This window comes from Archocentrus centrarchus, chromosome 10, assembly GCF_007364275.1.
Source record: "Archocentrus centrarchus isolate MPI-CPG fArcCen1 chromosome 10, fArcCen1, whole genome shotgun sequence".
NCBI classification, from domain to species: Eukaryota; Metazoa; Chordata; class Actinopteri; order Cichliformes; family Cichlidae; genus Archocentrus; species Archocentrus centrarchus.
In genome coordinates, this window is record NC_044355.1 from 10636364 (window position 1) to 10780542 (window position 144179).

Below are 144179 nucleotides of genomic sequence, written 5' to 3' on the forward strand. Positions count from 1 at the left end.
ATACTTTTCAGTATTATCCTAAATCCCAGGGACTGTGAAAAAAAATATTAGTAACCTTTTTTTTTTTTTAATTGAGGTTTAATTTACTCAAGCATCAAGACACAATTTTGTTCATTAAATCATCCCAAGTATCAGGAAAATTCAGACTTCTGTTAAGTAAGGTAACACAGACTCACTGCCTTAAACAACAGTTGTGCTTGTGTGTAGTCACTCGCTAAAGACCAATTTGAACCAGGAATGCCCTATGTGTTTACATTTTCACTTTTCTCCAAATGTCAGCGCAAAACCCATACGATGTTTGACTTATCACCTATTTTTACATTTTATGGAGTAGAAACCGACTAAATGCGATCAGAAAGCCTTGTCAGTTAGATAAATTGCACTTCTAGTTTGGCGTGTCTTTTGAACACGTAGACAATCGCAGCTTTATGTCGGGTAGTTTTTAGTTTCTGCGTCTTAATAAATAAAAATGACCCTCGTTATTATCATGTTTGCTTAGGAATAGCTCGAAACAAAGGACAAACACCGAGCCGGCTGGCAGTTCTGTTGAGAAATTACGGAAAATCCTTTCAAAGCGCTAATTTAACGTCGATAACTTTACAACAGCACTGGGAACCAACTGTTAGCTTTTAGCTCTCTGGCTTCCTAATCTTACAGTAAACGAATCACTCGGGGGGGATTTCCAGCACAAATTAATACAAAAAGTGGAGGATATTTACTGTACCTAGCTGGGTTAATGCTGCCGCTCCAGTTGCGTTCCTGGTTTTCCTGTCTTTTCTGGCAGCAGTCCTATTTGATATGACTACAAACGTCAGCCAGGACCAGAAGCAGCCCTGTTATTCTTCTACTACTTCAGTGAAGCAGACCAGACGCTACACCGGCGTGACGCTGCCACCTAGCGCCACACAGATTAGTGCTACGAAACTCCAAAATGGGTCGGGCAGCGAGGGATGTGGGGTTTCACAATCCCACAAAGACCTTTTGCACTTAATTTCAACACCCCAATAGCACATGCAGAATTCCTGTTTCCCTTAAAAAACTCAAAAGTGCGACCATGCCGCCACTGAGAGCCCCCTACAATAATACCTCTAAACTGAACACGCCCTTGCTTTGGAATCTTAGATTAATATCTCTCTAGCTCTGTATCTGCTGCATTTTAATAAAAAAAAAAAAAAATATATATATATATATATATATTTTCACATTGCCCTGTATAATATTTTCCTATGAGCTGCATACTTGAGTTTAACCCTGTGTGACTTATTCTTAACCTAGAAAATATGAATTCTTCCCTTCTGTTGTTCCGTGTAGTCTTGACTTGATCCACTTTCCCCTGAATTCTGTGTAAGTGCCTACCCTTTGTCCCTTTGTCCCTCCTGTGCTGCCATTTCTTTTTTATTTTTAATACCATCAGTTTTTTTACTTCCAGTTTACCGAGTGACCTCCACCCTGTCTTGTTTTAGTGCCTGTTTAGCCAAAGTGTCTGCCATTTCATTTACCTTAATACTCACATGTGCTGGTACCCAAATAAATTTCATACCCCTCCCCTTCTTCACCAGGAGGAAACCTGGCCAGCTCTTAGAACTGAAATTATGTAAATTACTAAGCACTGAAACATGCTTGCCTGCATGTCACAGATTGAGATTCCGCTTTAATTTAGCCCACCTAGATGCAGCTGGTGGTGGAGATGCAGATGTCTGCACAGTAACACTAAACCAAACAGAAAGACAGTGGTGAATACAAAAAATAGCACAATAAAAGGAAAGCTGATGTGGATGGCATGCAGTATAAAGGGTGGTGGGAAACAGTATTTCTTTAATGAGTGTAAAGAGAGGTGTCTGCATGCTTGTGGCATGAGGCAATTTCTACAAAGTTACTCTACAAAGGCAACAGAGGCAGGAGGCATGCAGCTACAGCAAAAAGATGTTTCTTTGAGATGCCGCAAGAGTGTTTCAAGCAGCTGAACACAGACAGCAATGAGGAAGATGAAGAAGAAATATCAGAAGCCCTTCCATGGGACAGTTGATTGGGGAAGTGGCTGACATCAAGAAATCCTACTAGCGGCTAGGAGGGCAGCACAGATGCTCTGCTCATGCTAGCACAACAACAGGCCCTAAACACCACATCCATAGAGGCAGGAGTTTACCACAGACATCAGCACCCAAATTGCAGGATGTGCAAAGGTGGTGCTGAGACAGTCCAGTACATAGCAGCACACTGTATACAATGCTATACAGTGCTAGCTGAGAGTGTACAGGAACATCTGTGATGCATGTGGATTAAAAGTCTCTATGTTCTTATGGGAGACACTGCCAGAGGTGGTTGAGAACAACAGGTCTTCTGGGACATCTGCAGTTGGTAGATGCTGTAGATATGGCAGATATGACGGTAACGTCAGAAAGAAGGAGCACAATGAAATCAAGAAGTACATGGGAGTGAAGCAACCGCTGGACCAGACGTTGAAGGTAAACTGGTAATTGGAGCTGTGGCCCCAAAGCTGGAACAGCAAAGATACTGCACAGGGCAGAAAGACGCTTGTTACACTTGAACCCAGAGAGAAAAAAACCCAAAACATTTGTCTGCATTTGTATTGTCTCATAGAGGTAAAGTCTGCTGTGTTGGGGTAGTTACAGATTCCAATCTCATTGTACGTTCCATATAATGACAAATAAAGGCATTCTATTATTAACCACTAGCTACGCACGCTGTTGCTTTTGTTCTTTTCTTTGTCCTGGTAGTAATACTACAAGTTGAGCTCACCTGGTAATTCTGATGTTGGCTAAGTGAAGTTTTAAAAGGAAAAACAAATATTTAAAAAAAAAATGTGTTCTGTGTTGTTGTTCTTGCAGTAAATCTTGCAGTTGTTGAAAATATACCAAACTGCTCAGAACTACTGTTTTTAAACAACGGGTTCGACCCAAATCCAAGTTTACCTTCGGCTGCCACAGTGCTTCAATGACTGGACTCAAATACAAAACCCAGAAACTCAGTGCAAGTTTTAACACTAACAAGTAGGAATGAAAACAGATTCAGGTAAGTGTTGCAGCACACCAGAAAACTACCAGAGAGAAAAGGGAAAGGTTTGTATTGTTTCTGGATTACCATTTTCCCAGATTTTTTTTCTTCAGATTTGACGTAGCTCCTAATTTGCACTTTCCTTATGAACTTTCAAGTGGGGACAGCAGGCAGAGGTTCCAGGAGGTAGTGACAGGTGACCAGGCAAAGGTAATTCAGGTAAGTGAGACGATTAATGGCCAGTTTGCTTCCTTACCGCCAGATAAGCAACTCTGGGATTTTTTTTTTTGGCTTGCAAATTGTTCTTGGGCCAGCCAAGCACACACCAAGAGGAAAACACTGCAAGGGTAACAACAATATGGAGAAGACAAAAGGTTTCAGCTGACCTTTTGAATCCCAGGGAATGAATGCTGGAACAGGAGGCAGGAGCAACCCTGCCCAAAGGCGGGATAAGACCAGAGCCCTGCACAAACTCATGACACTGGTGAACTTTGCCATATCCCTTTGCTTTTGTTAAAGACTAACACAGGTGTCCTTTTTACTTCATTTTTTCCCCCACTGATATTCCCACTCCAGCCTTTCAGCCTTCTTTAATATTGCCTATGACACACAATCATGCAAGAATTAAAGGAAACAAGCCAGTGGTCCAAAACTTGAACACAGCCATTCATTTTTTTAATCAGTATTGCTTTCCCTTTAAAGGTATTATATTAAGAAAAATATAGTTGCTGCTGTTCAGTTGTTTACCTACACCCACTCAGATGCTGCTTACCAAACACTTTTGTAAGATAAATCTTTTAGATGCTCTCTCTGGGGGATGGATCTTCAGTGATATTCCTGGGGTCATGTGATGTTTTGGGTCTTTTGACATCAGACACCTTCACCTAGGTCACCCAGCTGGGGTTGATCAAGCCCTGACTTGTGTTCTAGAGGCTGTCTCTATGACTTGGTTCACAGATTTAGTGGCCCTCCTCCTTGACTCTCCTGTAATTCCCAGTTGCTTGACAACTTTGCAGAGTGACTGTCCTGCAAAACCTCTGCAGCCAACCTCTTCCAGCCTCGGTCCCGGCACTTCTCCACCAGCTCCCGATACTCTGCATGTTCATCTCGTTTGCATCTTGTTTGCATCTTCCATATGCTCTTCCCAGATCATTGTTACAGCATGATCCAGTGTTTTGTCTGGCCAGAGTAATGTCATGACAGTGTCCTGTGGAGATTTCAGCATTTCATCGTGATTAACACTTTTATAGTGTAATAATGATCACAGGGTCATTTTTCACATTGAACTTTTACTTAAAAAAAGTGTTCTTTCATCGCTGTTTACCTCATATAAGGGTTTAAACATTTGCTTGATTTAAAACTCATGTTCTCCCCTCAGATGAGTTCGTCACAGCTGTCCAGCCTATTTTGTTTTTCAAAATGTATTTTTCCAGTCAAATATAATCTCCAACTGAAGATGTAAAACAAGGACCTAAATTCTATATGGTAATGTATTCAGTTTTACAGCACTTATATGCTATTATTCCTTTATTTTTTTTGTAATGACGCTACTCATTTGAGAATTTTAAACCGATCTTTTGATCTTAAACCTGAACCTTTGCTGTGTCGTTGCCTCTTTCCGTTCATTGCTCAGCTGTCAGATGCATCAAATGTTGTTTTCAGAAGCAATTTCAGAGACATGGAGACAATAAATCACTTGGAGCCACGTACACTCATCTCAGCATTAGGAGCCTTTCAGTTTGACAAAAAGCCCTGCAGCCTGCTTGAGCAGCAGAAAACTCTAAATGTGCTACTTTGTTTTTTTTTGTTTTTTTAAAATTTGCCTTTGTATTATAAACTTCAATATACTGTATTGTAAATTAAAAAAAATATTTACAACTAATAATTTTATTAATCTTATTTAAATTTGATTTAATCAAGACGATGCAGTTGAACATAGTTCCAATACAGACCATGAAACTGATGTGTCAGGGGTGTGGGGTTACTCTGTGTGTGTATTGTTTTTTCAGGTGGAGAGTTGGGCTGGTTTGGGTTCCGCCCTAAGCTGTAGCCACTCCTCCTGGGCTGACCTGGTTTCACCTGTTGGGAATCCGCTCATTCTCTGCCACTATGGTGACTGCAGAACTCATGCAGTTCTGCAATTGCCGCTGTGTGAGTGTGTTTTTAACTCAGGTAAGCGCTGCTCTACAGAAACAACTCTGGAATTTCTGCTGGAGAGTGAAACAAGTTGGTTGAGGGCCACATAGAAGAGTTAGTTGACAGTTTGTTGAATTGGTATTTGAGTTCTTACTTAGTTTGCAGGCAGTGGGGAGTATCTAGAGGGAGAGGATTGGAGAATCTGCAGGCAGTTGAGCAAAAGCAGAATGTGACCAGCTGGGGTTAGATGGGTAAGTGAGGAACTAGTGTTCCTCCAGATTGGAGGAAAACACAGGAAACTAGCTTCAGCCATTGTCCTCCAGGAGTTTCCATTAGGAAGCAGAAAAGAGAGCAGCATTACAGAAACATGGGCTTATAGAGGACCTGATTACCACTGTAAGCAACAACAATCTGGCAAGGAATGCAAGCAGCAGTTGGTCCTTAATTAATGCAAGGCTTGATTAGGTGAAATAGCAACAGGTGTGATGGTTGATACCTGGGACTTCCCCCACCCCAAATACTGCCCACAGGACAGGCCAATGAGAGTGGCCTGTACACCACTCCATCTAAAAGTAAAGAAACAGAAGGGGGGGGGGGGGGGGGGGGGGGGGGGTCTCCAGGCCAGTGGGAATCATGACACCTTGATTGTTGAAACTCCTACTGTAATTCTTCCTAAAGGACTTTAAACACCCCTGTGACAGGCTGGCGACCTGTTCTGGGTGTACCCTGCCTTTCACCCTATGACAGCTGGGATAGGCTCCAGGCCCCCCGCGATCCTGACAAAGATAAATGGAAGCGACTGGGTGGATGGACTTTAAACAGTTTTTAGTGGGTGTTCTCTTTAAAAAAAAATTTCTTTTTTTTAAAGTACCCTTGTCAGGAATAAAAATAAAATCTTCCCTCAGAACCATCTATAACTCACCACTGTATCCTTGAATTTTGTCTGACCCGTGTTGATTTGTCAGCTCTTTGCACTGCACTGCATTTGCTGTACATTTAATTTTTCTATATAACTTTTTTTCTCTGTAATGATGCAATTCCAGGGACATCAGTCGGTCCTTCACCTTCTAAAATGAAATATTTCAACAACTACTGGATGCACTGTCATTAAAAATGTTATGTATATTCATGGTACATAAATGAGGAATTTGCTTTTTCATTGGTAGTGGATTGACTGCATAGAAATATGATTCATGCCATCATCAGGTCAAAGTTGTGATTCTAGAGAAAGGCAATACAGACTTTTTCAGAAAAAAATTAAATACTTTTGTGTGCCAGAATGATTATCTTCTTTGTTCCCTGTTGCATATTTTTGCATAACATGTATATTTAATATTTTCTAATTCTCATTTCCCACATTTTGGCATGTTGCCTTTTATAACACATGCATACAGAAGGGTGCAGCATTGTATAATTTTATTCATAAGGTTGCACTGCAAAGACTCTCTGCTCTCCTCTTACATTTACATTCATAACAATACTAGTAATAAACCAGTTCTTCCTTTTATATTAACTGTTAAAATTTTACACTTTGTAAGAAGCTGAATTTCGTTTACCCCACGTGTAACTTTTATTTTGAAAGGATGGCAGTGTGCAGTGAAGCCTGCAGAAATCCTAAATACTTGCTTAGAAATTAAAACTGAGACATTTAAAACAGCCAGTCTGGTGTCTCTATAGGGCTGACAAAAAGCGTGAAACAAGCACAACTTATATTATAAGGCCATAATATAAGTGCTCACCTCAGTCATAACTGATGGGCTCACAAAACGATGTAGAAACCTGCAGTGACACACTTCCACCAGCCCTGTGATCTCAGACATGAGCAATGACACATTCGTGAAGCCTATCACGTAGAAATGGTGTCACAGACAAACCATCACGGCGTCTCTGGACAGCTGCTGATTACTGCCGGAGAGTAAACATTTGTTTGGCGGCTCTGTACAAGCACAGATAGGCTTTGGATGAATTGACAGGGTCCCCTAAATTGCGTCTATGACGCCTGATCCATCGTGTGAAAACCATTAAGAAGGAGACTGGGTGAGATGATAGTGTATTGATCAGGTTGTGATAGATGGCCCTTGAGGATATATAAGTGAAGTTCTTGGTCGAGTTGAGGGATAGTTCAGATCTGGTCATCTAAACATAGAGACACCATGCTTTCTGTAGCTCTGCTTTACCTTGTCGCTGTGATTTGTTCAGCAACGTGGACACACGCTCTACCCCTTTACCCCGAGTCCAACCTGGAGCCACAGACAGGTAAGACATTTTTAAAGTGGTTTTCTACTTTTCAGGGTATATTTCTTCAATTTAATCTGACTTTTTAATTGCTATATGTAACTTTGATCATCCAACACTGGGAGTGAATGTCAGTTTTGCAGCATATTTACTCCAAACCAAATCTGCTGGCAACTTTTTAACTAGAGGAGTGATTCAAAATCCCCAAAAACTGAAAGAGAAACCTGTTTCATCCAAACAGATTTAATTCAGAAATTAGTTTCAGAAATGGAGGATGACACCAACGCAGCAGAAGGGGAGCAGAGAGACGTGAACAATCTTTATCCTCTTCTGGTGCATCACAATGGAGGGAGGGACTCGTGGAATAAAGGTGAAAAATACATAAATCTGCACTCAAATTATTGCATTACAAAGAAAAAAAAAAGTCAAATGTTGTGGCAAAATCAATGAAGTTTAAGCTTTTATAACTTTTTTCAGGGGTGAAAGATTCAGCACAACAGGATAAGTTTGCAAACACGGTAAGTCTGATCATCTGCGTATCTCTACACTAATAATATATAGCCAGAAAAGTCCTTCACAAAACCAAATGACAGGAGCAGAAACTGTTTATAACAGTCCAAACAGTGGCTGCAGCAGCCTGTAGGCCTCCACTTGTAAACATGTGGTCTGCATCTAATTCACCATTTTGCTTGTTTTCAGGTTGAAGAGCTCAAAGAAGTTGTGTTGAAGCTGGCGGCCGCTGACAAGCTTCGGTCTCAGGGTTTTCTCAGATCAGAGCAGAGCCTGCCCAAAACTAACAAAAGAGGTGCGTGACTCACATGCCACACCCGTTCAGCCACCTTAATGCAATGACCCATTCAAAAAGGATGTTTATTTAGGACTTGTGTAGTTAAAACAGAATGGAGTTTTTAAACAGAAGCTAAGATAAATATTAGCATTTCGTTGCACTGTGCTTGTGACATATGCAGTGACAATAAACTGAATCTAATCTAATCTAATCTACATTGTAAAGAATGACACACATATGAGTCTTAAGTGTTCAATAGCTGATCTATGACACAGTGTAGTTTTTGGGTGATATGTGAACATTTTTATTACGGTGAGACAGTACAAATAAATAGGTTAAACCATTTAACCAGTGGATGTTGCCATGAAACTCCTCCAATATTTTTTTCTAAATTTTTGTTTAAATATGCAAATTAGGAGTACATCTTTCACCATGTTACAGTGCTGTGATTGCAGCCATTCCCCAATTCTCTGTGAATAGTACTCATGGCTATTGATCAATAATCATCTCCCACTGAAATCGCTGCATCCATATAACCTGAATCAACTTTCTGGGATATGCAAATTATACCTTATGTACTTATGTTTGCACTCACTTGCATAATTTCTTCAGAGCAAAAATCTGAATATTGGGCAAAACAAGGTTCAAAACTCTTTTAATGGTTGGTTAGCACTGTTGCCTCACAGCAAGAAGGTCCTCGGTTCAAATCCACCATCTGGCTGGGACTTTTCCGTGTGAAGTTTGCATATTCTCCCCGTGTCTGTGCAGGTTCTCTCCGGGTATTCCGGCTTCCTCCCACAGTCCAAAGACAGCAGTTAGTGCAGTTAGATTAACGGGTAATTCTAAATTACCTGTAGGTGTGAATGTGTGTATGCATGGTTGTTTGTCTCTCTGTATTAGCCCTGTGACAGACTGGTGACCTGACTAGGGTGTACCCTACCTCTCACTCTGTGGCAGCTGTGATAGGCTTCAGCCCCTCCCCCCAACATTAGTAATATTTCCAAAAAAAAGTATTATTATTAAAAAGTATTGAGTGTGAGGATTTTCTTTCTCTCTTTGATGTCCTGACAGCATGTTTCTGGAAATACTGTGTGACCAACTAGAGCCCAGCGACAGTTAGTCTGATGTGATTTCAGCTCGGCCCGGTTGGAAGCTCTCTCCCTCGCCGTCACCAGTTTTGTTTCCCACCTCATGGTATATTTATCACCTGCACCGGATCAACAGAAGATATATTTTTGAACTGTAAAATGTTTTTTTTGTGGGTGAAAATAAACTTGAGTATCTGAAATGCCGATTCATGTGACCTGGCTTTAGCTGTGACATTTGTAGAAGTTAGAATGAATGACGGAAACCAGATTATGACAAAGGAATGTGATTTTTTTTATTAGTGTGACAATTCAATTATATGAAACTGTATTTGTACAGTGTGTACAGTGTAAGATACAGGAGTGTTTTACACGAAAATGAACTGTTCATGCAGCTATTGCTCACACTAACACAATCATACATATATTTATGTGGGTATTTTGATTCTAAAAAGCAAAAAAAAAGAAAAGAAAATAGATATTTACACTATAAACAAAGCTCTGCAAAATATAAATCAATAATCAATTGCACATGTGGCCTTTTTTTTTTTTTTTTGTCTGTGAGTGAGTATAGATAAATGGTCAATACCAAAATGCTTCCCTTTAGGATGTCTCAGCGCTCTACAACAAGTGCCTGGTTTATTGGCACAGTTTGCAGTGCCCTCTACAGATCACCATCTCTACACACATCATGGTTACATTTGGTTAAAGAAAAACAAAGAAAAAGAACAGGACGATCACCACAAAGAGTCAGATGTTTATTTCCTCTTGTTGGCCACGGTTAAGTAAGCCTTCTCAATTTCAATGTCGGCTGGGCACGTCTGTTTGAACTCATCTCTCTCGTCGGCATTTTGAAGGTATCGCCACACGCCTGTGAAATGTGCGGGAATCTCAAAGTTGCAGTACTTTTTGGAAGCAACCTAAAAGAAAAAAAAATGGAGAGGGAGCTTGAGTATTTTGAGAAACACAGATCAGTGAGTATTTAAAGATCAGCGCAAGTACTCACATCACTCATGTATGTAAAAGTACCAATGGGACCACTGCCAGCACTTTGAAACAATGCGACATATTTGTATGTTCATAAAATTTGATCCTATAAACTGACTTATGACTATAACCGTTATATAAATGCAGTGAATAATTTTAAAAAAGGGAATTGTAAAAATGCTCTTGCATGTCAATATTATATTATCAGCAAAGCATGCGTTAAAAAAAAAAAGATAATGCTTTATAGGAAATAACATTGCAGTAACATCTGCTGATTCAGATGCATCAGTGTACAAGCAGCATTTTACTGGTTTATGTCATCAAGGTGAAGTTTGCTTTTTTAAAGTTTGGTCTTGTAGTTCAGTGGTTCCCACCATAGGTGCTGAGCTTTTTTTTTAAGATAACACTAGATAAATTTCAGGGGTTGTGAGATGTTTATTGATATAGGAAAGCAGCCCTAAATAAGCAGCCTAAGTGTACAGTTCCTTTGTATGTTAAATCTTAGTATGAGAAGATAATTTAGTTAAATTTAATATGGCACCACAACAACAGTCATTTTAAGGCTCTTTGGGACATAATAATAATAAAGGCAGAAACCCGGTGATCAGGTTATTCCCTATGAGCAAGCCCTCATGGAGGAAGAACTCCCTTATAAGAGGAAGAGACCTTGGGCAGATCCAGGCTCAGGGTGGAGAAGCCATTTGCCATGACTAATTGAGGGATGAAGGAAAAAAGAGAGAGAGAGAGAGAGAGAGAGAGAGAGAGAGAGAGAGAGAGAGAGAGAGAGAGAGAGAGAAAGAGGAGAAAGTATGGGGAGACCATCAACAGGACAAAGCACAAACTAGAGGTCAGTGGAAGAGAAATACTCATGGGAAATCCTCCGGCACCTATAACAGCATAACTAAGGAACAGTTCAGGGTCACCTGAGCTATCTTTAACTACAAGATACTGTGAGAGGACAGTTTAATATAAAAAAATAGAAAAAGTGCGTGCCTCCCGAATCCAAACTGGTAGCTGATTCCTGACCTTAGGACTGAAGGCTCTGCCTCCCATTCTATTTTTAGAAACTCTAGGAACCACAAGTAAGCTTCACTCTGAGAGCAAAAGGCTGTATTGGAAAAATATGGTACACTGTGGTCTTTAAGATATGATGGGACCTGATTATGCAAGACTTTGTATGAAGAAGGATTTAATTTTTGTTCCAGATTTAATAATGTAGAGACAACAAAAATATGAGAGAATGTTACTAATGAGTCTGGCCACCCCATACCTATAACTATAAACAAGCACAACAGGTAAAAATTCAAGTCAAGAAGAAATACCTCAAGATTTGTTTATACTCCACACTGCATTTAATCATTGGTTATTATTAATCTCTGGATCTCTTCCACAACATCTTTTGTCCTGTCTCTCTCCCCTCAGCCCCAACCGGTCACAGCAGATGACTGCCCCTCCCTGAGCCTGGTTCTGCCGGAGGTTTTGTTTCTTCCTGTTAAAAGGGAGTTTTTCCTTCCCACTTTCACTAAATACTTGCTCATAGGAGGTCATTTTGATTGTTGGGTTTTCTGTGTAATTATTGTAGGGTCTTTACCTTACAATATAAAGCACCTTGAGGCAACTGTTTGTTGTGATTTGGCACTATATAAATAAAATTGAATTGAATTGAACTGAACTGAAGTACCCTTAGCACTGTACACCACAACTGACATTCATAAATTGTTATGTTATGCATAATATACTGCATATGCTGGTACATGCCCATCGTGCAAAATGCTAGGATACTTTCATAAGATATTGTAGATGCATAAAAACAGGTCACTTCAGTCTGTTGATAGACACTTGCCGGGCAACATGATAGCGCCATAATATATCATGTCTAATTCAACTTGTGTGGCTATAAAGTCAAAGTCATGCCTCTGAAATAAAAATGATAGGATGCTTTAATAAGATGTTACAGGTTCATATGTGTTAAAATCTCCATTTTAGCCATTTACTAGGTGGTTGCTAGGCAATATGATGATACCACTATATCTGATATAGATAAGATGGATCAGGATGTACAATTATGCCGAGTTTGGTTGCTCAACTCCTGATGGTCTAGGAGGAGTTCCCAGGCAAACAAACACACAGACAGAGATTTCATGTGTTCCAGTGAGAACATTAGGAATGTATTTTGTGTGCTGTTGTTTGAATGAGCTTCTGTTGTGCTACTTTATTTTACTGTGTTTTCTATTTTGGCTGTTGTAACACAGGAATGTTCCAAGTTTAGGGATAACATGGAAGATTCCTCTTGTTTTCTGACCATTAGTACACAAATGTCTCACCCTGATAACGTGCAGTTTGGGCAGCAGGTTGCAGTCGGCTAAGGTGAGACGGTCACCGTCCAAGAACTTCCTCTTGGAGACAGTGACCGTTTCTGTTGAGTTGTGGTCGATCTCCTCGGGGAGGGGGCTGTTCAGGTAGTCATCCAGACGCTTCAACTCCCGCAGCAGGTTTTTCTCTTGTGCTGTCAAAAACAGAGACACTGGTTTAATCTTTGTCTGGATGTGCCAGTGCTGTTTGGTAAGCGTTGCCGGTCAGACACAATATAGAGTAACATACTGTACTTGAACTGAATTATTACTAATAGTAATAATGTAACAAACAATTTTCTGCTAATTTAGTGTTAGCAAAGGTAATCAGAGCCTCCAGTGATGTAAAAGTATCAATATTCACCCCGTATGTATTATTATTATTGTACTATTGGGTTGTTATTGCTGATGGATTAACTTGAGAAGAATTTAAATGTTATATTTAATTGAGGGGAAGATAATTTAAACTTTTTTATATACCTTAGGCCTCTTAGAGAAAATGTTTACATCTTAATCTTTACATTAAATAAAAAGAAACAGAAGAAGAAGAATGTTGCATAAAATGGAAATATCTAACAGTATTTCCATTAAGTAAAGGTATCCCCCTTTATTCTCACAGCCATATGACTATCTGCATATCTCATAAATCAGACTTACAGGCATTATTCGGGCTGTTCTTGATGAAAGCTGAGAACTTTGCAAAGATGTCAGCTCCAACGTCAAAGGACTCTTTGTTTATCGGGCTGAGATGAGGATACCTGCGAGTCAGAGCAGAAAGGAGTGCACTAGTTCAATGAGCCAGCCTCAAAATCACATGATATTTGTGTAATGATTAAGCATGACAATACCTGGGAGGGGCCAGCATTTGTTCAAGAAACTCTTCGATTTTGATGAAGTCTGTTTTGAGGGTGCCGTTGTAGAGGAGGAAAGGAGGGTTAGTCCCAGGGGCCAGGTCTTTGAGCTCAGCTGGCTTCCTGGAGATGACACAGAACGATGAACAAAGGCATGCTGGGAGAGAGTTTGACTCATTTCTACTGCATGCTAAATTCAGAGCTCTGAAACATGCCAAAACTGAGAGCGCTTTGACTTTCGAGACTGTGAGAATCAAATATTGCACTCTGGATTAATGATTTTAACACTGGCTATTAGTTTGTTTATAAAAACACACAACTCTTGGAGCAGTTGCCTCTTTAAAGGCCCTTTTTGTGTGTGTTCTGAATCACTTAATTATCTGCATCCTTTCAAAGTTTCCTGACCTTGCTTGCTTGGCAGGTAATGACCCTGGGAAATTCAGACAATAAAGCCTCAATTAAAGAAGGTGTTTGTTTGAAAGTGACACAGAGATCTTTGTACTCTCCTGGCTCTAACTTCTGCAGACCGGAGTGAGCAGAACACCTATTGACTAGAGTGAAATGATTTGGATCACTGACAAAAAAAACTTCTCAATTTCTTCCTTGCTTGCCGCTTAATCGAGCTCTGTGTGAAAGTCCCCACGACCAGATGCTCAGGAAACGTTTTTTTTTTCTCTCTTTTTTTTTTCCAGTGGAGGGGGTGCTTACTTCCTCATATCAACAGTGGTCACTGTAAACTTCACTCCTTTCAGCCACAGCACCATGAAGAGCCTCTGGCAGAAAGGGCAGTTCCCCACGTTCTCACCGTCATGTCCAGCCTGAAAAACACAAGAAATAAAAGTTTTATGAGTCCAAATGTTTTGTTTTAGCTACTTATCTATTTCTCTATGATCTCGTTGGCTGATTAAAAACTTATTTTGGAGTTGATGAGGTGTGTCTGGGATACACACAGCCGGTTTCCTATGTGGAGGAGGGGAAACCCAGGCATTGTGTTGTGGTAGAAAACAACTGACACTAACACAGAAAAGTTTAAAGCCCCCACCACATGTTGACCATATGTTAAAAGAATAGTGTGAAATTTCTGGAAATGATTTGCTTAAAATGGGAAAATTGACGCCACGCTCATGTCTCATGTAAATCTGAAGAAAGCTGGCATCTAGTCAGCGTAGCTTAGCATAATGAGTGGAAACAAAAACAAACAGCTAGGCTGGCTCTGTTAAACTCTGGCTGGTAGCATGTGTAATGGGGCCTTCACACCGAACACAAAGTAACTGATATGAATTTGTGCTGGGAGACACAAATAGAGGCTAATCTCTTATGCAAAGATTTTGGGAAATCCTATCAGTTGATCTTCTCCCATCAGCTGGACAATCATAAATAGAGCACACACTCATTGCTACAGATTCTGGCAACTGGAGTGGTTTGATTCAACTTCTCTTTTATAAAGAGAAAAGAAAAAAAGGAGAGGGCTATGATTTCACTTGAGTGAAATCATATGACTTCTTGGTAAGTTTTGAAATACTGTAACTTGATTCCAGCTATTGGTTGTACTCTTCCTCGTCATACTGGCTGTGAAGAGTGAATATTTGGGGGATTCCAAAAACACTGCAGTGACTGTATTCACAGGAATAACACACACAGATGCTATAAAAGATGGATGTAGTTTCTGGGTCTGAAATGTGAAGGCTCAAGCGTCTTAAACTTTTTAAAGGTGACCAGGGAGCGATATGTGTGATTACAAAAAAAAACTATGAGACATCTATGAAAAAACAGCCCTCTGTTGGGACCTTTGTGAACACTTTCCTGATGAGTTTATAGGCTCAGTCACTCTGGTCATACTGGATAAAACATTAAATCTATTTTGTAAATTTTTTCAGTTTCAAAACACCAAAATGCTGACTCTGAAGACTCAATGCTTCAAAATGGGTCTTAACAAACCAGTGGATGAAACCACATCCATCCTTGATCCTGTCTATGGTAACACGTGGAGAAACTTCCCTTCCCGTTTTGGTGTAAAAGCACCATAAAGCTTATCGGTCAGCTTTTCTTTCCTTTTCTTTTCTTTTCTCCTCATTTGTTTGTTTGATCTGTGCAAAAAACTCAGCTTTAAGAGGATTTCTGTTCTGGGATTTTTATTTCTTGCTTGGAAGCAGTGATTGTCATCTTATGCTTTTTTTTTTGTTATACAACCATTAAATAAAAAGAAATAACATGTAAGTGAGCTTTAGATGTCTTTTCTGCTACTGTGTGTAGAGTTATTCCAGTCTTTCAGCTAAGCTGTCTATCTGGTGGCTGCAGCTCCACGTGACAGTGCCATTTCACCTTTCATCTAACAACTGGCGAGAAGCTGCACCTTTAAGTGACTGAAATATGTAATGTCTACCACGCTGTCCTGCCTTATTTTGCTATTCACTTGACCTTGTTTTATATTTTAGAAGACACTGATTCTTTACACTTAAAAAGTTACAAGATAAAGATGATGAAAAAAGTTTGTGTGACTTGTAGCTATAGATGACTGTATCTGAATGTATGCATAATTAAGGTGGGTGGGTCTGGTGCAGGCTTGAGGCCAGTCTCTCTCCATGCTTCTCACTGCTTCTGGGTGTGCTCTGATAAGGTGGAGCGGGTTCACTGATAAAAAAAAAAAAACCCTGCTATGACCCACACTGAGGATACAAACACCTCAACAGCAGCACATGGTATCTGGGGATGGCACTAATCAAAAGTAGAGCTGTCCTTCAAGTACTGCTATCCCCCTGGCAATATTTGTGGGTCACTGCTGTTTGACAGGACTCATAAGTGAGCAGCAAGTCTTTGGCTGAGTGACTAATTTCTCCAGGACACCACATTGTTTTGGCAAGTTTAAAACTGACATGAAATGACTGACCTTAATGAACAGCTCGATGTTTGGCTCCTTGTCCGAGTTCTGCTGAAGTGCCATTTTATCCCAGAAAAGTTTTTTTTTTTTTTTTTTTTTTTAATTTAAATAAGTCCAAGTATTCCAAACAAAACTTCTCCTGAAGTCAGTGTTTGCAAAAATCCACAAAGCTGAAGAGAGGAAGCTGACAGCAGTGCTGTTGAAGAGGCGCTCTGCTCTGGTTTTATGTGCTTTCACTGGTCTCACACCTCAGGGCTGCCTGTGTTTGTCTGAGGGCTCCTTGGAGGCTATCGCTCTGAACATATTTTACAAGTCAGGGGGGCGGGAGGATCCAGCTTAATGGGCGGGGTGCAAGCTCAACACTTATATACCCAGAGCCTAACTCTATGAGGAGAGAGCTTAAAATAGGCCATCTGTGCATTGCAATACACAGGAAATGATAACACAGGATGACTCACAATATACAAATTAAGGCAATTCAGTGTTAGATATTTAAGATAAAAGGCTCCTCTTAATGGAAAACACCCACTGTGTTTTTAAGGATGATGAGAGGCAGTAGTGAGAGCAAACTTTTTGCTTTGGTTACAGAAATGGAAATATGCAGGAAACCTGATTTTTTTTCTTTGTTTTAATAATACACAGGCAGACGACTGAAATAGTAGCAGACAAATTACAGTAAATCAGTCAAATAAAGGAAAAGTCATCGTTTGTAAGACACAACAATTAATAAATACAACAAAACAACAGTTTCAATCGACTCACTGATACATCCACATCCCCTCAAAAATCTTTTCTTACTACACCACAGAGCCAAGTGATTTATATTGTAAGGCAGAGGTGGGCAGTTAATTTCCCCAAGGGGTAACCCTCCACAACAGAAACAGTTTTTCATGTGGTCCCTTGGGAAAATTCATTACCCACCCCTGTTGTAAAGGAAAGACCTGGAATATTAAAGGGAAAACTCCAACAATCAGATGATCCTCTTTGATCAAAAACTTGGCGACAGAGGAGGAAGAACTCCCTTTTAACAGAAATAGATCTCCAGCAGAATCAGGCCCAGGGAGGAGCAGGCAGTGACCGGGTGAAGTGTGACAGGAAGGAGAAGAAAAAACAGGAGAGTTAAGAGAAACCAGCACCAAATACAAATAATGGGAAAAAATAGACAAAAGTTAATGACATGCAGTAGTAGCTTATAAATATATTGTGATTGATAAGATATATTTAATATGATATATTATATGTTATATTAAATCAGCAAACAGTATTAGCTAGGGAATGCTGGGGATGAATATGATAGTGAAGCATGAATGAAGAACAGCTGCTGAAAAGCATGCTAATATTATCATTTTGAACATGTTAGCATTTAGCTCAAAGTCCAGCATCACAACGGTGTTCGCATTACTGTGAACTCTGGACTTATCACCACTTGACTTAGTGTATGTTGTTTTCTTTTTTGTGCGTGTTTTTCTTTTCTGAGAACATTTTTTTCATGTGTTGAGCACTGTATGTAGAGAGAATGAAAGGAACTATACCATAACCTCGACTCTGAGTGGAGCAAAAATAAACAATAACAGAATAATAATTCAATCTCAAAATAGCAAATTAACATAATAAAGAGATAGCCAGTTTATTACCTTTACTGCCATCTATTGAGTCTATTTTTCTAATAATAGTTTAGTAAAACTTTGACTATTGTAATTATGTATTACCATTTATATACTTTCACTTACATTTCTGATTAATCAGAATCAGAATCAGAATCACTTTATTAATCACTATCACTATAGCACGTTTAGCTAACTGTGTAAGACCTTCTATAAAAACCCTGAATGTAAATTTGTCTTCTTTGAAAAAAACACATGTGCTATTTTGGGAGCATTCTCATCTTTCTTAGTACCGAGTTGGTGATGGTGGGAATCCTCCTCAGTATTTTGGGCATAAAAAGAACCAGCTTGTTCTGCTTGAATAGTGGTGTTTGGAAATACAAATATTAAAATACTTGAGTTTTAGAGCTAATGGAAGACCAAATATCATTTCATTTTCGAATTGAGTATATTATGTATACACGTTTGTTTGCCATATATTGATTAAGAGCTCTGTTGGTAGATTAAAGGTTGATCTTAAAGGGCCAGTGTGTTGTTCTTCGCAATATGGCATCACTTACAGTAATTACGGGAAGGGAAGTTTATGACAAAATCCCCACACTGCGGTGAGACTTCCCTTAAGAAACCAGCAACACTAGTGAGATTATGAAATGTACCCACAAGGAATTGAAAATGAAGACTTCTCATTTATCTGCCTGAAAATCTGAGGAATTTGCATCATGGAGAGCAAGGATGAAAACAAACTCATCACAATGAAACAAATCCCGGAAATCTGGCAAATAACACCCGATCACCACAGGAAATATAACTCAAGTGGAGAAAGCTGATGAAAAAAAAAAAATCATCCTCCTTTTTCTTTTTAAATGTCTTCAGAGTCAAGGAGTCGATTTCCCAAGTATTTGGAAACCTGATCTCCATTTCTGGACACTCATAATACATCCTATTAAAAAAAAAATCACTGTGGGAGGTGAGTGGAATTTTACTGCCTTCATAATGTAGGAGTGCCTCTCTCATTTATTTACATGATTAAACTGCTTTTCAGTGGTCAGTCACTATTATTACATCTGCTGTGCTGTGACAGAGGGCGTGTCCATTGAAATCTATGTGACAAAGCCCTGGTCTGTTATTAAGAAATTCTACTTGATTCACTATCACAAGTGTATGCAGTTGTTGATAATGTTGTGAGGTCAGCCCCAAGCTGACTTTATGTGTATTGTGTGTCAGTGTTTGGTTGCTATGAGAGCACAGTGTTGAGTAAGAAGGAATGTGTAAAAGGGAAATTAAGGTTAAAATCACAGCCATTATAGCAAACTGAAACCAACTGGTTGAGGCCCACCAGGACAGCTATTCAACAGCAGAGATTTCCCGAATATTCCTGGAACGTGCATAGCTTACTAATGATCTTTCACTTCCTAGGAAAGCCCTATCCCTTGGAGACAGATACACATATCTCCACTGGACACACACACAGAAGCTGGAAGTGACCTCTTGGAAAAAAAGGAAAAGAAGTCTTATCTCCATGAACAGAGCCCTCACTGTTAACAACCAAATCCAAGAAAGTGACGCTGGATTTTGCTATTACAAACACGCATTGGCAGACACACAAAATGTCAAACTGCTATCCTGTAAATAAGATGCTGTGTTGTTTTGTGATGGATTCAGACCCCCTCCTTTACAGAAGTTTTGATCTGAGAACTTAATCAGACTTTCTCTACATTAACATGAGAACTTTTATAGGCCTAAATTTCTCATTATTGTTGGGTGGGTGACATGATGAAACTAATTCCCGGCCAATAACTTATTGGAAGTTTTGGGTGGGATACCAACATGCCTGTATAAAGATCTTATGTGGCAGACAGAAAAGATATGAATCAGGAAACTCGTGTACTGTCCCTCCCCCCAAATCCCAAATGCCACTTAGTCAGTTTTAGAGTTGTTACCACATTTTGTTTATGGGTCTGAGCCAGGCTGTTTTTTGTGATACATAACCATCATTGCAAAAACAGGAAAAGAAGAATCTATTCAACTTTAGGAATAAGCATAAAGTATTTCATGTTAACACACAAAATGAAACAACACATTTTAATCTCAGTCACAGGTTGCCAAAACAGACGGTCAAAAATAAAAAAAAATTACAGGTTGTATTCAGTTTGTAGTTAAAATATAAAGATGTGTCTTGTTAATAATGTTGCTTTTTCATACATCTGTTAGCCCAAGCCAAATCAAAACAATGCTGTGGTTCACCCGTCACCTTCATACAATACATAAATGATAATCAACATGCTGTGTTGTTACTCATTGGTTTGGAGTCTTTTTGAGCCCTGAAGTTGATCTTTTGTCCTTGCCAGCCCTATTTAGGCTAAGGACAACTTCTCAGGTACAAGGCATATCCTGCTTTATGGTCTATTTAGACCTCAATTAGACCATAATTTACACAAAAAAGCCATCACGCTGTATCAAATATGAGCTGAAATTACTGATTAAGACCATAAATTCATTAGGAAAATGTTTACTGAAGTCACAAATCAAGTGGAAATTGGGGTCATTTTCTTAAACAATCAGATTTCTTTGATCAACCAGAGGAGCCACCCTCTGTTGGCCATTAGAAAAAACTAATACATGCTCATGCTACACTGTTGTTTGTTCTGTGATTACGGTCCATTGTAAGGTGGCTGCAAGGCAACATTAATATGTCATAATATATCAGGCATAATTCAGGTTTTTTGGATATAAATGAAATGTTACTGTTGCAAAATTGATACAATGATACAATGATTTTATAAGGTACTATAGATGCAAAAATACTGCAAATTGGCCATTTTAGCCCATTGGAAAATGGTTGCTAGCCACCGTCATAATATATGATATAGATAAGAACCTAAGATGTTCCTGTGTGCCAAATTTGGTTGCTCAACTTCTGATGGCCCAATTGTGTAGGAGGAGTTTATGGGAAAAACAATCAGACAGATAGAGATTTTATGTATTATAGTAAGATACAGGTTTAAAATACTTCTGTGTTGGAAGTGGCATGGGGACCAGAGGCCACAGAAAGTCAGAGAAATTCTGCAACAATGGGGCAAAATACACACTGGTAATACAAAACATTTCTCAATCTACGTAAGTGCAAGAGGTTAAAGCAACTACCAACAAGAACTAAGGATACCACTAATTTACATATAGGGGTTTCTAAATACGTTTGATGGATGCCTAAGCAACCAGGGCTGGAATATCAGAATGTCTGCTCGCTATCAGCACGAGCAGCACTGCTGCCTCACAGTAAGAATAACATCTGAAAGGTCTGGGTTCGATTCCACCTTGGCCCAGGCCTCTCCCTCTCTCTGTGTGGAGTTTGCATGTTCTCCCCGTGCTTGCGTGGGTTTCCTCCGGGTACTCCGGTTTCCTCCCACATTCCAAAGACAGTAATTGGCTACTCTAAATTGCCCATAGGTGTGAATGAGACAGTGAGTGTGAAAGGTTGTTTGTGTTGGCCCTGCGACAGGCTGGCGACCTGTTCAGGGTGTACCCTGCCTCTCACCCTATGACAGCTCCAGTTAGGCTCCAGCCCTGAACAGGATGAGCGGAAGCGAATGGATGGATGGATGGATGCTCGCTATCAACTGTTAAGCTGGAATTCCCTCCCTGCAAGGAACAATTCCCAGGTTGTGCATCACTTTGAAGCTGATGGACATTCCAGACTTTGGCTGCCTTGGTAACCCTATAATATATTTACTATGACTTCATATGTCAATCATATGAGCTGGTATCCTCCAGTCACATTGTTATTTTCTTTAATTGCTCACCTTGAAGTTGAGTATGTTGGGACCCACCCACTGTCCATCCCATTCTCATGAATCTGATATCGCGGGAAAATCAGGAGAGATTTCCTTACAATTTGGCACAAACAGCTACTTGGACTCAGGGATGAACTAAGAAAAGTTAAAGGTCAATGGGACCTCACAAAAACACACTGAATCTATAACTCAAGAATACATGTGCAAATTATGACAAAATGTTTGCGTAAACGTTTTGTAATAAAAAAATGATAAGGTTTTCAGCTTTCATATTCAGCAGGTCAAAGGTCAAGTGTGGTTAGACATGGATGCAAACTTGACTGATTGGCGATACAACCACACAAATGTGTGGCGGTAATTCAAGTTTATTGCTCTTTGGGGCCGGCTGTTTCTTGTAAACACAATGGCATCATTGACCTACTTACTGCTCTCTCACAGGCAGTCAATCGCACAAACAGCCCATTACTACAAAAACCCTGGGCTCTGTTGCAGGATATTCACAATGACAGCGCCATGGAGTTTCTTCTACTCTTTCTGTCTCCTGCCTCTCCTCCTGGCTCTGAAGATCCACACTGCACATTCGGCTCCTGATTTCTCTCGTAAGTGGCTTGGTTTTGACATCAATAGCGGAGTCAAAATGCTGACACATTACTTGTCAGCTGCATTAGGAGGCTTCATAACGGCATTTCCTAACAGATCTGCACATCCTGCTTCATAAGCAGCTGGTTATAATCTTGCTGAGAGACCAGAATCAGGGTGAAGAGGCTGCAGAACAGATACTGAACTTGGACATCCACTTAATACAACCAGATACTCCCATAACAATAAATAAACTTCAGCTGACCTGTGTTTATCATCTTAGCTGGTTTCCTATTTGGACGGTGTTAATGGTGACATTACAGAAACAATAGTACTGTATGTTCAGGCAAAGCCAAAGGTAGCTTTTGTCTCTCAGGCACCGTACTGTGAGCACTGTGTATCTCTCTATCTGACCACAGCAGAGATCTCTTTTATTTTGTGTGTGTGTGTGTGTGTGTGTGTGTGTGTGCGCTCCACAAAGCTTTAGGGAGCAAACGAGACACAGTACCAGGCGCTCACTCACAATGAGCTATTATTAGACCATGCACACACACACACACACACACACACACACACACACACACACACACACACACGTCACAGGACATTGACACTGACTTATATCCATGTCCTGGAGATATAACCATAACTAACAACATTCATTTAACTGTAAACCTTAACTGTAAACATGAATTAAGTCTTATTACATTTACATTATACATGTACAGTATACACACACACACACACACACACACACACACACACACACACACACACACACACACACACACACACACACACACACACACACAGTACAGGAAACAGATGTGGGAGGGGAGACTTCAGTCCAGTGTCTACAGTATGCGCTGTTCCTGATGATGTTTGAATGTGTGGTCACAGTCCAAAAATTGTCTTGGAGAGCTACACCCAATGAGTGTGACACCACCCTGTCGACAGGGGACAGGGGACCGAGCTGCTGTAGGGGCTAAAAAAAGCATCAAATGAGGCACATTGGTGACTTCTAGACAATGAAGGGCTTTTAAATTATACATCAGTAATGGTAACTGAGACATTCAGTCATTTTTAGTTGGTTAACAATAGAAAAATAATTTGTAATACATTTATAGTGCTGTGCAAAAGTCTTGAGCCAAAACTAACTTCTTTACATTTTGCTCCCAAAGAGCCGGGCTTTCTTGTTCTTCATGCTTTCTGAACACATCTGAGCAACTTGGGGTTCAGTATCTTGGCCAAGGATACTGGAGCAGCCACAGATCAAACCACCAACCTTCAAATTAGTAGGTGACCTGCTCTGCCTCCTGAGCTACAGTCACCCCATAAATAAGTTGCTCAAAAACTGGACTGAAAATCAGTGGCAGCAGGCCTTTTGGAGTGATAAATCTACATTTCCTTTAAGAAGCCTGAAGAACTATTTCTGAAGACTATTTAAAGAAAGCTTGCCTCAGAGAGTTCAGGATGTGTTGAAGAATAAAGGTGGTCATACGAAATATTGACTTTCAAGTTGTTAGAATTATACAAACTCTGCTTTTGCCTTTTACACTGTATTTCCATGTGTGTTTGCAAACGTTTCAATAAATTGCTGCAAATATAATGAAATGAGGGGTGGCTCAAGTCTTCTGCGCATTACTATAAATCAGGTGAAAGATGTGCTTGAGATGGTGAAAGAGACTTTATCAGCTCTTTTTCTTTTTCAGTGTACCTTCACACTATTCTGAAAAACCACACTGCTCATGCTTGTGAAGGAGAAATGCTCATCATCGAGTGTCCCTCCAGGACGTCTGTGGCCGTCCTATCAGCGTTCTATGGACGCCGTGTTCCCAGTCAGCATTTATGTCCCTCTCCAAGCACAAACACAACTGTGGAGGAGAACACAGAGTGCACTTCCTCAGTTGCTATTGAGGTATACAAGGCCGCAATGACACAAACTGTGAACTCACTGTGTGTTTCAGGAAAACATTGCCTTAATAAAATGCACTCATGGGTGACTCCTGTGGTCAACACTTGCTTTCCTGCGCTTGCAGAAAGTGCTGTCAGAGTGTCAGGATCGGCAGTCATGCCACATCCCCGTCTTGAGTCCAGTGTTTGGGCAGGATCCCTGTCCCCTGACCACCAAGTACCTCCTAGTCTCCTACAAGTGCAGACCAGGTACACCACTTAATACTATATTCAATGTAAACAATTCAGTCCCCGAACCACCAGCGAACACATGTTTTTTATGTCGCTTAACTGAGTGTGTGTTATGCATATAGAAAACTACATTTCTACCATTTGACAAATGGTAGAAATATTCGACCTTTTGTTAGAAAAACAATACAAACACAGACACTTAGTATTTATTTCTAGACACATTTTTCATCAGCAGGCTGAATTTGCTCAGATGTAATCTGGATGTTTGGGAATTCCTACAAATTGCCTTTCATTATTTCATCTGTCATCTGTCCTGAAAGTGCCTGATAAGCCATAACGCAAATATTTCAACAGATTTGTCTTAATGAAAACCAAATTCCTTCTGCTGATAAAGACTCCATCACATAATTGAAAGCTGTGCAGAAAACCAGTAATAAGGGGGTCTTGGCAAAAAAAAAAAAAAGAGCAGCACAATAGATTTCTGAATAAAAGAAATCTATTAACACATGTAAATCTGTGAACTAATTTGAACAATCTTTTTCTTTTTCCTGCAATTAAGTAATTTACTTGACATTTTTAAAAAATATATTTTATTTACGTGTTTTGAATGCTCACATAAATCTAAAAGATAACAAATTTAATGGAAACTAAGAAAAGAGGAACTGGACTTGGTATTGTTTTGCCAACCATTCATAGTTTCTGTGATATTGTTCCTCAGTCAGCTTCTAGTTTCTGGTGCTTTAAGTGAAACATTAAAAGCAACTTACAGTTCTTGGGTCTTTTTTTTTTTTAAATGGTGAGGGGCCCATACTGTACATTTAAACACAACAAATGCATTCCAAAGTGAAGTGAATATGAAGTCCAGGTTACATAAAATTGAGTGGGTGTCTTCTAAAATTTAGACTGTACCTTTAATTGAAAGCCACACAGTTAGTCCACTTCTGATTTTTATAGTCTCACATCAGCTTCACTTTGTACTTTGACTTTTATTTTTGCATCACCATATAAATTGGAAATATGTTATGTAAACATATAGTAATATATAGTACTGTGCAAAAATCTTGATCCACTCCTCATTTCTTTATTTAGCTATGAAAATATTTACTGAAAGCAAAAACAGTCTGTACAGTTCTAATGAGCTTGAAAGTCAATATTTGGTATGAACACCTTTATTCTTCAACACAGCCTGAACTCTCTTAGGCAGCTTTCTTGTATTTTTCTTTAAGTAGTCTTCAGGAATAGTTCTCCAGGCTTCTTGAAGGACATTCAAAGCTCTTCTTTGGATGTTGGCGGCCTTTTGTGCCGTCCTCTGTTAAGATGATCCCACAGTGCTTCAACAATGTTGTGGTCTAGGCTAGTGGAATAGTGTTCTATTGAGTGTTTCCTATCCAGGAATGGTTTCACTGTATTTGCAGTATGTTTGGGATCATTGCTGTGCTGAAAAATGAAGCTGTAGCCAATCAGATGCTTTCCAGACAGTACTGCATGGTGGATCAAAATCTGATAGTATTTTTCTGGTCCTGTGTCAGGTCTCTGCTACAAGGTACAAGGACAGGTCAGAAAATAACTGACAAAGCAGCCAATGTCCAAAGAAAAACGCTGAAAGACCTTCATAACCCTGGAAAGCTATTGCTAAGGTCACTTTGAAAAATTACAAGAAAGTCTGGTTCCTTGGAAGCAAAACACGAGGGGTGGCTCAAAACTTTTGCACAGTATTTTCAAACAAGGATATAAAATTTTACAGTAGTGACAGCAGACGCTTTCAGGCATCAGATTTATCCCAAAACAGATGCAGAACGTTCGTGTCAGCTTGTAGATGTTCATCAAACTCCTTCTTTGTGTCATTTTATCTGTTTTTCAGAGCACCATCGCACTCGACTGGTCTGCGAAAATGAGCGTTTGAGGCTGATGTGTAAAAACGAGACTGTCCTCGCAATCTACTCGGCCTCATTTGGACACCTGCTGCACGGCAGTCCTCACTGTCCTCAGGAACCTGGATCAAAGATCGAAATGGGTCTGCAACAGCGGGGTGCTCAAGTGCCATCTAGTGGCAAAACAGTGGAACTAAAGTTCTGCTGTGCCATATTTAGTTATTCCTACAAATATAAATTTGTAATCGTAATTATTTATTTCTAGGTTTTCATGTTTTAGGGGACCTTTTTTCCATTAAAATGTTGTTGAGAAGAGCTAAGATGTGAAATTAACATTTTTATCATTTTATAATATTACACTGACGTGTGCATTACAATCATTTATTTTATTTGTATTAAATTATTTCAGAGTGTTTGTCCCCTGTGGCCCTGAGAAAGGTGTCACGGAGATGTCACGGCAGAGCGAACTGTTCACTAATAGCTGATACTCAAATCTTTGGGGACCCTTGCTTCCCCGGCACCAGGAAACACCTGCGAGTGTCCTTCACTTGCGGTAAGTGACAAATCTGCAGCTGCGCTTTTGCTGCCTTGGATATGCATTCTTTTTATTTTTTTATTTTGCATACAGTTGTTTGCTGTAACAGCCTTTCATTTCCTCTTTAGTCCCCAGATATCTCCTGGAAGATGTAGGTCGAGGCTCAACAGATCCTTTCATGATCTCAGATTACACACACGGTGAGAGTAAAAGCACACATTCACAGGTTTCATTGCATGCAGCAGACTTTGACTGGCGTCTGAGCCCAGAACCCTCTCACCTGCAGGTGGATGGTACACTGGCCCCACCTACAGGCCTCAAAATGTGCTCTTAACCAACTCTCTGGAGATCTTTGACAAAATACTGGGTATGTGCACTGACGCCTGTGGATGTCAGGCTACAGACGCATGTACATTTCTTATGAGGGTTGAGGATGAAGGGACGTGCGGATGTTTCAGGATGTTGATAGACACGGTGGAAGTACTGAGCTCCAAAAACACTCAGAAAAATTTGCAGAGGTGTTTAATAAAAATGAAGTACAATATTTGCAATATGCTTTTACATCTGAATTACAGTAACTGGCAGCTAAACACCACTAACATCTGCATTTTGCTACGGTTTTAAGTAGTTGTTTCTCCAAGCCTGTATGTACCATCTGCCTATTTTCTTAATTATTTACCAAGCAGGGTTTTCTAGTTTCAGTCTATTTCTTCCCTTTCAGTTTATTATAGTATTTCAAATTTATCATGCACATATGCAAAAAAGAATTAAGATACATAACTGAGCACTTTATATTTTTCTTCCTTGGATGGTGTATTCATGCGCTGGTGGAAAATACAAACTTTAGCCACTATGTACACTTACTAACATAAATAATAATGACAGTTATAGGTTTTTGCAGGGATGATGCTGAACCAGAGCCAATGCTGTGCCTCTGTTTTTATACTACTGCACTGTCCAAGAACTCTTTTCAATTAATCAGTTTTTAACTTTATTAATTTTAATTGGAAAAAATAGATATTGATTATTTGGATATTTCAACTAAAATAGAAGCACTTGCACATCGATTTTGATACTCACAGGAAAGTAATTTAGTGGTTTAAAAAGTTAAAAAGTGCATTAAATGATGTAAAGCTCACACCTTCTTTTCATCACAGCAAATGGGTTTAATCTTTTTTAGAAAGATGAGCTGAGAGTTATTTTTCTTACAGGATGGACACTTGTGGCTTTGCTGTCTTATGCTGGCACATTTTGAATTTGATCACACGTCTCTCTTCCAGGTCTCCCAGAGCGAGTTGCTCTGTACTTTGTCTCTGGTATCTGTGCTGGTCTGGTGTTTCTGCTCTGCCTGTTTGGTGTTCGCTCCACACTTGTGAGAGATGTTAAAGATCTGGTTTCTGACCTGAACGATGAGCTGAAAGCATCTCGCAGACAACGCAAGGAGCTCATGGAGGACCTCTGCGACGATGATGTCTCAGACACATCATCCTTCCGCCGCCTCACACAATCCTACCGCACAAATGACATCTTCAGTCCATCCACTATAACAGTAGAGATGGTCCAGTGGGAGGAGGAACAGACTAGGGATCTGCCCAATGGAGATATTTGGCCACACAGAGACTCCAGTCCTTATGCTATTCACAAGATAAAAACCTACAATAATTGAAAGCCTCCTGCATTACAATGTTAATTGCTAACTGAAATCATACTGAGGTAGTTCTTTTACTGTAAAGGGGTCTTTTATTCTTGTACTCTTCTATAGGAGCTTTGTATGCTTCATGGTTCAAAATGATTCTTATTTATCTTAATCTGGGCCCTCAGTTCATCCACCGTCTGAAACAAGCAACATGAGCTCCTCTTCCTCTAACTTTCTTCTGATTGGCTGTCCCTCTCAAACAGAAGGCTTAAGCATCAGTTGGGTGGTGCTTTAGTGCCTGAAATGACCATATTAGGGAAGTCCAATCCAATCCAATCCAACTTTATTTATAGAGCGCTTTAAAAGACAACAAAGTTGAACAAAGCACTTTCCAGATAAAAGACAGCAATACAATACAGCACAAAAAAAACCACATAAAATAATAATAATAATAATTTAAAAGGATAAACCATAAAAGGAGTACTAAAAAAAAAAAAAAAAAAAAAAACAGTTCCCAAAATGACTCAATACTAACTAGAGACTGATATTTTGAAATGCCTCAGAGAAAAGGTATGTTTTTAATCGAGATTTAAAGAGTCCCCCCCTCCTTAAAATTACATGGAGCCAGGAGTAGAAAAAATGTCTGAATCTGAGTGTTTAGAGCAGCCTGAAGTGGACTACTTGTACATGCACTAACCTCATTATTTTAAATGTAACTGAGTCTCCTAATCTGTGTCTCTCATGGCATGATGGCTCCTGTAAAACTCATATAAACCTAATGATGCATCATTAAGATTAACATCACACATTTGTTGTTTCGGTTAAATGCAGCTGTGTTTTATGGAATAATGGTGCATGATGCCACTGATTTAAATTTAATCAGTTCAGTGCATTTCCGAGGTAAAAATATGGTATTTTCAGTGCAGTGTTTCACTAATAAATCATTAGTTGGGTGAGTTAATGCCTTTTTTGCTGTTTCATTAAAACTCTTTGAAAGGCTTATAATAGCAAAGATGAGTTTCTATGGGTGAAACAAATATTTTCCTGGAGGACGGATGTCTACTATGGGGAGCCGTTTCATTCAAAATGAAATAAATAAATAAATAAATACTGCTATTGATAAATTATTAATAAATATTTCATATTCCATCATTTATTTATTTATTTCATTTTGAATGAAACGGCTCTCCATAGTCTACAGCATTAGACTTTTATAACCAAATCCTCAAAAAAAGTAAGTATGTAATAGGTCTGGTATTATTTTTTTTTCCACAGTTCTGCTAACAAATGTATTTTGAGGTTTTATCACATTTTCTCTCTATATGAGTTAATGAAACTGATTATATTTGATTAATTGATAGTACTACAGTACTGTGCAAAGGTCTTGAGCACCCTGCATTTCCAGCATATCTCAGCATGATGTGCAACGTGTCCTTAAAGATTTTGAGGAAACTGGACAAGTGGAGGACAAAAAGAAGAAGTGACAAATTAAAAAACGATCAACAGCAGATGAACAGTATCTAAAAGTTATGTCCTTAGAAAAATGGAGAAAAAAAAAATCCAGGAAAGACCTGACAAAGGACCTGAGAGATGCATCAGTTGATCCATCTGTATTCACTGAAGCCTCTTTAGAAATGGTCTCAGTGGGAGGATGGCTGTCAAGAAGAAATACTTAAGGAAATGAAATGGGGAGAAAGGGCTGAGGTATAGCAAATTACACAAGAACTAGATTGAAAATCAGTGACACCAGGCCATTAGCAGTGATAAATACAGATTTCAAATTTCTGGTTCAAACCATTGTCAATATGCATGGAGGAGGTCAGGAGAGAGGAACATCAGTGTCTACAGCCATCTGTCATGCTTTGGGGCTGCATTTCAACAGGTGGTGTGGAGGATGCAATATCATCTATAAAGCATCTGAGTGGCAACAGCTTCATTTATTCAGCATTAGGGGCTCGACACACGGGGAGCGACGTCGCTCGCTCTCCATTCATTTCCTATGGAGCTTGTGCGATGAGGCGACAATCGCTTGCCCTCCTCCAGCTAAGCGACCGGCGACGTTCGTGCATGTGAAATTTCGAGCTCGTACACGTAGACGTGCACACGCGACCAGGCGACGCGACACAACAAAGTTGGAAAATGTTCTACTTTTGTCGCTGTCGCGTGGCACTAAACCAATCAGCAAGAGTTTCATTGACTGACCAATGAGCGAAGAGTATGCTACACACTGCAGTCTGCAACCACTTTCAGCAGGAAGGAAAGCATCGTTTTAGCTGTGTTTGACTTTCCTATATTATATGACACTTCACGCAGTGATTATCGAGTTAAACATAAAAGGCAGCCATATGAGAACGTGTTGGTGCAAGACTAACGTTAAACAGACGGATAGAGGACTTTTGTGCTAATATAGGATGAACGCGAGGTTGTCTTTTTCTTTTGTAGAGGAGACTTAACAGCAAGATTTCTGTCAGTTCCAATAAAATCTTCAGACTCCTCATCTTTATTGCCGTGTCTGACACGGACTGCTTTGAAAATGTCTAAATCCCTCCAGTTTCATAACCAATCACATTTCTTGGAGACGAGTGACGTAAGAGCGCGATTCGCAAAGCTGCCGTCGCTATCGCGTCCCGTGTGTTCGGTTTCACCCCAGTGGCGATGCGACCCATTCGTCGCTGTCGTTTGTCGCTCCCCGTGTGTCGAGCCCATCACAATGATTCCAAACACACTGCCAACACACTAAAAACATACCTGGATAGGAAAACACAATGGAACACTATCAGTCATGGATTGGCCTCCCCAGAGTCTGGACCTCAACATTACTGAAACATCGTGGGATCATCTTGACAGAGAACAGAAGAAAAGGGAGCCGGTATCCAAAGAAGAACTCTGAATGTCTTTCAAGAAGCCTGGAGAACTATTCATGAAGAAAGCTGCCTAAGAAGGTTCAGGGTGTGCTGAAGAGTAAAGGTGGTCATACCAAATACTGACTTTCAAGCTCGTCAGGATTGTAAAAACTCCATTTTGCGTTATATACTGTATTTCAGTGGGTGTTTGCAAATATTTCACTAAATCACTGCACCTATTTCCCATTTACCTAGCAAAATTAAAGAAATGAGGGGTGTGCACAGTACTGTATTTTGTCAAAATACAGTTGCCAAATGAGTTATTGCAACTTGAAGATATTATTTCCCTTCACTTCTTTCAATTGTCTGCTATTGTTTTAATTGTGCATTAATACTGTAATGGCCAGTGGGGGTGTTGGAGAATTTTACAGTTTGCAGCAGAGTGATGGCTAAAATATAATGTGTGCTTCACGAGTTTTTTGCAGTTCTACAGTTTATTAAATTGACTGTTTAATTTAATGATGGCAAAACTAGCCTGATATCAGACATTAATTGGTGTGTGACTGGATTTTAAAGTCTGGACTCACGGCAAAACAGTCTCTGCAGGATTGCTGTCAGCAATACATCAGTGCAGGAAAAAATCAACATTTAAACTGTGAGAAAACTCACAAAAAAACAAACAAACAAACAAAAAAAAACAGCAGTCCAGCTGTTCCTTGGGGCAGGGTTAGCAGAGGCAAGCCTGCAGAAAGTCTTAAAGATGCTGGGGGAGGAGGTAGAGAGAAAGAGCTACTGGCTATGGTTGAGGCGGAAAGACGAGAGTTGGGGGCTTACACCCCAGCAAAGGTAGCTGCAGCAGTGGTGGGGAGATGTCCCTGTTCATACCACTTGCCCCCCACCCCACCCGGAAATGTACTGGCTTAGGGGGCGAAACATCTGTGAACGGTGGCACCAGCTGACGACCCTGCAGCTGACCTAATGGCACTGGCCGAGATGCAACAGGACTAAAATGCCATGGCAGGAAGTAACATATCACCTGTATAATGATTTCAACTGAATTTATTGTATAAATCCTTCAAATGTAAGTTTGGAAAGCGTTGTTAGTGGAACTGGTCTATCACATGACATTGCCTGTGATCAAGACTCACAAGGGGACATGCTTCATTCTAAGGGGTCACACATTAAAAACGGGAAGAAGAAAACACAGCACTATTTCTGCACATAGTTTGTTCTGAATATTTTATTTATATACCAGTTTAAGGTACCAGTTTAAGATAGTTAATTTTAATATTTTCCTTTAAATCAGCAAAAATATCCCCCCCACCTTGTTTTCTTGTATTGTTATACTTATTTCCTTTCAATTTTTGACCCTTTGGAGTTATTAATGCCTCTGTGATAATAATATATTTTATTATAAGCTAATAAATCAGTTAAGGGGGTCCAAAACTAGTAGGACTACTTTCAGTTTTAGCAAGTAATACTTTATTTAATTTAAAAATGCAGAAGCAAGAGTATTAGCTACAATTATTGTACTTCATCTGTCTTAATGTGGGACAACGCACCTTCGGGATATTTTTAATCCCCCAAAACAAAAACGGTGTGTAAATTACATGCAGATAATATTAAACTTACTACATGATATCGCAGACTTAAAAAAACAAAACAAATGTTAATGCTGGGAGACTGTATGCACTCTGTAGTATCGCACTCCGTGGCAGAAGATGGCGTTATGCAGCTCATACTTAGTGCCAACTACCTCTAGAAATGAGGATAAGTCCTCAGCAGGGAGAGGAGCGGCAGGAGGAGGAGGGAGTCCACATATTAAGCTCCGTGCTGTAGCGTTACCAGCTAAATCAGCCATAAAACTGCCAGCTAAAGCTATGTAGCCTGCTTCATGGCCGGGACAGAAGAAAAAACGGATTTATTTTTTTTTTAAGTTTCTGACTGGGATAATTTTGGTATCACCCAGGGACAGCAAAACCAGCAGCAACAGCAACAACAACATCATCATCAGCTGGCGTTTAGCATTAGCAGCCAAGCTGCCCGGAAGGAGGCCGCCGCAGCGCCGGGTTGGAATTTAACTTTCTCTGCACTGACGTCCGCACCGAAGTGATAAAAAAAAAAACAAACCCCAATGTTAAACTGATATTTATTTCTGCTCGGTAAGAATGGAGTCCTCTTTGGGGATAAGCGACGAGGAATGCTTGGCAATATCCTTTCTGAGTTATGTTGTGGGTACTGTTGTTTTTTTTTAAGTTGGCTTTAGCTGGCTTGGCTAACGTTAGCGTTCAATGAAACCTGTTAGGTAACGTTAATCAGTCATTAATCTGAAGATGTTTACTAACTGTGTATTTAAGTAATTATGTTATAAAGTAGCTACAGCTCGCTTTTAATCCAGTTCGCTGCTAACCGTACAAATATATGACCAGTATCATGTAATTAACGCGAATTAAAATCACTTGTACAGAATAACGTTAGCCATCCTTACACCTTTACATTCCTACGTTTAAAAAAAAAAAAAAAAAAACTACCTGCACTGGCTGCCACCGGCAAACCCAACCTCTGCAGTGCTTTGGCTCACCTTTTGCTGCTTTCATTTATTACCTTATTTTGCCCACCTTTTTACTAGCATGGCTTGTTCTAACACTTCTTTAGTGTAATCATAGTTTTAAAAGCCTGCAGTGGCAGTTCACTAGTTTCTCATTCTCAGTCACAATAATTCCTTGATTGTGGTGTTCACACTGTAAAAGGTCTGGAGGTGAGGTCTGGCCAGAAGGAGCCCAGACTACTGTCACTAATTGAGCGCGGTGGAGCGTTTATGTAAGTATCAGTAAACCAAATGACTGAAAAACAATGTGATTTTTGTCAAGCAGTAGGTAGCAGAATCATAAATAGTGGTGGTGGGTGTTGTTGAAACACTTTGAAGACTCGTAGGTAATTTCCTGCAGCACCTACGTTTCTGACAGCTCTTGAAGCTCTGGTTGATCTCATGTATGAAGTCTCTGAACTACTCTGAGTTGGTCTTTTATATTTTCTGCCTATCACTGACATGCAATTACTCCGATATTAGCATGGTTCCAAATATGCTTTGTCATGTCAGAAAGGTGTGTGCCATGATAGTGTCACACTGAGTACTGGACAGGATGATGCATGATTATATAATTTAACTGGCCGCTTTGTCAGGTACCAGGCACATGGCAGCAACTTGGTGCATTTAGGCATGTAGACATTGTTAAGAAGCCCTACTGAAGTTCAAACTGAGCATCAGAATTGGGAAGAAAGGTTATTTAAGTGACTTTGAATATGGCTGTTGATGCCAGATGGGATGGTCTTGAGTATTTTAGAAACTGATGCTGGATTTTTCCAGCACAATCATCTCTAGGGTTTACAAAGTATGGTCTGAAAAGGTCTGGCCTGGTCTGAAGGAAATGGACAGACTGCTTTGAGCTAATGGGATGGCAACAGCAAGTTAGATATCCACTCATTACAACCAAGGTATGTAGAACATGCTGAAGGTTGAAGCAGAAGAAGACCCCACCAGGTGCCTCTCCTGTTATCTAAGGAAACAGTCTGCTTGCATTTACCAAAATAGAACAATAATGGATTGGAAATATGCTGTCTGGTCTGACAAGTCTTGATTGCTGCTGTGATATTTGGTAGGGTCAGAATTTGGCGTAAAAATATGTCTACATTCTTCCTTGTATCAATCGTTCAGGTTACTGGTGGTTGCGTAATGGTGTGGAGGATATTTTCTTGGCCCTCTTTGGACCACTTAGTATCAGCTGAACATCATTTAAATGCCACATCCTTCCTGAGTATTGTTGCTGACCATGCCCATCCCTTTATAACAGTGTACCCATCTTCTTATGGCTGCTTCCAGCAGGATAGCACATCATATCACAAAACAGTGAGTTCACTAGTACTCACAGTCACCAGATCTCAATTCAATAGAGCACCTTTGGGATGTGGTGGGATGGGTGGGTTGCACCATGGATCTGCAACCAACAAATCTGCAGCAACTGTGTGACACTATCGTGTCAATATGGACCATAAAGTTTCCAACGCCTTGTTGAATTGTGCATGGATTAAGGCAGTTGTGAAGGCAAAAGTGGGTCTAACCATATACTAGCAAAGGGTGAGTGTAGTTGGATTACCTTTTTAAGGTTAGTTGTTGAGCCTGATCTAACTAATAGATCTTTTATCAAAGGAAAAAGAGAAAAGCTCTGAAGGTTGATCCGATAAGTGCTCTATAGTGGGACAGGCAGAAAAAAAATCCAGGAATAATTGATAGATTTTATGTGGCGTATGTAATCATAGAAAAGTACAGAGGCAATGTGTCTTCAGGTTAAATGATAAGATAAGATGTAGTTAATTTACTGCAAAAGTTGGGAAATTCCCATTGCTCATGGTCTGTTATATATTTTTACCTGAAGGTGTGCCTCAGTAGGTTTCTGGGTTATTTTTTCACTGCAAAATCTCTGTTTAAATTTCCTGGTTTTTGTTTTTTGTAGATTTTATAGTTTCCTAAATGTAAAAAATTAAATAAATTAAAATGCACTTTTCAGTTAGAAAGTGAAAGTGTAGACTACCAGAGGACCTGAAACAAATACAGAATATCATATTCACAAAGTGTCATGCAGGCCAGTTGCTGCAGGTATCATTGACTCTTTATGGAGCTCCTCCTCTGAGGTTAGAAAGGACACTAAAGAATGATGCTGCCTGTGGGGCAGTGGTGATATGGTTAAGTGTTACAATTCCTCCAGCTGACTCCACACACACCACACCACTTCCTTGTCAGATTTCACTCAAAAACTTGTCTACAAGCCTTAGTCTGTGCCAGTTTTACATAGCATTTGTTTGGTAAAAGGGTTATGTTGTAGGCTAAAGTCGGAGATGTTTTAAATCAAGAGTAGCTTGAGTTGGAAAGGAGTCAGCTGTACCAACAGGCCGCTCACTGCAGATTATCCAGAATTCCTTCACTTAGTCTTCCTGGGCTGTAATGAGACTCACATGAGCACAGAAGCTGCATGCTTGACTAACTCTGTTAAAACACACACTAAACTAAGAAGCAGTCCTTAAAGGGAGAAGTGGTTAGATGACCAGGTCCTGGGGCAGTTTTAATCTGTTAAATCTTTTACCAAAGTCCCTTTCAAAACACCTCACACCACTTATTAGGGTGGTTAAGCTGAAATATTATCTAAACAAACTATATTTTAAATGGTCATCAGGACTTAAAGGCTGCATATATAGAGTTGCCAGTTATAGCTAATGAAAATGCTTAAAAGGTTTGCTGATCTTGCCTCAAAATAAGGTTTTAACAAGCTTTCACTTGGAAGTTATACTTCTACCACCATCTTTGTTCTCATTTATGTCTCTTGAAAGACTCTTGAAAGACTTGTATGATACAAGATGTTGTTTTTCAGAGTTTCAGCCTTGCTGAGGGTTTCTTCTGCTTGATATTAATTGTTTAGGTGTTTTCATGTCATTAAAAAGGCATCCTTTTAAGACACACTTTATTTTTTCAGCTTTTATTGAGTAACTATTTGATGAGGAGTTAATTTATGACCACTGTCTTCTTTGCCAGTTCACTGTTTTCAGTGTTTGACATTTAGTATGATGGAGACTGCTGTGTTTGCCACAGTTTGTTTTCCACACTCTCAGCTGTAGTTGAAGTGTTAAACCCAGAGTTTAAAGCTATTTCTATATATGACAGACATCCAAAACAGCTCAGATGATAGAAACCATAAAGCCACATAAACAAAGCTGAGCATCATAAGGTTCACCTCATTCACATTTTATTCATTCTACTGTATTTTAACGTGGTTGTAGTATTTTGCCTGATTGTAGTCTCTGTTTGTTGTCGTGTAGTTTTCAACATCAGACGCTGATTTTGGGAACTGCAAGTTCCTCCAAGATGTTTCTTCCCGCAGGGCTGAATCATTTTCCTCTCACTAGAAGTAATCTGATTTATTGTGAAGTGGAGGGGAAGCGTGGGCAGTGCCCTGAGCACATTTTTGACCCGGGCTGTTAGTCACCAATTGTTAGAAAGGGAAAAATGAGGCTGCCTACATAAACCCACATCACAAACTTGAAGCTGATTAAGTTGACTATTCATTGACGCAAAGTTCATGCATCTCCAGTGGACTTTCGTCAGCAAAACTTGAGTGACACACAATGCTCGTTTGTTAATCTTTACCTACAGGTAATAAGTTTTGCATGTCTGCATGCGCTTGTGCTTGAGTTTTAATCATATGATAATTATAGAATTATAGTCTGACACTAATCTATCAGTACTGCACCTCAAATATTGACTTATTCTAATACTTTCATACTCACTTTTGCATGAAACATGCTGTTAATTGCAAGAGAATTGCTGTTATAAGGAAAAGGGTCACATTGCTGCAGGTTGTCTGTATGTTTCTTTGTATGTTTTAGATGGATTTACTTATAACCTTAAATGATATTAAGCATCACAGAGCTGATGTTAAATGGGGGTCTGTACTGTTTTGATCCAGACTGGGTGTTTTAGCCAACCCTGATGCTGTCGTGTCTCGTCCAGTTGCTCAGCTATCGATACCCATCAATGGTAACTTTGAAATTGTACGAGGTATGTGACCCCATTTTTTTGTTGTTCTCTATTTCATTATTTTTGTATGCTGACTATAATCAGTCAGCATATGTCTGTATTTTCTTCTATAAGTACTCACTGCTGGACCTCACTATCTTTGACCCATGTGACATGTAAATTTTAATGTTTAGTAAGGTCACAGCACTAAATGTAAAAGTGAAAGGAGCTTTTTCTTTCCACTTGATGAGAAAATTAAAAAAAATTCCCACAAAGCAGTTAGAGGCTGTAGAAACGTTTGACAGCACTGCTTTATTCCCTCTACAGACATTTTGAACTGCACTGTTTAAGCTCTCCCTTTTCCTTTTCAGAAGCTGAAGAGGCTCTTCTTATTGATTTGTCAGTAGACAGTAAGTTTTTTTCCCCCTTTTGATGTTTTAGTTTTTGAGTCAATATGTGTAAAAGATCTTGTATAAAGGTGTTAGAAACCAGGCTTTCAGAGCCACATCATGACGTTCGTTGTAACACAGCATGTGTCTAGCCTTGCTGCATTTTTAGAGCATGCCTGCAGCTTGATGTCTTTATTTAGTAGTAGACTCAGGTCATGGGTTGCCAGGGCTTTCTGAAAGACTGCTGAATTTGTTTACTTTTAAATCACTTTGCTTTGTTTCCTTGACAGTCTGCATTTCTAATGACTTTCAAAATCTAATGATTTGTGTTTGCTACTTTCCCCTCGAGCTTTTGTTCGGGTACGAATCAAAGGAGAAAAAGCCCCAGAGCTGCTGCTGGAACTCCAGGATGATGATCGGACTCAGACTTTCCTTACCCAGGTGAAGAGTGCTCAACTACAAGGTAAGACTCAACTGTCTGTCAGTGGGATGGTTAATTATTTAATGACTCATCTAACATTTATTTACAAAGGGTGGATTACACCTCTTGCTGATTTCCTGTGTATTCTTGCCACCGACATACTGGTGAAAAGACTGCTTGGCTTCAGTTTTTGAAATCAGATCCACCTGCCCGGGTGCAAGCCCACCTCTTCAAATGCAGACAGAAAGGACAAAAACCTTGTTTATTATGATTTCACTCTTAGATTGAAGTTTTAGCCTTATAATCACTGAGCACATTTCCCAGGCTTTCTGTCATCAGAAATCAAAATGCGAAAGTATTAATTTAGTGAGTGCAAGGACCAGTGTGCAGTGGGAATTGGAGAGTTTTAAATTAGTTGAGGAAAATAAATCCCTGTTTTCCCTGTTCTTTGCTTTTGTGACTGAATTTGGCTTAATCTTAAAGATGTCTTGTCTTGTGTTTTGTTTGGCTAGGTTTAAATGTTTTTATTCATGTCACCATAGATGCTCACATAGAAGTGCCACCTTTACACGTCTAGATCACACCAATAGGAATGCTTTGTGAAGGCGATGCTTTGTGGTTCAGCTAACCCTTTCATGTTTTTATATGTGTACAAAAAGGCTGATTAGCTACATACTTCAAACCTACCTCCTAAAGAAATATTTAAAAAATAAAGAAATTCCTTATTGCTAGGCTATTGCTGGTGGGGAGACATTTTAGATCCCCTCAGCTGCTGAACGTTTAATACACTGAAAGAAAACCCGAAGCTCACATTGAAGAAGGTCAAATGGCTTCAGAATGACTGTTGATGGTTAAAACCCGCACTTGTTAAGTGCCTATAAAGCAAACCGTGCTTGGTGTGGAAGCTGTTTCAAACTTGAAGTGGTGTGATATAGGGTTTAATCCCGGGATCCGGGATTCCCGGGAAATGCGATCAGAACCATTTCCCGTTTCCCGGGAAACGTTAGACGGGAAACCGGGAAAAAAGTCGCGCGCGTCGATTTGACTTTCAGAAAGAAAAGAAAGCTTCAGAAAGTTAAATTTAAGGAAATATTGAGAGAAGGGTTCGTTTAATGCGAAAAGCATTACTCTTCATTTCAGGCACGTTCAGCCTCCGTTTAAGGCTTCAGCCTTCATCTCAAGCGTTTTAATAGAGGTATTAAACAGTTGTACTTTTTTCCTCTTTAATTTGTTGAAATCGTAGGCAATGTGTTTACCCTAAGGTATTTTGTATTATATAATTCTATATTATTATATATTGTTATATTGCATTATATAGCCTATAAAATATGCCTGCCCTGAACAATAAAGAAATATCTGTTTAACTTCGAGTGTTTCTTTTCCTCGTTTGCAGCGGCTTACTAACAATCATGAATTAGGATACGGGCCTAATGGGTGAAGAAATTATCATGAAATAGATTGCTTTAACATATTTCGCTTTTAAAATGGAGTTGAGTAAAATGTATATTTTTTAGGCTATAAGGATTGGCCAGTTTTTCAATAGACGATTCACAGCGAACCTACTTAAACCCTCAGACACGGTGTTATAAATTTGCTGTTGCCAGAATGGCAATGACCAAGTCGTAGTGCATTACTCAAGGCCCTGTGTTATGTCATATTATAGTGAAGTACGGTAGTTCACTTTTCAATGACTGTTACAGCGTTCCACTGGTGGAGATATAGCGCAACAGATGTCGCCACGACAGCGTGGCTGAGCCTTTATCAATGCTGTGGAGATGAACCGTATTGTTTTGCACCAGCAGTTGTAAAATAGCTTGGTATAATTCCATGTACAATGGAGGAATATTCGAATTATATTTGTTAAGGAAGTGTTGAGGAACGATACAACACCGCATAGCTCGAGCACTCGAATGTCCAGATGTAGGTTTTATTGCGTTAATCAAGCCGACGTTGCCCCCTACTGGGCATAACAGGACATAGCTGGAAAGCTACCTCTACAATATCACAATAGGTTAAGGCCGACACAGGCTACAGAAGGCCTAATTAAAATAAAAAAATAAATAAACTTTTTCCCGGGATTCCCGGGAAATGGCTCGTCATTTCCCGGGATTTGATTCATGTCATTTTCGGGAAAAATATTAAACCCTAGTGTGATATACTTAAAGCAGATAAAGGAAAATCTTAAATGTATCTTGCTTATACCTGAAGGCACTCTGAACGTATTTGAAGCTTGGGGAAATGTTCTGTTAAAGCAGGGTGGAAAATAGGTTGAGTTATTGGAAATGTTAAATATGTCACCATTCAATTACCCATAGGAACATGAGGAGCATATATTGAATGGTGTTCATGCATTGCTTTTGCTTTGGTCTGCACCTCACTCTGAATGTTGAAAGAAGTAATTAACTATGAATGGCTGTGCAGAAGATTATTTTATCTTAATTATATCTGGATATGTTAACTGGAGAGAAGTGTTTCTGGGAAGCTTGATGTATAGAGGTCTAATTCACATACCATTGTTGAACTGCTGGCAACCTTTTGGCTGAGAACACTGGGATAATTGTATTCAGTTACATGACCTAATCTGGACACGTAACTCCAGGGTGGAGATGTGTAAAGTACTGCATGATGGGTGTGTTTATTTGATTTAAAATGATGAGCATTCAAAGTATGTTAAATTTGAAGCTGTGCAGCCTTCTTACTTATAGGTAACCAGTAAACAAAAACAAAACTTTCTATTTTTGTTTTCCTGGCGTGTTTGTAATGCTTTGAAAACTAGGCCGTTATTATAACCTTTCCATGTGTATTTTTAGACATCACACATTTGTAGAGGAAATGTGTCTTTCCAAAAAGCACTCTTACCCAGCACATGTACTTGCATCCAGAAATATGAAGATGAGGAAATGGTCATGCATGCCTTCACTTGTCTTTTACAGTGTAGCACAAAAGTCAAGGAAGATGTTATTTCCTCAATTTATATACTAATTTATTGAAAACTGCTTTGTTTACATGGATTTCTCCTAACTGCTTTTGTGTGTAAACTGTGGCTTTGAAATTTTTTTATTTTTTTTTTTCACCATGTTGACTTTATTTTAAAAAATGCAGTACAAAGAGAGAGGGCTAATTTGTTGGGAAAATGTAGTCCAGCTGGCCAGGAGTTTAACTGGTACACGCCCTAACCAAACATCTGCTCTGGCTTTTAAATCAGCATTTAGGTTATGAGCTCAGTGACCAACATCTTGACGTGGGACATAATTTGAAGCAGGATAGTAGTGGTGCACTGAGTTATTTCTCTGAACCGGTTCATCCAGTTTACTTTCATTTACTGGTTACCAACACTTATCACATCCTTGAGTAGAAGTACCCGGAACTACACTATACTGCCAAAAGTATTTGCTTGTCTGCCTTCACATGCATATGAGCTTGAGTGACATCATATTCTCAATGCATAGGGTTTAATATGATGTTGGCTCTTCCTTTGTGGCTATAACTGCTTCAGCTCTTCTGGGAAGGCTTTCCACAAGGTTAAGGAGTGTTTATGGGAATTTTTGACCATTTTTCCAGAAGTGCATTTGTGAGGTCGGACACTGATGTTGGATGAGAAGGCCTGGCTCACAGTCTCTAATTAATCCCAATGGTGTTCTATCAGGTTGCGGTCAGAACTCTGTACAGGCCAGTCACGTTCTTCGACACCAAACTCACTCGTCCAGGTTTTTATGAACTTTGCTTTGTGCGCTGATTTGCAGTCATGTTGGAACAGGAAGGGGCCCGTTCCCACAGAGTTGAGAGCATGAAGTTGTCCTTCACTGGAACTAAGGAGGCTGAGCCCAACTCCTGAAAAACAATCTCACATCACGCCACCCTGGAATTCACTCTGTTCCTGAGGGCAACCTATTCTTTCACAAATGTTTGCAGAAGCAGTCTGCATGACTGGGGGCTTGTTTTTATAAACCTGTGGCCATGAAAGTGAGTGGAACACCTGAATTCAATGATTTGGATGGCTGAGTGAGTACTTTTGGAAATACAGTGTATTTTCCCATAACTCTTGTCCAAACTTGAGTGTGTAAGTGATGGCAGCACTTCTTGTAAGTGATAACTTTGTAGTGTTATGTGGTCGCTCTGCCCCTGTTGCAAAGACCACATCTCTTTCCGTTTTCTGCCTGGTGGCATTAGGCTGCTAAGTAGGCAGGGTTTGTTGTTTGATTATCTAGTAGAAATAATGCAGACCAAGTTTTGCTTGTGATCCTTTTCAAATTAACAGGCACATGTATTAAGCAAGGTAATGCTTTTATTATCTACTGCCTTTTAACGCTACTGTTTTCTGTTATCTGTACTGTTTTTCTCAGTTGAATCCAAACCTGCCAGACCAAAAGCAATGGAGCCCATTACACCAACACCGCAGAGAACTCCAGTACCTGTCCCTCCACTACGGGCAGCCAAGACAGCTAACCCACCCAAACCTACCAATGCAATTCCCCCCAGCCTCAACAACAATACTCCAATGACTCAAAGTAACACAGGTAAGAAAACAAGTATTCATAGTAGATAAAACAAATACAAAGCTGTCCTGTTTCTTTTTCTTTTCTAGTTTAAATCCTTCTTTTGCCCCATCTTACGATTTAGTTCAATCACTTTCTGCAGGCATAGGCATTGAGAACAATTTCAACCACAAAGTAGAAGAAAAGAAAAACCACCAGAATCGTATAGTTGCCTCTAGGGAGCCTCCACCTGTCCCTCCACTACCTCCTCGCAAAGCTTCCGCTACTCCATCCAATCCTCTGCCTCCTGCTCCAGTCCCCAAAGACAGAGCTGGCTCCTTACAGACCAAAACCAACTCTTCAGTCACTAACAGCAAGTCAGAGTAAGTATACATCTATCACAGCTTAATGGATCCACAGTACATTAAAACTGTTGATTTAGTAAGCTGTGGAGGCTTACTGTCCAAACGTTTAATCTGTCTACAACATTGCTGGTTTTAAATTATTCCTGCTTTTTCTTCTCCTATTTTTCAGTAATTTTAGGTCAGGGTTTGACCGTGTAGACAGACCACCATCTTGGTGTGACAGCCCCACCACTAACAGCATGAAACATGCCATACTCTCCACCCAAGCAGGCCAGAGAGAATATCTCATCAAACACCGCCTGGGCAAGAAGGAGAGCGAGTATGTGGACATCCGGCCCTTTAAGTAAGAGGAATTTCTGAATTTCTTTTTGTTTTTGATAAGATACAATAAAACTTAAAACTAAAGTTATGTGTGAAAAGACACTGCAATTTTGTTTTGACATTAGAAAAAATACACTGGTTGTGTGTCTCTGATGTTGCCTGTCTGGCAGTTTTTTCCTTCCTTTACGTGGCTTCGTATCACACTGTGAGTGTTTTGGGAGTCTGCATAAGGTCTTCTATTTCAAAAATGTATCCGATTCTCGATACAGTTATTACTGTTCCTGACTTCCTGCCTTCCTCACCTGCTCTATACAACTGTACTTCTGTAAAAAATAGACCCATCGGGCACCAGATTAGCTCACAGCGTGATCGTGTGGCCATACTGCTTAGGGCTGAACGCCTGGATTTGAGTGTGACCCATGACCTTTTGCTGCATGTCTTCCCCTGATCTTTCTCCCTACTTTTCTGTCTACTCTTCACTGCTGCACTATCCAATAAAGCCAGAAAGGCCAAAAAAAAAAAAAAAAAAGGCCATCACTATTTTTAGTGAAACCGAGTAGAGAGCTGCTTCTGGGACACTTATGAAACATGCTGCTGTACATCTGGTGGAATTGCAGTCATTGGCTGGAGTGGATGTGATCAATGATTTTCCCAGGGTAAAGCTGACACTGACTCCAATAAAAATTGAATTTTAATGCGCAAACTCAATTCTGAAAAACTAACTGAAACTAATCTGAAATTAAAATAATTTTCCAACTAAATACAAATTATAATAGCACAGATTTTGATTCATAAATCCAATATGGATTATATTGAAGGATACAGGTTTTATTGTAACTAAATGTATATGCTGTATGTTGTTTTGTAGGTTTTTCACAGGTACATGGAATGTGAACGGCCAGTCTCCAGACAGCAGCCTTGAGCCGTGGCTCTGCTGTGATGCTGAACCTCCGGATATATATGCTATTGGGTCAGTAAGAAATCATCATATGGTGCATTTAGGACCAGAAATACATATGTCATGATGTTGTTCTCGTTCTGTAACAACAACATCCGATGTGATGATTTAGTTTTCAAGAACTGGACCTGAGCACTGAGGCTTTCTTCTACATGGACTCCTCCAAAGAGCAGCTGTGGGTTGACGCTGTGGAGAGGAACCTGCATCCAAAAGCCAAGTACAAGAGGGTGAGTAGAGAGCGACTTTCTAAAAGGGGAGTTGACCAAAAAGAGGAGTATACAATCTTGCTTATATAAAATCCTAACACACTGATGGGAAACACTGTGGAATGAGTTTAACTCTGCACATGTATCTTGCCATGTTGATGAGTAGGTGGGTAAAAATATGAATTTGCTTTTTTCCTTTTTTTTTTTTTTGTCTTCAGATTCGGATCATACGACTCGTTGGGATGATGCTTGTAGTCTATGTCAAAAAGATACACAAGAATCACATAAAAGATGTGGCTGCAGAACACGTGGGGACAGGAATCATGGGAAAAATGGTATGTTCACACTAAACACAGACAAAATACAAAATAGTTGAAAACCATGAGATAAGTGGGACATGAGTTTTTTTGGGTTTTTTTTGTTTGTTTGTTTTTAAATTCAAGTACAGCAGATCATGAGTATATAAAGTGTTCAACCACAAAACATCACTGTTCACTTACAGCTTTAATTTCTTGGTGAATGTTTTTTTTTTTTTTTTTTTTTTATGGATGTGAAGTTGTTGGACTGCTGTTTGAATTAATTAAATATTAAACATGTTATCTGCAGTTTGCATTGATATCCTCCCTGAATGTATTTGCCTGCATGAAAATAAGTACTCATTTAATTTATGTTTCAGGGAAACAAAGGAGGCGTGGCGGTGAGGTTTGTTTTCCACAACACTAGCTTCTGCATTGTCAACTCCCATCTAGCAGCACACGTTGAAGACTTTGAGCGCCGCAATCAGGATTATAAAGACATATGCGCTCGCATGACCTTCCACTTACTGGACTACCCGCCTCTCAATATCGTCAAGCATGAGTGAGTGCCTCAGGCTTTCACATCCAAACTGCGAGCCTTAATGTGACTTTACTGTCAGCCTTAGGTATTGTTCACCACTGTATCCAATCTCTGTGTGTTTCAGTGTTGTAATCTGGCTTGGGGACCTAAATTATCGTCTCTTTCTGTACGATGCTGGTGAGGTCAAACAGCTCATTGCTCATCATGAACTAAAGAAGCTCCAGGAGTATGATCAGGTAAGACTCTGTTACGTTGCTTTCAACTGATGGAAAACTCACCACTGCTTTAACTTTCTTTTAACATTAAAAATACAGACAGTTCTTTTTTAATGTTTTTTGTAATCAGTACCATTAGGAACAGAAGCATGCCCCATCATTGTTTGTTACCCTCTGTTGCAGTTATTTTGAAGTGTCAGCTTAACAAACATGGGTTATGTACCTCTGACATAAATTATGTTAAAAATGCTCACTCACTGGCCACTATTAGGCACACGTGTTCAACTACTCATCAATGCAAATATCTAACTTAACACAACTCAATAAATTTAAATTTATGGACTTGGTCAAGACAACCTGCTGAAGTTCAAACTGAGGATCAGAATTGGGAATAAAGGTGGTTTGAGTGACTTTGAACATGGCATGGTTGTTGGTGCCAGACAGACTGGTCTGAGTATTTCAGAAACTGCTGATCTCTTGGTATTTTTCTGCATAACCATCTCTAGGGTTAACAGACTATGGTTCAAAAAGAGAAAATATCCACTGAGCAGCAGTTATATGGGTGAAAATTCAGAGTTGGAAGGTTAACAGCACCAAAAAATAACCACTGGTTACAACCAACCTATGCAGAAGAGCATCTCTGAACACACAATGCAGATGGACTAAGCAGTAGAAGACCACACCAGGCGCCACTTCTGTCAGCTAAGAACAGGAAACTGAGGCTTAAAGTTACAAGGGCTCACCAATAGAAGACTTCAGAAACATGCCTGGTCTGGCAAGTCCTTGATTTCTGCTGTACCATTTGGCTGTTAGGGTCAGGAAATTGGCATAAACAACCAGGAAAGCATGGCCCCTCCTGTTTTGCTTCAGTGGTTAAGGCTGCTGATGGCTGATGTGGGTTATATTTTCTTAGTAAACTTCAGGCCACTTAGAACCAGTTGAGCATTATTTAAATGCCACAGCCTATCACATGTCTATCTCTGCGGGACCACAGCATAGTCATCTTCTGATGGCTGCTTCCAGCAGGATAGCAGGCCATGTCACATAGTTCAGATCATCTCAAGCCAGTTTCTTGAACATGACAATTTGAGTTCACTGTATTCAAATGGCCTTTAGATCTCAATCCAGTGGAGCACTGGGATTGATGGATGTGCAACTGACAGATCTGCAGCAACTCTGTGATGCCATCATTTCACCAAAATCTCTGAGGAATGTTTTTAGCACCTTGTTGATTCTGTGCCAAGAATAATTAAGATCTGAAGGCAAAAGAGGGTCCAACCTGGTATTGGCAAGGTGTACCTAATAAAGCGACTTGTGGGTGTATTTCAGTTTTATCCTTGTCAGTTTCTTATCTGCAGTGGTTTGGTTGTAGTATATAAATAAAACAGTGCTTATTTGTATGAGCAGGATGTGTTTATATTTGCAACTGTCAGATGTGGACTGATGTAAAGTCCAGAATAATTGAAACATGAGTATTTCTTGATAAATATAATTAGGAAAACACCTTCCCATATTTATTTGCCTAACACTATTATTACATACCATCAGGTTGTGTAATCTGTCAATGTTGCTTTTGCCTATTTATTGCAAAATAGTTTAGCTCTGTTTTGACTCTTTTTTTTTTTTTTTTTTTTTTTTCCCCACTTTTTATGTGTAGCTGAACATTCAGAGGCAGACAAAGAAGGCCTTCACAGACTTCATGGAGGGGGAGATTAAATTCACCCCCACATACAAGTATGACCCCAAAACAGATCGCTGGGACTCCAGGTAAAACCGTATCCCTCTGTTTAACACAGTGAACACACAAGCTTTTTATTTGATACTTTGATTATTCATTTCCAAATCTGCAAATCATAGAAAAGAATATATATACATATACACAAAAAATCCAGAAACAAAAAGGTGATTTTATTCTTTTTTTTTTTTTTACCTTTTTATAATTTCCCATGATACAAAATCATTTTTAAAAGCTTCCTACATATTCTTTAATATGGATTCTTTTTTTTCCTGTTGATTGTACTTCTTGTCATACTTTCCTATTTACTTTAATCAGTTGGTTCTTTTTTTCCATCCTTTTTATTTGCTTCAGTGCTGTTTTTCCTCAAAAATCTGAATAAAAATGTTTATTTTGACTAATACCATAGATCCCCCCCCCCCCCCCCCCCCCCCCCCCCCCCCACACACACACACACACACACACATAACCTTATTCAGTATATTATATGCTGTCCCTATCGTAACCACATTTTCACACATTTTGAATCCTGATAACACCACCCCCAACCTCCACCCTGGCCTTTTCATTACACAAATGCAGAGTCAGCATTACTGTGCCTGTGAGACGTGAGATCTCTGACTTTGCTTCTGAAACTGTTTCCTGCAGTGGGAAGTGCAGAGTTCCGGCTTGGTGTGACAGAATCCTGTGGAGGGGCAACAATGTCAAGCAGATATCATACCAAAGTCACATGAAGCTGCAAACCAGTGATCACAAGCCTGTCAGCTCCCTCTTTAGTATAGGGGTAAGAATTTCTGCAGTCACATAAAGCTTGCAGTCTTGGGTTGAAACATGCAATGTTTACATTTTTACACAAAACAAATGTTGCATGAATAAAAAATCACATATTTGCATTCATGAGTGTTGGGACGTGTGTTTGTATCACAGGTGAAAGTGGTAGATGAGCAGCGCCACAAGAAGGTGTTTGAGGAGATAGTTCGTGCAATGGATAGGATGGAGAATGACTGCCTTCCATCTGTTTCTTTAAGCATGAGAGAGGTAAAAGCAGTATTACACTATGGGTCTGTTTTATTTTCTTTAGTTTCTTCTTCAGTAATGTATAAACAGTAATCATTCCAAAACGTAAAGTTGCCTTTTCTCCTTCGGTTTGTGGAGTAATATTCCTTTAAATCTGTAATTAACTGTGCTCCTTTTTATTTGCTCTGCAGTTTACATTTAAAAATGTCAAGTTCAGGCAGCTTCAAAGGGAGCGCTTCCTAATAAAAAATGACGGGCAGGTACCCTGTCACTTTGCCTTCATCCCCAAACTCAATGACTCACAGTATTGCAAGCCTTGGCTGCGAGCCGAGCCCAGCGATGGATTCTTGGAGCCAAGTGAGTCTTATTGATCTGAGTAACCTTTACTTTGTTGTTCACCTTTATTCTTGTTGGTTCAAATTTTAGATCTGTCACTATGGTAATATTTTAACTATTGGTACTGAAGTGCAAAAGCAAGTTTATACATCTAGTTTTATCGTTTCCGATCACTTTAATGCTGTTAAAAATGAGTTTGCCACTATGAAAGAGTCATTTGGAATACTGACAAGTTTTCTTTTTCTTCTTAGTTTAAAAGAGCAGTCTAGTTAACATTCAATATTTATAATAGTTTTGTTAATATCCTCAAACAGCTTGTCTGATGCAAACAGAAAACTCCCAGTTTCAATAAGCAGATGGACCAAATCCTCCTGATCCTCGTTGGGTTGACACAAATTTCACCATACTGACAAAGACTGAAACTAAGCACATTTCCTGCTTATTATTATTGTTTTATTTTGCTTATGTTGGTATACAATATAGTTTAGCTTTTTGTCCTTTTTCAAAAGTCATAATCTTGGTCTGGTGGCTTCCTTTGTACGTTTAGGGTCCACCTGATGTTTGTAAACCTTTTCTGTGCCACATGTAGACAGAAAGTGCATCACTGAGGCACAGTTAAAAATTGTGTTTCCCTGCAGGAGAGTTTGCACTAATCCTTTCTTATTGTCCGGAACAGATGAGACCCTGGAGATCTATCTGGAGGTGTATGTCAGTAAAGACTCTGTCACGCTGCTCAACTCTGGAGAAGACAAGATCGAGGACATCCTGGTGCTCCATCTGGACCGTGGCAAAGACTACTTCATTACAATCTCAGGCAATTACCTGCCCAGCTGCTTTGGCACCTCGCTGGAGGCTCTGTGCCGCATGAAGAAGCCTATCAGAGAGATCCCCATTACCAAACTCATCGACCTGGTAAGAGGAAGCTAGCACAGCAATCTTGATGAGAGGAGTGCAGTTAGTACAGTGTAAACAGATAAGATTAGTGAACAGAGGTGTACTTTGCTCAGATTGGGTCAAACTGATGTGAAATGTAAATGGAGCTCTGCACAGACCAGCTTACAGTAGGTTGTGACAGCCTGAAACCTGCACAGGGAGGCATCAGGGCTTCTTCTGTCCCACAGGGTAAACTCAGTCACAGAGAGAGCCTATATTTGGAGAGTATAAAAAATCTCAAACTGTATATTTCTGGCCACGAGGGGCCAAGGGAACGAGGAAGTGACAAAAACATAGGGAGGGCGCTCCTAGAGGAAAGGAAAGACTGACTCAGGTTAGACCCACTTGAGTCTTTTTCATATAAATAGACTTCTCCAACTTAACATGATTTCCTCTGTCTGCTTCCATTGTGCTATTTTTGACCTAATCTGATCTGGTTTTGGAATACAGAGTTCCTATCATTGAGTAATCCTTTATCTCTACTTTAAGCTATTTCATTTTCCTGCTGCACTATTGATTTGATCATATGATTTGTGCAAAAAAAAAAAAAAATCATGAATACATTTTCTGACTCTGTGTTGATCCCTGGCACTTCTGTCTTCTATTTTTCTTCCTTTGTTTCCCTTCATCACCTTTTCTTACCTTGATCATTCCTTTTCAACTCTTCACTGTGGCTGTGGGGTGACTTCTTGCTCAGGGAGAGGACAGCTACATGGAGAAGGTAAAATATTAACACTGAAACGGTTCACCTATCAGGCACAAGAAGGTCAATTTAAGCTGAGGTACAAGACCTCTTCTTTGATTATCTTTATGGGACATTATTGCCCTCCCTCTTTGTCTGTTATAAATGGAAACTGGTTCCAGTACTATTACAGTCAGTCACATCCTACAAATGTGTAACTTTAGGCTTAACTTCAAAAATCATGCCTATTTAAAATTATTTACTAGATTTCTGTTTGCTGTAGCCAGGATTTCAGATACTCTTGCACAACGGGATTCATTTATCCATAAAATAGGTTGACTGATAGAATTCAAAGAGTTATTTTAAATAATATTTTATTTTTATTGGATATTAGGATTCAGCTTTTTCAGCTTTATAACACCATAAATCAAATAGAACTGAAACACTGTGTTTGTCAGGGAACTATGAATTAATTATGAGTGACTTTGATCATAAAAAGAAGGGATTTTTTTTTTTATTTTAATGAAAAATTACATGATCTGTGTTCAGACCCTGAAATGTTCAGTTTGTTTTTGTCTTTACTCTTTTATTCTGCTTATCGGAGTTTGGCTTAATGCATATCTTTGGTTCTGGAAAATGTGTTGGTAATTTAAAACTTTAAAAAGAGGGGATCTATTATGACCAAAGTTTCAAATAATGAGGTCAGTATACATGCATGTAATCAATGTGAGCCAAAAGCTTAGGCTTGAGACAACTCGAAACACTCAGATTTAGACACTTTTTTCTGCTCTCTATGGTGTCAGAAAGATCGAGGGAGTGGAAGAGGGGATTTATTTTTAATATGGTCATCTCAGGTGCTCTCTGGCTGTGAGTACAGTAGCCCTGCCCACCTGCTGCTCAAATTCTCTGTTTGCAATGGGCAGCCAGTCAGAAGAAAGCTGACTGAAAAGGAGGGGGAACGGAGCTTAGACAGCTTGTTAGAGGTGTGATTTGAACTATAGAAAGTATAAAGATGCATGTAGCCACCAGGATGTCACCCATTGGTTAGTCAAGGCTGGTTATGAAGCCTAAGGGTGTTTTCATCATCAACATCTTGGTGTTTTGAAACTGGATATGATGAGGGAGAGGCAGATTGGACTGAGAAATCAAAGACTCCAGATGCCATTTGGCAATGACCTATGATTGAAAAGTCATTAGGCAATGAGCATAATCTGGATAATCCTCCATTCTGACTACCTGTCATGTTTTGTATAACATGAAACCAGCGGCTGAGCCCATAAAGTCATCAGGAAAGTGTTTGTTGATGTCGCAGCGTGAGGGAGCCAAGGGCCATTTTCTCATCGACCAGAAGTCTTTTTGCATCCCCATGAGTCGCTCCCTGCTGGTCATTAGAAAGAATGCAGGTTTGTGACTGGTTAGTCAGGGTTGGTTGTGAAGCCTCGGGGTGTTTTTACCATCAACATCTTGGTGTTTTGAAACTGAATCAGTGCTCAGCATATTATAAACAAGGTTACTTTGAACTGTGTTAAACATTCTGTTTCTTTTTCTTCAGCTACTATTTTATACACCCTTAGAAGTTAATCAGAAAATGAATCAGTCGAGCGCGGACACAGGCAGCAGTTGGTAATCCACAGGCAATCAGAGACTGGACAAAACTTTAGTTTAATCCGAGTGTGTTTGTGTGCGGGGATCAGTCACCTACTAAATCTTCCGTGGGCTATTAAGAGCAGAGCGGAAACATCAGCCTAGTGAAAATCAGACGCATTAAATTTCATTTCACAGCAGGTTAGCCTTGCTGCACAGCTCTTTTATGCACATGACTGAAGCTAATGAGAGGGAGTGTCAAAGCTAAGACATTCAAATGAAGTCTAACTTCAAGCCTCCTTTTCCCTTTTATGACTGGATCAGTGAAAGTGAGTAAACAGGTTTATAACACCATAAATTTAATAGAACTGAAACAATTTGTTTCAGTTAGAATATAAACATGGCCCACTTTCTTCACGCTGGAGCAATATAATATATTTTCTGTTAAAGCTTGTCCTCGGGCGCCTGGGTGGCTTAGTGGTGAAGCCGGCGACCACATACATATGCCGCGTTGCGGTGCGGGTTCGCGTCCCGGCCTGTCGCCAATTTGCCTGCATGTCTTCCCCTGTATCTTTCCCCCATTTCCTGTGTCTCTCCACTGCTAACAAAAAGCTGCTGTGGCCAAAAATGCAAAAAAAAAAAAAAAAAAAGCTTGTCCTCGAGTCCAAGATTAATTACAAGGTAAATATAATTTTTTACAGGACATCACATTAGTTTTGTATGTTAACATCATCCCAGCCGCTCTCCAGTTTCCCCTGCCTTTATGTGCAGCCTCAGTAGCTGTGGTTATTTTTGGATGTCTCTCGTGAGCCTCAGGGATCCATTTTCAGTGACAAAAAGGATGTGATATCCAGCTCTGAGTAAAATGGCTCTCATACATGTCTCCAGAGATGATACTGACCTCAGTACTGTTTTTACTCCAGCACTAACTGATCAGATGTTTGTTTGTTTTGGTTTTTTTTAAATGTGCAGCCATTATTAGCTCTCACATGTGATCAAAGCAGTATTAATCACACTGTAATAAGTAAAACAGAACATGTTGGCTTTTTTTTTTTTTGGACATTTTGATTTTTGTTCATATAGGAAAAGTCCAAGATGAACTTCCTGATGGTAGATGGGGCAGGTACTGAGGACAAACCTCTGAAGATCCCCAAGGAGGTGTGGATTCTGGTCAACCACCTTTACACAAAGTCCTGTGATCAGGTGGGAAAGCTTCAGCTCTTTTCTGGAAATTTCAGCATTTTTCATTTCTAGGAAAGAGTTATAGTGCTTGTAGTATATTCATAAATGTCTTTGGATTACATAAAATCTTGCAGTGTTTACTGTCTATTTGTTTCTTTAATTTCTTTGTCAAGTTGGCATTGCACAAAAAATTGACATACTTGATAAATATTATTAAAGGAGACCTACTGTGCTTATTTCTGCCTCCTTTATAGTTTTGTGCATTTCCAGATAACTGTAGTTTCAAAGTCCTTTATTTCTCCTGTAGAATAATTAAGCACTGTAATAGATGCTCTCTTGCGTAATGGCAAACAGGCTGTGTTTATCTCTGAAGAGAAAAGTCTGTTCATTTATTCTTTGTTAATAATTTAGGGTAAGACTGAAGACAAAATACACTTCAAACTTTGTTGAATAAAATGTTTTAACTTTGAGTTTTTCTGGTTAAACAAATTGAAGAAAAAAATATTTGTTCTACAAGGTAATTGAAGTTGTTTTCATGTCAGTTAAATGTGTAACTACTGCAGTGGTATTTTTAGTCCATGTACCAGTCCATGTGGGCTGGGTACTTTGATGTGTCACAGTAAATAGCAGGTTTAGGAATACTAGTTGAACACAAAGGACATGTGAGCTGGTTTAATTGTAAAGAGGTTAAAGACACCTCCTTTTAAAAAAAATAATGAACAGTTTTATTGTTTGACCAACACGTTTTTGACTTCTTCAGACTTTATGCTCATCTCCATCCTTCTTGGAAGTGCCAGAAATCTCTATTCTACTTCTACACTGGTTTCAATGTTCCTCATTTGCTTCTGGATTCTTTCAGGAGGACTTATTTCAGACACCAGGCCTACAAGAGGAGATGCAGAGCATCATCGACGCTCTGGACACCAGCATCCCCGACTCTATACGTATCCTCTTCTGTGAAGCCATTTCTAAAAACAGAGCAGATTACAAAGACTCGAAAACTTGCACAGTTGTGATTTGCTGATATCAAAAAGTTAAAATAGTTCAAATCTATGTTAGCCTGTTGACAGATATAGTAAGACATTTGGGCAGAAACAGAGTTCTAAGATGACCATTTGTAAAATGAAAAAAGTCTTGTTCTTCCTTAACTGTTGGTGTAGCTGGTTGTAACCACTCTGTAGCTGAGGCCCTGCTGATCTTCTTGGAGGCCTTGCCGGAGCCAGTGGTGTGCTATGAACTCTACCAACGGTGCCTAGACGGCTCTCACGACAGCCGCCTCTGCAAACAGGTACAGTCTGATGTATGAAGAATGAGGCATCATGTTCATGTGGTCGTACGAATGAATGCGGTCATTTTTATGCTATGGTTAATTTCTGTGCTCACTTTGATGTTTGACAGTTGATCTCCCAGTTGCCCCGGGCTCACCGCAATGTGTTTCGTTACCTGATGGCCTTTCTGAAGGAACTTCTCAAACACTCACAGAACAACAATCTAACAGCCAGCCTCCTCGGTAAGAGACAGGCAGTTTCTGCCATATCCATATATCATACTACAGAGCTTATTTAAGCAGGGTTTTTCCTCCATGTAAAAAAAAAATGGCATCCACCAAAATGGCTTTGGCCTTCTGCTGAAGGACTGTGATTTTTGACACATTTTTTTCAAGTGGGGCTCAGGGGGCAGCAATGTGACAACCCCCAAAACAGGAATGATTTTACAGGTGGAGGTCACTGAAATTTTTCTGTTTTTCGCTAGTTTTGCATTTGGCTAGGGTCAGTGTCACCACTGGTTGCATGAGTCAATACCTGGACCCTACAGAGGTTGCACAGGTAGTCCAAATCCCAACATTGTCAGGCATGCATACAAGCACATTGGGGCCATACAACATACTGAGTACCATTTTGAGTTGCTCCAGTGAAATTTCAGCGAAATGGACTAGCCTGCCATATAATTTTTTTACTTTGATTTTCGGGGTGTCTTTGAATTCAGTCCTCTGTAGGTTGATCATTTTTATTTCCTTCAAACAATGTGGCATCCTTTCATTTCTAACACATTACCCAGTCCATGTCAGTATAGATATCCAGCATGATCCCCCCCATTGAGATCTGATGTTTTAAAAGTGTTTTTTTTTTTTGAGCAGTTTATTACATTGTCAACCACATTACATTTATGTATAAGCATATCAGAAATAGAAAAACCAGGTATTCATGTAATAAAATATTAATATAGAGTGAGTTTAGACAGTGACATCCATGTAGTGGATTAAACACTTGGGACTCCTAATTCATAATGTCAGTAACTAATAAATACCATTTTGTATGTTAAATGCTGACCTGTTATACACAGTTGATCACATTCATTGACATTTTTTTCCTGTTCTTGTTTCTTAGCTACCCTCTTTGCCAGCCTCCTCATTCGACCACCTCCCAACTTTGTGGGCAGGCAGACGTCACACGAGCGACAGAAAGCCACCGATTTCATTCTGGGTTTCCTGATGGCCGGGGATGAGGATTAACCAACATTGAAGGTTTCTTACAGTGTCATGGTCTGATCGATGATTGATACCCAGCATGGCTCTTTGGTTTTAAAGGACCTGGTATTTTGACATCTACTGGAGACCAGTGCAGTTGTTCTGCAGTCTACCTTTTACAAACTGTCATATTGACGGTACCGAAAGTCTGTTATTAGAAGTGTTTGTCATATCTTCAGTCCGAACACAGTATGAAAAGTTGCTGGATTTGGAAGCGCTTGGGGGAGGTTTGAACTGATGCCTATGCACTTTGTGATGACCTAAAGGACCTGTGCCTCCTGAGTAGAGCTGACACTTCTTCATGTGGGTGCTCTTGCCAAAATAACTCCTCAAGAGTGAGTGTTATGAATGTGAAAACACTAGGTATGTATATATATATATATATATATATATATATATATATATATATATATATATATATATATATATATATATATATATTATAAATAAATAATATGATGCTAAATAGAAGACTCATGTACACTAAAGAAAGGAAAACACTTCCTTGGATTTAAAGAAATAGACTGAAGATGTTTAAATATATTCAAATAATTTGAAATGGGATGAATATGGAAATCTGTCACTAGGAATGTTTAAGATTAAGATAAATCATGACAATCATTTGTTTTGCAGCATTTAACCAAGGGAACAATATTAAGATGCATTTGAGCATATCCATTGTATTTTAACTGTTTGTTTTTTCTCCAAGTTTGCACCACCTCTGGTTTCTACTGTGTTTTATTCAGTTTTATATAAAATGTTCAATTGGACAAGTTGATTTTAGCAGCCTGCTGTAGAAAACTCTTGGTTGTGTTTGCTGTGTTTTGTGTAACTTCTGCCGTCAGCAGATTCCAGTTTTGTCATTTCCTCTTGAGTTACAAAACAAGTCTATTAACACACTAACGTCCTGGTCAACCAGAATCGGGTGGAGAATTCGCCCTTTTCTGGTTCCCGATATCTTAAATGGTGTAAATAGTGACTGTGTCCCTGTTTCCTGGGTGTTTGTATGCTGGTATGAGTCTGTGATGGTGTTTACAGTTTGTCCTGAAGGTGGTACTATTGACGTCTGTGTGTGTTTACATGTCTTCTCTCTCACTTTTGCCACATCTTAAAGCTCTTTATTCATTGTTTTTAGGCAGTTCTGTCCCCTTAGGGTAAATCCAGAAGACTAATGTTCTCATTTTAAGTCATGCAGCGTTTTCTGGGTGCAAATTTAGCAGATTTTAATGGCTCATTACTCTGCAGGAAACCGCCTGTCTTGGTGCCACAGAGGATCATTCTTTTCCGTAGCCAGTTCTCTGTAATAAGGAACTTCTGTGTTTCATCTAAGGCCCATTTCCTCTGAAACAGTTTTTAACCCAAGAGGTGTCAGCATAAGCGTTCACATTAGTGATGTAATAGTTTCCCTGTGATGCCAGAAAAACCTGAGTTTCTTCACAGACGCAGATGGACCTTTGCAGACAACATGAACACCTGATGCAATGTGAAAATGCTGACAATCATAACACTTCTATAAATACCTGTTGGTGTGAAGTAGCTTCTTCTGCCTTATTAACATTCATACTCCATAATCCTCTGTCGGCCTTTATCGAACTGAGCTTTTGCCAAAAGGTGGCGGGAGCCAGAAGGAACAGATATTTGGGATTCATATTTGGGAGAACTGCTTTACAGCAGCCTTTCATTTTGTCTGTAGAAATACAAGCCTCATGATGTCAAACAGGAGAATCAGTATAATCACTACCCTCTGATTTTATGTGTTGTCTTTTTCCACCGTATCAGCTGATGTAACGGTTTGTGGATTCAGTGTACGTTTTTTTTTTTTTTTTGTTTTTTTTTTGGTCATTTCAGTTTTGTCATAAAATTGAGATATGTTCAAAGGTACACAAGGATACACTTGTTTTCAACTTCTTAGATATTGTTTTTGTTGGTATTTTTAATTTATTTAAAAGAAATAAAACTGTATATAAAGTTATTTTGTGTTCCACTTCAATGCCGTCTTTTTGGATTTTTTTTTCACTGCCTCTTATGAAGATGAGCAATGACTGCACAGCAGGTTTCGGGCCTTACTTGTCGGTTGCATGTGAAATTGTTACTGGGTGATGTTCACGCCATAGTTGGTCTGCTTCACCTCAGTGCTACATTCTGCTCCCCTGTGTGTATAAAACCCTTCTTGGACCTGCTGCCTCCATTTACCTGTTGGGTTCAGACTCCGATAAAACGCATCCAAAGCTATGGCCATGCTCAGAGTGTCGTCTTACCGCAAGCTGTTTGAGGACGACAGCTGGAGTCGAAACGGAGGGTTGAGCATGCGGTGTGCAGGGCAGTACCGGGCCTCTGTCAGGTCAGTGTGGGTCTCACCAATTTTAAGATATTAAGGTGTAAAAATATGTCCACCTGGTTGTCTGTGACCCAATTTTTATAACATTTTCACCTTAAAAATGTTATAACTGAAAAAGGCCAAAATGCGTGTGACTAGAATGCAACCTACCCCTATACAGGTTAAAGGTGGATGTTCAAGAAGGCAACATGTTTACGATAACATGTTTATCTGAAAGTTGGGAAATTATTTTGTTATAGAGCTTAAAAATGAAATCAAACACAAATATGTAACAAGCAGCATAAAAAAGTAGAGACTAGCTGAATAAACTAGAACACAATATGACCAAACAAGGCTCAGTGAGGTAAAACTAATCTGAAATCAGAATAGAGTAAAATAAGTTTGAATTTAAATAGTAAATATAAGATGACATTAAAACCATTTTTTTAAATGAAGCTGAGCCAATATGTATTTTAATGCATTATATCAATAGAAAGTAGTGAACAGAGGCTATTTTTTGAAGATACTATACTGCAGCTGTTGACAAAGATCATTCATTACTTAACAAATGTCCTAATATGTGCCTATAAATGTATCAATGTGTTTAAAAACCTATAGATAAATGTCTACATTTGGCACATACGTGCATAATAGGTGGTCAAAGTAATTAGCTCTGGGGGTAGAACAACTGGTTGTGACAAATGCGTTTCCTGCACACAGAAAACAGATGCCATCACAGTGTGCAAGCTTCATTTACTGTGCCGTCAAATGCAGTCAAGCATTTCAAGTTCAAGAGCAGAGATTTCATACCTCCACCAAGGCTCAAAATTCCCTTCACACCATGCATGAGCTGAGTCCCTAAATCCAGATTGGTTTGTGATGTTTTCTAGAGAACAATTAGCCAGTGTTTCACAGTTTTGGTTAATTAAGTCTGATGTCGTTTTTTTAAACGATTTGACACAAATGTCCACTTTTACCCTGTGTAACAATGGTGAAAACTCCTTCCAAAAATTCCAGCATCCAGATCCAGATTGACTTCACAAGCTGATCACTTCTAAGCCTGACCTTTATTAAATGTGTCATATCCATAACTCTGAGTGGCCCTGGTACCAAACAGACAAACTGAACCAGTCACATCATGATGCCATGTTTATGGCGTAATTTATTCAATCTGGATATACCCCTTGTTTGGACACCCTTGTAAACATCTTGTATACGAGAGTGTCCAAACGTTTATACAAGAAATAATAAAACAACACACAACATGCCATAAAACAGAACAAATGAAAGAAAAACCAACAGTACAGAGAAGCGAAAACAAAGGGTCATAAAACAAATAACATTACAACCTTATACAAAGCAAAATAAATGAACAGTGACAGACCTGATGTAAACATAAGCAGGCTGGTTTGAGGTAACAAAACATGTTTAAATAAGTAAAGAGATGACAAGGACCGGATATTTAAGAGTACCTTCTAATAGCCTTTCTCTCTGCGGCTAATTAATTTTCTCTAAAATCTTCCACAATTTTGAGCCCAGTCTTGAGTCCAGTCTTTGGTGCTTTGTGTCTTTCTCTCAGGGCTGCTCCTGTTGACGAGTGCCATTGTGGCAAGTTAGACTTTGCAGCTGCCAAGGCTCTGAACAAAGAAGGTCTGGATCTGTTTGTCCAGGACCGCACAGTCATTGCTGCCCTCAATGACCGCCTGGTCAGGCTGATTGAGCTGGTGAGGGCAAACACTGTGACTGCTGCCACTGACACATCAGCACTTTATTCTCCCCTCTGCAGCTATCTGTTCGGACTTTATTTGAATCTGTGCCCTTTTAGGCCCGTTGTTTTGAGGAGGAGAACGAGTCTCTGGAATGTCAGATCATTGAGCTGGAGGAGAAGCTGAACAGTCGGCAGACCCCCTCCAGCATCACCTCCACTGTGGCGGTGCCCGACCACAGCCTGGGTGCAGCGGTGGAAAGAGTGCGCAAGCAGAGGGTAGGGTGCTGCTGGGTGTGTCTGCTGCATGTCGCTCTGTGCGATGGCATGCCTAAATGAGGTTTTCTTGTTAGCACGTCTCATGTCATCACATCAGCTGGATCACAGTTTGTACAGTAGTAGGCAGCTCTTATTTATAACCTTGTCAAGATTGATCAGTGTCTCACTGTTTCTCACCTCAGGATGAGATTCTGAGTGACACAGACGAGCTGCAGCAAGAGCTTCAGCTTCTGAGGAAAGACTACGAGAAGGCTTCACAGCAGAGGATCCTCATCCAGCAGAAACAAGATGATGTTGCTGAGGTAATATTTATATTACCTGTATTCTGTCGGTATGCTTTACTTCTTGGCATGGAACTCACATTCAGAAACATAGGTAGGGCAAAACTCTGGTGGTCAAATACAGAATAATTGATGCTTTTTTATGGGTCTATATTTATTTGATTGTACTTTTTTTTTTTTTTTTTTTTTTTTTTAAATAACAATACAGAAAACAGTGAAATTAACATAGAAAATACCCACAGAGTGAACATTTTTGGGATCAGTTCTTAAAACATAATCTCAGTAGTGGATATGTTCTGGAAGCCAAGCACCTTATACAATATAATACAAGAGGCTCTTATAAGACTCTGAAGAATTTAATTCAAATACTGTTGTAACGGTTTTTAGGCTCATCTGACATAAGAATCTGTGCCAAATTAAAGATGTAGATCCTTCCAATGTGGCAGCCCCTGAAGAAATAAAGGAGCAGCCCTTTTCTATTTGTCCATATTGATTTTTTTAGTGTATTATAATCTGATTAGAGTCGAGGGCTTTATTATTGGATTGGTTATATTTACGGATGGTTGGTAATGAAAGGGTGCCAGCGTCTTATCTAAGGACGCCTTAGATAAGACGTTTCAAACATGAACAACTGGGAGGAGGCCCCGAGAAAGACCCGAGACACTGCAGGGATTATGTCTCTCAATTTGGTTAAATGGTTTCTAAATAAAAGACAAATGACTGATTACTTTTGTACAGATAATTAACACAAAATATATGAAATAAGAAGACCTTTGAGGCCATTTTAACATGACGGATACCTTAAGTTGGAGCTTCTGTTTGCACCTAAGACCGCCACATTTTTAGCTCTAGAAACACTGTATACTTCCCTATAATGCAACGGTATCAACTTCTTTAGAAAGTAAAGTCCCACATCTACTCTACAGTTTTAGCTTGTAATAATTTTAATATTACAAATAAGAAATATTCAAGCTCAGGTAGATATGTCTACTTAAATAATGTTACATTTAAATCACTTAACACTTGAGTATGAACCTCAGCATTCGGACCCTTGTTGCAATAGTATACTTTGAGCACTAGGTGGCAGCATTGTCAAGCCTCCCTCTCATCCAGCTGATGCTTGGCACAGCTGCTTCTCTGTAGTGCTGCCCAGTGGGTTTTGATCACCAGCAGTCACACAGCCTGGGCTGGTGGCCCACTGCAACCTGAGCCACCAAACTTTTCCTCCCTCACACATGCCAGAGCCCATCGTTTCCTTTCCAAAACCAGGCCAGATGCGAGGGAGACTTTCATTTCTGCCTCACAGATGTAACGCAGGCTGTGATATGGTGCCGTAATGTTCCTGCTGGCTCAGATCTGCGGTTCTGAATTGGAAGCAGCTGCAGGGTGACAAGACTTGGTGGGAAATCGGCAGGGAGGTAGAGGAAGAGCGGAGATGCGGAGGAGAGGAGTGAATACTGCACAGATCAGCCCACAACAAGCTGCATTTCTGTCAGCATAATATAAAAAAGCCACATTTGGTTTGTTTTAAAGCATACTGCTGGCTTTTGTGCGGTTTCTCTCCTACTCCATCATCAGGGATTGCGCATTTCACCTCCTTATTGTAATTTTTTCTGTGGCTGCAGTAAAACAGTGAGTCTGATTGGATGAATTAATTCAGCATATACAGAATCCAGGTTCTTTTTATGGTGAAAACAAGGTCTAGATTTACATTAGAAGACTTTCTTTTGGTCAAAGGTCCACCTGGTTTCAACCTCATGTGGGCAAAAAAACTAAATGCAGAGCAGTTCTATTGCTGCAAAGCAGCACTAATCAATATTCTCATTAAAAAATGTAAAAAAAAAAAATGATGTGACGAGGCGCCATTTATGGTGATGAGTTAAAGCCTTAGTCTGCAGCTCTGTGAGGCTTTGTGGCATATTTCAGATCTATTTTTCCCCACATAACCATCTCTGTTTACAGAGAATAGTCCAAAATAGAGAAAATATTCAGTGAGCTGCAGTTCTCTGAGTGAAAAAGAGGTCAGAGGAGAATGACCAGACTGCTTTGAGCTGATAAGAAGGCAGCAGCGACACAAATAACCACTCATTACAACCATGGTATGCAGAAAAGCATCTCTTAATGCACAACATGCAGAATCTTGAAGCAGACAGGCTACAGCAGCAGAAGACCACACTGAGGACCAGTCCTGCTAGGTAAAAACAGGAAACCGAGGCTAAAATTCACACAGGCTCAACAAAATTGGACAATAGAAGGTTGGAAAAATGTTCTCTGATCTGACGAGTCTCAGCTTCTGCTGCAACATTCAGAACTTGCCAGAACTTGATGTAAACAACATGAAAGCATTCCTCCATCCTACCTTGTATAAATAGTTGAGGGTGGTGGGGGTGGTATAATGGTGTACAATGGTTTGGGCCCCTGAGTACCAACTGAGCATATATTAAAAGCCACAGCCTACCTGAGTATTGTTGCACATTCATCCCTTTATGATCACAGTTTAGCCATTTTCTGATGGCCGCTTCCAGCAGAATATAATGTGCCATGTCACAAACTTCAGATCCAATAGAGCACCTTTGGGATGTGGTGGAATGAGAGATTCTCATCATGGATGCATAGCCAACAAATCTGCAGCAACTATGTGATGCTCTCATGTCAATATGGACCAAAATCTCTGAGGATTGTTTCCAGCATCTTGTTGAATCTATGCCACAGAGAATTATAGCAGTTCTGAAGGCAAAATTTCCCCCAGGAGTCGGGGTGAGTAAAACAGAGCTTAAATTAGAGTGCGTAGTAGACTTAAATTTATCAAACTGATGTCTGGAAGAAACAAAATTGACCCAACATATGTTCCCTTATTTTCTGTTATACTGTTACAGTGGTAGATGCTCATTTTAAACATGGTCAAGATTTCAAATAGTGCATCCCAGAAAGTTGAACAGCTTATTTTGAACAGTGAATTATGCAAAGCTATTCTAGTAGAGTGAAGAATTAAAAATATGGAGCTGGAAATGGGCACGTTTCAGTAAGTGGATCACAAGAACTTGAGTCAAAGACATTTGTGAATAGCATGTTAAAGCTCTGCAGTATAAATAATTACAATAGGCTTCACCCCAGCAGCAGCAGCAGGTCCAGACTGCTGCGGTACATTAGTGACCCTGCTACCCTCCCAGCAAGTATCCACAACTTCACCACCAAACTTTCCCCTCATGCACCCAAATGTAAATGCAGGCACACACAGTAATTGCATTCAGCACCAATTAATCTGGTTCTTTAAAAAGAGTTAAAGAATTCAGAACCCCTGCCGGCAAATGGATTGGGCGACAAGGCTTTTGTGTCTAGTTAGCCTCCTTCTCTTCTTCCTCCTGCTCCTCCCTTTTCCTCTGCACTGCGGCGTGTACTTGCTGTTCAGAGTGGTAGGTGCTGATGGTTCTTAAAATTGGTCTTCAGGGTGGAAACAACTTTCTTTATGTTTGTTCCACCTGTGGTTTGATTTAGTTCACAAACTGCAGAGCACTCCTCTTAGACACCTCCAGAAATGAAGTTCAACTTATCTGATAGCTTTACTTTCTTTTACAGGAAGTGGATGCTGTGACAGCAGAGTGTTTGGCTCTGAGGGAGCAAGTGGCTATCTATGAGCAGCAGCTGGCCAACATGAAGACCCAGCACAGGACGGTGAGAGAAAGAGTTCAGTGTGTAGCTGCAGTGTGATGAAACAGGAACAGTTTATACTTTATAGCCACAGAAATGGCTCAGAATGTAGCACTTAGGTCAGACAGGAGTGTTGGAGAAATGCCCAGACCTGTGGTGACAAACACAGCTCCGATGACCTCGGATATTCTCTAGCTCTCGAATATGTCAAACAGTATAAAATGTTGTTACTAGTTTCACTCCACTCGAACAACCGGAGGCCAAAATTCTGCACTGCTTCTTTAAAAAAAGCACATGTTTGCAAACATATTCTATACACATCCATATCACCCCCCCCACACACACACACACACACATACACACACACCTCCCTTTACCTTCTACAATTTTCTCCACCTCACCAGGAGATGACAGACGCACCCCAGTATCAGATCTAGAGTCTGCAGACAGCAGGCAGAGAGAGAGAGAGAGAAGGAGGGAGGCAGCTGAGGCAGGAGCAGCTCCATCACTCTGTGTTTTTCCTCTGCAAAGCCGGGCTGCCCGGCGTTTAACACACTCCCTCTGGGACACGCTCGATAACTCCCTGTCCGGGAAATGCGGCTGAATACCAAATGAAAACAGAAGTTCCCTTTGTTTTATTAACTGCTGTTATTATCGCCACTTCCAGATACCCCACATTCCCCTGACAAATCGGCAGCCATGTCGTTATGTAGGTGCAGTGAAAAGGGAGAAAAATGTTGGTCTGCCACTGCAGCTCTGTAGCAGTTCATTTTCTCTGTAACTGATGTGTAGTTGCAGACATGCATGTCGAGGCCTTTGCTGTATGTGCGTTTGCAGCAATGTTTTAGGTAAAAATGTTCCTGAGTGCTTCGTCGCATGACACTTTATGCTTCTACTGCACAACACACGTGGCAGTACATGTACTTGTACCTGAGTATTTTTTTTACAGTGTTGTAGGGGTGTCGGGTGTCTTATGGACCATTTGAAATATATTAGTCATCTTTTGATATAATAAATATATATATGTGTATTAAGTAATAATACACCTGATACAGTTTCACCAATAATGACAAGGGTTCAAACCTCGGGTGCCTGGAGTTTGCATGTTCTCCCCACACTTGTGTAGATTTTTTTTCTCCCTCCAGTGGAAAAACATGTTATTACTGCCTGTCAGCACAGGAAACTGTTGAAAAGGGATTCAAAAGATCAAGAGTTTATGGACGCTTGTTTCCGCCACAGAAACATTTTTTCTTTTCCGACCCAAAAGTCAAAATTTTGGGTTATGTTTGAGTTAGTAAGTCAAAATTTTCTGATTTTGATATATGGATGGCATTTTTTTAAGTTTCAAATTTCAGGCAGCAGAAGAAAAATGACCTTTTATACCTCTAAGTACTTTTTTTTTCTATCAACGTTAAATTGATCCTGCTTCATTTTCCCGGGCAGGGGGGAAATTCTTCTGAGCATGTGCAGATTGAGTTTCAGCACTTCACTTTCTTTCTGATTGAAGAAATCATCTCCCCTATTCATATTTTTATTGGCAGTAATGGAAGAAATATTTAGGTGCTTGTAAAAAAACAAACAAACCAACCTTGGGTAAAAATCCTGCAATCGGATAAATATGCATATATTTTATGTTAGATGTTAGATTCAACTCATTATCATTGTGCGCACAAGGCAGACAACAAAATAATCATTCCAGATCACTCATCCAGAGACGAGCATCTGCGGTCATGCAGCCAGCGCTACCGTTAGGCAATGTGGTTTAAGTGTCTTGCCCAAGGACACAATGCAGCGCAAGGACAGGGGCTTGAACCTGCAACCTTCCCGCTGCAAGGCGAGCACCTACCCACTGCGCCACTCCCACAGCAAAATGTCAGCAAAATGTTCCTCATTGCCAAAAGTGTTTTGTGGTTTTATTAACGGGAATGAAAATTAGTTGGAGCAACATGAGAGGAATTACAGCAGAATGGTGTGGATACAAAGAGTAGATGTAGTGAAGTTAAATGAGTTTAAATACTCAGAGGTAAAGAAGAAAGCGGAATTAGGAAAGTTGTATTAATGTTTATGTTTCAAGTTAGATATTTTAAAAGATGAAACCACCTCTCGGCATTAGTAATGCCAACATTGTCCCACACAAACATGCACTGTGATCCACATTTAGTTTGTTGGGATCTGATCACTCTAAGCTCAGCTGGATGGTTCAGGGACAAAGTACAAGAGTTGAGATAGAGTTGATTTGGACATGTGTGGAAGCGAGATACTGGGTATACTGGGAGAAAGATGTGAAAGATATAGATGCCAGACAAAAGGAAAAGAGGAAAGCCAAAGACCAGGTTTGTGGATGTGGTGGAGGAGGACATAGAAAAAGGGGGGGGGGGGGGGGGGGGGGGGGGTTTGATGAAATATTATGAGTTACACCATATAGAAACACTCAGGTAAAGTGCAGATATCTAAAAAATGGCATTAAGAACGGTGTAATAAATAAATGTATGTCATTACAGTTCAGGATCAAAATATACCTCATCATTGTGCATTTGTATGTGTTGCATGTGTGAGCAGGCAGTGGAGGATCTGCTGGAACCCAATGCTGGGACCACGGGGGCAGCAGTGATTAAATTTGGCAGCCCTGACATCGCTCCGGCCTTGGATGTAAAAAAGTACTACTGCCAGCTGGCTGAGGCGCTCCAGGTACAACACAGAGTACATAAAACACAAAACCCCACAGAGAACCACAGCACACCATACCATGGGTGAACTGAGGAGCTGCACCATTGCTCGAGTAGAGCCCAAAAATGAAAAGCCAGAAATTAGCGTAATGGGGCCCTTTAAACTGCACTTCACTTATTTTATGGCTGTAGTCACTTTTTAGGCAGTGGTTTTACAGGGAAAAACATACATATTCAATACATTACTTAAAATTCTAAAAAACCCAAAAAGGAAATCTAGTTAAATATCCAGACTGAAAATATGATAGGCTGTTGTTCTGTTATAACTTGAGGAATGATGCAGTGTTTGGACTCTTGTGTTCATGTCTTCATAGACTAAATTAGAGCCCCACATATATATTTGTCACAATCTGTGGGCCATACAGCCACTGCTTGTTGGGGCTGTACTACAAAGGGAAACTTTGTTGAATGAAAAAAATGTTGAATGTTGTTGCGTTGACCTTATATCCCAAAAATTAAACCTTCTTTCTTCAAAATTTGTGGAGTGGGTAAACGGGGATCCATCCATCCATCCATTTTCTTCCGCTTATCCGGGGCCGGGTCGCGGGGGCAGAAGCCTAAGCAGAGAAGCCCAAGCTTCCCTCTCCCCAGCCACCTCCTCCAGCTCATCCGGAGGGACCCCAAGGCGTTCCCAGGCCAGCCGAGATACATAATCTCTCCAGCGTGTCCTGGGTCTACCACGGGGCCTCTTCCCGGTGGGACATGCCCGGAACACCTCACCCAGGAGGCGGCCAGGAGGCATCCTAATCAGATGCCCGAGCCACCTCAACTGGCTCCTTTCGATGTGGAGGAGCAGCGGCTCTACTCTGAGCCCCTCCTCCGTGAATCGCCACCTTATCGTGGTGGAGGGGTTTGTGTGTCCCAGTGATCCCAGGAGCTATGTTGTCTGGGGGCTTGTCCCCCTGGTAGGGTCTCCCATGGCAAACTGGTCCTGGGTGAGGGTCCAGACAAAGAGCGGTTCAGAAGACCCTTATGAGTGAAAAAACAAGGGAACAGTTTACCCTGCCCGGGATAGGGTTACCGGGGCCCCACCCTGGAGCCAGGCCTGGGGAGGGAGCTCGAGGGAGAGCGTCTGGTGGCCAGGCATTAGCCCGTGGTGCTTGGCCGGGCGCAGCCCGAAGAGGTTACATGGGCCCGACCTCCTGCAGGCCCACCACCCGCAGGAGGTGTCGTAGGGGTCGGGTGCAGTGTGTGTCGGGCGGTGGCCGAGGGCGGAGGCCCTGGCGGACCGATCCCCGGCTATCGAAACTGGCTGTTGGGTAAACGGGGATATGTCGCAAAAAGTTTAGCCACCGGGCTAATACACAGACACATAGAATGGAAACACACATTATCGCTGCTTGACTGTTTTAATCATGATCTCAAAATAGAGGGAAATATCAATCTGGTTTAGGGAAAACTTAAATTAAACTAAACAGGGGGTTCTCAAAGGTTTTTTTTTTTTGGCCATGCATCATATTCAGGGGAGACAAATCTCCCAGCATAAATTTATCTGGTGTGGTCTTAGCTTTACTCGATGATATGCTCACCAGCTAGCCAGACAGCCAGACAGCCAGCGCTGAGTGATTTCATGACAGAATAATCTGATGTATTGTAATCTAGCTTTGTGTATTGGCCAGAAGATACCTTGGGAGGGAGTAATAGGAACAATAAGCTTGTCTTACTGGGTTTTTATACTTCTAAGTACCTTTTGCAGCTTATAGTTGTGCATGTATTTCACTTCTAATGTATTATTTTGATATTCTGCCAGAGGTTTCTTCCTGTTAAAAGGGAGTTTTTCCTTCCCATTGTCAGCATTGCTCATTGAATTGTATTATTGTAGGGTTTTTACCTTACAATATAAAGCACCTTGAGGTGACTGTTCTTGTGATTTGGCGACATATAAATAAAATTGAATTGAACTGAATTAATTAAGAGATCTTGACTGACAGTCTCTCCAGTGACCAGCTCCTCATCCTCCTCATGATTAACCCCACTATTCTCACTGCACCACCCTCGCTCTGTCTCTCTGAAGCAGACCGGTCAGGTCGAGACACAACTCTCAGCTTTCACAAATCACACAACGAGACTCCCACTTGTTTTTTTTACCTCTTAACACAACATCAGGGAAGAACTTGGAAATCAGAGGTGCTGTTCTGGACCCGAACAGAATGCCTTTGTCCACCTGTGTGTGTGTGTGTGTGTGTGTGTGTGTGTGTGTGTGTGTGTGTGTGTGTGTGTGTGTGTGAGTGAGAGAGAGTGTGTGAGAGAGTGTGCGTGCGCGCGTATTACAGCACCGAGGTCCTGCAATGGGGTCAGACTGGAGCTCCGGTGGGTCTGACCCCCTCTGAGGTGAGGATGGCTGCCTGGTTCAGAGGTCAGGGCTGCAATCAGACTGCAGGCCGCCTTCCCAGGCTCCTTAGCTGCACCGAAGTGGACGCGTGTGTGCATTTAATTTTGAGGCATGACTATTTGCCTGTCTATGTACGTCGATGTTTTTCTTGTTCTTTAAACCCTGTCTATTCACTCTCTCCCTCCCACTCAGCCTTTTTCCTCACCAGCTGGACACCGTCCTGTCTGTGCCTGGCCTCGATTACGAGATGCAATTGTCTCAATGCTAAAATGATTGCTATTGGTTGTGAGCAGTAATGGTGATTGCTGGCAGACTCCCACACACCTGTGTGCCTTCATGTTTTGGCTAATCATGAATCTGATGTACACAGAGAGCTTTAACCATCAGCCAGCATGAGTGGCTCTGATTGCTTAGTGTACTTAATTACTCAAAAGAGAACAACCAAAAGCCATTTTTTTTCCCATTTTTTTGTGTCTTCAGTATGAGTGTGGTGCAGCCTCCTCTGCTGTGGTCTGCGGTGGTGATGGAAAGGAAGTGGAAGTGGAAGGAACTGCAGGGTCAACGGTCAAAGACTTGACAAAGATAAAGGACGTTGGTGAGATAAAGATGCTGGTGAGTGGGCTCCCCTGCCCTTTCCTTAAAGGGTTTGTTGAGCCAAATTACAAAAAGCACAGTTTATTTTGAGTAAACTTGTGCTTTACATCAACACGGGGCGTTTTGGTTTTGTTTGCCAAGCTTTTGAGAGCTTCCAAATCTCTTGCAGACCTGCATAGAAAGGAAACTAACTGATCCAGCGCAAGTTGCCTCAAGAACAAAATGACATGGTGTTCAATTTTAGTTAGTGGGGCTGCTCCTAAAAGTCATGTTCAGCTGCAAAAAAAAAAAAGAAAAAAGAAATAATTTGTCCATTTTTTATACACCTACAGTAAATTTCATCTGGAAAAAACAGCCATTATCAAAGCCAAAGACTCAGTTGTAGTTTACAGTGTAATAGAGTATGACATTATGTGATTGGTATGTTTAATATCTTTGGTTTGGCCGCATATATTTGGAAAGCAGACTCTAATTTGCATGCTTTGTAAATTAGTTATGTAAAATAATGCAGTAAATTGTTCTACTTTAGCAAATTGTTAAGCTGAGGGTGCAGCACATGCTTTTGCTTACAACTAGAACAGGGCTTGAACCAACATGTTAGGAAAATAACCCAACATCATACAGCGTGTTGTACAAATAAGTATAACAAGAAAAGATCATTCCTGATATATGATGAGAGCCAGATATGACACATGACGCATTTTCCCCATGGTAAAACTGTGAACTGTTGAGATGACACTTCCAACAGCAAAAAGGATCAGTTTGTATTTTTTTATTTTATCTACAGTCATGTTGGATTTTATTCTATTTTTTTTGCAGTTTTTCTGAGTTTTTCATGTGTTAACACACCTGAAAGCTCCAGACCAGCAAACTGCCAAAAAAAAAAAAAAAGATCTTTTATAGAGGTAGTCATGCTTGCAGATGATTAATTAATCAAGTGCATTTGATTATCAGCACCTTGTTGCTACTTACCCTCTTAATTCCTATGGAAGCACGAGGGGTGTACTTAGTTTTTCACGTGACTGCACAGAGTCCTGTGAAAATGTTTCTTTTTTTTCTTCACAACTCCATGAGAGTGATACAATCTTCTCATCTAACTCTTGGCAAGAAAGCAGTTTTTTTTTTTTTTTTTTTGTTTTTGTTTGGGTGCCACAATCAGCACTCACTTGACTTCTGCCTCCACACCTGTGAGAAATATAAAATCAAGACTGTCTGCAGGACAGGCACAACTTGATCACAACTGCCAAGAAAGAATATTTTTGTTTTAGGTGAAAAGACCTTTCTTTACACATCATTTAAGTCCTTTACTGCCTGCTGATTCTGATCTTTCCATAATACATTTTCAACCTCTTTACTGAAAAAGAAAAGAGGAATCTTAACATCTATCAGCTGGCTCTGCATCGGTCATCAGCCCCTAAATCTGATGTAATGGTGAAAATGAATGATTTCCCACAGCAGGCATAGGCAGTTGAGTGTGGTTGAGTGACAGCAGAGCAACAGTGTGGGAGATCCTGCTGACCAGAGTGTTTACTCTGCGGACATTTTCAGCAGGAGATGTGAAGGGCTCGGCTGCAGCTCAGACAGGATTTATTGCCTTCTGCGTCCTCAGTTATTAAGTACAGTCTTTCAGAGTGCCTGCAGTGTCATAAACGTCTTAAAACTTCTCACACACACACACACACACACACACACACTGAGTGGAAAGGAAATAAACCTTAATTTGTCATCCAGCTTGCAAAAAAAATAATTAGAATAAATTACCAAGGAAGCAAAGAACCTTTGAAGGAAATGGACAACAAAGTGAGATGTGAATAAAGAGTCGAACCAGGAAACTGTGACTCAGGTAAACACATGTCTTTGTCCACCTTGGTTGCATTAGTATCCATCAGTGGTCTGACCACAGCTGGCACCTAACCACATCTGTAGCAAACATGGTGGTTTGGTTCTCATTAATGTGGCTCTACCTCCAGCTCTTTAAATAAACAGTGAGCCTCTGTAACCACAGCACAACTCTCCCAACATCATCTACTTTTCTTCAGTATGCAGCCTCACTTCTGCGCCGTCCAGGCTGACGGATGGGCAGCACGGCCTGATCTGCTCTGTTTCCTCTTCGCCTGTGATGGATGCCTCGGGTCTGGTTTCTCACTGAGAGACAACATGGCCAAACAAACAGATTGCAGTGAAATCAGCCCTGACATACAAATGTATATAATAGAACAGGCTGTGATGGGTTTGTCCACCACCACTCACATATACATACAAGGCCAGACTCCACTTTTCATGCCAAGGAGAGTAAGTGACTCACCCAGTTTGGGAAGTCTCCATCAGCCTGTGAGTAGTAATCGGGTCGTCTTGTGGTCACATGATCTGGCTGAAAGTCTAGCAAGACTGCCTGGATACCCATCTGGCTGTGACAGCTAATTGTTGAACTTCAGTGATTGCTGTAATTACTCATGGCAGGGGAAGGCATGCTCCTCAGTTAGTATGTGGTCAAAGTAAAGTAACCTGTTCTATCTGTGTTCATTGGATTCATTTGCATGCTTCTGTTGTAGCTAGAGCTCACTTTCAATCCATGTTTTCAGTTAGCAATCATGACAAAGTGCAGTGGGGACTAATGGGACTGGCTTTAAATTGAGGCATTGAGTCAGGAGACTAACAAAGTAATTGTAATTCCTCTTGAGGGGGCCATAATTGTGTGAACCAAATTTCATGGCAATCCATCCAATAACTGCTCAGATATTTATTCTCAAAGATGCAAACAACAACCGTGTTGTAGTGCTAGAAGAATTGTCAGGGGATCACCATCTGGAAACAAGAAATGTCATGAAATCTATTTCACATGCACTGATCAATGTATAATATTGTGTAGGACCAACTCATAGTGCCAAAGCAGCTCTTGGAGAAAGCCTCACTGAGGACCGTCGTCAGGTCTCCCTGATGGTTTACAACTGATGTATAACATTCAGCTTGTTATGGTGTTGGCTGCCATGTTGGCTGCCTGTTTTTAGATATCCAGCAGATATGGAGAAACATTAGCATACAGTACCATTCAAATAAATGGGTAAGTGTGTCCAAACTTTTGACTGGTACTGTATATCCAAGTCCAGTTTCTGGCCGACTGACAACCACAAATCCAACATCTGCTCTTGTTTTTGGCTTTATTTGGAGATAATTTTTCTGAAGTTCAGGAGTAGGACCACAGTGCAAACACTCCCCTTCTGTTTGTACATCTATAAATGCCATGATACCCCACATGTCTGTTTGTTCTCATTTCCATGTCCCACCCTCCCTTCTGCTTTTTGCTGTTTGTAACCTGTTATGTGAATCATCATTTAATGTGGAAATATGGTTTATGGCTGATAAGATGGCTGCCATTTACCAAAGGTTGAAGCTCTTTGTTGTCTAACTGAAGCACTCCTTAGCTGCTGTTCTTGAACTGAACAAAATAATTCAATATAGATGTTTGTTTTGAAGATATATGTTGAATGAATAACTGCCTTTCTTTACTCCTGCAGATTTCAGAGCTACTGAAGGAGCTTGATGAGCTTGAGAAGCATAACGAGGAGCTGGAGGACGAGGTTGAAATGAAGAAGGCTGCATACAGGGATGAGATAGCTGATTTGGAGGTATAACAATGGAATGATTAATGCAAAACCTGTAATGGACCAGTGTTTTGGGCTCATTCTGTCATTCAACTTCATCCTCTACTCTTTGGTGTGTGTGTGTGTGTGTGTGTGTGTGTGTGTGTGTGTGTGTGTGTGTGTGTGTGTGTGTGTGTGTGTGTGTGTGTGTGTGTGTGTGTGTGTTATTTAGGGTACTATAGATGAAATGAGGCAGCAGAAGGACAACCTCCAAGAACAGATGAAGGAGCAGTGTGAAGACTATAAGTTCCTGCTCACTGAGAAGATGGCCAGAGACATGGAGATTGCTGCCTACAGGTCAGAGAGTTTGATATTTAAAAAATCTGGCTACTGCAGTTTTTAATTGCAGTGAATAAAAGACAGCTGTGGCTTCAAAATGCAAAGATAACCAGGTAAGGTTTGCAACAGTGATAACAGAGGATAGAGAGCATAGATGCCCAATAATAAATATATATGAGTGATCAACTTAAAGGTTTTGGTTATCCGATTAGGTTCATGATAGGCAGCAACAACTTCCAGCTATGGAAAATGACGCCAATGCAGACATGACAAAAACAGTTTCAATTCCTTTTAATGACAATTTAAGACTGGCTCCAAAAGCTTGTCAGTCCCCAAAGACTCCCAAATGAAAATGCCCAACTTTACAACAGAAGTAAATATATTCCCATCCTAGTTCCAAAGGAAGTTTTGGTCTTTATAGATAATTATTTTCCCAATTGTGATTACTGTCCATGAGATGAATTGTCATGTAACTCACCTGTTGTAGTTGTATTAAGATTTATATTTAACCAGACTTGGGGCGTGGATCTGTCCATCCATCTTTTTCCACTTAAAGGCACGTGAAACACAAAGTACATCCTTCCTGCTTCCATAGGAACTAAGAGCGTAACTAGCAGTCAGCTGCTACTAATCAAACGGACTTGATAAACTGCAGTTGATAAACTAATCATCTATAAAAGCAGAAGTTTTGGCACATTCCGGTGTGTTAACACAAATGATAAATGGATTGGTTCTTATATAGCGCTTTTCTACTTGAGCACTCTATACAACATGTCTTCATTCACCCAAACACTTTTTTTCCCTACACTTCTACATCTAAATACTTTCTAACATTTGTGCACACATTCACACTCCAATTAATGCATCAGGAACAACCCGGGGTTCAGCATCTCACCCAGGAATGCTTTGGCATGGAGGCTGGGATTAAATCACCAACCTTCCGATTAGTAGATGACCTGCTCTACCTCCTGAGCCACAAGCTTACAGCACCTGGTTTTCCCATGTGGTCTCTCATCCAAGTACTAACCAAGCCTGGCCCTGGTTAGCTTCCGAGATCAAACAAGATCGGGTTTGCTCAGGGTTGTATGGCCTTAAGTCAGTGTCAGAATCTTCACAGGAACTCATGTCCCAGCAAATTCACTCCAAGCATGCAATGCTGAGAGAAACTGCAAAAAAACCCAAAAAAACACCCAAAACACAAGAGCTGCATCTCAGACTCAACAGGCCTCAGTTAGGCTTTAAATGTTAAATTTATGACAGTCCAATTAGAAAAAGACTGAACACGTATGTCATAATGCACAGCACCATGTTTGGTGAAAACCAAAACTTCAGCTTTTACATCAGTGCAAACACTTCCTACCACCTGTGAAGCACAGTGGTGGAGGGGTGATGAGTTGGGTTTGTTCTGCAGCCACAGGACCCGGGCACCTTGCAGTCACTGAGTCGACCATGAACTCCTCTGTACAGTAATCCCTCACTTATCGCGGGTGTTACGTTCCAGGACCACCCGCGATAAGTGAAAATCCGCGAAGTAGGGACGCTATATTTATTTTAATATTTATACATTATTTTAGTAGTTATACACTATTTTAAGTTTTTACAAAACCTTCCCACACACATATACACCAAATATATACATTACTGTACAACACGTACTGTACTATGCATGTGAAGAACGGGTACCACAAAAACCCACGAAACAGCGAAAATACCACAATAAATATTTTACACTAATATTGATTGAAAACCCATGAAACAGCGAGTCCGCGAAAAGCGAACCGTGAAGTAGCGAGGGATTACTGTATACTAAAGTGTTCTAGAGTTAAATGTGAGGCAATCTATCTGACATCTGAAACCAGGGCATGCAACAGGCCAGTGATCCCAAGCACAGCAGCAAATCTGCAACAGAACGGCTGAAAACCTTTAGAGAGCTGTGCATTCATGAATGCCCGCAAACCTCAATGAATTGAAGCAGTGCTGTAAAGAAGGGTGGGCCAGAATTCCTCCACAACAATGTGAGAGACTGATAAAATCACACAGAAAATGATTACTTTAAGCAATTGCTGCTAAACTACTGAGTCATGGGGTTTACTTTGTGTTTGTGAAAACTTACTTTTTTGCATGACTGTAAGTCAGGTTACAGTAACAGGCTAAGCAGATGTCCAGACGTCCTTTTCCTCAGCAACGTTTTCCAGTTCTCAAGCATCCCAAGGCTCTCCCAGTCTAGACGAGATATATAATCTCTCCAGTGATTTCTGGGTCTGCTGTAGGGTCTCCTCCCATCCTGATCAGAGCAGTGGGACTCTACATCGAGCTCCCTCTGGATGTCTGTGCTTCTTACCCTACCCCTGTAATCCCATTTTATATTACAGTGAATTATAGATGCACTCTAGCTATCCATTGCTCATATAATGCTAAGTTGTACTCTCTTGTTTCAATACTCAAGGTTTCACAACAGTAATCCACAAACCAGCAGGTAATATCACAGTGGCTGCATTCATGTTTTATTTACAGTCTATGACTCATAGACCGATAAGTAAATGCAATTTGCATGCCTGTCATATTCAATAGTTATTATTGCACTCTAATGTAATAATAAAACTGATAAAATATTAAAATCTAATACTTAATAGATAATAAAGTGTAATATATTGCACTTGATATCTTTGTAATCTATTTAATGTAATTATTCTGCTGTGTCTTTCAGATCATGTGTTTCATAGCAGAAATCACATTTTAACCATAAAACTTAAAGTGCTGTGACAGACCATAACATACAAGTGCTTATCCATGCCTCTTTTCCACATTTTGAAATGAAGAGCTGCCATGAATATAAACCTCTGTGCTTTCACGACCCTCATTACAGAGCTGCGGGTTGTTATTCTTAAGTGAGACCAATAAAATGTTAACACACATGAGAAGACTTTAGGATGGCGTGGTTTAATTGTTAATAATACTGTCAGTCAAGAGGACACCCATGTCTGCTGGGGAAAGAAAAACACTGCATCATGCGATTTTACTGATTAGTTTGTCATCTCATGTTAAAGGTGCTGAAGTCATAAAGTCAGCTGCTGTATTATCTGATTGCAGTTAATATCTACAGACCCTGAGCCTTCCCTGACATGTACAGTGGAGTCTCATCTCTGTGGTAGAGGCTAAAATGAAAACAGATGGTCCTCCTCAATGCTCAAAAAGGTGCCACATAATATTTAAACATGTCAGGAGAAATAAGTTGTTTGGGACAAAGCACATAAAGGCCTTGAGATGATTTTATTAGATTAAAATTAGCTCAAAACTCTGTTTACGTTTGGCATTCTTCACACATGAGCAAATCACCAATATATATATATGAATATTACATGTTCGTCCTCTTTCTATAAAGGTACTACTGTGAATAATGCAAGGAGTATTTCCACAAGATCCTGTGTATACAGTAAGTCCAGTATTGTCCAAGCGCCTCATACAGTGCCACCTGGATATCCGCGGTGTCCATTATAAGATATTCCTGAACACAAAAGGCTGACATCACGGTCCAACTGGGGTCACAGGAAATGTGCTGCAGTTTCCTGTGCGCGACCTTGAAGACGTTTCATGTCATCCCCTCCCTTCATGGAGGTTGTTTAACCATCTGTCATCCTGGTATGTGGAGTGACGCACTTCAGCCATCTCTTCCTGCTGGCATGGGCTTCCTCCTGGTCCCTCCATCGCCCATCCAACTGCATCTGACCCCAGGGGCCCCCCGCTGTAGGCCCAAGCTCAGACCCTCAAAATACCTCATTAGAATGGGCAAAAAGGACCTCACACGGACAGCACTATGTGCTGGGTCACTGCCAGCTCTTCTCCATGCCAGCCTGTTAATGTCAGTTCACCCCCCACCCCCACCCTCCCGCTCCGTACACACATTTACAAATTCGCCACAGTTTTAATTCCCTCTCATTACCCAGCAGACTGTCCCAAAGACACAGAGACGATGCCAACTTCTTTCCTTCCTTGCTTTATTTACTAGATGTTTTGTCATCCGTGATTAAAGCCATGAATAAGAAATGAAAATGGGGGTTGTTTATTCTCTCAGTGCCAAGGCAGACTGTCTACTTAAAAGACCCTAATGACCCCAGGATGCCGTTACTGGGCGGCTTATCGCCTGTGAAAGCACCTCAGAGTAGTTTGGGCAGATATTCGCCACTTTTTCTCACTGCTAATGTGATCCATATTACACTGTAATTCTTTCTGCTGTTCTTTGTGGTCTGTTCATGCTGCTTCATGGTGCAGCAACAAGTAGCTCAACTAAGGGCAAAATCCTTTTTAATTAACACTTTCCTGTAGGTTAGGTTCATTGGTCTAATTTATATTATCAGTATATCAAATGACTCCCCTCTGCTTATTATTTTGATTTTCTAGCCAAACCCAACATATTCAATATTTTGTTTCACTCTGCTCTCATGACCTGTGTTTCCAGTTGTAGCAGGCAGCTGCTTTCATTGAATTAACTCTGAAAATCACCCTAACTTACAGTTGTGGTTAGAAGTTTGCATACACTCATCATGGCCATCAATGTCATGGTAATTTGGGGCTTTTAATGGTTTTTCTGAACTGTTCTTTTTCCAGGATGGAATGATTGTATAGCATACATCTTTAATGACTTTAAAAAAGAATTGGGTGCACAAGTTTAAATTTATTTTGGATTTTTTCAAATCCACATTGGGTCAAAATCATACATGCAGGCTTTATTCATTCCAAAACCAGGTCTGATGTGTGTTTGAGATCATCGTCCTGTTGGAACACCCAAATGTATCCAGATTTCAACCATTCAGCTGTTGCTTTAAGGTAATATAAAATAATTTGGAGATAGTCTTCTTTCTTCATTATTCCATCCACTTTGTGCAAAGTACCACTACCACTGGAAGCAAAACAGCCCAAGAGCATGATGCTACCACTACAATGCTTGACTTAGGTTTGAAAGCCTAACCTTTACTCCTCCAAACTTACTTCTTGTTATTGTGGCCAAATAGTTTCATCTTTGTCTCATCTGGACATAAAACCTTTCCCCAGAAGGCATTTGGCTTGTGGGCAGCTGCAAATTTCAGTCAAGCTTGAAGGTATTGATTCTGGAGGAGGTGCTTCTTTCGGTGTTGGCATCCTCCTTGTTCATGGCGACATAAAACTTGCTTCACTGTGGACAGTGATGCTGGTGTTCCAGCAGTTTCTAGTTTGTGGTGGGCTTGAATATTTGTGGTTCCTGAGTTGCTCCTGAACATCCAAGCCAATTTCCTCTCATTGGAGCATGAGAGTTTGGGTTTTCTTCCAGACATTGGCAAAACGGTGACACATCTGAATAACTTGTACTTACAGTAGGTACAATTGTTTGAACAGACAATCTTAGAATCTGCAGTTGTTTAGAAATAGTTCCAACAGACCTTCACACATTGTGTAAATCTGCACTTTTCCTTCATAGATCTTCACTGAGTTCCTTGGACTTTCCCATTGTTCTGAGTATTGGTCAATCCAACGAGTGCTGTCAACCAAATCCTTTTCATGCTGGCAAAGAGAAACTACCAGTTGTAGTCAATTATGATCACTAACAAGAAGTTAATAGGCCTTGGCCTTGTCAAGTTAAAAGACACTATAGAACCTTTAGCACCACCAGTTGAATTTATTTTGGATTAGAGAAAATCCAAGATAATTTCAAACTTGTGCACCTAATTCTTGCTTTTTAAAATGTATTTATTTTTATTAAAGATGTATGCTGTATAGTCATTCCACCCTGGAAAACAACAGTTCAAAAAAGTCATTAAAAGCCCCAAATTACCATGACATGCATGCTGGTGGTGAGTGCACATAAACGTCTGACCAGAACTGTAGATGTAACCACTGTGATGTCATCCTTTGAAGCCTAAAATTGGATATTCCCAGCAAACATTTTGTTGTTGAACAATCATTGGCTGGCGGGTTTCTGTTGACGTCTATTCATAGTTGAGCAATAGTTCCAACATTGGTTTGAGGAACTTCTTGAATGCCACCTGGACCTCCTCGTTGTTTTAGATTAGTAAGTTAAATTAGACTTTCTAGCAAGAGAAAGTTCTGGTATCTCTTTACTTATTAGAGTAAAACAAAATAAAACATTCTTGATATAAAAAAAAAGATCAAAATAATGTCATGACCTTAAACCTTTGAGCCCATTTCCAGTTTCTACTGAGCTGTTTGACTTCACAGTCAGCATCTCTGTGTTTATAATGTTGACATCAGGGACAAACGAGTGATGATTGCAACAAGCCGACATGAACAGTTCAGTTTTTGCAGCCATACCGTGACCAGCTTAGACCAGGGAGGTGACCTCAGGGTTTTAATCATGTTTGCTGGGTTTTGAAATAGAACATGATGAGCAGCAAGGTGGCTTTAACTGACAAACTGATGGTCACTCATAAGGAATCAATCAGAATCTTTATTGTCATTGTACACAGAAGTTGCACAACGAAATTTAAAATGCATTCCTTTTAGGTGCCTCAGACAATAAATAATAAAATAATAAAAATATGAGTGATAAAAATGATTACTAAAATACAGTGCACAATAGTAAATTAAGATGAATCTAGCCCCAATACACACACCAACGCACGCACACAGTCAGCACTACCACCCCACATCACTGTCCAAACCACACAGAGTTCAGTTCAATGATAGCCCTGGCATAAAAGCTGTTCCTCAGTCTGTTTGTTCTGGCCTTCATTGTCCTGAAACGTCTGCCTGATGGCAGTAGCTGAAACAAGGAGTGTCCAGGGTGTGAGGGGTCCTGGAGGATGTTCTGTGCCCTCCTCTGGCAGCGGGCATTGAACAGTTCCTGGAGGGAGGGCAGGGGACAGCCTATGATCTTTTGAGCCGTGTTGATGATTCGCTGGAGTGTTTTCCTGTCTGCTGCTGTGCAGCTGTTGAACCACACGCACAGACAGTAGGTCAGGATGCTCTCTACACAGCAACGGTAGAAGGACACCAGCAGATTCTGGGTCAGATAGTTGCTCCTAAGAACCCTCAGGAAATGCAGTCTCTGTTGGGCCTTCCTGTAAATGCTGGTCGTATTGATACTCCAGGTCAAATCATCCTGCAGATGTACTCCCAGGAACCTAAAATCTGAAACCAGCTCCACTTCATCCCCCTCAATGAACAGAGGTTGAATGACATGTGTTGTCCTCCTAAAGTCTACTACCATCTCCTTTGTCTTAGTGGTGTTCAGGATCAAGTTATTCTCACTGCACCACCTTGACAGCCGCTGCACCTCGTCCCGGTATGCTGACTCATCCCCGCCTGATATGAGCCCCACCACAGTGGTGTCATCCGCAAACTTAATGATGCAGTTACTGGCATGTATGGAGGTGCAGTCATGTGTGTAGAGGGTGAAGAGTAGGGGACTCAGCACACAGCCCTGTGGAGAGCCGGTGCTGAGGCTGATGGCTGAAGAGAGGTGGGGACCTACTCTTACCCTCTGGGAACGGTCTGTCAGGAAGTCCTTGATCCAAAGACAGGTGGAGCGTGGTATCCCCAGATCTGACAGTTTAGTCACCAGTCTGCCAGGAAGGATGGTGTTAAACGCCGAGCTGAAGTGATAATCAACTTATCACTGATAATAAAGCATGACCTGCTTTATTATCTATTTTACTCCAAATGAGAGGATTTTCATGTGATCATGTGGAATTGAATAAGACAGTGATTCCCAAAGTGCAGACCCTGCTAAGCCATTAAAGTACTGCATGTGGGCTTCAAGAAATCATTTACAATAAAGTTTAATTTTCAGTTCTGGAATTTAGTTTATTGCCTCTATATATTTAAATTTTAAAAAGAAATAATTAAATTTAAGAAGCAAGTCATAACAATCAGTGAAAATACAAAGAAAGAAAAGCTTCACGATTGGGTCATGTGACGAAGTTGTAAATGAAGGTTTGTGTGGAGATTTTCAGGTTTCAGAATGGGCCACAGCAATGTTAAATTTGGGAATGGCTGAAATAAGACTTGAAGCTAGTGATTGCAAACAGGAAAGTGGGGTCATAAACCAACTGAAAAGTGATGTTGTTTTCTCATAAATTTCCAAACAACTGCTCTTCATTTTGTAGCCAGAAGAGCTGCTCCCTGATGGCTATTAGAACACAATAGCCACCTGGGCCACCTGCAGGAGCTGCACCATGGAAACCCACACCATGCGCAGTTTTTGTGCCGACATTAATGCCAGACAAGGCTTGGAGCTCTGCAGTTATTGAGTCAGGAGAGCAGTGGAGAATTTTCCTCACTGTGCACCTCAGTACTCAGTGACACCGCTCTGTAACTTTACGGTCTGATTTGCTGTGGTCCCTAAAGGATTCCACTTTGCAATAATACCATTTACAGTTGATTGTGGACCATCTAAGAGGACTAGTGCAATGGTGGGCCCGTATTCTGTGAGGTCTTTCAGAAATGCTTGTAGACTACATGGCTCAGTGCTTGAGTTTTACACTAAGTACTGTATCTTATTTGTGTGAAATCTTTAGGCTTTTATTGAAATGAAGGATTTTAATATAAGAGACTTACTTAACATTTCACTTGACAATCAAGTGACTGAGAAAATAGCCTTCTATTCTGTATCTGCTAATCTCTACTATGTTGTTCATACTTCTGTGAGTTATAACCTTCATGTTGTATTTTCATGTACCTCTGTGGTTTAGGAGTCTGGTGGAGGAAGAGGAGGAGAGACTGTGCAGCCTGTGACTTAAGCCTGAAGAGTCAGATTGGCTGGCCTGAGTGTGGCTGTGCTCACCAATACAGACAAAAGGGAAACACGTAAAAACAGACCCCAATTCAGCACTTCGATGAAGCTTAACGTAGCGATGCAGCAATTTGAGCAGATGTAAACTTAGTATGACAGATTAATGCTGTCTGGAGGCCTACAGTAAGCCGGGCCATTGATTACAGGTCTCTGGCAGATGACCCTGATACTCCAAGAAAGATGGAGCTGTCTAAAACTTGTGGGAGGATGGGAGCTGTGCAATGAATGTGTATCCATTCAGCGTCTGGAAGGGATAGTTCCTTAAGTGGGGTTTTATCTTTACCAGCTCTCTGATATGACTCATAAATGCTTTGTCCCCTCTTTGTTGAACAAGACTCACACGCAATCACAGATAAGGACACACAGACACACACACACACACACACACACACACACACACACACACACACACACACACACACACACACACACTGTGCGGCTCCGTAGAGTCATTCCCGCCCTGATATCACCTTGTCCATCACTCAGACTCCGTCTGGCTCTTAACCTGTGACCTCGTCACTGTTAACAAACATACTGACGGCTCTTTGTTCAGTAACTAAAAGCATCTCACCTTCCCTTTGCTTTCCCAGTCATACAGTTGTGTTGGTTTTGATGGTCAGGAGTGCAGTGTGCTGTGTTTGCTTTTCAAATGGTTCATGAAGTTGTTTTTCTGCAGCTCTTTCAAAATGAGCACCTGGATCTTTCCACAAGAAAAACTCTGTGTGATTAATCATTTCTTCTTTCAAAAGCAGTGTCCCAATTTGCCGTCATTTCGGAAATAAGCATTCGGTAATACATTCCCCAGTAATCTTTTCCTTATTTTCTACACAATGTTAAAGCTGTCTGTGATAAATCACTTTTGGTTGCTGCCTCTGCACAAGCATCAAAATGTACTTTAGATTTAAATTGAATAAAACTAGTTGCTTTAGAGATCAACCCACGCTGTGTGATTTCTTTTGTTAAAACCTCTGTTTCATGAGAACCACTCATGAAATCTCAGGCTTAAGACTTTTCCCCATACTGTGGAGCCCAGTGATTTATGTTCAGTGAACCTTCTTCATTCATCTTCATGCTTAAGATTTGCACATTCCCAGCAATTAGTGATCTTAAAGGCTTGTTAGCTCTGCCATAAAGATGAAAAATGCTGCTAATAACCGATCAGATAAGATTAGCCACACTGCATGAACTTCAGTGCGGTGTCTGAAGAAAGGGTGTGTGTAAATGTCCTGACATAAAGCACGGATGGCTCAGAAAGTGTCTGTTTTCTCGGAGGAGAGGTGACAGATGTTTGTCTTTTGATGTGTACTTAACAACTTCCCAATGGTCCTAAAATGTTCCTCATAAGAGCCCAAAAAATGTAGCAAGAACTACACCCTAACATGCCATATTTTAGGAAATTCACCCTCTTTCCTGCTCTTGTACATTGTTGCTATGTACAGGAAAAGTTATCTGTACACATCCTTACCCATTTCCTCAGACAAAACAAGCATGATTTGTGATAATGGAGTCATTTTCATGCTGAAATGTGGAGCCAGGAGGACAGATGTGAAATGGGTGTAAAATGTGACTTTATGGAGAATATGTTGAAAAGTTGTTCCATCTGCAAATATTGTGTGAAAGTAAATCAAGGAGGAAAAACACAATATTCATAGAAAAAGAATCCCACAGCATCATTTCATTCAGAAAACAAACTAAACCAGAAAACAAGCCTAGAAATAGAAGAGAAGGAAAGTTCTCAAAACTGAACTAGTTCCTCACATTTTTTTCATCGTTATTGTTTCCATACATCCTTCATCCTATTAATTTGTGGTACTGGTCTGATGATTAAGATCAGTACCACTAGTTAAATCTGTAGTATTGGTGAATCTAAATAATCTAAACTTAAACCCCAGCCACATGGTCCTAGAGACCAGTTGGTGACCCTGTGGAAAACCCAAAATCCAGTAACAACCACAAACCAACTGGAATTAAAAATTTTCATTCAGTCAAGTCTTGTACCTGACCACTTTGAGGAATGCCTGGACCTCAATATTATTAAAGCATTTTAGGATCATCTTGACAGAGAATGAAACAAAATGCAGGCAACATCCAAAGAAGAGCTTTGACTGTCTTTAAAAAAGCCTGGAGAACTATTCCTGAAGATCACTCAAAGAAAATGACAAGAAAGTTGCCTATGAGAGTTCAGGCTGTCCAAACTCTTGTGCAATTGTACAACCTCTGTTTTTTTGCCTTACTTACTGTATTTCCATGTATGTTTTGAGATGCTTCAATAAATCACTACACCTATTTACCTATTTGGCAAAATATAAAAAAAAGGAGGGGTGGCTCAATACCTTTGTGCAGTACTGTGTATAGAATGTATTTATTTTGGCGCAGAATGTTTGCCTGTTGACTTAAATAAAACTGATGGCCTCCTGTGAGCATTCAGAGAATGGCTTTTAACATATATACAACTATTTCTTCATCGAGGGGTGGCTTTTGGACAAGACATTTGATAGTGCATAATGTTTCACTCTCAATGTCACGCTACGAGATACGGATGCAGTTCCTCCCCCATTCTTTCCATGTCTCCATCCTCTGGTTGATGATTGATCAAATTTCTGACCTCAACTCATTATAGTCACTGAACTGGGCTGGGCCATGTTTGTGCTATTGAGATTCAAGATTCTTTTATTGTCATTGCATATACAAGTATACACAATGAGATTGCGGTGCGCTACTTTAACAGTTGCTCTTGCAGTCAAAAAGGTAAGTGATAAATAAAGTAATAGAGCAAGTATTATAGGTGCTCAACAAAATAGTAAATAGTAAGATAAATATTAAATTAAATACAAAATCCACAATCAAATCTTTCAGTGTGTGAAATTCCAGTATTTTATTAGTTAGCACTAATTTGCACTAAATTACATCTCTGTGTTACACCTATACAATTTATGAATTAGGTCCAGCAACCAAGCTAGCTAGCATTTGCTGATAATGGCACCCATTCATCCTAACATGGCTTCAGCATTGAGGGTTCAAAATGCAGGCTAAAATCAATGGGTGTTTATGCAGTCTATAGTTAACATGAGTCATTCCTGTGTTCCCAGGGTCCTACGTTCTCCAGATTTATGTGGCACATAATGGGAACATGACAACGGGTCCTATGTTCCCAGGGTCCTGATGCATGTTCCCCTGCTTTATAGCGTATAAACAGAACCTGAAAAACACATTACCCAGCTCTGTATGCACTTAATATGACACGAGTTATTGTGGGAAATGCTAAGATTTTGATAACCATTGGTGTGTATGGCTGTTTCACTAACACCACCCCCAACCCCCCCCCAAAAGTAAAAAAATAAAATTTGAAGAGTAATGAAATATTGTAACTCAATCAGGTCAAAATGAAGTGTTGAACTGGGAAATGTGGGACCCTAAAAATATAGATATCCTCTGCCATTACAGTACAGTTGAAAGGAATCTTGTTTGCTGCACTTTAGTTTGTTTTATAGACCCAAGCAATTAGGAAATTTAAATTCAGATATGTATTAGAACTATATTTGAAGCAGCTGCAAGTGTTTACAACTGTGGGATCAGTCAATCAATCAATCGATTGATGGACAAGACATTCCTAAAACAGCTAAAACACAGAAATTCACATATAAGAATAAGAATAAGTCAAATAAATATAATGAACATCCACAATACAACATAAGAAAAACCTACCAATAAAGAAAATGCTCTATAGGTAGGAAAACAAACACAGCTCATGATGACCTAACTGTGATTAAATACCAATAAATAAGCATTATCCTGGGTAGGTCAGTAAACCCATTGAGATCCACCAGAGCTTTTCGTGTTTGGATTTGGGCAGCTGGTATTTTCAGCTTCTTTTATAACACAATTAAGTATTTCAAAGGCTCTTGATATTTGGAGAGCTGTGACCTCTGTGCTCCTCTGTATTCTTTTGCCCCCATCACACGTCCCTGACAACTGAGAAAAATGTGCATTAACCCCTCAAAGCTGGTCAGTGACACTGTGTGGCCCGGGGCAGGTTGTGGCACCTCTCCAGCTTGAAGCTGGACAATTTGATTTGAAGTTGGAGACTTTCAAAGCTGAGTCATGGATCAGCAGTCAGTGAGTGGCTTGGCCTTTTTATTGGTCTTTTTTTCCCCCTTGATGATTGCACTGGATGGGGGGGTTCAAGAAAGCTGCAAAAACCCGACCAACACTAACAAACAAAGAATTCACTGATGGGAATAAATGAGAATTTGGTCGCTTTGGTGTAAGATTGAATGCTTCAGTGTGATTTTGGTGATAGACATCATTACATACAACATAGGCTGTGTGAATCAAGTTCACATGGTGCAGGAATGTCTTTAAATCAAGAGTGGCAGAGCTCGGCTGATAAATTTTGACACCCGAGCTCGCTGTATCGGTCGACATATCTTCAATGTGCAGCAGAGGAATCTGATTAAGGCCTGAGGTAATTTAAACCGGGGTCAGCTTGTACAGCTCAGCTCAACTGTCACCTACACATAGGTATTCCCAAAATACTCATATCCCTTCAGGTTCACTCAGACAAATAAACATTGTCCTCACTAAGGACAAAAGTAATTTTTTAAAGTCTCTTTGTGGCAGCTTGAACGTAGCAAACCAATCTGGTGTTTAGAAAGCAAATAAATAAGAGAAGACGGGGTTGGATCAAGGAAGAAAATAAGAACAGTAAAAATAAACAAAGGAGAAAGAGCTATTGAGAAAGTATCTCCTTAACAAGAGGGGAACAAATAATAAATTATGGGGCCTCCTTTCCCTTGAGGCAGGACTGGCATGCCTGAAGGTATAAGGAAGTGGGCATCCTTCTCTTTTTATAGGGGGTCGTGGACAGGCCTCCACTGTGGGAGCATCGCATAACACAAGGACAGAGTCCTGAGAGAAAACAGCTTAAAGGAATGTTTGCACACACAAACACACAGACAGAGCTCGTCACAGGGTTTATAAGCCGTGCAGCGCTGAATGAAGATAGTGACTGTGTAACCCTCGTGTCGCTCATCATGTCATCACTGCAGTTTCTCCCCTCCTCGTATCTGCAGTCCCACTTGGCTTGTATAACTGAGAGGCTGCTGACAGCCATGACCCCACATTTACCCCACACTCCCCTCACCTCTGTCCCAAAGCAGGTGGCAAACACCACCAGCACGAGGCTCTTCATCTTGATTTGCTGTCTGTTAATTTTTGATACGTTTCATTTCTTGGCTAGCGCCCCAGGGCCTTGTCTTGTGATTGGGAGATAAAGGAAAGCAGCTTTTAAAAATTTTCCTCTAACTTCACAGAGTGGGTTAGTCACAGTCAAAGTCGATAAAAGTTACTCTTTTGTCCCAAAGTGTTCAATTAATCAACTTCACAGGGTGTGCTGGATGGAAGCGGATAAAAGTCTGGGCTACGGGGCACAGCCAGCATTTGTATTCTCCTCTGCAGCAGCTTTCATACCCAATAAAGGATGTTAGCATCTTTTTAAGCATAGTGACTTTATTTTCTGCTTAGGGCTTCCACAGATCCAAGCATTTGCTATATTGAATTCTTGGCAGATGGCCTGCAAGGATCTTGGCCACTTTTGAATTCACTTCTCATGTTAAGCTTGACGTGTCATTAAATGGGCTGCTCCCTGCACTTACCCTACACCTAGAAACTTACATCTTGGTTGTAATGGTTTCTTATCAGTTAGGAGAAAAAATATCTATGACATAGTTGGTGATATAAGTCCTCCCACCTGCTTTAATGCTAGCAATGATTATTTTCTGGAATTTCTCTGTTGATGACGTATTGCAATGTGCAGTGAGTGTACATTAACACACTACATGAATGAACTGGATTAAGAAAAATACTACAGTGTCTGACTAAAGAGTTTATTAAAGTTTATTAAACCTATACTAGGGCAGCACAGTGGTGCAGTGGTTAGTCTTGTTGCCTGATAGCAAAATAATTCTGGGTTCAAATCCACTGGCTAGCTAGGGCCTTTCTGTGTGGACGTGTATGTCAGGTTACTTGGTGATTCTAAATTGGCTGTAGGTGTGAATGGTTGTCTGACTCTATGTTGCACAGTTACACTAGGGGGTTGGTGACTAAAATTAGGATAACTGTGTACAATTAGCTTGTAATCTCACTGCCTTTGAAATGGCTGTTTTAAAGATGGCAATCTGGTCCATGATTCACATTAAGTATTTACATTCACAGTTTAGCCAGAACCTCATAGATATGAAGCAGAAACTCCTCCACAAATAGTAGCACAGTTGGTGCAGGATAGCAATTTTACTGCAAAATGACATGACATGGCATGGACAATCATTGATTTTTCATAGTCACACGGAGGTTGCCATCTTATTTTTACTCTACTGTGACTGAGCCATTAGCCCTGTGACAGACATACATAAACTGTCTAGGACTTACTCCACCTGGGACAGATTCCAGCTCCACCGTGACCCTGAACTGGAAAAGCATAAGAAAATGGAATAAACCTGCATTAGCTGAGCTTTTGTCCACTCTGGGGAAAGATCAGGTGCTTATGTAATCCAATTGACTTTCAAGTCATGTTTCTGAAAATATAATGAAAGTTTGTCCAGTATTCATTCTCATTATACTCCTATTTTGGTCTCCGGGAGAAAATACTTGTATAATATCTACATCTGCTAAAAGCTAGTGCTAGTTAGGTTGTTGCTAACTTGTCTGTCATCCATTCATAGTAGTGTACTGTGGGGTTTCAGAGCTTTTTGGCTGAAAACACTGATCATAACAGTGAGACTGAACCAAAACAATATAGTTACGGGACAAAACAAGAAGCTAAAAGATACCAAAATCAAAATAACAAACTGAAAGATGCTGAAAGACTTCATAAAGCTAAAATGCAGGGTATGACCAACATCTGTCACTTTGTCATCACAATGAACATCTTTCAAGTCCTTTACAGTTCTTAATAAAGACATGTCAGCATTTACATGATTTGTATCGAGTCTATAAAAACATTTATTTTTGCTAAAATCTGTTTATTTCATTTGGGCCCCAAACCATTTTTTTCTTCCAGTGCCCCTGAGGACTTGGAGCCAGAGCACCAGTAGTCCAAACTATCATAATTTGTGCTGGGAGTAAGAAATCACATGTGCCACAGTTTATGTCAGCAGCAGTAGCCTGGAGCAATGGCTTGTTCAGAATTTGGAACAAACTACGAAATTGTTTTCTATGCGCACCATTCATTCATCTTTTTCCCCCGACACCCAGGCATCTCAGGCCTGCTTCCTCTCAAGCTGACATCACCGGCAGGTAAGCAACATTTTCCATTCCTGGATCACATGCGGGTTTTCAAAAGTGTATTTTAACATACATTAAAATGTAATCTCATTGTTGAAATGATTTCCACATCTTGAACTGAAGTCTTGACAAAAACCTCTTGGTGTCATGTAAAGGACAACAACATGGACCAAATTAAGATGATATTGTGCTCCTAAGTAGGTTATCCACCAGTTTAATCTTGGAAGTGTCATCCAGATTATTTAAAATGGGAGGACAGCTCAGAAACTCCTCATCTTTGATGTATTCCAACTTGAAGTCACCTCTTTTTTCAGCTTCTGTCAAACCTTCGTAAGTGACCATTAAATGGATGGTTGAGTGTTCAGCCACCAGTGAGCTTCAGTAGAGCTACTTAAGGTTTACATTGCCCTTGTGCCGCTTCACCTTAGAGGCTCACCAGAGGACCTGTCAGGCCTGCGATGTTTTACAGCTCAGTTTGCAGACAAAACACCTCACAACCAAATCCCCTCAACAACATCTGCTGCCAATTTTGCTGAGGCATTCCTGCAGTCTGTGGTGTTTAATATTCACAGAGGTTAGGATCTGCTGGGACAAGGGTAGCTGGGGACCATGGGAGGATGGGGGGGAGGGGTGGGTAGCTTCTAAAATCCTTTGGTCGCTGGTCCAGACATGGCAAAAAATGAGGGGTTAACAAAGAGTGAGTTGGAGCAGGGGCAGGTTAACTGGGCTAATTTGCAGGGATAATAATGGTGTTCAAGCAAGGCCTTTGGGGAGCAGCAGAGTGGAACACAGACCTGACGGTGCAACCACACAGGAAGTTTACAACATGGCCCGGCAAATCAAAATGTATTTAATCATCAAACAAGCTACGAGGAGCTGGCGGCAAGGCCAGAGCCAGCAGTCATCCTGAAGATGAAGACAAATGTTTGGAGACGGGGCCAGACGCAGCACCGGATCTGCACCTCAAAGATTTCAGTGCACTCAAACCCCTGATTTTATTGGCCAACTCCAAGCACAACATGTAAGAGGTGCATATTTTCTTCTGCTTCACTAGTAGCCTAGAGCATGGTATTAACACTGTACGGTACATTTTATATATATGTTTTTAATTAATCTCATGTGAGTATCCAAAAATATGTCATATCATGAAATGAACAATAAACCTGGATACATTGCATTGTATTTTATTAGCTTTAATCAATGTATCCGGCACACATAGCAGCACATATGTGCTCCCTGGCTGAGTTTAGAGAGAGTAATAACCCAGTTAATTGATAATTAGAGCCATGGCCCACCTAAATGTGGCCACACATTGTCCTTGTGAATTTTTATGGATGTATCCCAGGCACTGCTAACTTTAGAAAGAGAAAAAAACTCAAACCAGCTTCCTCTCTGGAGTCCAAGTTTGTCTGTTTATGCTTATTTCTATGAGAAAATATATTTGTGTGTGTATTATGTTTCAGGGAATATAATACCTTGCATAGAAGGAAACCTTCACATGAGAATGATAACACACAACCTAAAATACTGAAGCTCAGCTGTTTTATTTTCCATGGGATGTCTGATTTTGTGAGAATATTTATTTTTCATTATGTGCAGAAACTAATAACTCCCTGGATGTTTTAGGGTGAAATGGCAATTTATGTGAAAATAAATCTGTATATATTTTTTTACTATGTGTCATCGTTCCCAAACGACTGCGCCCACCCTGGTGAGGCAATAGCATTTCAGCTCAAATGGGGTCGTCTAATGAAAGGGTGGTGTGGATCGTGCAACACCTCTGAAGCTCCCTCAATAAAGGACACCTCTCAGCCATGGCAACTGCATAAACATCTGTCTCCCCACTGAAGAAAAGGTCTTGAGAGGATAGAGAAGGCTGCAATTTATTATATATAAGACTCCCCTTGTGTCAACGTACATATAGTAAGTGGGCCAAGAGAGCTGTAAGTTATGGTGAGACAATCAGATATTGTATTTTACAGAGTGCAGTGTGACCTGTGCTCACTGTTGCACACTATGTGTGATGTGTGGATATTTATAAAATCTGATGGAACCAGGAAATGTACAAAATATGCTGTAAAAGGAGCAAGTGGGGGCTTGTTCACTTACTTGGAGATGAGAACACTGATGCCACTACATAAGTGCTAAATCTGAAACTACAGCCAGCGGTCACGAAGTGGCATGGCTGCTATGACCTCACCCATTAGTCTGTGAAGCCCCACCCTAAATTTAGTTTAATTTCAGCTTTTTGACCACCAACATGTTGTTTTTTTGGAACCATATTTGGGTGGTTATCAGCGAATGCAAGCAAGCATGCTGTACAGGTACAATGTGCACATACAGTTATGTGAGACAAACACAGTGTTTGTGTGGGACAAAGTGGGGCATGTTAACAATGCTGGGAGTTAGTCAAATATATTTAAATGCAACTTTTAGAAACTCTTGTTGAGTAAATGCAATAAAAGTTTCTTCTTCTGCAATAGTCTTTAATTCCCCATTCACTGTTATCTCAGCTGCTGCTCTGCCTGGTAACAGTCTTTGGGTTTCAGTAGGGTTGTATCCATAGACTGGCATACCTTTTTGAGCCATAGTTGACAATTTCAGCAATTTTTAGCCAATTATAACACACGTATATTCTGTCATTTCACACCATATTTTCTCCTGTGTGAAACTGATGAATACAGTGAGTCTAGTAAAAAAAAAAAAAAAAGACACAAACTCTATTTCTCAGCTGCATTTTCTTTGTTAGTTTCCGTCATATTCACCAAAATCTGCAAAGTTTGCAACTTTTTGGTAACTTTCCCTGATGAGCATGGCATTAGACAGGCTAAACCTCATTTGAAAATAATAAAACGCCTTTTCACATGCATTGGGTCAAAACCAGATTTAAAAAGTGCATGTTCTGCAGAGCCTGTCAAAATGTGTCTCAAGACAGGACAGGTGGATAAGGAATAAAAATGCTATGCAATCTGGTCACCCTACTTAGTACTAATTAATTGTGTCATAATTGGCTAATAAAATACTTTCATTTTGCTCACCAAATGTGACTCACTCAGCTGATGTAATTAATACAATTTTTCAAATAATTCTATCAAAAGCACAGTTGAAACGCATACACTCACCTCCCAGTTAAAGTGGCCACATTCCAAACTTTAAATCTAAAAAGTAAAAAAGTAAAATGCTGAATTATTAAAAAATAACCCTTTGTGTAGTTATTATGGAGAGCTGTAATCATGCTTTTTACTGCTGTAAATGTTGGCATATTAACACTAGAGTCTATAGTGATGGACTATAGATGGTATAAAAGAGGGGCGTGGCTGCAGTGACATCAACCGTTAGTTTTTAAATGACTGTTTTGAAGCCTTGAGATGAGAATTTTCACCGTCACCATCTTGGTGTTTCACAGCCACACGAGATGAGTAAGGATGGATCTGACTGTGAAATCACACACATGCTGGATAGTGACTTGTCAATCAGGAGTCATTAGCCAATGAGCATACCCCAGATAATCCTCCTTTCTCATACCAAAAATAAACAAAATTTTACAAAATAGACTTAACATTTTATTCAGTATCATCCAAACGAGTGACTGAACTCAAGTCAAGTGAGGTCAAGTGAGGTTTTTCCATTGACTTCTTTAGGAGTGCCAATCTTTTTTGAAAGAGGTTTTTTAAAAGCTGGTTTAAGGCTTTAAAAAGGTTTAAGGTACCTCAGCTGGCTTCACTTCTCAGACATGGAAGTTACGTCCTTTCCTTCTGTTTTTGAGGTTTTGCAGACATGTGACCACTAACCATGTGATCCGTTTTGGATGTGTGACAATCATAATGACAATATAGGATCAAGTGAATAAGGTCCGAGTCACACAGGCCTAGAGACTGTTCTGCAACCACCAGTTGTGAAGGAAAAATAAGTATTTCCCAACTGGTTGTGAGTGGTTGATGGAGGTAGGCACTCACTGGGAAAATGATTGCCAAAGCCTCAATCACGCAGGTCTACAGATCAGTAAGTGACCCCTCAGGAACCACAGCTGCCCAGTCTGGGAATAAACATTTTTCCCTAATAACTGGTGGCTGTATCACGTCCAATATCGGGGACAACTGTTGAGCAATGTGCACACGAAGTCATGTGAGAAACCTCAATACTGTCCACATTACTGACGTACTTTTGGATCCAGCTTCAAATGGCCACTTAAGGAACTGCAATTGTTTATAATTTTTATTGGCTTCCTTTTTCAGCCTCTGAGGCTGCTGCTTCTTAGCGTAGATTAACATTAAGACTAGAAACTAGAAAATAGCTAATCTGGCCCAGTCCACAGGTGAGGAAATCAGCTTCCCAAATCTAAAACTTGTTGCCTAAAACTTGATATTTATATTTTGTTTGATTCCCAGTTTTGTTGGTTTAAGTATTTCATTTTAGACAGAGCCAGACTGTTTTTATTTGGCTACAGTCTTCACGGTTTGCAAACAGATATGACAGCGGTATCAGTTAACTCATCTGGTTCTGTCAGAAAGTCATCCTGGACAAAAGTCAGATGTACATATCTGGTCAGTAGTCCTTCATCCATCTAGACTGTTTTGATGTGAGTTGCCTAGTTTTAATATTGACTGTAGAAATTTCTGCCTTCTTTTCAATATAATGGAACTACATCTGTATTACATCAGTATACCAAAGGAAGCATGTGGCTAGATAATATTACATCTCATGGGAGGGTTTATGTTTACATTCTGTCACGCTGTAATGAGTATGAGATGAGTCTCTCACAGGCAGATGCACCCTTCATTGAGCACAGTGATACATTTGTTAGATATATTTGAATGTAATTCAGTAGAAAGACCAAAATTCCTGTAAGAAACTCCTCACAGCCGAGTGACTGGGTCATTTCTTTGAAAAGCAAAATAAAACGAAACAAAACAAACAAAAAAACAAAACAAAACAAAACAAAAAAATATATATATATATTGATGCTGAGCTTTTAAATGTCTTGTTTTGGTGCTTTGTGCACCACAAGGCAGGTGTCATTTAATAAAACTGAACCTTCCCTTTAATGCACCCGTTGTAACAGATTTGGAGTTGCACTGAATGAATTTAAGCAAACTTTTTGAATTCCAGGCTGTTGCTGATCTTAATCATCCATCATCGCCACACGTGATTTTTTTCCTTTTTAGTTCTGTCCATTTCCCAGAAACCCTCCCAGATAAATGTTTTGGTTTCTTATTCACGTGTATCCTTTCTTTTACTGCTGGCTTATTGATGTATTAGACACTTTACCTGTTGTCATGAGTTTATAAACTACATTTTTAACAGTATAAGTGATTTTTTATTACTAATGCCTTGAAATATTTAACCTACATACTTATATCCATATATAATGCCTTTTAAGGGAGTAACCTTTGAAAATTTATGAATAACATGACCTATTACTGACTCAACTCCCTTTGAACTCAAAAGACTAATGCATTTATAATTATCAGAAACTTGTACACAAAAATCAAGCAGTTACATGTGACTTTATACGTGTTTATACGCTTTCATCCACTGACCTGGAATTAAGCCCCCTACAGACGTTTCTCATTTCCAGATTCATGTAACATTCAGGACTTTGAGTTTTCATCGTCTTGTAGCCATGTCAAAACACATTTCAGGGATCTGTTGATACACGGCACCCAAGAAACATCCATGCTCTTCATCGTGTTTTACATTCCCACCTCATGCCTCACATACGCATTACACGATGGAGCGATTAGCTTAGTGCTGACAGAGTCTCCAAACATTCAATACAGGAAGACCATTATGCTTATGCTGAATGTGAAATGACCTCGGGGTGATGGTAATGCACGCAGTGGTCTCATTTTATATGGCTTAAAAATGATTTATGAGAATATGATTTATGGCCAAACACCATTTACTATGTAAGTAGTGCAATTAAGTTACAGGACTGTAAAATCTCAATATTTCTGGTCCTAAAAAAATATATAAGCCTATGGTACCTAAGGTACTGGTGAACATGTTTATCAAAAGCGTGAAGTTTGTGAATCAGTTGATGGGCAATGTTCAGCTAAATGCCTTTTTGAACCATGAAAGTATATATTTTTTCTACCCACATAAACACAAGACACAACAGTCTGATGAATTCATTCAGTGCTTTTCTGATGCCAAACCAAAAATAATTTTGATTGCCTGTTGGCAAAAAAATATTCAGGCAAGTAACCGTGACCAATAATAGGCTGTCTCTTGAGCTTTCCTATATTATCTGGATTGTAAATGAAGCCCATCTAATGGGATAATAACCTGTCAGATATTCACATTGAACACAGAGCTGCTCTGTTTTTCAGGAGATGCGAAGAGTGTCAAAGAAGCAGAGGTTTGTTCGGGTGTCTCTTTTGCCTTTTGTGGCCTTTTGAGTTGTGTTGTTGGCACCCAGTGAAAGGTCCGTGGAGAGCTGCCAGTGGCTGAGGTCATTATAGTGTGAGTTTCTGTTAACTGTGACCACAAAGTTATTTTCACCGACTCAGCAGAGAAACAACACAACAACGTATGTGGTTTGGAGTTATTACTGCAGTTTGAAAAGTGGATCTAAATACATTATAAGTGAGGAAGAAGTGGCAGCAGTTGAGAGATGCTGACATTTAATATCAGAACACTGGCCCTGAGTTCAAACCACCATCCCTACAGACATCTGTCTTTTACCCTTGCACACTGTCACTTTATATTTCAATAAAAGTTCAAGAAATCTCCAATAAAACTTTCTGGGGCCGGGTGATTGGCAAAGGTGGATTAGCAAGGTTTACTCTCAGCTAAGAAATTGGTTTTATGTGGGATAAACCCACTGGGCTGGCCTCCACTTATAGCGGTCTGGCAGTATATCTCAAATATCTACACTCCACAGAGAGCAATGCAAAACATGGCAAACAGCACTGAAATTGTGATAATCTTTAGAGACAGAGAAAATTATTAAACATATTGTTCACCCAACATGGAACACTGTGCACCCTTGCTGTTCTTGAGCCAAAACTGCAACCCCCATATCCCTGTTGGCGACATGGGCTGACTATTGGGCCCAACTATTCTACTACTATTAGATGGATCTCTTGTAGTTGTAATCGCAAGGTACAGTAGTGGTGAGGATTATAGTAATAACAGCAGTGCAATTATTTATATATTTATTGGTCTCACTTTCTGGCCAGACACAAGCAGGAGCACACAAACGCATGTTGCAAGAGTCAACTTTTTTGCCATGTTTCAGCTGCTCTGTATACTTCAGTTTTAGGATTGCACCTTATAGCCTCATTTTACTTTTTGTTCTCAACATGGCTGCAAGACGTAAGAAGATTAAATGGCTCTTACACAGCTTTTTGTGTAGACATCTGAGTGCCCTTCAGTTTGATGTGTATACAGCACAAGAGCAACAACCACTCTGCTGTGGTGCCCACAACCGTCCATGTCTTTATGAGTAAGTGAGTATAATTCTAGTTTAATAAGAATAAAAAGAGAAGTGTGAGGCCATGGGGCAAAACTGAGGAAGAGGACAAGGCTGACTGTGATAACTCCATACTCTACCCTGTAGGTGGATTTTGATTGGAGCAATTTTCCTCTAAGCAAGAGCTTGACTGTACCCATCAACTCAATCCAAATTATTGGAGGTGCTTCAGGAAGCATGAGGTGAAAATTCTCCAGACTGAATTGATGATTCTTTGACAAAACCAAAGTTTGAATGACAAGATCCTTGTTCATTCAAAAAAAGTATTATTTCTTACCTTGTTACTGTCTTCAGTATATTCACTATTCACTTTGTGATAATGTATATTGTGTGTCATGCTAGTTTTGGTTTTAGTATGTCTGTTACACTGAAAACTAAAGTATGAGTGAGAGTTTGACTCCATGACTCTGTGACAGTGGAGCTGTCAAGACGTATTGTACAATCATCAATAATCCCCAGCAGATGACTCCTGCTACTCCCTCTGATATCACCGATACATTCTTGCTCCCAACTCTCCAGTACTGATGACTAACTTGGACCCTTTTTCATCACATATTAATGGACTGGGTACCCTCCAAATTCAGGGTATTGCTCCAGAATACCATTCTGCTAAATGAAGAAGAAAAAAGACATCCAACCAGAAGACAAGCATTCCCTTATGGGACCAAAATTTTTTGATTCTTTTCATTTTTAGTTTTTCTATTTTCTATTGCTGTTTGGTCCAGACATCTTTCATGCAAACTATGGGTGATCTACTATCGACCAAAATAATCGCAAGGAGGTTTTCAGTTCAGCTTGAATACTTCTTTGCAACCAGTTTCACCTGGCAAATGCCAGCAACCACTTGCTAACTGGTTGGGGAATACATATTTTCCCTTGTCACTGAGGTTGCCAGGAGGTCACTGACTGGTCGTTGTTGTATATAAAAATAGTTTTAAGGTGACAGTTTTTTAAAAAAGTATTTTCACTCTTTCTTAGCTGTTATGAAGTTTTGCAACTCTGCTGTCACAGGACAATAATTTCCTGAATGAGAAGACATAAATGTCACAATAGAGTTTGTAAGCTGACATATTTTAAGGGATTATTTCCATTGCTTGTTGTCAGTTCACTGACAGTATGACAAGTGCTGTGTAATGTATACACTGATATAAAAACAGCCAACTCATCCACAGCATATTAAAATTAAAGAGACACAATGACTTAAATTAATCTTTTTTTCTGTGATGGATTACTGTGGTTGAGATATTTTGTCAGCATCATGTTCCTGTGGTTTTTCATGCAGCACAGAAATGATTAATAGCAGATGTCTTCTTTTTAAGGTACGCCAACATCAGTAGCAATATTGTAAAGAGAGTAAGGCATCACTATCACCCCATAAGGAAACCTCTGTCTCACTAGATAGGCCACAGTGGAACATGACAGGAAATTTGGGAAGGAAACAGATGATGTCTAGCAGAGGTCATGAGCTGGTTTTGACCCTGTGATGACAGGAACACATGGTGCAAGCCCCAAGTTCACTGAGCCGCACAGACCCATGATTTATCTTCAAACCAAAGAAGAGAATCTGTCACTGAATTTCTCTCTCTCTCTGTCTCTGCTATGCTGTTTGTTTGCTGCACCCATCCTTGGTTTGGAGTAGATTATAGAGTTTCCCCTGAGATGAGATTATCTTTACAATTTTTCAGGCAGTTGTTATTCTAACAGGGGTCATGTTTACATAAATGGAGGAGCCGTTGAAGAGACAGGCCAGTGTGAATGAGCTCTTCTCAGCTACGAGGTGAATCTGTTCCTTCAATAGTCAAAGTCAGATCAATACTTTTATTCCAAACCCTATCAATGAATGTATTTAAATGTTGGTATATTATGAGATCAAGGAGAATATCGCAGGTATGACATGAGTCCTGAAAACACTGTAAAACTTGTTTGTGGTTTCTCTAAACATGTGTGGCGCCTATGCATCTGACCTTCTGAGACCTGAGTCATGTCAAGTCATCCCTAATCTTGTGTTATCCTTATCAGTCTGTGTGTGCACTCAGAGCTCAGTGCCGTCCCCTACAGTGTTTTTCTGACACGTAATTGCTTGGCTGTGGGTCCATCCATGTGGTTTGCTTCTAGTGTTTACGTGTTGCAGGCAGATGTTCTCCATGGAAAGTAGGAACAGTTCCTAGCTGGGTGTTTGTGCTTGGTGTAAATAGGTAAATGAAAGGTTGTTCTGTTTGGAGTTTCAGTGCTGTTTGGAAGTAGCAGGTTTATACAGGAGTAGGAGTCCTGTGTTTGTATAGCAGGCTCAAATGATTTTTTTTATTTGATAATGATAGACATCTAACATTCCCACACAAAATCAGACTCCAGTGAATGCATCGGGAACAACTTGCGGGTCAATGTCTTGCCCAAGGATACTTTGGCATACAGACTGGAGTAGCAAAGGAACAAACCACCAACCTTCCAATTAGTAGATGACCTGGGTCTTTGATAAGAATAGATGGACAACATGGTGGGGTGGTGGGTAGCATTACACCACCATCACCAACCTGAACCACCAGAGTGGATCCATGCTTTCATGTAGTTTATGTTTATGCCAGATTTTGACCCTACTATCCAGAAACTGAAACTCATCAGACCAGGCAATATTTTTCCAATCTTCCGTTGCTCAATAGATCAGTAGTTTCTGAAATGCTCAGACCAACTTGTCTGGCACCAATAACCATGCCACCTTCAAAAAGTCAATTAAATCAACTTCTCCCATTCTGAATCAACAGGTCGTCTTGAACATGTCTACATGGCTAAAAGCATTGAGTTTATCTGAGCGATCAGATATTTATATTAGCAATCATGTGAACAGGCACACCTAATAAAGTGTCTGGTGAATGCATATTAGTAATGAATAGTATGATACATTGTGTTAACTGTATAAAAAATGCTGGCAAGTTCTTAGAGACCATGCAGTATCCACGTTTATCCACGTTTTTGCATCAAACGTAGCCAAATGCATGTCTTTTCAAGCATAAACACTGCAGATTAGTCATGTGCTGCCACATCAAATTGAGCATGGTTTGAACTGATTTGAACACATTTATTCTGGAGTCTTTGTAAAATAATGTGATTTTTCACCCAGCAACAGTGGTTGGTGTTGACATTACAGACAGACATGCATACAGTAATCCTGTCATTTTCGACTGGCTCTCACTCACAAGTCAAATAGTTAAATTTTTTCAGTTTATTTATTTACTTGTTCTTAAGCTGTAACATTGAGTTGCATAAAATAAAGAACTTACAGTTTACAGGTAATAAAAACATATGATAAAATTATTTTTTAAATAATAATTCTTTTTTTTATAACCTTGTCACATAAAGTGGGTGCTTAAGTGTTTGATGGTGATATTATAAAAAAAAACTTAGCATAAAAATCCCCACTACCCTTTCTGTTTCCCCCTTTTTGCAGCATTTACGCTGAGTATTACACCTTGTTGGGGAGTTGGATGCTGCTAACTGTGGAAGCTAACAGGTGAGTAACAGGGTTGACTACTAAAGAGTGTTTCGGTGACCCAGTGTTGTCTTTGTATTTTGGTGTCTACCTCATGCAGTAATAGCTGACTGCTAAAAGCAGTTAAAGTGGTGACTATTACCTTTCAGAAATGCTAGCTAATTTAGCTAAACATTATAAAGAAACGATGCACGCTAAAGCTTTGAAACAAAAACTCCACACTCCGAGGATTTATTTACCATATTTATTGCTTTTTCTTTCTACTTCTCTGAGAAAAGAGGAACATTTATTTCTTCCTATCCCTCTCAGTTAGGGATATGCAGATATTACAAAAAATTATAATCACAGTTTATTTAATTAATTATGTATTGATTTTTGGTGAATAAAGAGATTGCAATTACTACTTAACATGTTAAGATAGTGGATTTATTGTACTTTGTTGTACTCTTATAACCATAAGAAAAAAAAGAAAGAAGAAAGAAAGAAATGTAAAGTATGCTTGGCAGGGAGTGAGTGAGGGAGTTAGTCTTTTAGAGAGTAAGAAGTAGTTTTGCCAATGCAAGTGCAGAATGATGCAACAGTGATATTTTTTTTCTCCATGTTCTTGTTTTCTTAATATTTAGAAAGCTAAATTTAAAATGAAGTTTAATTAATTGCACAGCCCTAATTATAGTAGAAGAAAACAAATCCACCTTTCGCCAATAAGAGAGATTAAAGAAAATTTAATTGTATTGTAATTATATGTGGCTGCAGTGGCTCAATACTGGATAATCACAGATGTTTAACACAGCCAAAGGACCTTAGTTATTCTCTGGAGCTTGAAAAAGGCGACTGGACTTCTTTTTGTTTCTTGAAAACGTTTCACCTCTCATCCGAAAGGCTTCTTCAGTTCTCAACCAAATGGTTTCATGAAACGTTTTCAAGAGGTGAATCGGATGAGAACTGAAGAAGCCTTTCGGATGAGAGGTGAAACGTTTTCAAGAAACAAAAAGAAGTCCAGTCGCCTTTTTCAAGCTCCAGAGACTACTATGACCTGGATAACTGAGAATCTACACAGACATACGACCTTAGTTATTATTATTATTATTTTTGATTGCACATTAAGAATAATATTTGTAAGTTGTAAGATAATATGTTGCTATTCTTTTTCCCCATTTAATTACACACTGAGATTAAGGTTGTTAACAGCATTTTTCCTGCCTTCAGTTTCAGTTTTGCTCTGAATTTACAACAAAAATACTGCAGCACTGCCTTCATATAGCAGGCACCACTCACAAAAGCTGCATTCAAACACCATCAAGTGCATCTAATATAAAAGCAATGTGTGCTCTTTTCAGCATTAACCTCCTGGCCCTTCATCATTTTCTCCACCCTGCGGCCCTCCTGACTCATCTCCACTGTTACTCCCTGTGGCATCCACGGTCAGTGTGCTTTGTATATTGCTGATCTCTGTGTTTACCAGCCTTACACGCAGTGTTAGGCAGAGATGTCACTTACTGCACTCACTGAGAGATTTAACACAAGCACAGCAACAAAGGAGGGAAAAGTCTTCAGGGTCTGTGTTTGATAAACAATTCAGGGGAGATAATTAGTTGATAAGATGTCACTTTCATTTAGTCAGGAAACTCGACTGCATCTAATGCCTGCGAGCTGAGCCTGACTCACGGGCTTTGTATTACCATATGTTGAATTTTTAATCCATTAACGTCCTGAAGGAGAAATGTGAAAGAGCAGACCTGCTCCAGTGGGAATATAGGGTGCAAGGACAATTCTCTGACATTTGCATATAGCTCATGCTTGCACTCATATACTCTTACAGTGTTTACTGCTGTGGTTTGAGAGACTGTCAAAAACTGCTGTCTTCTCAAGTAATTAGTAGTTTTGTCCACTCAGACAGCTGGCCAATTAAATGTGCTCATAGCTGCTGCTGCTGCTTGATGTGTGCTGGGCTTCACACAGAGGTGTAGATGGGAGGACAAACTCATCTCTCTGTAGTGGGGGGAGAGATGCCAGGAAAGCTTGGCTGTGTCTGAGAATGTCTGTGTGCTCCTCAGCTGGCTGTGTGAGCAGATAAGAGAGGAGGCAGAGGGAGAGCTGCTGATTCGGGGTTTATACCACCCCCCTACCCCCTTCTCCTGGTCTGTCTCTCTCTGTGCAGCTGCAGGTCTGAGAGCTGACCTGCATTAAGACATCAGAAACAGCCTGACAGGCTAATAGGAACAGTTTTCTAGAGCATCTTCAAAAGCTTGTTAAAGTGTGGAGTTTTGGCAGTGATTTAAGGAAATCTGCTATTATGGTTTAAATAGTTCATCTAATCTGTGTTGGCAGATTAGAAACGCCTGGACATCACCCAAACACTTCCTTACTAACTGATGACTCTGTCTCCACAGCAATGTATTTATTCGACATGTACAAACACACTTTCTCTGAATAAATGAAGCTCAGAAGCCAACATTTCTTTAGCCCGATTACTTTTCATGCATTTATTTGCACCAGTGACTATATTGTGCAAAAAAAAATCATTCACTCTTTGTATTTTTCAGACTTGAGTACTTTTTGTTGAAACATGCCCAACGGATTTTCCTTTTTACTGTAACCATTTGCTTTTATTGTTTTCTGTAAACCCTCTGGTGCTGATGGAAAAATAGTTTTGGGTTAGAGTGGTCTAACCAGCGGGCATCTGACAGTGATTTGCTGATCCTTTGCAATTGCATGATGGCTCTCATCCTCTAAGGCCACAGGGCCCTAAGGGCCAGCCAATCACTGCCCCTCAGCTCTCTGCTGTTGGCAATTATAGGTCAGTGTGTGTCACGACATCATTGTCTTCTCTTTGAATAGCTCAGCAAAAGCTTTTGCTGCAATCGGTTAATTTTTCTTCTTGCTTTTTAAGTGGGATAAAATCCAGTAACCACTGTGGCCACGGTTTCCTGAGTTATTGTAATTTGGGTTGTTTGGCAAGTAAAAAAAACTTCCTTGTCAATATCTGGGCAGGGATAGGGACATCAGCAAATATTCAAAATGTGTTTTTATAATCAAATGTAGACATTTGATTGTGAAAATTACTGTTTGATTGTGGGAGAAAAAAAAAAACAGCACCTCCAGCAGTGCTTTGTCTCCCAAGTAGCACAGAATGCAAAACTGGTTTTCTACCAGAAAAGTTGTTTAACCTTGCACTGCTGGGAGGGGGATTAATGAAGCTCTCTCCACTTGCAATACCACATACTATGTTTGTCAGAGTGAGAGCAGCTGTGTGGCATACACCTAGGTGCTCTCGCTGCTTCATGTGAGTGGAGAGAGAGGGAGCTAAATGATGTAGGCTAACATAATTAGTAGACCTAAGTGGATGGATATCAGCTGAGTAGCTGAATGTAAATGGCGTTAACACATAACATTTGTCTGGCACCTATTTGTTTTCCTTATTTGTAAAGTTCTTTCACTGTAATGACTCTTTCAGACTGTTTTTACATGTGTAAATAATGATTAACAGTAACAGAAAGCTAATTGCATACATGAGCTGCCTTGGTTGTAGGCTGTGTAAAAAAATGTCTTAAATATACAAAAATCCCTCACAATTAGACCCAATGGAGGGAAATGTAGGAGGACATAAAACATATTCAGATAGTTTGACTATGTTTTTTTTTAAAAAGAATATTCAAACCTGACTTTTGGACAGTTTTGACATATTCGCTTCTATTCTGCTTTTGTGACCAATCAAGTTATTTTGGTGGTAAAATTGAGCTTCAACTTCTACTAAGACTAACTTATTATGATTGAAGACATGAGAAATGCAAGCCTGCAGCATGCTGCTCCCACTGAACGAAGCTTTAATTGTAATGAAGTGTGTAAATATAACAGAAACGTTTAAATACTTTTTTCTCCTTTGATGTTTGCTATTGAAATGAAGGAAATATCACTGTAAGTAGGACAAAATAACCTCTATAGGAAGTAAAAGTAGAAACCAATACAAGGTGGGTTTTGCTAGATTCAGAGTATATGATAGTATCCCAATTATGACTCTGGATAGCATGGGGACATTGCTTTGGGTTGGGAATGACAGTTGATGTCAGGACACCCCTTGACATCCCAACAGGAAGACTTGGATGTTCAAAGCTTTTTGAGCCTTTCGTGATAGTTCAGTGTTCACAGAATGCTCTGCCAGCTGTCATACCACCCAGTTATGAAAGGCAAGATTTTCTTACCCTATAACCACCCAGTCTGACATGTTGACCATTGTAACAGACAAAAATATCATGTCATACCACCACATCACACCAGAACGGCTTAATTGCATCTTGGTATTGATCATAAAAGTCTCCCTGGAGTTCCACTGGTTGGGTGAACATCATTCAAAAGATTTTTCCCTAGTTCAGTTGAGATGTGGTGACTGTGAAGGTCATAGCAGGTGTTTCACATCACTTTCATACTTAATCTATTCAGGGATCCCTTATGCCCTATGGATGGAGGCACTGGCATCCAAAAAAGACCACTTCCATCAGGATAGAGGTGATTAAACACTTCTATCCTGATGGAAGTGGAATCTAGAACCTACCCTGTAAGGGTTAAGTGTGCCCAGATTATAACAGTAAATGACACCACAGCATAAGAGCCACTCAAACCCTCACTGAAGGGCAGTGGTTCTCAAACTATGGGGCAGATGCATGCAGCTGGGGGAACCAGATGAAAAATATGAAGTGAAAATACCTTGAATATATATGGATTAAAAAAAAAAAAAAAGCTTGCCAATTCTGCTATTGTGCTGAGCTTTAAGGAACATTCATCTCACATCCTTTTTTATTGTTCATGATTGCTAAAATTTGTGGGCCATGAACATTTTTGTGTTTTTGAACTTGGGCATGCCAGAATTGATAACTTCAGCAAAAACAGGGTTTTCCTTTAATTTCTGAGTGTCATAGCTAACATGTGATGTTACATCTGTTGCCTCAGTAATTGACAGCCAAAATGGCTACACAGGCTAAATGCAGGCTATTAATACGCAATTAACCCTTCAATTAATGGTATACATTTTGGTCCTTTAATAATCCTTCCCTAAATCTTATCAGCATGCTCCAACAAAAATATTCAGCATCTTCTTCAGCAGTCAGGTGCCAGATGTTGCTTTTTGTCTTTGTGCGCCTATGTGGTGAGGAGATTTGGATCGTTAACGCCTCCTCTGTGGTCACACAGTAGAGGGAGAGTGATGCCTTCCTGTCAGCCCTCAGAGACTTAGCCCCTTAACTGGCCCTAACAAGACAATAACACCGCATGTATCCCCTGATCAGCAGCAAATTGTTTCCTTAAATGCGTTGAGTGAGATGGGAGAAGAGTAGTGTGCTGACGTGGAACTCATCAACGATCTCTTTAAAGCTCAGGATGTGTCTTCAGATAATCTGTGCCATGCGCACAGCTGATAAACATGCTGTTTTGGGGTAACACCCACATGATCTGCTTACTCACTTCCTGACATTGAGCACGCTGGGTGGGTGTACGATGTAGTCTGTTTGAAAAAAAAAAGAAAAGTTACTACAGAAAAACTTCAAGGACAAACAGATGTTTTTGATTTTTGTTTGAAGCTTTTGTTGTTAAAGCTATAACTTGCAGGAAGGCGTGAGGAAGTTTTAATGTTGTGAGAAACCTTCCTGTAGAAAGCCACTGCTCATGGAAAACTTTGAGGGTCCTTTTAACATGAAAGCTGAACACAATGGCTCTCCCCGGCTTTACCAGGTCACATGAATTAATTAATTTATGCTGTTTATCACTTTATATATGACAGTCAAGATTTCATTAATGCTTCTATATTTTTTCATACTCATGTAAGCGATAAAAAAAAGCCTTTGTAAAAGGTGAGGAAATGTCCTCTTGGCCCCAAAAGGGGACACTAGAGGCTGTATATCCAAAGTCCATCAGTCATGAAAGTGTAACTCTCTAATGATGGGAAAGTTATGACCCTGATTATATTACCCTACGGGCCAGCGCACTTGCTTTGTTCCTGGCTTATGAGCTAAAGATAATGTGTCTAATCTGCACAGTGTACGTAAAATAATCTGCAATGAAATCCTGGCTCATTGACAAGGAACTGAAGTAAAGAGAAAGGAGCAAATTTACTTGACGCCATTCTGACATCTTGTTTTCCTCGTTGAGGTTTTAAAAGAGCAGGGAAGTTCAAAATTTGAGTAAATCCCAAACATGTGTACAGTCAAGGGCGACTTGCATAGCCAAATCCGTTTTCTCTGTCACTTCCATCCCAGTCTTGCATTTCTCTACCAGCTGCCTCCCTCCCTGCCCTGTGTTTGTGCTTGCTTTGTTTTTATGACCACTTCAGTGATCCGTCGCCACTGCAGAGCTGCTGGTGTCAACACAGCTGAGGTGCATTACGCGGCCTGTAGTTCCTGCCTCTTACCTGGCTCCAGGCGCTGTTTTTGTGTGTGTTCTCTTCAGAAATAAAAGCAATTTTATGTATGCACTTTCTCTTAGACACACAGACACAGGGTTTGGACCAGAGCACATTCACAGAGCACCAAACATCCATGGACGTTGTATGCTTTGGTCTAAATCTGGTCAGCCAGTTACGTCCTTTGGAAAAGTGTCCTTTTATGTCCAAATTTGTGTCCAAAGTAAAACACGTCTACATCTCACCTAGCTGTTGCTTACATAATGTAAAAGCGTGTGTTTGTGTGTGCCATCCATCCATCCATCCATCCATCCATTCACTTCCGCTTATCCTGTTCAGGGTCGCGGGGGGGCCCACGAAATTTTATGTAGTTATAAAATGGTTATAATAAGATGGTCAAACAGCTCCTTGTAAACAATTAGATGCCAAAGTTTGTATATAATATTTTTATGAAATCTATATGTAAATGCATGTAAATGATGTTTCTCAGGGGGTAATGGCTCGTATGTTCCATGATGAGTTTATTTGTGGTGGTGCAATGCTAAGCAATGCCATTTTCAGCCCAATTTAGACGTAAAATATGTATTTTCGACAAGCTGAAACGTTGGCTTTTCTCTTTCTACTTTCTAAACAAACTCCAGTGTTGTTAAGATATCTGCCAGAGCCGTCTTTTTGTTTTTGCTGGGTGGCTGTATTTCAACAGTATCATGTCACTAGAGCCTCCCTGTCTGTCCAGCAAAAAAAAAAAAAAAAAAAAAAAAATATATATATATATATATATATATATATATATATATTAGGGGTGGGACTCGATTAAAAAAATTAATCGAATTAATTACAAGCTTTGTAATTAATTAATCGAAATTAATCGCATTTTAATCGCATTTCAATATTTGACATGAGAAATATTAATTTAAGTTTAGTTGATGAATGAATCAATATACATAAGCTTAAACTTCAAAATTTTGTTTATTTTCCCACCAGTCTACTACACAGACCAATGAAGGGTGGAAGTGCTCCTGTGATAAGCAAACTCCTGAAATTAAAGTTAAGCATCATAACTGGATAGTTTTATTCAACATTAATGTCTCACTTAATATAGTTGGAAATTAATCATTCTCTCAGCTGTATTCCTTGATGTTGAAATGTGTCATGCTTGTTTTAACAGCTTATTTTGAATTAAAGACTTAAAATTAATCCACAAAAAGGAGAAAAGGTTCGTTCTCTGTTTAACCAGCTGCTTTTACACAGCTGTGCTTCGCACTCATGGTTGCTGATATGAAGGCTAGCCACTCACTTCCGGCCTTTGTGGTGTTCGTGGGCTGCGAAAGACGTGGGCCGGGTCCTTCGCAGGATGCGGCCCCTAATTTGGACATTGTGCGTCGATATAATCTGTATGCCGGGAACTCGTGCACTGAGAAACGTTCCACGGTGCAAAGTGCAATTAAAATGCGTTAAAATTTTTAACGCGTTAATTTCCCCATAATTAATTAATCGAAATTAACGCGTTAAAGTCCCACCCCTAATATATATATATATATATATATATATATATAGACAATAAGCATGGCTTTTGCCGTTTTTGCCAGACCCCCAGAGTAATGGGTGCATTGGCTGATAAATGATCTTGTATCAGGTAGCACATCATCTTCCTGTCCTTTACATAGCAGGATAGTAGTTGATCACTTACAGACATTTAATGCTAGCTGACAGTAAATAATAGTCTCATGGTTAAACTTAAGAACACATCATGTATCTAAATTGCCTTTAAGTCCTAACATTAGCTAACATAATATGGGCTCAGTGGATGAAGGGACTGATTACTTTATGTTACATATATGGACAACTTTTGCATGGATAATTTAATTATACACTTATTATTGATGATTAGATGAATTGCAACAAATAATCAATAGCAAGACTTTTTTTCTGTCTCAAAATAATGTAGGGCTTTAGGGGTTGGCCACATTATTAAGTACATCTTGCTAGTAGTGGGTTGAACCCCCTTTTGCCTTCAGAACTGGCTTAATTCTACATGGCACAGATTCAAGAAGGTGCTGGAAACATTCTTCAGAGATTTTGGTCCACATTGATATGATAGCATCACACAGTTGCTGCAGATTTGTTGACTGCACTTCCATGTTGTAAGTCTCCCATTGCACCGCATCCCAAAGGTGCTCTGTTGGATTAAGATTAGGTGAATGTGGAGGCCATTTGAGTACAGTGAACTCACTGTCCTGCTGAAGAAAACAGTTTGAGATGCATTCTGATGCTTGGTTTAAACTTCAGCAGGTTATCTTGACCATGTTTATGTGCCTGAATGCATAGAGTTCCTGCTGTGGGTTTGGCTGATTAGATATTTGCATTAATAAGCAGCTGAACAGGTGTACCTAATAAGATGTCCAGCAGTTGTAGTAAGATAATGAGTCTTAGTATTTTCCAGTATCTGATTGACATTAATTATGCTCTATTCATTCTGAGATTAATTATTTTGAAATACAGTTCTCACAGTTTTGTCTGTGTCTGCCTTTGAAATAGCTTGAGGACTACCACTCCCTGAATCTCTTGGCTTATACACTGCACACACACCCTTTGAATCATGGACTTATTGCTACATAACAACAGAATAACATTTATAAAAGCAATCAAAACACTTGGTAACACCTGCTTGTTACATATGTGCTTAATTTTCAGTCACAGTCTGCACAGCCTCTACAATGTGAGTCTATAGAGTCCAGGTGGTTGAGAGACTGCAGAGAGCTGGGTAATATCCACGAGTGTGGGTTTGGCAGTGGTTTTGTGGGCTTTGTTGGTGGTACTGTGGGAGAGCCAACTGCAATAAAGGTTTTTATGATGTGGCAGAACTTGATGGGACTCTGCCAAAAGCGATCCAGATGTTACTCACAGTGTGTTCCTGTGGTATACATACTGTACATCGAGGTACAGAAGGCACAGAGTGATACACATTTCCAGTGTGCTTTTCGTTTTTTTCCGCTAGCTGAGGGGAGGCTGTCAACAATTTGAAGAACCTCACGAAAGTTTGCAACTGTGTCTGACATTCATTATCCGCAGTGACTCACTCATCAAAAGTGAAAGTTTCATGTTTTTCTCACAACAAATCCCAACACGCAGTCCCAGAGTCTCCTTCACCCACTCTCACTCTCCCAGCAGTGTACTGGTGGCTGGCAGGCAGTGACACACATTGTAGCAGCATCACTGGAGCCACTCTTATAGATAGACCTTGAACTCTTTAGAGGGACGTCTGGCTTTGCTGTAATGCCCCACCGGCGGTGGACCTTGCTGCCCGGCTACAAACTGTAACTCTATAGCCTCATTGTCACGCTCCATATCCTCCTGGTGACCCCAAGCCCAATTATACAGATGACCCAGGCTTGATGACATAACCTTGGGCGTCTTTTGGGGTCTGCTGGGACTCAGTGGGGCACCCCGTGTCTATCATGACATGTCAGCTCTGTGCGTTAACCAGACACTTCCCTGAGTGGTCCCAGTGGGAGTTAGGGGAGGAAGAATGGCTCTCAAGCAGGGCCCAGTGTATTTCATCAAATAGCCTCCCAGATGAGCATTTTTTTTGGATGAAATATATGATGAAAAAGCATTGTGTGTAAAAACATGTCTAAAGGTAAACACAGAAATCTACACACATATATAAAAAGTTTTTTGTTTCAAAACTTTTTGTCCTTAAACATCCAAGAATCCAAATGTTTGGACATACTATGCCCTGAATTGGTACTGTCAAGCTTTCAGAGCTGGAGGAGCCTCCCTTGCATGTAAATATGACATGTATGCACACTGATCTCAATGCATTTACACATATCCAAACTCTCCATGCATGCTCAGCAGCTGTGATGCATTAATGTGCTGCATGCTTAGTATGCACTATAAATTCAGGGAAGGCTACCTGTCACTGTTGAAGTGTTCCTTAATGGATGAGGAGTGGATTAACATTTCCAAAGGTGTACTGTAGAGAATACATTTCTATCCGAGATTCAACTGAAGTGAAAGGTTAATGGTCATAGTTGTCAGGTAAATATGGTTTTTACACAAACAACAGGACTGACTTAAAACACTTAAAAATTGTGAGTAAATCGGCAGCAGTTGAGCAATTCTGTTAATGAGATGACTGTTTTTGTGCACCTAGTTAGGAATTAAGGTTCAGATTCAGTCTCTTATTGCACCAAGCAGAGAGGTTGACAGTGTCTATGTTAAATGCAGTTTTTGTCATGGTGCAAGAGTTTTGTTTGTGTCTTGCATTAGTTGTGGTACTTGATTGCTTTCACCTGTCTTGCTCCTCACCTGAATCCCATCTCTAATCAGTACCCTCTATGTATACAGTCCTGGGAATGCCAGCTGTGGATGTGTGTGTGGTTACGTGACTAGAAATAGCTGCTGCTATTCAGTTAAACTATTGTATTTGGCATTTTATTAATGAACCCATCCATTAGCTGAAAGTAAGACAGCCGACAACTGTGCAAACTGATGCAGTTTTGTGATACTTTGATGCTGATTATTATTGAACTATTGACATAAATGAATGAAATTTGAGTTATTGTATGTAGACCATGGCAATGCTTGAACACATGCTGCACAGGCGTTTCCACGTTAAGGAACAGCACTACTAGCACTACTAACTTTAGCCACTTATTTTGTGTGTGTGCCTGCCAGCAGTGTTAGGAACAATACAAAATGCCACACAACTGGATTTTAAAAGTATCAGTTAAAGAACTATATGAATACTGAAAAATGTGATTGACTGTGTGACCTATATGCCAATATTTGTTCAGACAGTGTTTAACCTTGTCCAGTGGATTGTTCATTTTGACTGTGTTCTCAGTCTCATTATTTTTTCTCTTTAACTGAGTGAAATCAGTCACCAAGAGGAGTCCATAATATTCAGTCCATTAATATTAAGCCCTCTCCACACATAGCACACATGCACTTACTGTTCATTGTTTTGTAGATGAATGTGTGTTGGTTATATTCCAGACTCATGGATGCATAGGTAACCCTCTAATATGTTTCCTTCTCTGTGATGTCAGTCACTGGTATCCCTCACTCCTGGTAGTGGTCTCTTGAGCTCAAAGATGCGATTAATTCAACCTACTTTGGTACTGATTGTTTTACCTGTCATAACTACAAATTTAGAGACTTCATGTACATCTGATTCCTAAGTTTGTGCTATTTGTGTGTGTACACTTATTTACAGTGTGGCTTCTGTCTGTTTTTTAGCATAATGATAGTGACTGGTAGAGCAGCAAAGCTAATGAATGTATTTTATGTGGTGCTAAGGTTATTGATTTCATTTTGTCAGCTGCCCACCGCTGCTATCCAAATTGATATACCTCAACAAATACTAGCTTGATTTATGTAAAATCCTGCTCAGAAATTCAGTCCATCAGGTTTAGATCTTCATTTTTTAGAGAAATATTTCAACAATTTTAAATATTTCATTGAAATTTGAGAAAGGATATATGTGGGAACCAGAATTTGAATGAGACTTTTGACTGAACACTGACAGGAGTCCACTCCTCTTTTACTCCTTGTTTTTGAAATATTTATTTTTAGAAGATTATTTTATGGGAATTTTTGAATGCTGACTTTTCATCCAGAATCCACAGCAAGTTATATATCTTCACATGTGCGTAACTGTAAGTGTTATGTTTATGGTTTTCTCATTGGTATAACACAACCGTGCCCAAATACACTGGCTGTAGACTCTTTGTGTTATTTAATTTTATTTAATGTGAACTTTTCCTCTGCCAAAGAAAAAAAAAAAGAAGAAGAAAAGAAAAAAGACAGGACACAGTGCTTTCTTAAAATAAGATTTTTAATATTACTTATTATCATAAAGATATATTTACACACTTTACAGAAATAGAAAATAAAAACACAAAGCTACGCATGAAAGGAAAAAATAAAATAAGTACTCCAAGAGCTAAAGCTTATCTTTTATAAATTAGAAACCAAAAGTTCAAATATGTACACAGTATTTCAACCATTTCTGATACACTTGTTTTATTTATTTATTTATGTCATTTATTTTTGCCCAGTTCAACATCAAAACAGAGACAGGGACTGTACATTTGGCCTGGTGAGTAATATGAGCACACACCATAAACAGGATATAAGTTTCAGGAGTAATACATCATCTTTCAAATGGTATCTGCTTGAGACCTAGTAACACTGTTGCGATGGTGTGTAAGCCTACACACTGTGTTTCTCCTAAGATTGTTCTGAATGTATCCGATTTTTGACACAGTGGTTACATAGATGGAGAACGTGTCACAATCAAGGCAGGAGGGGCCTGTGCTATTCTGGGTGTAGGAAGTCTCATTTTGAGGCTTCAAGATAATGACAGCTCGTAGTCATTTCTCACGGGAGATAAAATCTAGTTATCCTTTGGATTGCCCAGCCAGTGGAAAAACTGTGAATGCATTGGATTGAATATCAGCCACTCGATCCTGCAGACACCCACTCTGAAGGCCAACATGATACAGTTTGATGGGCTTAGGTAGGATCATGGAATGTGTTCTGTGCCACTTCCACAATGAGTGAAATGTTTGGGTCAGTGTAGAGGAATTTTAGGATTAAAAAAATAAAAACGGCGTGTTTTTCTGCATTCTTTGTGTTTGTGTGTGTCTGTTTGTGTGTTTGTGTGTGTGTGTGTGTGTTGGATGGGTTGGATGGGGGGGGTGGGGGTGTTGATAACTATTGGATATAAATGACTAAGCTCATATTTTAAAACTTGTTTCTAGCTTATTCTCATTTCCACCAGTAACACATATCTATCTCTCTGCTCATCCCCACTCCTTACACACTCCCAGCCAAATGCATTTAGACGGAAATAACTAAACACAGAGGGGGCAAGTTCTCAGAACAAACATTTTTCTACCAGGAAAACATGCTAACAAGTGCATAGGAACATTACTCAGGCCTTGTGATGGTCACAGAGAAGAAGAACTGGAGAGGAAACATTGAGAGGATAAGAATTGTTTCTCTTGTGTAAGCCTTGCTGGAAAAGACCATTAAGGAAAATGGTTTTGCTCCCCGAGCATAATGTATTGGTTTACCATTTCAGTATGAGCCTGGACGTGCTTGTCCTTCCACACCACAAGGCCCATTAACCTGATGTGCAGGGGAGGGCTGTGGGCTATGATCTACAAGAAAAGAATGCCTGAAAGCTTTCACGTGTCCACGACATATTGTGCTGCAGACTACTTTTCTATTTTGTTACATCCACAAAAGATACAGCTTCTCACACTGTATTCAAAAAAGTAAGCTTTGGACAACCAGCTAGACAAAAATCAGACAAAAAGAATTGTCACAATACACTGGAAAACCATTCCATACCAAGAGACTCTTGTTTTCAGGGTGTATTTTTCCAGCAGCATAATGGAATTGCAAAAGTGCAGCCTTGCAAACCCATGCAGAGAAGTCTTGGAGCAAAGTCACGTCTATTTGTTGGGACTTGTTGACATCGGAGGCTTTGGATCAGTGGGATATTTGGCTTATGATCTTTTTTTTTTTTTTTTTTTTGGATACAACTGATACCCAGGCCAAGATTTGAAAAGGGTTCTTTACATAAACATTGGTTTGCTCTGGTCTCTGAAAGGGCAGCATGGCTGGTGCGAATGGTGAGGATACATTCATGAAGAACAGTGCGGATACAGACGTTGCTCGGCTCCGTAACAATAACTTCTAAGATGGGGAAATATTGATTTGAACCCCGTGTCATGACCCAGTCTACTTCCAGCATCCCAACTCCTGCGGCTTTGAACTTTCATCCCCAGCTCATATCTTCCTACTATCATCCCCAATAATACATGAAACATTCTGAGCAAAGCTGTCTCGCTCCCGAGAAGCATTAATGAAATCTACATCTCTGTCTGAGAGGGTATGAAAAAATAATGGTGGAACTGAAATTATTACACTTCACAGTGCCCTAGGATTTAATACATTTTTAATCAAGGTGAGCTTGGCTGGGTGGATTACCACTGTGATTTTAGATGCTCTCTTAATAAAAGCATCTCATGCTGGGACTGAGAAGTCTCTGCATTTTATTATAATATTTGCATGAGACATGGCGAGAGGGAAAAAGTGTTGGAAATCTAGGTTAACCAGTTGCCATTTGCTTGTGTGGTCAAAAAAGATTTGAAGGAAATTAGTTTGCTGATTGAACTGTAGCAGATATTAAAAAAAAGAAATCAATTAGCAAGTTGCTCTGCACACCTAATACACAACAAGAAAGGATTGAAAAGTGTCTTTTCTACAGGTCACAGTCCTAATATGTTACATGGTTACACACTGAATCAGCAGGGGTTCGGAGATTGCAAAGGGGGAAGGGTGCAGTTTCTGTCTAAGCCAATTTAACAATGAGCTCAGACTAAGTGGCCCTGGCCAACCTTGGGGAGATCCATCTGAGAAAGATTAACTCTAGGATTTAATGAGTGTAATGATCAAAGCCGCGACCACCTGTGCTGTGGAAGGGCAGACCAGGAAGGCAACTGTACCCAACATAATGTAGGGAAAGGATCGTGACTAAAAATGATTGAATCTGAATAAATCATGGCTATATTGGTGTATACATAGAGGGAGAGTAAAGATACAATATATGAAAATATGCTCATATAAGTTTTAAATGTTCTGTATGTTTGTGTCTTGTTAAATAAATGCACAAAATAGACTGCTCTAGTACAAGCCTCTATCACAGCACCCTGAGAAAAAAAGAAATAAAACTATAACACAGAAATAAACAAACAGTAATATATTCCAGTATGATGGAAAGGCATAGCATTTTGTCAGTGAAAGATATCGGTCAAAGGGTCAAACTAGCCATATGCTGAATATTAAAACAGCCAGAGCACTGGTGGTAGGCTGATCATGGTGACATATTAACTGAGCTATTTTTTGGTCTAATTTTAACTTGTCCTCTTCATGTTGGATTTCTCTTTGCAGAAATTTAAAATGCATAATGTGTCAGTGTATCAAGACTTCAAACAAGAGGTAATGTGTTTCTCGTTTTCGCCCTAACCTTTCATTGCTTCGTTCCTGGCAGCATTGTGGAGTAGGTTATTATTTGGCACTTCATTAAAAGGCAAGACGGCCTGTCGGTGGAGCAGACCGCCACTGCCAGTTAACAGTCGCGTAGAGCAGCTGCATGGGGGCAGCAGTGTGGTGAGAAGGCTGGGGATTGGGGACAGGATTGGGATTTGGGGTCAAAGGACTCATCCAAGGTGGGACATGTTACAGAGCAGGCCCATAAACCCCGCCTCCCAAGGTGTTAATGAGTTCAGAAACACCAAAATAGCTTTGGATTAAAGAATTTCCTAAATGAAGGAATTATTCTGTCACTTAACTAGATTGTTTTGATAATATGTGCTCTCTTTTTAGTCCGTCTTTACTTTGCATGTGGACGTAATGTCATTAGGAGGTACAAAGCACCATTAATAATGATAATTAAGTGATGATAGTGATGCCATTGAGTTGTGACGCTTTTGCTCGTCCATTTCAAACATGAAACCTTTTTATTCCTTTTTCGCATAAGACATCCAGAGTATCACAAGCAAACGTATTATTTGCCAACTATTAAAACTGACACTGCCCCTCTGCATGATCGGCGCCCTCACCCGACAGTAAAGCTGTTAAGTAGCTACACAGCAATGAATTCAGCAGCTGCAGGAACCTTGGATCCGAGACATGGGAATACCACATCGTGGAGAAGGGACAAATGCTTTGAGATTAGATTGTTTTGACTGGGCTCCCTCTCCGCCACATGTCATGCAAAGTGTGTGAGACACTCAGGGAGATTGCTATGATTGGGCTCTATTAAGCAAATAATAAGAAAATTATAAAGGAAAAAAATGCCTGGGAGAAGACAGAGATAAGTAGTGAAGAAGTGAGAGAAGGAGAGAGAGAGAGAGAGAGAAAGAGACAGAGAAATAGAGTCTGATAGCTCGGGTTCAATACCCCCCCCCCCCCTTCCCTGGCCCCAGTTCCTCCTAGAGCTGAGGGTGAGCGGCTTGTCCTGATTTTTTATTTTTTTGTGGACAGAGTTGCTTGAAGAACCAGCAGGTGCTATGGACATCACTCTTCAGGCTGGGCAAGCATAGGCCCTTCATTGCAAGGCCCCCCAAGGCAAAGGAAGAGCATAGAAATCAGAACCTGGGGGAGGGCGCTCAAAGCAGTGCCTGCAAAACAGGAAAATAACACACACACACACAATGTCATAAGCACGCGTCGTTTGTTTTTCCTAAAAGTCATGCAGTCATGCAGACAATACCTTAACACCATCCCAACATCTCACCTCAGTTTTTACAGTCAGTGAAGATGTTTGTAAAATAAATGCATAGAAAATATTGAGTGGTACTTTCATTTTCCACGTGCTTTGACATTTTCAGTTTAGTGTTAGATCAGCGTTAGTCTTAGACCTTTTAATTAGTATAATTTTAAGTGGATTTTTCAGGAGCAAGATGTTATAATACAGATACAACACTTTGTGGAAGCAGTTGACTTTCAGCCATGCTTACATTCCAGTCTCAGTAAACATACACATCAACGTCTCAACATGCTTGTTGTGTTGGCAAAATTGACCAAATTGATAAAAACCTGAAGAAATTTCCTCCACACTTTTATTTTACTTTGTTTTGCAAATATACAATATGATTTTAATGACTTGTTCCTCTTTTAAAAACAACTACTGTGTATTTCAATTTTTTTATTTAAGTTAGCTATTTTTCACTTCTGGTTTTAGTTTTTAATTTATGGTCCGATAACTGTGCCATGCACAATGTTGAATGCTATTAACGGTGTACACTGCCTGCTTAAAATTATTTTTATTTTCAATTTTATTATCTACCAAAAGAGACTCTTAATACCACCTTAATATTCACAATATTCAATGCAGAATCTCTTAAATTATTAGAATAACCAAAATATTTATGTAGCATATTGGTAATAGCCAACTTACTTCTGCTCACTGCTTTTTTTGTTTGTTTGTTTTGTTTTTATCGTAATTAAGCTCTGATTGCACTACAACATGTCGCTGCTAGCAGATTTTTTTTTTAAAAAGTATATGTTTTTGACAGTGTTGACGGTCATCATGTTGTATTCAGACTACTTCTCAGCCCACATGGAGATGTTTCAATTTCCTCACCAATAAATGTGCTCCTCAGGGAGTTTCTACTAAAGCCTTCTCTGTGTCATACCTTGTGTTATCTTGCACTTGATAAACTAGAATATAAGTCTGTCCCAGACATGTTCCAACCAGATTTCACGGTCTTTGATTGGAAGATGGAGCAGTAAGAAAAACAATTGTGTATCTCACTGTGGAACACAAGCCCAATGTTATACTACAGTATGCTCAGGGCGTTGGATTACTTCTTGACAATGACGAAATCTTTGATGTTCCCACATCTTTTATCTTCTCCTGGCCTGCGATATTTCAGAAGATTCAGACAACAAGCTTCATTCACTGATAAGAGCCTGTTCTTGTTTTGTGATGGCATTTTTCTGAGGTCATGTAATGCCTCGAGAACTGATGTATGGTATATTTAATCACCGCAGAATTGTATTGTTTGTTGTTGTCCTTTTTGGTATATGGTATGATCTCAGTGCAGCAGCTCCCTTGAAGTCATACTCCATCACAACAGTGCGTGTCTGGGAGAAAACGCAGACCTGATCTACATTGTTGGGAAACTCTATAAAAGACTCATTCACTGAGCTTTCTCACACTCAAGGCCACTAGGGGTTTTCATAAATTGCCTCTGGCTTTAAATCTAAAATATCCTCGTCGTCTTTTAGACTGTCACTGGCATGGCTTAGATCCAAGAGTTGTAATAGCATGGTTTGATCTGAGCCTACTCAAAGAAGATGACCCAGGTCGCGCTCTTTCTTCTTAGAGTGGTTCACATCTGGAATGTGTAATGATGAAAAAAACCCAACTTTGCCTCTGGTGTCATAGATAATAAAAGATGAGCTGTTGTTGACACTGAAATGGGGTGATATTGCTAAATAGCGCTGAGCTAGAGGATTGATGATGTCAGGGCAATCATTGTTGTTAATCTTTGATATAAACAGTGTGATAATTAAGTTTAGGCCAGAAACGACATATCTATAGACAGTCTATATGTGTACAAGTCCCTGTCCACAGCTGGATGTATCCATTGAACTCAAGCTTTGATCGAACAAACTGCAACTCCAGCTGTTTCTAGGGGTGGTTTTCCCATCATCAGCACAAACTGAAGAAGAAAGCAGGACACATGAGGAAGAGCAAAGCTTTTAAAGCTGCTTGTTGGATGGAGTGATGTTAGATATCAGGTCTTGTGAAGACTTAATTCCTTCAGTCAGGCTGTGAATAAACTGAAGAATTTCAGAGTTTGAGCTCAGATTTTCTTTGGATCATTTTCTCAGTGAAGGTTGGTAGCTCTATTGCTGAGATGCTGCTAATGGATGGCCCGATTCCCACTGGGGGGTGGATTGGCATGGTATGTGGGGAGAAGTCCATGAATGAGGTGAACTATGAACTCCGCAAGAATGAGGGGAGCCGGAGAGGGAAGTGAACAAAAAAAGGAAATCTTCAGCGTGTTGTGGTTTAAGTGGTGTTTGCGGAGACAGCATTGTGACCCACTCAGGCGTTCACTTTTACAGAGCTTCACAACTTCCTGAAGCTCCCCCTATTATGTGGCCAGCATTCTGGCAATGAATATAAGCTCTGACCACTCAACTCACAGAGAGGATTCTCACATTTTATTGGCAGACCGAGGGAAGTTGTAAGACCCATGCTGTCCTTCAAGTGCAAACTACCCTGGTTTGGTCTGGCATCTATGATTTGCTATAGATTATAAAACTGGCTACTTTAAAGAGCAGAGCTTCCAAACTTCTGCAGCTTTGGTCCTTTTTTTTTTCTTCTCAAAACTGATTAACCATGCCTTGACACTCTCTGGATGCAGCCTCCTCTCACTACAGATTAAATTTATGGTGGACCTCTGCAGGTCAATGTTGTATAGTCCACACCTCCTGCAGAGATATTGTCTTGTCTCCCAGGGTGTCTGAGGCAGCCATGTGGATTCTGTGACATGCTGACATCAGTGGATTTAAATCTGTATATTCTCTAAATTTGATCATGTTTATTTAAATGGCCGTGGTATATTTTAGTTTCTCATTGAAGCTTTATCTGTGTTTTATTAAAATTCAGAGTTTGTTTTGGTTCAGATTGGTGTGAAAAGGTGATAAGTATAATATTATCTTTGATCTTGAATGAAAGCTTTTTCACACAAAGTGTTGTTTTATTTGACAGCAAGTTAAGCGAGAAAAATTGTGCCACACACACACACCCGGTATGACAGATTATTATCTTTGAGGAAAATGTGTTTTAATTTGATTTAATCAGGTGGAGAGTAAAGATTTGTTCCAGCTGAATTGGCTCAGAGGTAAGGTTTCTAAGTATATCTTTCTACTGTGTGAGGAAATAAATGAGGTAGACTTAAAAAAACCACCTTAGTCATAATGGGAAAGCATGCAAGCTGGTGAGCTAAGTCTAATAATCTGCTTGCCAACAATAACATCCTTGTGGTGGAGCTCAGTCTGGCTGCCATTAACAGAGGTTTCAGTGTTCCTGTAAGAGTTTAAGTTTCCCATTCGTCACTGAAAACATCCGAAGCGATTCTGCCAACAAAGTATTTCAGGACTCAACATAAAATTCCTCTTAGAAATTCCTCTATGAAGTTGGGTTTCCTCACAAGTCAGCAGTTAGAATTTAATATGTCAGGAAGTGCTTTGGCTCATATTCTCTGGAGAAATGTGTAGCTCTGACTTGACAGAAAATTGTTCTAATGGGCAAACAGCAGAGATTGGCAAATCTTTTTTATTTCACAAGAAATCTACAGAGGGTGGAAGCCTTTTACTGCTTGACACTGATGTTTGATTGCACATTTGGTCAACAAAGCCCAATGAGTGTTCACCCCTGACAGTAAAAAAAAAAAAAAAAAAAAAAAAAAAAAGCTCACCTTGCTCTAGAATGGCATGGGCCCCTTGTGGGAAAGACGGGGCCGTGGGCGTCTTCTCTTCAAGCCGGATGGTCTGTGGGTCTGACCGCCCCTTGCAGAATTTTGCTGGGCCATTTTTCTAGATGTCTCTTGCAGCTCTCTGCCATGCACCGTGGAGGCCATGGGACCTGGAAGACACACACACAGAGAAGGGACCAGTTAGACACCCAAAAACATCTCTTGTAGAGATGTTTCACAATCTCTTTTCACTCAGGATATCAGCTAAGCATCAGTGCCTAAGAAAAATATGTCTGCAGATGCAAAGAAGAATCGCACTGGTTATAGATGAGGAAAGAAGAGACAAATGTATGCGTGTGATAATGTGTGTGGGTCTCTCTAAGCCCAACCAGCATTGTAGTTCATCAAGTCAGTGTGGTCCAAAGCAAGGCACAACAGAGACACATAGCTCTGGCAGAAATGAAAAAACCCTGAAACCCTCATGTCTCATGTCTCCGTCACTCTTCCTCAAGATTACAAACAAGCACCAAACCTTGTGGAGGTGCATCTTGTGGCAGTGTTTGAGCCAAACTTGGGGATGGGTTTAACAGCGTTGGGTCTCACAGAGTGCATGTGAATATGTGTTTGAGAGTGATCCCAGATGTTTTCAGTCATCTCTCAATAAGTGTGGCCTGATCCCCTTAAGCCCCCCTCCCCTCTCCCCCCCGGTCCTCCATCACTTCCATTTTTTTTAATGGTTTAGTCCAGTCCAAGTGTCTCTGTGACCTTTCAACCTATTATGCCCCCCCCACACCCACCCCTGGGGATCAAGAGATCTTTTCTTTAAAATATTTTGCAGCATATCTTTGTGTGTAACAGGATATTTAACATGGGTGATCTTTCACACCACACCCAGTTCATTCATCCAGTAAAATTTGAGGAAAAGCAGCAAAGGGCTTTGGATATGTCAAAGTGATTAAATATCACACCAGCAAATATTGTGGGTATTACATACACAGTGATGCATTTTTCATTTTAAATAACAAATGAATGTATGTAACCAACCATTAATTTCATATAATATTAAGTTACTGAAATGGAGCTGTGCACTGATTGCATGGGCACTCTAGAGATTTCTGACTTGTAAAGATTGAAGGACTCACAAAAGGCAGACTTAAATGATCAGAATTGAAGCAGAAGACAAAGATATTGGGAGTTTTAGTCTATAGTATTGGTCAAACTTTAAAAATCTGGGTCTATGTAACCAAACACAATAGTTTCTCTTATTAAACCCTCCAAAATAACCACCACTTCTAAATTCCATACCCCAGTGTAATCTCAAACTAAAGCATAGATAACCCCAAAGACATCTTCAGAGTTGTAGAGTGCACCTTTCTTACTTTAGTAAAATACTTTGTTCAGCAACCTTATCTACCCATAAGAAAAAGATTCCTTCAGAGCCAAACCGCCAACCTTCCTTCTTTCTTTGGGTGTCTCTCATCAAACAAGCTGATTGACATTATTCACATGAGGTCATGACATTCCTGTCTCCCCTCCTTGAGAGACTGGCACCATTTTAGAATTCCCTGGGGAATGATCTTCCTTGGTTTTACAAGAGCTGGGGTGAGGACGCAGCTTAAGATAAGTCACCCAGTTGACTGCAGAGGCTTGTAAAAGCAGAAAATACACTGAGGACAGCACTTGAACAGCTTAGAAAAGCCATAATGATGCTAGGTTCCCTGCTTCCTCAAAACTGTTTCCATCAGTTTAGTTGTTGTTGAGTATTAAATGAGACATTAAATGAAGAAACACTAAGAATTTTGTCTGTCTGAAACTTTAAAGAGTGTCTTCAGAACATCGTCTACTGCATTTAAAACCCTCAAGTTTCTCTAATATCTAAGATCAGTGTGGTTGAATAGAGGGCACCTTTCTACAAGAGCGGCATTCAAAACAGTCTTTCTGCAGCCTTTATTAATTAATGACCTTCAGCTGTGGCTTTATGAAGACATTTTTAAAAGACCAGCTTCCACTGAAAAGGAGGAAATAGAGAAGGGTTTCTAGCTTTCAGGTTTAAATCATGGTGTATTGCGTGACCGAGCTAGACAGCTTGTTGAATGTTTTTAATGTATATCCCCGAAACACCAGACATCTCAAGTTCCATTTCCATGCTAATCTTCTCCGGCAAGCATATTACACAGTATATTTGTGGGCTAACAGTGGGCTAATTCATTGGCAGCAGGGAAAGTCTTGGTTGCATATTTCTACATCTAAAGCACATCCTTGCCCCTTGGAGCACTAATCTGCACATTATCCTTTTGTTATTGTTCCAGATACACAGCGAATGAGGGACGTTTACTCATTCTGAAGGCATTCAGTTCATTTCTCTCAAATCCAGGGGCTTGAATCTTAATGCTCTCCGTGTTTGAGAAGATTTTGAGGCTAACAGAAGTTTTATAGGGAGGTCCTGTTTCTCCTCATTCACCCCTGAAACACCCTAGGCGTTTAGACATAGAACACACAGAAACACAATGGAGGGAGTCTTCAGCATTTAGCGTCTGCATGCTTGAAATAAACTTGTTCGTACAATATTTCAGAGACAGAGACAGTTGTTTTAGCTGCAATGAATGGCCACAGTTGAAGCTGGGGTGAAAAGGGGTGGCGTGGCAACATTTGAAGGTGGAAGACACAAGAACAGTTCAGGGAATGGGAAAATGGTGCGCAGTTTTTGTCAGGATTTGTACATTTAAGAGTGCTTGTGGGTGATATTAAAACTGTGCTTCCGCTCTGGTCACCCATCCAATAGCTCTTTGAAATAAGCACAATTGTCTGAATGACAAAGAAACACAAATTGGGAGATACAACCTTCCAATCTCGGGCTTTGGAAAGGTCAGCAGGCAGTTTACTTACAGCGTACTGACTTTTTATGTCTCACAGTGGAACCTGCAGTTCTACTTAATGCCCAACTGCAGCTGATCTTTGAGCGATGGACTACTTTAACAAGTACTGGAAAACACACATGGAGTCAGTCACTGTGCAGACTTACACACACTGCAGTGCAAGATGGTAAAGTAATTGTCCCTCAGCTCACACAACTCATCTTCTTCTCCGGGTGGCTCAGCCTGTCATAACCCAGGTCCATAATGAGACAATTTAGATGTCTCCTGCCACAGCAAGCTGTCAGGCACTGCTCGGCATTGGGAGAAAATCTTGTGATTCTCCTCGAAAATCTGAACTCATACAATGTGCCTATGGGATAGAGAAATGTAATGAAAGCTGCTAAAAATAAGCAGGGCCTCAGTGATAACACTGGTAGTATAGATTAACTCTTGCAGCTTGCAGGGAAAGCTTCTCAGTGTGACAGAAACAACCTACATCAACAGCAAGCCTAGGATCACTGGAATACCTGCAGAATGAGTGTCGCAGCATCTGTTGCTTCTGCAGAAGATCCTTTGATTGTTTCCATGGCAGGTTTATCATTGAATAACACATATTTCATCTCCATAAACAAAGATATCTCAGCTATCTTATTGCTGTGAAATTGGATCCAGCTTCTGTGGTATCACATTTGATCTTTTCCCATAAGAGATTCCTGTGTTTATGTCCAGCTGGCACAACAGTAAAATGGCACGATAGTATATGTCTCACAATACGAAGTCTCTTATCTCTACTTCTGATGACCTTGGAGCCCCAGTTTTGCCCTCACATCTCCACACTTCCATGCCCCACATTGTAATTTCCTAATTAAAATTTAATAAAGAGGGAATTTCAGGAATGCCTTGTTACTGCTGCTACTGTTGCTTCAGAACTTGCTTAAGAAGGCCAAGAGTAAGGGTGAGTAGGAGAGGAAAAAAGAGTAGATGACAGTGTCGCAAACTGGCCAGTATCCAGACTAATGATGAATAGCTGCTGGGCTGCTCCCTGCTCCCAAACCCTAATTTCACCACCTCCTAAGGTAATATCTGTTATGTTATGTGGTTTTTTTTGTTGTTTTTTTTTGGCGATGGCTGGTGCTCTGTCTTATTACAGCCCAGCGGAAAGTCGAATACTGACAGGTTATCCCTGTTGATTCTGCAACAGTCCATCAACGGAGCCTGGAGAGACATACATCTTCTAGCACTTGTCCATCCAGTCAGAAGAGAGAAGAGAAATGGCTGTCCTCTGGTTTAATGCCAAGTTCATCAGCTGCCCTCATGGCTGGCAAGAGCAACCTATATATCACAGTGCTGTGTCAGTGCAGGAACACAGCACAGCAAATGGGCCAGAGTTGCTTATTAATAGTTGTAAAGCTGATTTGTGTGTATTGACTGCCAAAATGACCACATAACAAATGCCTGCTCTTGTAAATGCAGCTACAGCATAATCGTTTTTCTGCCACTAGGACATAAGAGATTAAACCAGCTCGTGAGTCCACAGCAACAAGTTTAACAGGGGAGCCGTGTTCATTAGAAAGTGTTGCATCAAATGTAAACAGTCACAGTGAAGAATGGCCACTAAAATTTAATCGTAGCTATGTTTAATTTTCTTTGTCACCTGAAATTGATTTGCTGTCCTCTCGAATCTTATTTGTTTGTTTACTCGTCTTGCCTCATCACTCACAGTCACACTGATTATGAATCAATTGTGTGCAATCTCAGAGATGCATTTTCACGGCTGGCTGGGCATTTCAAATCTAATCTCTCCTGTGTTTTGTTTTATCACTGTCCCTACATCACTCATCTGACACATCTGCGCCTCGTGCGCTGCAGTCTGTACCGATGTATATCAAGCTGTAAACAAATAACTGGGAGAGTGGGAATGGGGAATGTGAAGAGACATTTGTCTCAGGGCATCAAAAACCTCATTAATGTCCAAGATGTCAACACTTAACAGTTATAATTAACAATTCTACAGGCATTCGTGGTGTATTGAGGATGAATTCCACTGGAATTCGCTTTTTTGCATTCAATCACTGAAGTACCTCAACATTACCATGAGGCGCTGACATAGATTTTTGCACAAGGCTTTCATGGTTCATATGTTGAAATGTTTAAGCAGTATAAATATGTTTATACTCATGTGAAGTCCTTAAAGCGGACCTATTATGTCATTTTCAGCTCTATACTTTTATTCTTGGACTCTTGCATGATTCACAGTTCAAAATAATCCTTATTTATCTCATACTCTCCTCTACGCCAGCTCTTCTTTAAAGCAACATTCTTCTGATTGGATGCCCCTTGCAAACATAAAGTTTGAACAGCACATGGGCGAGGCAGAGCAATTACACTGCTCATAGTATAAATGACAGAAATTAAGGAAATCCTAATAGGTTCTCTTTAACCTTCCATGTAAGGTCAAAGACCCACCAAATTGAATAATTCCCATTGTTCTCAGCTGTATTTCATGTAGAGTGCCTAAATCCCGTTAAATGTTACAATGATGACTAGATGAAGGAAAATAACTAGCATAGTAAACATCATACACAATTTTTCTCTGCATGTTAGTGTTATCATTTTGGAGCATGTTATAGTGCTAGAAGTAGTATCACAGTACAGCCTCAGTGGGCAACTAGCACAGCTGGAGACTCTGAGTCTTATTTCTTGTGTCTCTCGAGGTTAATAGGCTGTTTGCATCATTATCGGATTAAATGAGAGACACTGAACTAAAGCTTCTGTCCTCTTTGCACAACTAAAAAGTCATATAAACTTAACTAATAACATTAAAGCATTCCATAGTGTTTAACAACATATGCTCAAATGTTTTGCTCAAATGAAATGGGGGACAGTATTACAGTATTTGCTTGATATAGACACAGTAATATAATGATTGTAGCATTGTTTGTTTCAGTAAGGGAAATAGTTGTTGCTTATTGTGAGACTGTGTAATCCTTATGGGTAGCAGAACAATATTTGTGTTAGTGGGAGAGAGGAAGAATAAATACCCTGGTGTGTGTAGCCATGGTTATTACATGACGTTGGAGGCCTGCTGTCTCCATCGTGTGCCTCCCTCCTTCATTCACTAAAAGGAGAGGAGTAGCTTAAGCTAATGAATCCCTCTATAGCATGCCTTTGCCACAGACATGTCATGGGCAGAGATGCTCCTACTGCATAAGCACATTAGGGGATCAGGGTTATTAAGCCAAGGATGAAATGTGCTAATTGTGCCAGATACAAGCCAAACATTTTCTTTAACCTAGAATAAGCCTCAGTTCTGCTACAGCATCGCACAGCGGATTTGCTCGCTGCCTGACAGCCACACATTCATCCTGCACATATGGAGTGGTGCCTAACTAAGGAGGACGTCCCTTGTCATTTATCCTTTACAATCCAACATTTAGTGTCGGAAATGCTGCTTATTGCATGCCTACCAGTAAGTCTAGGCCTTGGCAGAAACTGGTACCAATTGCTTGTCGACTTTCAGACCATGTTACCATGGCAGCCACCATGAAAGGCGCTCAGTTTGGAGCAAAAAGAATGACATTGTCACCCGACCAGGTTCTCAATTTACAAATTTCACTGCACTGAGTCTGAATGTCAGATCAGCCCTCTGGCTCAGTCTGTGGTGTTTTTAACCTCCTCTGTGGGCCACTGCACTTTGAGTGTTCCTCTTGGAGGAGAGTAGGGAGTTTTGTTTTGGTCGTGAGCACTTTCTTTTATTTCTGTCGGGGACTGTTTGATATGCAGCATTGTTGTGCTGTGATAATACTAGGCTTGTGGCTGAGCTAAAGGCTGGCTTTGTCTATACAAACTCCACCGAGGAAACCAAAGTGCATGAAAAGTTGCTCCCATTACTGCAGCTTTTCAACTTAACCCTTTGTCCATCTTACTCTGAAAGTTACCTCTAAACTCTAACCAAACTGAAGGTTCAGAAGTGATTAAAAACAAACCATGCAGCTCTCTGGTTTCTGGCTTTCTACAGATGTCCCTTTGAGTAATTCAGCTGCCTGTGAAGTGCTGTATATACTCCTGAATTAGAGAGTGTATGAAATGATGAGGTGTGAGACTGGTGTTCTGCTATGATCAGAGCACTGAGTTCAAAGGGCCAGCAGCAGCAGCAGCAGCAGCATTGAGCCAGCTAATGAAGCCACTGCCTCCCCTCACCACTTGACTGCATGTTGGTTTATTCACATCCCCACTACAGCTGAAGAGGTGAATTTGTGGCTGCAAGGTTACTACAGGTTAGATGCTGCTGCATGAACTGCATGAAGAAATGTAAACATAAAATAATTCAAGGGTGATTTCTTTTCACAACTTTTCACTAGATGTGCCCAAACAGCTGAGGGCAGGAGCAGGAGACGTGCTGGCTGCTGCTGCTGCTGTTGTTTCCACTAACATCAGCGGGGGTAGATCTCTGCGCATGACAGCTACAGTTAGAAGTAAGGATACCAACCTTTGCCCAAATCTCCAGAGATTGCACGTCAGGGCAAAGGATCCTCCAACCATCCGTTTCCATGGGCACACTAATCAAACATAGCCCCTCCCTTTCCTGTGACACCCCCCCCCCCCCCCACACACACACACACACACACGCGCGCGTGCGCGCACACATGCTGTGAACCTGCATGCCTTCTCCCACTTGAGATGTGGGAAAAAAGATACAGAAAGAGGGAGAGAAACATTGCTGTGCAGGGTTCACTAGAGCTTTTAAAGCCAAAGGAGACCATCACCTCTCCCCACTGCATATACAGAGCTATTAAAGGAAAATGGCACCTACATTGCATCAGACAGTGTTACCTGTTAACTATACTAAAAGCAGTACAGTAGCTTAGAAACCTGAAGCTTAGCTGCACAGATTAGTTCAAAATAAGGTATTGCTGTATATACAGTAGAGATATAGAAATTGTTTGAGGAGTAAATCTTGCTTTTCTGCTTCAATATCTTGTACTTTATGAACTGTATGTAGAATTCAAAGTGTCTCCCTCCCAAGAAATCATATACTGTGCATGTGGCATGTGGAAAAAATTACATTTGGCTAAAGGCAATGCAATGATATATAATGAGCAATTCATCACACATATTTAGCAAAGACATAAAAAAGACTTTTACTGACAGATTTAGCTGCACAATGCTGCAGGTGAGCTGAACTTCAGTGTTTATTGGCCTTCTGAATCAGCAAGGTTTCCATCTACTCTTAGGATAGACTGTTTGCCTGATGTGGATGCATGTTTATGAATTCTATATATTGTTTTGCTTTCCTTTTTTTTTTTCAAAACATCTGTTCATGTTCAGGGGCCCTGAGTGGTGCAGGGTGGGCTCTCTTCCTCACTGAATGAGGCAGAGAGACAAGAGAGGAGCCTAGCCTTTATCCAGGAAACGGTAAATGGGGAAATCCATGCTATTCAATCAGTGGCAGATCATTTCATTGACCAGCGTTTAAGTGTATGTGTAGGTGTGAAATAGTCTCCCAGGGAAAATAACATTTGTGATCAAAGACTGAGCAATGGTGATGAATAATTCATGATTTCATAAATGAATGATTTCTCTGTCACAGAAAGGGCCCGGTTGTATGGAGACTGCACATTTCCCATTTCCAAGGACTTAATTTAAGTCAAGAGCATAAGGTACATGACAGTTTGAAACCGCATGAGGTGTACCACAACGTCCTATAATTCCCTGAGTATAAGTGAGACATGCACATCATGTTGCCTGAGGCTTTGAGTTTAAGCAGATCCCAGTGGGGTAGTCACTAAATGAACCCAAAATCTAAGAAGTGCCGCTACACTTCCATAGCCCCAATCCACACTGTCATCTTCACGCATTGAAATCCCTCGTCTGAATTAGAACAGCCTAACATCAGCCAGCTGTGCATCACTTTTAGCCATATATGAAATCTCACTGATCCATGATGCTGCCTATAGAGGTTTGATGTTGGTGGCGACAATACCCTAAACTGTACTTATGCAGTTCTGCTTCTGCATACCTATTTGGCGCTGAAGTATGAACTTCCAGAAATGACATTTTTAAAGTAATGTACAGAAGTCATATTTTCCTATTCTGACTTCCTACAAATTGAGTATGAAAGTAATTAAGGCACCTGCATTCCCAAAGATCACAGTATTTATTCTGTGGTCTGGCAGGCTCTTAATAAAATGTCCTCTCGGATCTCAATCAGGAATCTGATCTGCTGTACAACCACTATAAATGTAACACTTAATGTTCAAAAAGAGAGTCATAAATCACTTTAATATTGGACACTGGAGGAAAAAAAATGGGCAGATTTTGAAAATATCTGGCTCTAATTAAGTTGTAACGAGTGCCCTGGGTCTGATGATAGGGTCTGGTGATCACATGAGGTCTGGTTAACACAGGAGTCCCTCGAAATAACCCTTACCCAAAGCTAAAGGCCCGTGCCCTCAAAACTCAAAGGAGATCTGGACTTCAGTAATAAAGGAAGCAAATGCAGCTTATCAGAAGTCTTCTTTACTACCAAGAAATGCCATTATTACACTTTTCAGTAGTCTTAAACACCTGCCTGAATTTTCGATGTAGCTGGAATTGCCTGTGCAACTCAGATAGCAATTTTCTTCCCTTCTATTTTTCTGTCTCTTGGACCCCCCCCCCCCCCCCCCCCCCCCCCCACCCACACACACACACACACACACACTGGTTTTTCTCTCAGGGGAAGATCTAAGTGAGTAGATTTATTCATTCAATGGGTTCTGAATCACATTACAGCAGCACACCAGTCACATATGCCAAAGTCTTCAACAGCTGACCTCTCTGGGGAGTGTTCACCCAAAGGTTAGCCTTATATCCCTACCAAATGAATTATGATTTTTCACTAAATCTCTTCCTCAACTTCCACTCCAGAGCAATTATTTGTGAGTGCCAGAATGCCATTCACAAAGCTCTCATGTTGGGTGATACAGTATTACACAGATCTCAGGAAGCCGTTTTTTTTAATGTGCATTTCACAGAAACTTCAAGCAGCACTGAGGTCCACATCATGAACCCAAGCAGAGTTGGGTGATACGGAATGAAAATAGTATAGTATAATTGTGTAACAAGATAAAATACCTGCATAGGAACATAGATTAAAAATAGAATTGCAGTAAAGCAGTCCTGTCTGTGCGATTAAATACAGACCACAGTGGTTTAATGCCTTATTTATACAGTGTCAACACAAAGGGAAGAAATGAGAACCTCATGCATAATATGGGTTTGTAGCTGATAATAAGCAAATAATAAGCAAACTATGTTTACACTAAATTGATGGTATTAGTGTTTATATTCAACATAACTTGGTTGTTTTTTGTTTTTTCACCAAGTGAGAAATATTGTTGCTGTCAGAAATTCCTGATGTAATTCCCCTCTTGGCTGTCCTTAATTACAGTCTAAAGAACATGTTGTGCAGCACAATAAATCAACACATGCATACAGTATAAGTAGGATGAAAAAAATATCCAACGGGTGACAAATTTATATTCATCCTATGTCCTAAACTCAACCAATGTGGATATATAGTCATAAAAACATAGTTCTGGTGCTTTTATTTAAGCCAACAGAGAAGCCAACAAAAGGAAAACAAATCACTCTTTACCCAGGCTCCAAACTCAGCTCAGACTTGTTAGTGTGTGTTTGCATCTGCAGCAGAAACACTACATTGACGCTGCAGGTCGCTGGATCTATTTCACCCTTAGGTTGTATCAAGAGGAAATCCAGGTTCTTCATGGAACAGATTTGGTCTGACCCTGTGGATGTGTAGTGTGCGTGAGATATAAACCCAACTGGCCCTCACAAGCTTCTTTGCCTTAAAAAAAAAAGGCTCTGTGATTCGCTGTAATCCCGTAATAACCTTTCCACTGCTCCCCTTTTGACACAAATGTTTGCCCACTGTTGTTATGTTATCCCTGGACATCTGGAAAAGTTTAACTCCTTTTCTTTTCTCCACCGTAATAACATCCACAGGCACAAACATCTTCATTACTTTAGAAAACTGGGAGATTATAATTAAAGCTTCCTGGTCACATTTGGTTTACATCTATAGATGTTTAAAAAAAATAATCACACCTAACTAGGCAGTTTTTATGCCTCCATATGCTTTAATGAGTGGCTGCACGTACTTTGACCCATAACACTCGGGTGAGCATTTGAGCGAGGCTGGAAAAAGTACAGTATGTAGATGCATGCTGGTGCCACAGAGCAGCCAGCCCCAACAATACATCAAAGTTTAATATGGAATAATAGCACTGCTGACAGCTCTCATAAAATCGCCCCCTTCCTAAGCAGACGATCTCTCTGCCAGATAATGGCTCTGATCTGGGCCTCGTGCCCCGCTCACACTCACCACAGCCTCACCTGTTCATCCCAGGCTGCGCAATTGCACCTGTGTGTGTGTGTGTGTGTGTGTGTGTGTGTGTGTGTGTGTGTGTGTGTGTGTGTGTGTGTGTGTGTGTGTGTGTGTGTGTGTGTGTGTGTGTGTGTGTGGGTGGGTGAGTGCATGTGCTTGTCTGGACCAGCTGCTATTGTTTTTATCCCGCACATCCCTAGGTGAAGATTGGCAGGGTGTTTCCATGGCAGAGAAAAATGAAGCTTTGATTTTTTTTTTAAGAGGCTGTGACAGACACAAGACTGAACTGTTTATATCCCAGTTTTAAGAGTTGCTCAGACGCAGGAGGAGTGATCGACCTCGGGATGAATTATGGATACCACATGTCCAAAGCTGGAGCCCACTCTTGTGCCAGAGTGCTTCTCAAGGATGGGTAATTGAAGTGCGCTGCTAAAAGATGCTAATATTACATGGAGAAGGCCACAGCAGCTCTTCTAATGTGTTGAATGAATATCGTAAGTAGCTTTTGGTTGTTGAGGTGTATTGCCTGTTGCGCGTACAGTTCTTGCTAATATGCATCTGCACCCGTAAATACAATCAAGGCTCACACTTCCCCACCCTATATCAGTCAGATCCAGTTCTATATTCACTGCTTCCTGCAAGTGCACACAAATGCACACGCACACACACGCTTTCTCTGTCTCACTCACTCTCTATGTATCTCTTTTTTTCTCAGACACACATGTACACACACACAGATGCCTGAGAAAGCAAAAGCCTACTGAACTGGAAAAGCGTTTGTCTCAAGATGAAAGGCTTCACACCCACTGCCTACATGCAGAGCCTTTTCCGACACCTTCCCGCGACAGCGCATACTGTAGCAGAGGCTTGTGCTACGCAGGCACACTCCAGCTAGCATCCCTCCCCACACCCATCAACGCTGCAACACACTTGCATCCCTTCCTCTCTTTCGCTCCATTTCTTTCTCTTCCTCTCTGTCAATGGAGCTCTGGTACTACAGTAGCAGCCAGGGAACAGAGAGGCGTATACACGGCATGACTTGAACGTTGAGAGGGATAAGCTGCCATGAAAGCCCGAGGCATGGCAGCCTTCTTTTCCCTGTCGGCTGATGTAGCACGGTGGGCTCTCAGGCGTGGAACACGCTTAGCTACACGCAGGGTGTGAAAAACGACACTGACCATGATGCTAGATAATTGCTTCCCATTTTGCTCATGTGCTGAGAGCCAGACCAAAATAGCATGTCGCTGTAATGAATGTGCTGGGAAGCATGGGAACCATGAGTGCTGTGGTCATGGATCGATACAGAGTGGACAGCATCTTGTGAGCATAAAGTCTACAACAGTATCTCACAAACACAGTCTGTACAGGACCTAGCAACATATAGCCTATAAAGTATCTTACAATGTATATCCTTAGACCTTTGTCCTTCATAATGTAGTCCATATACTGTAGGATGTCAGTAGGCTAAATGTTATAATAAACGCTCCATATCCAGCAATATGCATCTTGCATGTGTATTAAATATCAGCACAACCTGCCTGTGTGTTTTCTAAGCAGCTTTACTTGGTGGGTAGGTGATAAACCCAAGAATAGTCTAGACATTTACACAGGCCTAACTGTTGTTTTTTCACACCATAATGTTACCTGCATCAAATCTGCAGATTGTCTAAAGTCCCCCGTCAGGATCAATTTACTCCCATGAACCACCAGAGAGGATATGCCCTCTCCCTGAGTAAATGTCCCAAGTCATTGTTGTTGTTCCAAATTACAGACATTTGAGGTCCACAGTAGAACTGATATATAGTCCAACAATGGCTCCAGACATGCAGCAGCACTTTACGGAATTTTACTGTGACAAGGCATCAAGCCCGAGCCCCTCCAGAGACCATCCATGCATCTGGGATCTGAGTTCCCCTCATTGATGCGTACAACAATTACAGTCCTCATTATCATCACCACAGGAGGCACGCATGCATATATATGTTGGTGCTCTAATAATTATATAGCACTTGGGTCAAATGGAATACATCAAGCAATGAATGAACCACTCCACCTTACAGAACATGTGCCATGCATACCTTATATTTCATAACAACCACAAACAGTCACCCATACATCCAGGATCTCTATCACTCAGTAGCAGCTCAACACATGAAAGCCCATCAATAAAAACCTCTTTACATTTCATCTCTTATAAGCACACAGCAAGGTGAGGCAGGGAGGAAAATGATCAATCTAAGCTAGAACCCACATTCAACTTTATCATAAAAGCCATGGCAGTACAATAGCAGACAGTATAACCACTGCAGTGCAGTACTGTATACAACCAGGTGCTGATATTTATTCCTGCCTTTCAGAGCCCACACAAGGCTAACCATGCTGGGTAACTGATCAACTACCGCTGCCTGCACAAGCCCAAGGCACATAGAGAAAGAAATACAAAGCAAAGGGAGACAACCAGCGACAAGACTGGCCGCTTCTGTACTCACCAGCACTGGCAGAACACAGCAGAGACACCAAGAGCACAATCACCAGCGTCAGGATCTTCACATTCATTTCTGCACTCCCCTCTGGCTCTCCGCTAGTCACTCACTGATATACTGTAGTGGTGTGTGTGTGTGGATGGGAGGGAGTGAGAGAGAGAGAGGGAAAGGGAGAGCAGTTGAGCGAGCAAGAAGGAGAGAGAGACTGTTTGCTCCCCTGTGTGTGTGTGTCTGTGTGTGTGTATGAGAGAAGTGAGTGTGTCAGTTTGTGGGAGTGTGTGTGTGGCTTGTGGTGGCTCCCTGACTGTGCCTGTGTATTTGTCTAAATACGTATTTGTGTATCAGTGTGTGACAGCGCCACTCCAAGACTGAAGGCACGTCTTTATCTGAGCTCTCCCACGGAGGTGTGTGTGTACGTGTATCTCTTCTTTTCTTCTGTCAAAGAAACGGCAGTGTGAGTTCAGCGGAGCTGTGAATGTGCTGAAAGTCAGCCTGCGGGTCTGCCTGTCGGTGTGTCTCTGTGCGTGCGTGTGTGACTCCTGTTTGCCTTGGATAAGAAGCCTAGTTGGTCATGTGGCTTATGTATCATTGACTCCGTGGGTCACGGAAAAGCCCCCCTTGCTCTGCCGCCACCCCTTTTCCACAAACATGCAAGCGCACACGGCTGAGGAAGGAGAAGGAGGAGTAGGGAGGTTAAGGGTGTGGGGTGGGGGGGGGCGCATGCAGGTTTATGATAATACCCAAACAGATGCTCTTGTTGAAAAGTCTTTGAATTGCAAAAAGGGCCGCTTGCCAGGAATCCACAAATCAAAATACCAGCTTATAAGGGGAAGTAGATGAAAGAAGGGAAGGTGTGAGATGAGGTTCATGCTTTCCTGCTTTTGTATCTACTCCAGCTGGATAGACCTTTCTTCCTCATACTATTCTTTGCCCTGGCAGTCGTGTCTCACCAAAGGTACGGCTTAAAGCATCGGTGCCGTTTGAAGTTAGCCTCCGTGACAAGTGGAGTAAATGCAGGAAAAAACTTATCAGACTCTGCCTGATTCTATCTTTTGCATTTGTTTCATTACTCCTGAAGTCATTTGTTTTATTTATTTACATAGATTATATTCTTTCTGTGAACAAAAGCTACAAGAGAGGCAACGCCCTACATGGCTACAAAATAACTCAACTTTTTTTTTTTTTCATCTGTTTATCAGACAATAAACAGGAAAGTTGCATTTCTTGCTGTGAATTGTGAGAACTATAAGCAAGTGCTGGAACTTTTCTTATCGTGTTTAGCCATAGAGCAACATGAAGGCGACAAGTTCTCTGTAACCTCTTAGGAATATAATAATTCAGGAAGGGCCATAAATCTTGTGTGTTTTATATTGTACGTACAGAATATTTAAATGCTACAGTAATCATTCTGCAGTAATACTCTGTCCCGGTACAAGGAGCATGGGGATGTGATCCAATAACACTCAGCAGAAGATTTACAACCTTAATGGTAAAATACTTGTTAGTGAATGAAGCTAATCACGCAATCCTAAACATGATTATTTTGGTAAATATTGTTTATGTGGGTTGAGTTTATGACAAGCCCCCAAGAGACTGCAGTGGCACATGATAGATGGACCTACTTTGCTCACGACTTACAGAGACAACCCCCCTCCAACCATAATCTTCCACACAACCTCTTTTCTATGTGTTGTCACTAAACAGTCACTTTAGTGGTGGTGTAGACCTGAGAAAAGGGGCCCCGTGACCCTCAGCTCTTCATCTCCCGCTTCACACAGCCTGGCCATTGTCTCCCCGAGGCCCTGGGTCTCTGAGGGCAACATGTCCATGCCACCCACTTGAGATCCAACAACAAGAGCACCTTCCATTTTTACATGCAGCACTTGAAGCCTTCACTTCATGTGAAGCAATCCTCTCACCTCGGGGGTGGCCAAGCCCCTGGGGCTAAAGATGCTTATCCAAGCCTGTCCTTTTTTTAGCTGAAAGATAATTCTCCAAAGTGCCTTGAAAAGAATCTGTTCACAGCATTTTCTCAGAGGTGCTCACAGATCATTGACAGAAAGAATGGGCAATATTTTTTTCCAGTTGTACATAATGAGAGATTCTGGGGATTATAGCGCCATTACGAGCCCACTTAGTAGTTAGGAGTACTTCAGAATTCGATTTAATACAACATTCAAGGATAATTTCAAATCTATGTGGGATAACTGGCTGCGGAGTTCTTTCAAATTAACAGCTAATACAGCTATCAAAGCTGAAACTGAGGCAGATATCCAGAATGTGCAGATGCTAACCATCATAATTCATGACTGTGGATTTACTTGTCATTAAAATGTAGGGTGGATAGGAATAAGAATGTGTGAGACATTATAAAGTTGGCAGCACGGGCTCAAACATTTGCACTCTATTAGCTTTAATTGTCTTAGCTTGAAGCAAAGCCTGTAATGAAAATGTAACAGATGGTGTTTCCTTAGAGTGTAGCAGTGGACTGTGTGCCAGTGGAGTATTGCAGTTCTCACATTCAGGGATATAGAGCGAGTCCTGGCAGCACGACGCTGGCAAAAACAGTCTGAGGGCAGAAAAACTTCCACATGTGTCTCAACAAGGGGAAACACTTGGCTGTTTACAGGAAGCTTTTCATAAAGGAATGCTGTGGATGGTTGGATTCAGTCACTGCTGACGACTTTTCCTGATTCCTGAGTTGTTAATAACAGACAGACATTCCTAAGATAAGTGTACCATGGATGATGGAGAAGGTATCTTTCAAAGATTAGTCAGCGTGGGGTGCAGAAACTGTCAACAGGTGGCCTCTCAGCTGTGGCTAAATTAGTTGCCTGATCTTAAAAAAGATTTACTGCATTATTTACTGTATTCACAATTAATGTGTTTCCTGTTTACCATCCGCTGCTATATAAAGCCCCAGATATCTGAAATGTTAATGAAATGTGCGGATGTTTGTTTGTATTGTTGTTGTTTTTTTGGTTTTTTTTGATGATTGAATAAAGTGAACCCAACACTTCCGCTTCCATTTTAGAGCACCTTATCAGATGCAGCGCACCTTTATTAAAATGGTAAACAAATCAAACTCCCATCATAACAGTGACCGTCTTGACTGAATGTCAGAGAGAGATCAGGCTGAGATTGCTAATTGGCTTCTTGGGAGCAATCAGCAAGGAGGGAAGAAAGTGTGACATCTTCATAAAAGAGTCTAAGCTCTGTTTTGCTCGTCTTGTGATCCTTCCCTCAAGCGGCCCGTGCTCTGTATCATGAAATGTCAAGAATCAGAGGCTTGGTGGATTAACTTATCTGCCTTTAATCGTGACATTGTCAGAGACAAGTTTAACTAAGAAATGTTCTCATTTCACTGGAGCCCTGTGAAAGATAGGGCAGCAATTTTCTCCCAGTCTGAGATTATCATTCTGCTGTATTTCCTCACATACATGCACATTTTCCACAATTTCATACTTGCATGATTTGACTTCCTCACACTCATTAAACAACTATAAAGAACTGCTGTAACACTGGAATACAGCATTTGCTTAACTCATTTTTTCATGCAGATAACACTGTGAATCATTAAGTGCCTGTCTTCTTATGAAGAAATTACGACAGACTGGAGGTCTTTTTATCGCTAAATTTGGACACTTGCTAAGGTTTATCTCCTCTAATGTTGGTCAGACTCTGAAAACAGTCACGAGAACAATCAGAAACCCGTGAGAGGAAAGCAATTTACACAAAAGTAATCATTTAAATACAAATTAATGTCTCACCGTCCTCCTCTTTTTTCTGTCTACTAAATCCAAAATAACCAGATAGAAATCATTACATTTTTCATCAGGAGCTTCCAAATACTTGGGTTCTTTTTTTCCCCCCTTGAGTTGACCAGACAGGTTATCCCCTTGGATCTAATGCTGCGGTGTTGCATGATTTTCAGACAGTTATCTCTATAATCAGTCTGATATGGCTCATCAGTCTTTACAACCAAAGTTGCCAACAGATTGAAGAAAGATATGTTGTGAGATTCCCTGGAGCAGGCTGCAGATAAAAAGGCAACTTTTTATTTTCAGGGAGCTCTTTTCCTTTTCCTTTTATTAATCATATTGATCCTGTCAGGTGACTTCCCTCTCGGCGGATTTGCAGGTTCGGAGGGCAGATTTTTATGCTGTGATGTTGCACCTGTGAGATGTCTATTTTTAAAGAAATCTGTTCACACCGCAGTGGTTCTTCAAATCATGAGGAAATTATCCGTAGATTTATCACTCTGGTTTGCAGTATCAAACTCAAAGCAGGTACAAAACAGGCTTTGCACCCTCATCATCCTGTCAGGCACAGATTCCTCATAGATATGGTTAAAAAAACCAAAAAAAAACAAATAAGGGAAGCCCTTTGAATGGTCTGCACTCTCCCCCGTCTAATCAGCAATAAATATCTACTGAGGATTTTTCTCCAGGTGGTAGGTGATACCAGCCTGTCTGACATCACCCTCGGGGCAGATGTTTGACTGCTACTGCTGAATACCTCTTCAGCAGACAGAAACGATCTTAAGTATGACTCCTCACCTTTAACTTTACTGTACACCTTTGCTGTTGATGTGGACTGGTATGTGCTGCAGAGAGGGGGACTCGGTGGCAGCACGCCAGACTTTTACATGCTCCCGTGATCTTAAAAATACCAATCTTCTGGCTCCTGAGTGCACTATTCTTCAGGAGTGTTGTTTTTCTCAGTGCACAGAAGATATAGCAATCATCCACCCGTCCTTCATTGTAGCAGAGGATCAAACAGAGTCAAAACACACTAAATGGAGAGGGTGTTGAATCAAAAGTGGGTAACTGCTCTCTTCCTTTCCAATATTGTTGCACTTATCAGAAGTTTGATCTGTCTGAACAGTGGCATGTAGTTTGGAAATGGCTGATTTATTTCTTATGGATGATGTTTTTCTTCTTCCTCTTCTTCTTCTTCTTCTTCTTCTTCTCTCTTTTTGTTAACTGGCCGGGACAGAGCATGCCACGGCTTGGTCCCGCTGAAGTCAGAGAAATGTGACTTGACAGATGAGCGATAAGGAGATGTTTTTGGGGAGGAGAAGACAGACTCTGAAAACAGACATTAGGTGTCTTTGAAAGCTCACAAAGCTTTAGTCTGTACTGCGAATTGACGGCGCTCAAGATCAACTCCTGCTGGAACGCAGCTCATTGAACCTTTCACTAAACTCATTTCTTTTTCCTTGAGGTCATGGGATGTTTTAAAGAGTAAGAAAAGTGCACCTTTGATAGCAGCTCACTGTTGTTATGAAGACATTACTTTTTTGTAAAACAAAAGAAACTAGCTAAGTCCCTTTACTGCTGTTCATTTGTGCTGCACTATAGGCTATATGATTCTGTATTTTAGCTATTGCTGATAAATTTGCCCTAAACTGGGTGGTTACTAACGAAAATATTAATGTTTAAGAACTGCCACATATCTTTATTTTCCTTCCATCTACAAAAGTTCAGGAAATATGAAAACACAAAATAAAAATGATTATTGGACTCCACTAGAATAGTTTTAAGTGATTTACAATTCAAAATAATAATTTCTTATCATATTTTGGATCTTTGCGCAGTCCCTCAGTTTATCGTCTCTCTGAAACTAGATGTTTTATCTCCACTTCCTTTAAGTGAGTCCACTGTAACATGAAGAAATGTGTGGTGCTTATTAGCCATGTTGCATAATCTTCTCTTATTTATCTCTGTGTATCAGGCTAAAAACAAAAAAGTAAGGGTTTGCAGAGTTTTTTTTCTTCAGTGACTGTTTGTTAAAAAACATTAAAGCTTAATGAGTGCAAATATAGATACATATTAATCCTCATGGAAAATCAGGTGTCCTGTTGCTGACACAGTCAAGACAAAATAAATAAGAACAGACAAAACATAAAATATCAACAGTATTAAAAAAGCAATAGAATACCCAAGTAAAAAAACTGTGTAAATAATGCCTATAAGACTACTAATCAGTTTTCATGAAATCTAAACTATAAGCAGGATGTAAGTAGGCCTGGAGAGAGAAAAAAGAGGCTCAGAAGAATTGTAACTTTATAGTTGTAGGCTGTCTGGCAACTGTTTTGACTGCACCTGACCATCTTGTCTTGTGAGTAAACACAATAGACTGCATATAAGAGATGGATGTAGCGATGCCAACCATGGGTTTGTAAAGTCTGTACTTTGAATCCTCGATTCTAGCAGTGTGCCAGTTCCCATCTTGGAGCCAGCAGTTAATATATTTAGACTGGAGGATGAAGCGCTAACGTATCAGTTGATGCTAATTAGCCTTTTTCTTAGCAAGGTGAAGTGATAGACTGTGTGCTGGGGGCATCACACAGACACAGATACCTGCTAATTAGCTTTTTTGAATAAAATACTAGAAATGTACTCACCTGTAAATGTCTGTTAGTACCACTAACTGCATAAAAATATATTATTATTTCCCAGGTGATTGCAGTAAAAATCACTAACACAAGCACAGTACAGTTCAAATTAGCACAGGTGATGCCTGGCTAATGGCCTACTCAGCACCTACTGTAACTTAAATTCAAGGCAGCCCTGCCCCTAATAATGACAAGCTTTAAGGGCTAGATTTACTAAGTTAGACAAATAGGCTGCAATCACAAAAAAAGTTGGAAGTGGAAACTTCTTTTCTACTAATTGTGCGCTGATTTATTAACCAGGATGCAGTTAGTTTATTTCAATAGTGATCAGCATTCTATCAAGAGCGGCATAAATTAGCAGGTCAAAAATAGCACACCTATGAGGGAGTGTGAGGGAGCAAGAAATATACTAATCAAAAAAATATGATGTGAGTACTGGATTTACACATGTATTTCTCTCTTAAAACAACAAAGCAATTCAGATCAGTGAGAGACAGCTGAAGGCTTTATATTAATATCACAATAACTATGTTGTTAATATAAGAAATTGCTGGTGTCATGTCCTGAGGACTGAGACTCAGGTGGAGTGCAAGATTTATCCAGAGGAGAGCTGCACTATTACAAATGATTCCACTGAAATCTGTATGTAACAGCTGGCCTGTATGATGTGCCGAAGAACACAAAATATTACTTATTTAATATTCACTGTCTCATCCTCATCTCTCACTGTGTTAATGAAGATATACTGTGCCATGTGCTTAAATGCACAGATCACTTTTTTCCCCCCTGCTGGCAAGTTATTAAAGTCAGTATTAACATTCAGTCATTAATTTAACACAGTAACACAATCCCATTAATAGCTGCATTTTGACAGGCATTAATATGCTGTGTAATAGAAACTCCACAAAAGTGTGTGCGCACTGCTGAGAAAAGACATATTTTTATTGTTTACGATCGCTGTGTAGAAATGAAACGCAACAAATTGATCTGCTCATTGTAAAAAAAAAAGTAACATAGCTGCCTGTAAAACAAGACACATGTTTATATGCCATCAGTAAACAAGTGGCTCTCAACATTTACAATTTAAACAGGGGGGAAACAAAACATTACCCACTATACAGGAGTAATGAAGAGGGAAATTGAGACCAGAGACCAAATCCATTTTTTGAACCTGGGTATAAATAATAAATGTTGGCCATTTTAACATGGGAGTCTATGGAGACTGACTCATTTTTGGAGCCAGCCTCAGTGGTCATTAGAGGAGCTTCAGTTTTTGGCATTGGCTCCATATTTCAAACCCACAAGTTGCCTCTGCAATATTCACAGATACATTTCACTGTATTACTTTTTGGCTGTTATCCTTTCATGCATTAAGATGCTGAATTAATCTTTATACACTCAGACAGGAAGACTACTGCATGGTGACATGGGAATATATAAGTAATGCATGCAAACCTTAATTATTTATACCATTAGTATAATAGTTTGATATATCATGGTAATAATAGAAGGACATTAAGCTACCCAAATGTCTCTTGTTCCTACTAATTGATTTTTTTTAGTATTTAATCAATGTAAAGGTGTACTGAATTGTAAATAAATGGAGGAAAAATAACATAAATGTGTGGAAGTGAAGAAAAGTGGGGGGTATAAAGAGCAAAGTGGAGAAACTCTGGCAGTGTTTTGAAGTCTTTTGTCTCTTATCTCTGTGTAAGATTTGTCTTTGATGTTGTCTCACCTTCCCCCATTATGAATTCTCTTTGCTCTTTCCAACAAAAAATAAAGTGACAACCCTTCATTTAAAAGAAAAAAAAAATCCATTTTTTTTATTTTCCGATACGTGCAATCAAAGTAAATTATTCATGGTCGCGCAGACTTTAAAGCTTGAGCAGACCTGGTGACTATTTCCCCAGCTGCTATTGTTATGAACAAAAAAGAGGAAAAAGGGGGCAAGAAAAGGAAACTTCATTAATGGCACATTATGTTTTATGGTGGACTAAATCTTCAAGTGTCCCGAGCTGAATTTGTTTCTGTTTTATGTGAGCCACCCCAGTCCCCACCTGCCTCGGGAGGGGTAGATGAAGGGCATTTCTCGACATGAGCTTAGAGTCCCATTAAACGGGCTTTTATATGTACCTCAATGAAATGCAGATGGGAAACACCTGATAGAAAAATGAACGCTTATATTCCTTCAATTATTTTTTCTAGTTTTTGGTTTACTTGCTTGCCAAATAGTAGGACATCGTTTTTATGGGTCTTATCCTAAATTGGATTTGACAAGTAAAACAGTTCCTGATCCATCTCTGCTGACAAAGTCTTCCTGCCTTTGAAAAAAAGGGGAAAAAAGAAATATGGTAGTTTCTTTGTGCTGTGGCTATTATAAAGAAGTTAAATACGACTCTGAATAGAGCTTAAAAGAAGAAAAGAGACAGGAAAGACAAACAAAAAGGGAAATGGAGTCAGCAAAAGATATGCTCCTTTGTACTTCTGGCACGGTGGCAGCACTTGATGAATGGACTTCTCTGAAGGAACCGCGTCTCTTCACGGGGAACGCCTGACCTCTCTGAGTTACATAGCAACTAGGCTTTTGGTATCAGGAATTACAGTTCACATCATTTTTATCTATGAATGCACACAGTCCCATAAATCTAAAGCAGACGTGTGCTCCATTAAAAAGAAGGGTTTTGGCTTTTCCCCTCTTAACTCCTCAGCTTGTGTTTGGGGTCAGTTAAACAGTTCC

At 40.2% G+C, this 144179-nt stretch overlaps 6 protein-coding genes and 1 pseudogene across 8 annotated transcripts in view; 3 read left to right on the plus strand and 4 right to left on the minus strand.

Moving 5' to 3' along the window:
* The window catches only part of c1galt1c1 (C1GALT1-specific chaperone 1), a 2824-nt gene extending 1936 nt beyond the window's left edge, over positions 1-888 (minus strand). Inside the window, exon 1 of the mRNA XM_030739260.1 lies at positions 725-888. The gene's annotated coding sequence lies outside the window, so the exon portion shown is untranslated. The remainder of the gene's footprint in view (positions 1-724) is intronic.
* Positions 889-9529: 8641 nt separating this feature from the next.
* Positions 9530-16606, minus strand: clic2 (chloride intracellular channel 2). The gene is made up of 6 exons (XM_030739966.1): positions 16335-16606; positions 14156-14265; positions 13445-13570; positions 13254-13354; positions 12570-12751; positions 9530-10178 (listed from the first exon to the last, which is right to left on the minus strand). Exons 1-6 carry the CDS (start codon positions 16386-16388, stop codon positions 10017-10019), a joined length of 735 nt encoding a protein of 244 aa, XP_030595826.1. The 5' UTR covers positions 16389-16606; the 3' UTR covers positions 9530-10016.
* Positions 16607-22200: 5594 nt separating this feature from the next.
* LOC115787073 (protein eva-1 homolog C) lies at positions 22201-28924 on the plus strand. The gene is made up of 7 exons (XM_030739647.1): positions 22201-22319; positions 24012-24217; positions 24339-24462; positions 26306-26458; positions 26725-26868; positions 26979-27050; positions 28131-28924. Exons 1-7 carry the CDS (start codon positions 22223-22225, stop codon positions 28514-28516), a joined length of 1182 nt encoding a protein of 393 aa, XP_030595507.1. The 5' UTR covers positions 22201-22222; the 3' UTR covers positions 28517-28924.
* A 4201-nt stretch (positions 28925-33125) lies between these two features.
* On the plus strand, positions 33126-56464 carry ocrl (OCRL inositol polyphosphate-5-phosphatase). Of its 3 annotated transcripts, XM_030739022.1 has the most exons (24): positions 33126-33539; positions 34070-34149; positions 37845-37936; positions 38266-38304; positions 38633-38746; positions 43048-43221; positions 43343-43562; positions 43714-43887; positions 44734-44835; positions 44936-45050; positions 45248-45364; positions 45706-45887; positions 45991-46102; positions 47739-47848; positions 48465-48600; positions 48744-48854; positions 49025-49190; positions 49846-50081; positions 50800-50823; positions 53452-53571; positions 54410-54494; positions 54711-54838; positions 54949-55060; positions 55938-56464. In XM_030739022.1, the coding sequence occupies exons 1-24, from the start codon at positions 33498-33500 to the stop codon at positions 56060-56062; spliced, it is 2916 nt and encodes a 971-aa protein (XP_030594882.1). In that variant the 5' UTR covers positions 33126-33497; the 3' UTR covers positions 56063-56464. The 3 variants fall into 3 exon arrangements, with proteins under 3 accessions (XP_030594882.1, XP_030594883.1, XP_030594884.1); XM_030739023.1 differs by lacking the exon at positions 50800-50823; XM_030739024.1 differs by lacking the exon at positions 34070-34149 and having other exon boundaries at positions 33362-33491.
* Positions 56465-58308: 1844 nt separating this feature from the next.
* Positions 58309-83592, plus strand: vimr2 (vimentin-related 2). Its single transcript, XM_030739730.1, has 10 exons — positions 58309-58418; positions 59974-60118; positions 60220-60378; positions 60561-60680; positions 64236-64331; positions 66867-66995; positions 69846-69977; positions 73475-73585; positions 73773-73897; positions 82564-83592. The coding sequence occupies exons 1-10, from the start codon at positions 58309-58311 to the stop codon at positions 82604-82606; spliced, it is 1170 nt and encodes a 389-aa protein (XP_030595590.1). The 3' UTR covers positions 82607-83592.
* On the minus strand, positions 74858-74976 carry LOC115787524 (uncharacterized; annotated as a pseudogene).
* A 30118-nt stretch (positions 83593-113710) lies between the features above and the next one.
* Positions 113711-135575, minus strand: apln (apelin). The gene is made up of 3 exons (XM_030739149.1): positions 135046-135575; positions 121316-121482; positions 113711-117499 (listed from the first exon to the last, which is right to left on the minus strand). The coding sequence occupies exons 1-2, from the start codon at positions 135110-135112 to the stop codon at positions 121322-121324; spliced, it is 228 nt and encodes a 75-aa protein (XP_030595009.1). The 5' UTR covers positions 135113-135575; the 3' UTR covers positions 113711-117499; positions 121316-121321.
* Positions 135576-144179: the final 8604 nt, after the last annotated feature.

What these genes read in the sequence shown, in the direction of transcription:
- clic2 (XM_030739966.1), bottom strand. Translation starts at nt 16,388, where the DNA reads ATGGCACTTCAGCAGAACTCGGACAAGGAGCCAAACATCGAGCTGTTC. An exon ending in GAACAGCCCGAATAATGCCT is followed by an intron (nt 12,752 to 13,253) that starts GTAAGTCTGATT and finishes TGTTTTTGACAG; the next exon opens with CACAAGAGAAAAACCTGCTG. An exon ending in CCAAACTGCACGTTATCAGG is followed by an intron (nt 10,179 to 12,569) that starts GTGAGACATTTG and finishes TTTTTCTTTTAG; the next exon opens with GTTGCTTCCAAAAAGTACTG.
- LOC115787073 (XM_030739647.1), top strand. Translation starts at nt 22,223, where the DNA reads ATGACAGCGCCATGGAGTTTCTTCTACTCTTTCTGTCTCCTGCCTCTC. An exon ending in TTCGGCTCCTGATTTCTCTC is followed by an intron (nt 22,320 to 24,011) that starts GTAAGTGGCTTG and finishes TTTCTTTTTCAG; the next exon opens with TGTACCTTCACACTATTCTG. An exon ending in GATCTCAGATTACACACACG is followed by an intron (nt 27,051 to 28,130) that starts GTGAGAGTAAAA and finishes TCTCTCTTCCAG; the next exon opens with GTCTCCCAGAGCGAGTTGCT.
- vimr2 (XM_030739730.1), top strand. Translation starts at nt 58,309, where the DNA reads ATGGCCATGCTCAGAGTGTCGTCTTACCGCAAGCTGTTTGAGGACGAC. An exon ending in AGCTGGCTGAGGCGCTCCAG is followed by an intron (nt 66,996 to 69,845) that starts GTACAACACAGA and finishes TTGTGTCTTCAG; the next exon opens with TATGAGTGTGGTGCAGCCTC. An exon ending in TTGGTGAGATAAAGATGCTG is followed by an intron (nt 69,978 to 73,474) that starts GTGAGTGGGCTC and finishes TTACTCCTGCAG; the next exon opens with ATTTCAGAGCTACTGAAGGA.
- apln (XM_030739149.1), bottom strand. Translation starts at nt 135,112, where the DNA reads ATGAATGTGAAGATCCTGACGCTGGTGATTGTGCTCTTGGTGTCTCTG. An exon ending in GCTGTGTTCTGCCAGTGCTG is followed by an intron (nt 121,483 to 135,045) that starts GTGAGTACAGAA and finishes TGTGTCTTCCAG; the next exon opens with GTCCCATGGCCTCCACGGTG.
- ocrl (XM_030739022.1), top strand. Translation starts at nt 33,498, where the DNA reads ATGGAGTCCTCTTTGGGGATAAGCGACGAGGAATGCTTGGCA. An exon ending in CTCAATATCGTCAAGCATGA is followed by an intron (nt 45,888 to 45,990) that starts GTGAGTGCCTCA and finishes TGTGTGTTTCAG; the next exon opens with TGTTGTAATCTGGCTTGGGG. An exon ending in CGATGGATTCTTGGAGCCAA is followed by an intron (nt 49,191 to 49,845) that starts GTGAGTCTTATT and finishes TGTCCGGAACAG; the next exon opens with ATGAGACCCTGGAGATCTAT.